Here is a 140,569-nt window from a genome sequence, read left to right as displayed (position 1 = left end):
GCTGCTGTGGTGATGACGATGACGAATTATGGTTGACCGCATTCTAATGTGTGGGAAGCTTTAAACCACACACTCGTTGCGCAATTAGCATTCTGTGACGCCTGGTTGTTATTTTGCTCTTCTGCCACGCTATATCACACATGGGAACGCGATTCCTTGCCCGATATGACGCCTGCATAGGGTCTTTTTGCAAAGAAGTTTAAAGCTCCAGGATGGCTCTGTGGTAGAAAAATTGAAGGACACTGTAAATTTCAAAGGGTGTTCGGCGATAGCCTGTGGCCATTCGACTGACTATGCCATCTTGTCGGGGGAATCCACATTCTTGAGGCGCATCTCCGATACGCTTGCCGCGGAATCATCACCAGGCCGCTTGGGAGCCATTTGACTAACTCGACTGCTACAACGAGACGTCTGACGAAGGAGCGTTGCCGCGCGCGCCGCTGTGCCATCACGTGATTGCTGAGAGAGTATGAAGGGGAGAGGCCGACACCGTTCCAGGGCACGGACGGACGGACGCGAGTATGAGGCATTAAAGGCTTTCGCCTTAATACTTGACTGCCACGCAGTGGGTCCAGGTTCAAATCCCATCTGATCCTGGATACCTTGCATTTCTTTCTTTTTGTCTTTTTTTAGCGGTTACGGACACCAGCAGCGGCGGCGGCGGACAACTACCCCACTGCCGTTATGACCTGATAACAGCTTTCACTGTAGAAATCATCTTTGATCCAGTCAGCGTCGTCTCGCCGCGCACACTTTTAAAATGTCGCTCGTTCATCAACATCTGAGTCTTAACTTGAAAGTAAATGCTCGTCTAACGGGCTGCCATGGAACGAATGAGATTCTGATTCCGCAGTCGAGCGGTGATTCGGAGGAATCGCCGTTACACTCACTTGCAGCAGAGCAACTGGTGCGCACTTTCATAGCGCGAGCGAACTGCGCGGGTGAGTGCACTGAAGAAAAATTGTATGGTTGTGCGCGAGTCCCGAAAGCAAAAACAAGTGAGAAACCTATACTAATCCTTCATTATATTCCCAACGAGATGGGAGCGGTTTTTGTGAGTCTCAAAAACAGGAAACGCAACCACGGCGGCATCGTTTGTGTAAGTCAGCACCTGCACGGAAACTGGTGTAATCGCGCCCCGGGGAGCGACAAACGAGAGGGTAACAAAGCGGTCACCATTCGAAACATTCTAAATCAGACAGCCATCATTTTGCGGGCGCAAGAAGCGGGAACCACCCAAAGGATGAATGCGCGAGAGATAGCCGGCGCATCGCGGTAGTAAAGCATAAAAAACAGAGATATCAGCGGAACAAAAAATTTCATGTATTCCCGTAATGTGGCAGCACATGCCAAGCCAAGCAAGGGAAAGTATAAAAAACTACCGCTTATAAACATACAAGCAATGACCTACATGTAAAGTACTCCCGGATTGAAATAGGACACTCGGAGCGCGTGGTCACCGGTACATGCAGCGCCGCTAGTGGGTACTCCTGGAACCAAAGTGTTGCATTCTCGTTTAGAATGAGGGCTAGAACATCTACGCAGCAGAATTGTTCCTTCCGGTCACCAATGAGCAGGCCTGTAGTTCGCCACTCTGCCAGCGTGGCGCTGCAAGGCTTGCGGGCTTTAACATACCGACTGAAATGGCTTGCCGGTGCGCTCCTCCTATATTGCGGCGCGAAGAGATGACGCTCTCGATACACGCTCTTCGGCGATGCGGCGCACATGGCATGCAAGTAAGACACGGAAGTCAGCTAAATGATTGCGTTCGTTGACGCTACATCAGCCGCTGGTAGCAACACAATGCAGATTGGGTGCGTCGAGCGTGGTCGAAGGCGGCGGTAAGAACACACATTATTTTACTTTCCCTTGAATTGTCACTGCGATTGATAACCGCGACGGTAGCAGGCCCTGTACTTGAATGTTGGCAAAATGCACTGCTTATACATGCACGCATGTAAAGCGCAATCTTTTAGCTGAATCCTCTGTCTTACTTGCACGGCCTGCGTGCCGCATCGCCGAAGCGCGTGTATTGAGAGCGTCATCTGCTCGCGCCACAATATAGGACGAGCGCACCGGCCGGCCATTTCGGTCGGTATGTTGAAGCGCACAAGCCTTGCAGCGCCAGGCTGGCTATGTGTTGAACTGCAGGCCGGCTCTTTGGCGACCAGAAGGAGCAATTCTGCTGCGTATATATTCTCCTCCTCGCTCTGTACCACAGTGCAGCACCTTGGTTCCACGAGCACCCACGAGCGGCGCTGAATGTGCCGGCGGCCACGCGATCCGAGTGTGCTATTTCAATCCGTGAGTACTGTACGTTATTTACCATCTTCAGGGTGTTCGCTGATGGCGTACATGTACATCACTGGCCCCGAAAATGCTAAGCTCGTTCTCTTCCAGCGCCCGGCCATCGCCGATCTTGGGCAACCGAGAGTGGATGAGTAGGATTAGCAGTGGCATCGGCGGCTTCTGCAATGGGCATCGCCTCGGCTCGAGCCTCTCGTAACCTGGTGGCGTTCTGGACACACAGCTCGGGAATGCATTCTCGTGGCTTGCATTTGGATTCCCTGTCCCGGCTTCGCACTTCAGGGCTAGCCGCTCGGTATAGGACGTTCGCTTGTGCTTCGGCAGCCCGAGCCCCAGGATCGGCCCGCCGTTGTCTTTTCGCTTCGACATCCGCCTGTCAAACTTCTGAGCGGCTAGGCATTGGCTTTGTGCTTCTGCGATAGCAGCCCCCACCTGCGGGTTGGCTAAGCATTATTGTTCTGCTTCAGCATACTGAGAACCTCACCTGAAGATCAGCCCATCGTTGGCAGTTCGCTTCGATTTCCGCGTGCGGAAGCTGCGCATTCGCCCGCCGGGCGCGCGCACGTTACCGAGTCCGCTCTCACTACCGCTCCTTCAAGCCTCAAAGTGTGACTGGGTTTGGCGTTGGCCGCCCACGTTCTGCCTTCTTCATTTTTAGTGGACCAGTGGTGATTAGTGGGGCTTGCGCAATGCGCTAGGAGTTTTTCGCGAACACCCACAACACCGACGCCAACACGAGTCAGGCGATGCAAGCTTCGCTTGAAAAATTTCGAAAGCGATCGAGGTCAATGCAATAACCACCTTCCTCCGCAGACTTGACGGCACATCATGGGGGCGGACTAGTATCGTCCGTGGTCACTGGTCTCAGTGCTTTAGTACGACAAAAAATTGCATTCTTTGCGACCATGTTACACGGTTTTTCCCACACGTCGGAGAACGACGTCAAAGACTTTTAGGTAGAGGACTACGCATACGTCTAGGAGTTCCACGAGCGACTTATAGCTGGCATTTAATAGCCAATACTCGCCAGTCACCCTTTTCAACCATGATAAACCACATGTTAGCAACTTTTTTCGCCTTCCGACACGGCTAAAACCCACCTTATGGCTCTAGAATGGACGGAAGAAGGGGAATTTCAAGGGCTTGTTTTTCGTTGTTAGACACAAGTTGATGAAAACTAACAGACAACCAAGCCAGGGAAAATATAGGGGATGTTGTTTGTAGTAATTGTGATATAAGTGAGGAAAAAATAAAGTGGACGAAGAGATAACTCGGTGGAGCTGGCGACAAGATTGCCTTCGTAACTGATGTTCGAGTTCCAATGTACTAGTTCCGATCTGCAAGGAGGTTACGTTTGACGTAGGAGTCGCGCTGACCATGTCGGTGGTGTATTGCATCGCTTACTGTCTGGGCCTGCTCTGAATTATTGAGCACCATCAGCGATTAGGCACGGTCAGTAATATTATCGTGTGCTATCGCGAGCGTACGGGAGATACCGAGGTACCCGCTGGTACAGTCTTCATGTAGCGCGTGCAGAACACTTGGCCACGGTGCTCAAGGCACAGTGAGAAGGTATTTATCGAGCTGTAGCGAGGTCATCCTTCGGTGGCATAATCTTAGAGTCAAACCTTCATTTGAATGGCGGCATATTGTTGACACACCATCCAGATGGACTGCGAACAATCGTTGGTGGTGGCGGGGGATCATCTGCATTTCGACAAACAGTAGTACAATGTCTATGGATTGATGGATTCGGATTTCCGGACACTAGCTGCCAGACCTGCCATGTATTCGGTATGTGATGTAGCTACATGATAGAGGTGGACATGGCCGTGCGGTCGTCGCGGCTTTGACGGGAATAAGCGGAAGGCCGAAAAGGAACGCCGGCTGCGGTGTACAGCTCGCTCAACCACCAGAGCGTACTCCGCGTATCCTGGCTCGCACCCCGAGCCACCCGGCATTCTCCTTTCTTCGAGGCCGCCTACGTAGGCGCCACTCAGCACACTGCGCGATTGAAATAGTATAATATATATACTCCAGTGACTAATACGGGGGCCAGCAGAAGACGTGAAAGAAGGCGATCGTTATTACTGCTGCTCGCGCTAACTCCGGTGGACCGCTCACCGCCTTTCCTGTATCTTTTGGTTCCCTTGCATGAATGCCTGACAGCTTAGCGATAAAGTTGAATTATAAAGAATAGTGAAGAGTAGATTATATGAAGCAACTCACCGGAGTAGCTGTCGTCTGTGATTGCTGCTTTCTTTCATTCGGTGATAAATAAAGAATTGAATAGCATTGAATCATATGAGGGGCAAATCGAAAACTGCTCGTTGGAAAGTGTGAGTTGTCAAGGTGAAGGACGTGGGGCAGCAATACTTCTTTGCAGACTAGTTGGTTGTCTGCGCTGACTACTTGACTGCCTGCGTTCTTTCCTGTCTTCTTCTTTCCTGCTGGTGGCGCGGCAAGTCGAGTTGACGTAGGGCCACTGTTATTCTTCTGCTGTGTGGCACTGGGGCCATCGGGCAAGCCAAAGGCGCGAAGATTGGATGCTGTGGGCAGGAACGATGTAACCCGTCCAGGCCAAAGTGTGAAGGGGTATCTATCGCGCCAGCGGTTGATACGCAGAAACTGGCTGAGAGAGGAAGGTTAGGTGGTCGCCCGTATCGGCAGCCGACGAAAGCAACGCGTTTACGGCCCAGGTGAGAGAGTCGGCGATGATTTGACGCTGACTCCCCGCGCTGTATAGCATCCATGGTGTTGGAATGAGCACGCATGCCGATAGACGCTAGAGCGCGTAGTGCTAGAAGGGCGGCGCGAAGCGCGCTGCGACTTGTGATGGGCATTACATGAGAAGGGTCTGCGTTGCGTGGAAAGCGCTAATCACAGGCGCCTAATTAATCGGTGCTGTATTCTGAGGGGCTGTACAGCAAGTTGGTAGCCGGTGATGATAAGTCCTGAGGGAAGGGTAGGATATTGCTGCACCGAGTGCTTCTCCCTCACTGGCGCGTAGGTGCCATAGGGCTGCTTGTGGTTGAACGTCCTCAGCGTCGAGCTGGCCAGATGGGCTCAGAACGTTGGGACTGCACCATGTCTGCATGTGGCGGAAGGTCGACCAAGCACTGGAGCGCGATGTTATGGTGTGCGGCATACTGTCGACGACATGTTCTCCGGCCGAATCGCAGTAGGGACGTGTGAGAAGCGTGGAGGTGGGCGTTGGCGACGCCGACAACGGGCGGAGCTGCCAATATGTAACAAACAGTAGGGATCGGCGGAGTAGGCGAATGCTGCGGTGCTGTAAGCCTCATAGCCGTGGGGTCGTGGTGGGATGCAGGCATATAGGGTTCTTGCGATAGTCGCGGATCTCTCTAACGTGGTGCTGAGTGATTGCGGTGGACTATTGAAAGGCTGTCTTGTTTCTGCCAATGCAGGCCTCTCACGTGAAGGTATCGGCGAGCACTCCGGAGTAGCGCACCACCCGGACAAAGGGAAGAATGCATACCTCCCAGTCATGGAGGCATTGCGCAGGAGGGGGCGCAGAAGGGGCCACTGATGAGGTAGGCTGCTTCAAAGCGGACAGCGCGAGTGGTTGGGTACGCCGTCCTTTGGTCCTCCTCAAGATTAGGCGCTGGCTCTAGGGCAAGCACACTGGAGGTTTCGATTGAGGGTGACAAATTCGATGCCTGTAAGCAAAAATAGCGAGGGGGAGAGAAATGGAGCCTTTAAGTTGCCCTTCAAAAAAATCAAGAAAGGGGAGTGTGACTGGGACGACCCATCGCAACATATCTCAGCACTCATCTCCTCACACCAGATATCCTCGCGCCATTTTTCGTCCCAGCCGTTGCTACGCGGTCATCGTCCAAGCTCGCACGTACACGTGTTGTCATACCGACATCACTTGTGAACCATAATATGGAGCATGTGGTGCCCTGTACAAGACAAAACTGTCGGCCAAATCGTCCCCGTGCAATACCTGAAGCCATAACACGACCCACCTGTTCTGTCTTCGCTGTGACTTACCAGCACTGCTGCTTTCCCCATAACGATGGATTGTGTTGATATATATACCACTCCCTCTGGGAGCTGACCTTGCCTTAAGGAAGCGTAGACTTATTTTGGAGGCTGCTTCCGTGCCGAAAAATTCCAGTTTTCTAAACGGGTTTTTCAGTGTGGTGACATAGGCTAGGTTTCTTCGCTGGCTGAACGCGAAATTCATTAAAGATTTATTTATTTCAGCGTTGTCGACATCTGAAATATACGTGGCTTGTGTGGCCGACCTCTGAACAAAATGAATTGCACAGCACTAAATCAATGGGAAGCATCCCCTGCCAATTGTTTTGAGGTGAGAAGTCGCTGGAAAGAACATGCGACCACCCTATGTCACCACCCTGGCAAGACTGCCTCGAAAGCTACATTATGTGGTCATCAACTGCTTCTCTCAAGATTAATCGACCGCGCTTGAGCATCTCACATCACGTCTTTCTTTGGAGGAACACACGTACATTCCCGAATACCGTGTGCCTTATTCGAAAATTACACCCCGGGATGATATGAAGCACGATAGCAACATATTTGGCGTCGTTATTATGCTATCATAGCCTTCGGTCTTTCCTAAGAATTTTAAAGGTTCATTGGCAGAAAATACTCAACGACATAGGATGTTTTAACAGACAGATGCGTCAAAGTTCACCTTCTCGTCTTTAAATGGCACAAACATACGAATGGCACAAAGTTCGTGAATGTCTATGTTGGCCCATGGAATAATTCCATGGCTACAAAGCTAACATATGTAGTAACATAGCAGAAGACACGACCGATAATTCTATTCTTTCTAAGCAACAATATTTTTTTTTAAATTCAGGCGCGAAATCGCTTTCTTCAAAGGCTGCGCCCTATGCAGTTTTATTTTAACGCGAACTCAGAATAGTGCACTTCAGTTCTGCCGATGCCAACGAAGTATCTACGAGTGTCCCTGTAGAATGCATCTACAAAATATTCATACACATTTCTTAGAAAGATAGCTTCCTAGATGACGAAAAAACTTTCGTGATGAGGGATCCAGACCCAACACCAAGGCCTTTCTGGGGCGGTTGTTCATCCATTTTCGATGTCTAATAAGTTAGGAGTTGACTACGTGAGCGGAAATTAATCGAAACTTGAAGCACAGGGGCACTCAATACGTCAAATCAGTTCCGCTTAGGAAGCTCGTAATGCGGAGGATGGTTCATGAAAGGACAACATATTAGTGGACGCTTAAGATAAGCATGTAAGAGTAGAATGCAATAGCGTTTCGGGCCTTGTTTGAACCGCCTTCTCATTCACTTGCTAGGCTTCGCTTTTCGGTGTACACAGTATCATCTGCGCGTGACACTGGTCGTCGTAAACTGCTCACTTTGTGGATGCTGTGCTGATGATGATGACGAATTATAGCTAAGCCCTTTGTAATGAATGGGCAGCTTTCAACCACTCGGTCATTTCGCAAGTCACACGGTGTGACTTCTAGTGCGACTCTACGCTTCTGCTACGCAATATACATCTGTAAACGTTACTCCTCACCCGACATGAGGCCCGTATAGGGTCTTTTTTTCTAAAGCAATATCGCGCACTGGCGTGGCTGTGTGGTACAACGCTTGACTGTCACGCAGAATACGTGGGTTCGATTCCGACTCGAACCTAGAATTTGATTCTTGGCATCGAGACCTTTCACTCACAACCTACGCCGCTGACGGCAGCGGATTGTCCGCGACACGGCCTCTTTATCGCTATAGCGTTAAAACCTAATTGTCATCAGATGGGAGGAGTAAAAAGAACTTTCTCTCCGCTTCCTCGTTTCCTTCAGAGCAGAGCTCTCTCAGCTGTCGTAGCTGCTGTCAATGCAGAAGGGGGTGGAAGGTTTTCGAACTGCCTGGCTGTGGTTGTTGCCATTTCCCAAGGATGGAGACCACCCTTTCGTAGCAAACATTGGACTTTATATACAATATATACACAAGGTTACCAAGGCAGCTATTTTTTTCACATTGGAACTGTCGCGATATAACTCGGCAGAGCCGAAAGTGCAAAGCACCGCTGCTGCGATAGGAACGGCCGTGGGAAGCCGAGAGTCAGGTTTTAACAGCTTGGTTGCTCCTCCCCGTTCTGCCCACCGCAAATCGTGACCACTCGCTCACCTGATTGGGTCGACTGTAATTTCATCTGCCGACGGTCTCCCCTCTATCTTTCTTTGTGCAGTCTTTCAGCCATCTGCGTGAGCGACACGAGGGGGAACGACCGACAAACGGCAGTTCCAAATTCACACGATCACACACAATGGTGGCGCCATCCAGCCCCCACAGTCATGTTCACTTGTGTGCCCGGTCAGCGAGCGGGCCCATCGCATGCTTTGACATATTGCCTGATGCTTCGACAGCTACAAAGGCTCCTGTTGCAGAGGAGCAATTGGTCGCCACAACATTTTTTCTTAGAGTGCTCTTGCCAAAGGTAGCCAGAGGCTGCATTCTCTGCTCAATGCCATCACCAAGACTCAGTGACAACAAGACTGAAAGTCTGCGAAGCCCTCAAAATCTGAGTCGTGGTGTCTCTGACAACCTTACGATTGCCCATCAGTTCTTGGAATTGATAATAAGGCAGACATGTCACCATGTGTGTCTTTACAGCTCAACTGTTCATATGTTAGAACAATGACATTATTGAAAAAAATTGGAACTTCAATGTGCCATCTGTTATCTGTTTCACCAGATTGCTAATCTGTAGACTAGTCCTTTTTTCATGATTTTGTAGCCATTCACTGATATTATGATTATCAGGAAACATCAAAAGATTATCATTAGGAAGCGTCAAAGCGCGATATGCGAAATTGTTATATCGGTTGTGAGCCTAACTTATTGTTCTAACTATATACAAGTCGCTTTTATTTTCTGTGTAGCTTATAATTTACAATGGCAGAGCAACCGCAATTATGTCATGAGGTGACTGCATCCAGTGGGCTTCTCTTCTTCCAAAAATGATTTAGGGGCCCACCTCGGTGTTACCAACTTTGATCACAGCGTTTCGTAAAGCGCAGCCACGGAGGACAGCTGCAGCGTGATTTTTTTAACAGCAGAGCTGTTTAAGCTTCACGTCTCGACGTGCCGAATGTTAACAGAAAACTGTCATCATCATGAACCTTCGCAGTGCCGAACGTTAACAGAACACTCTGCCCGGAGAAATGGAAAGGACGAAGGAGGAGGAGGAGAGGAGAAAGAGAGAAAGAGAAAGAAATTAATAAAACAAACTAAACCTCCCTGGCGGGGCGTGATTCTAACCCGAGTACCCGCAGTCCAAAGCCTAGTGTCATAAACACTAGGCTATGCACCCACGTGTGTATAAAATGCATTTATGGGGAACTTATGACTGCGTGGTTGTATGGGCTCTATGTGGAATTTGTTATGGGCGAGAGCAAGAGAAAATGAGCGCGAGAGATACAGAGAGAAATGGAAAGAAAGATAGAAAGAAGTAGAGAGAGAGACAAATATAGAAAAAAGAAATAGACAGAAAGAAAGAGGAAGCGAGAGAGAGATAGGAGTAGAGAGAGCAAAAAGATAATAATAATAATATCTGGGATTATCGTCCCAAAACCACGATATGATTATAGACGCCGTAGTGGAGGGCTACGGAAATTTCGACCACCTGGGGTTCTTTAACGTGCACCTAAATCTAAGTACACGGGCCTCAAACATTTTCGCCTCCATCGAAATGAGCAAAAACGAGGTGTAAAGAAAGGAAGACAAAGAATGATCGAAAGAAGTGATCGCGGGGACGAAAGAGCAGCAGGAGCGACTGCAGCATCTGAGCTGCCCAAGAGCCTTGTCGTATTTCTCTGGCTCGCGCTTCGAACTACGCGGTTATTCTTTTCCCAAGGCCTGCCAGACTCGCTTGCAGTTCGGCCCGGCTGCTCAAGGTCATTGCGACGCGATAAATGACCTTGAGAGAAATGGTAGAGCATTCGCTCTAATAGCCTTAGACCTTGGCTGCCAGCTTTTAGTATACGCATTGCCAACAAAATTTTCTGTTTAAATTCAGTTTAACGACACTCGTCGCACCGCCATGATGGTCTAGTGGTTATGGCGCTCGACTGCTGACCCGAAGGTCGCGGGATCGAATCCCGGCTGCTGCGACTGCATTTTCGATGGAGGCCAAAATGTTTGAGGTGCGTGTACTTAGATTTAGGTGCATCTTAAAGAACCCCAGGTGGTCGAAATTTCCGGAGCCCTCCACTACGGCGTCTAGCATAATCATATCGTGGTTTTGGGACGTTAAACCCCATATATTATTATTAACAACACTCGTGACCTTCACTTTTCCTTCAGAAGTGTCTTCCACAAACCGAAAAGCGAGCAGCACTCTGTTTTACATTTGGACAGTTTGCGCGCCATGCAGGCGTGTCATACTTTTCCCATACGATCACCACCTACCGACCTTACGCGCCGCGCTTCTTCATTTCAAGTGCCCAAACCTAGTCGATGGTCTTTTAAAGCAACTAGAGGCGAGTGTCTGCGGCTATGTGCGTGACAAAATGCAGGTCAGCGCTCGCCGAAATAAAATCCTACAATATGTACACCAGTCACATCACTGCACATGATGGCCATCAATTTTAAGAAAAAAATCTGGTATATTAGCTAACTAAAATAATCCCAGTAATTAACTGCATATGGTAATATAAAACTGCAGGTAAATTTCTTTTTTGTTAGTAAATAGAAAGTAATTGTTATTACATTCTCTTTGTGTGTCTATATCTTAGTTTGTCGTGTGGATTGAAATATCGCAAGCCAAATCGTTCAGTACATTTTGCCTCATAGATCATGGGACATTGCCACGTACGACGTAGTAGGGTTGTTTGAAGTAAAGCTTCAGCATACTGTCAAATGAAATGTTCCATCCCACCACTGCTGTTCTTTACCTATAGCCGAAGGTCTGTTTAACGGGGCCCTGTAACATTTCGAGTATTCCTCTAAGCAACTATGTTCCGCAAAGTTCCCCTACGTAGGCGCTTTACGCCAATTTTATTGGCGGCAATACGTGACGCCAGTGTACGAGAGATCGTGTTACGAAGTTCCGTTACAGGGTAGGTATTTCTTTCCTGTATGCAAAATTACTTTAGCCTAAATAACTTCTGCCTGCATGGGCATATCGCTGTCATTCTTGCTGTATTCATCCTCCTATCGCTCCTGCTGAGCGATCCGCGAACTGAAAAAAAGACAAAAACAAAACAGGAGGGCTCAAACGTGCTGAAGGGTCCTTTTATCTATGCATTCAATTGCGAATTTCTCTAGTTCTGCCAGTAGAAATCAGCTCGAGGGAAGACAAGAGTGCGACGAAAGCGTCTTTTTCCGACATTATTTTGGGCTACGGAAAGCCTGCCGGAGTAAGGATTGCAAGCTTTATAAACGTGCTAGAGGGCATTAAAAAACCAATGTGTTTCAAAGAAGTCGAAACGCATTGTATATGCATGGGGTTATGAACCGACAACACTATCAATAAGCTGAGAGCAGGAATGCCTCTCATTCTTCTTTGCATCTTTCTGAAGACTACATGTGTGAGCCCGGGGCATATCTTGCGTAAACAAAATGTGTTCTTTTTCTTGAAGATTTTCCTATAAAAATATTCTCTATTTGTTATTTCAGTTATTTCTACATAGGCACCTGAACTTTGTTAAGCGTTCTTTCCAGCTGTATTTTGCGACTTCCTCGGCATAATTTTGACTTCCGTAAATATTTCATACGCTTTTGCTCTTTTCTCAGGAAATACCCTTCCAAGCCCTACAATAGTGACTGGTGCGTGATTTAGTAAACTTTAAAAAGAAAACAGGAATATGTTATTGCCCATTTTGTTTAAAACTTCTCTTTTAGTTATTTCGCGTGTCTTTGCTAGATATATGAACTAACTTTCAGTGTTGGCGACTACATTCAAATGCGAGTTCACAACGCTAGGCATAAGTACAGCTCTTTGTACGATAAAGTACCAGCACTTTTACGCACATGACATCGGAACAGGTTTTTGGTGCAAAATAAGACGCAGCCATATTAATACGCTACATTAAGCCGCTAGCGAGAAATCCGCAGGCCACATGCGCCACGCGGGCCACGTGTTTGAAATCGCTGCTCTACACTATAATATTATAATTATTCATAAGAAAGCTTTTTTTAAAGTTAAATGTGGGTTTTGCTTGGACAGTCGCACTCTCCGCACCTACACATGAAAGCCAACCGCTGTGACGAAATTTCGTAGCTAGAAGCTGGCTGCTTGTTTATCTCATATAAAAAGGGCAATCACTAAGTACTCTAAAAGTGATAGGTGAAGTCTTAGTTTAATACTAGGTCGAACTATCGGCTGCGCTTAGGCTGTTGAAAGATATGCCACAGTATTTCGAAAGGTCTGACATCTTACATCTTCCCCCGGCTTCTCGGCAATCTCTGATTTGCAGTGACTGAGGTTCCGAAGCTTCACTAAAACACAAAGGATGCTGGTCATCACATTGCGCTACATCGCCACATGTTCACAGCGCCACTTTATAACCTCCTGATCGCGTGACACTAGAGAAGAGCTGGGTCTAGACTTTGAGAAAGCACGAATGGCTGATTTCGACAGCTGTTACCTTTCCTTCCTAAAGGGACACAAAAGAGAAATGATGAATCGGCTTAGATTGATAAACTGTACTTTCAGAACTATAATTTCGTTAATTTCACCATCATAGGTGTATTAATACAGGAGAAAATGAAGTTCAAAGGGTCGTTTTAAAATTTCGCGCCATAATCTCCACGCGTGACGTCATGGATTTCAAAGTGTACTTATCGTATTTTGGCGCCATCGGCTCAACAACATTTCGTCAAACTTACCATGTTAACTCTATCTCCCCCTCAGAGGAAAGTTCACTTCATTTTTACCGTTTACGAACTGCGTAGGCCCTAGTAGGCGCCGTCAAAATATGTGACGTCACGGGGAATGGTGCGGAAACTTCAAGGTGGCGTCGCCACCAACATTTTCTTTTTGCGCGATTTCTCGCTTACTAAGCGTCTTCTTGCAGCAAGCGTGGTGTTTTTGGTATCGTGAAAGAGTAGTTTACTAATACGAGAAAAATCGTTTTGCTGTTTAGTGTCCCTTTAATTTCATCGGAGGGAGCTGTTATCTTCGACAACTACTATAAAAAGAGAGCGCGGTAAATGCGGACTTAAGGGCACAACCTGAAGGAGGAGTTCTTGTCACGCATTATGCCAATGTTGTCAGATAAATTCCCACAAACAAAGGTTCAGCGCATGTGAAACTGAAGTTATTCACTAAAACAAACCTTATTTTAGCTAAGAAATATAATTATCCCGAGAAAACAAAAAGAATATCAGCGAGAAACGCTCGCTTCATCGGTGTAATTGCGTATAGATTCTTTGATTCTTGTATGGTTGCTCCCAATAGCTACGGAGTTGACAACTATATCAGTAATACTCGTACACCAATATTTCTCATGAAATCTCCAACCAGGGAAACATTCCTATATTCAGCAACCACATCAGCTAAACGGGGTTCTACAAAGAATACTATTTCCTTTACGTCTGACGAAAGTAATAACAGGGGTAAGTAAAATTGTTATTTTTTGTTATTTATGGAACGATACTGGAGCAGAAAAAAAACATGAAAGAAAACAAAAACTAGCATAACAATTGTTTAACTCTGCGTAATATGACTTTCTAGGCTTGTGCAAATACCAACATTTTTTGGATGCGATTACCAAGCATAGAATTGAATTGGAATTGCATAGTAAGAATCGTTGAAGTTTAAGTTTACTGAAGCCTTTCATAACACACACTGCATTTTTTCCGATTTCCGGGACCCAGCATAAGGTTTACCTTACATTTAGAACATGACGCGATGGTGAGAAGATGACAAATTTTAACCTCGCAGTCATTCGGTCACTTTCAATTGGCAAACAGCTTACTTAATCAAATTTGTTGAAGATATTTTTATAGCGTCCCAAGAAACGAAATTTCCTGAACGTATTTCTTCCTCATTGTGCAAGTTCACTCGGAATACAGTGCCGTGATGATTCCGGCGCTCAAGGTAATTTACTATTGACCCACCATGTGTTGCTTCTTGAGTCGCGAGAATGCAAATGTAACTTGTGACCTGGCTTGAATGCGTAGAATAGGTAGTTCCGCCGGTTCAGGGGTGGAATTCAAGCTGATATGTCTGTTAACCGGACAGGCAAACTTCTTAGGCACGCTAGGTGTTAGCATCAGCTGGTCAACCGGCCAAAGGTGCTGCCTTTATGGGCCTCACATGGGCGCCTGATCACTGGCCAAATAAAGGCGGAGCCACTCAACAAGCGGAAGCTGAACTTACAATTTTTTTCTATCGTAAGTGCTAATTGCAATTGGTTAGCCGCCTTCTGTAATAATACGCCCAGCACCAGGAATGACTGAAACATGCTCTTAATTTTAGCTGAGTACTTTTTTTAATGAGGGCCCGATCGTTTGTCTCCCGTAACCAAGCAACCCAGCTTGCTGCCACACTGCCACAGTGCTTCAATGCCAAATCACAATGCACCACCGGCCACAGTACTTCGCTTAAAAGGCCTAATCGGTGCTGCTTCGCTGGACGTGAATGAGCGCAGTTTTGGTTTGGCACCAATTCAGCTGCCACCTTCGCAGGGGCAGCGCATCTCCTGGAAAGCTGGAGGAACACTGCACAGAAGAAAGCTAGAGTGAGAGCAACAGTCTTAGTGGGCCCATTTTCCGGCATTGCTTACCTGTATTTTGCCCGAAAAACAGTGCAAGTCAGCATACGGCATCCGAAACTTTGGTCGGCATTATATATATATATATATATATATATATATATATATATATATATATATATATATATATATATATATTGTAATGAACGAGACACAGAGACAGCACCCGTTCCTGGGCCGGCTGTTCTATATTCTACACTTCTTCCTCCTTTTCCTTGGTGCTTTCCCAGCTCCTCGCGCAAGCAGCCGAGCCGCACTGCCGTTCTTGCCTTTCACACTCGGCCACGCTGCGGACCTGGCAAACAAAAAGAAACAACAGTTCAGTCCAAGGGACGCACTCGTTTCTTGAAGCGTGACACATGCACTGCGAAGTTGTTCCTTTTCCGCCGATCGAGTTCAAAGCTTGGATTTGAGATGGTAACGCGCCAGGTATTCTGTCCTAACCGTTCGGTGATCGTGAAGGGCCCCTCGAACTTCGGTAGTAACTTCTTGCCCGGGCAGCTGCCGCCCCTTTGCACCCACACTTCGTCTCCAATTTTATATTCCGGTGCAGGGCGCCGGCGGCGGTCATAATAGCGCTTTTGTTTTTCTTGTGCTCGTGCGGCTCTTTTCCTGGCCGCAGCTCTGATCTTCTGACAGGCGTCTGTACGGCTGTCATGGCGTGTGACGCTAACAGGAGCGTCTAGGCTGAGGACCGCTTTCAGCTGGGGCAGCTTTCCGTATACGATTTCGTACGGTGTCGCACCGGTAGACGTCTGCAGCGCCGTGTTAACTGCATAGCCAGCAGCCCGAAGGTGCACGTCCCAATCGGCCTCTCCTTTCTTGTCGACTTTGGTGTACGGAGCGAGTCTTGCCTGAATACTTTGATTAGTACGCTCAGTAAGGCCGTTCGTCTGCGGATGGAACGCTGATGCGTAATGGTGCTGTACACCCGCCTTGGAAAGATACGTTCGCAGTTCCCGGCTACGAAATGTTGTGGCACGGTCAGATATAAGTTTTTTTGGCAAGCCATGCTTCCATTCAAATCTGCGCTGCAAGAAATTGACTAAATGAACGGAGGCAAGAGATGGTACGGCTGCCACTTCTACGTATTTGGACAGATAGTCCACAGCTGCAATGATGTAGCGGTTTCCAGCAGTGGTAGTGGGTAGCGGCCCCATGTAATCGATGCCCACCGTATGAAATATCTGATCGGGTATCTGCACTGGTGTTAACAGTCCAGGCTGACACCCCGGCAGTCGTTTAAAACCGTTGACACTCTTCGCAACTGGCTACGTAAGAGCGCACATTACTCTGCATTTTCGGCCACCAGAAGCGTTCTTGCAGCTTGCGAAGCGTGGCTCGTTGTCCAATGTGCCCTCCTTCGGGATCATCATGAATGGCCCGTAGTATTTCGGTACGCAGACATTTCGCAACAGCCAAGAGGTAGCGTTCTTCCGAGAGGTCGTGGTGCCACTGACGACGGCACAGTACATCATTGCGTATTGCAAACAACGGATTTGTTTCCGTGCCCGTTACAGATGCAATGATTGGCGCCAAGTCCTCGTCCTCTTCTTGGGTTTTGCGCACGTTTACTTGGGCAAAATAGATGTGATTTTGCTTGCTTCCTTCAACGCGCATGAGTGGATTGCGTGACAAGGCATCGGCGATGTTGTTCAAGACCCCAGCGCGATGACGCACGTCAAAGTCATACTCTTGGAGCGTGATAATCCACCGAGCAAACTTATGCTTGAGCTGTTGCTTCGAAAACATCCAAGTCAACGCGGCATTATCGGTTACCACGGTGAACCTGCGTCCGAACAGATAATGGCGGAATTTATCGTCCACGCTCCACACCACTGCCAGACATTCCAGCTCATTGGAGTGATAGTGGCGCTCGGTCTCGGAGAGTTTCCGGCTGGCATAAGCGACGATGTGCTCGACGTCTTCTGGATCACGCTGGACTAGCACTGCCCCTAGACCGACTTGGCTAGCGTCGGTGTGCACTTCAGTGGCCCAGTCATCATTGAAGTGACTCAATACAGGACAGGCAGTGAGCTTTCGCTTTATCGTCCGGAAAGCAGTTTCTTGCGCGGCGCCCCATTCAAACTGGACGTCCTTTTTGAGGAGATCGCTCAGGGGAGCCGCAATCGAAGCGAAGTGGGGAATAAACCTCCGCAGGTAAGATGCCATGCCCATAAACGACTGCACTTGCTTCAAGCTGGCTGGTGTGGGAAATTCCGACACTGCTGCGATGCGCTCCGGGAGTGGCTGTATGCCGTCGGGAGAAATCTGATGTCCAAGGTACGCTATCTTAGACAGACCAAACTGGCACTTCTCTCGGTTTCAAGCGGAACCCCGCCTCGTAGAGCTTGTGTAGCACTTCGTTTAAATTGCGAAGGTGTTCATCCTCTGTGGTGCCGACGACGAGGATGTCATCTAAATAGACCACGCAGGCTCGGTTCTTCAGTGAGCCTAGTACGGAATTCATCGCGCGCTGAAATGTGCTAGGGGCCGTTCTGAGCCCAAACGGCATGCGATTGAATTCATATAGGCCTGACGGAGTGCGAAAGGCGGTCTTGCACTTATCCTCTTCTGCGACGCTAATCTGCCAGTAGCCTGCGCGTAAGTCGAGTGAGGAGAAGAATCTGCAGTGGCGAACTGTATCGATGGCGTCGTCGATGCGAGGCAATGGGTACGAGTCGGGCGTCGTACACTTGTTGAGCTGCCTGTAGTCTACGCAGAACCGCATGGACCCGTTTTTCTTTCGTACGAGCACGACAGGTGCTGCCCACGGACTTGATGAAGGCCTAATTATGCCTGCGGAGAGCATTTCGCGTACTTGATCTGCGATAACGGCGCGCTCCTTCTCAGCGTATCTTCTCAACGGCACGCATATCGGAGAGTGGTCCCCCGTTGGTATTCGATGCAAAAGCATCTTAGTACCCGGGAGATCTGCCGTAGTGTCGGCGAATATTGCGTTATGCCGAGTCAGTATAGTACTTAAGGTAAGCGGACTCGGCGGCTCACCTCTCGGCGTTGGCAGGGCCGGCGCCGCAGCCTCGGTTGACGAAGGCCGGAGCTCTACATGGCCACGATCGATGGTGATCTGGATGTCGTCCGACAGCAGGAAGTCTGTGCCCAGAATCATGTCGGCAGGTAGATCCTCGAAGACAGGAATGGCTGGCAGAAACTTTGTCCCCGCTGTCGTCCGGACAGAGACGTCGAGCATGCCCACTGGCATCACGCTGCCTCCCAGTCCGCGGAGTGGAGGCTGCGTCCATGGGGAAATGGCGTCGGGAGCGTGACGTCGGTGCAGTGCCGTTCGTTCAGCGCCGGTATCAACAAGCGCTGACAAGTCGCCGATCCCTTCAACATGCACTGGTAACACTGGGGTTTGAAATGCTTGGTACTGAATCCGGGGTTGGGACGATTGGCGGCACTCCTTGGCGTTGTGCCCAATACGTCCGCACAAAAAGCAACCCCGTCGCGCGGAGGTGGGTGGGGACTGTCCGGCCTGCTGTGGCGTGCCGAACGTAAGACGGCGTCGGGTACTCTGCTGCACTTCCGCGGCCTTGTGAGCGAAGACGGTGGGTGAGATCTCAGGCAACTGAGAGGACAGGATGGCCGCATGAGTGGCGTCCCACATTCCGTCGACCACGTACTGGCGCGCAGCTGGAGACTGCCACGTGATGCCACAGTCGTTGAGGAGCTGAAGCTTATCATAAATGTAGGTCGTGACATCTTCAGTGGGACCTTGCCGGCGCGATCGCATTCGCATGAACTGCTCGTCATACGTGGACGAAAGCGGGCGGAAGGCACTCACTAGGGCTGCACTCCATGAGGTCCAAGTGGTGTGGTTATGTCCGTCGTACCGATGCCAAGCTTTGGCCGAGTCGCGTAGTCGGTTCTCGGCGAAAGACATTTTGACGTCGTCAGGCCAAGAATGTTGGCGGGCCAAGGCATCGATGGTCTGCAGCCAGATCGTTGGGTTGTCTTGAAATCCTCGAAATTCGGGAAGTTCGGTCAGAGATGGCGGAGGCAGTGTTGTACGTGCCAAGGCTCTTGTAATGCATGCGTTGGTGTCTGCCACGGACTTCATGATGGTAGAGACTGCCTGCGTGAGCACGGTGAAGTCGCTGCAGACCGCATTTGAAGTAGGAGTGTTGACCTCTGGCGTCGATGCGGAGGTCGCATGGGCGGCGGTGTGCGAAATAAAGTCCGAGGGAGCATGGACAGCGTCCCTTGGGACTGAGGTAGCGTCCACCTGCAAGGCAGTGAAGTCGAAGACCGGAGCTGTGGTGACGCCTGTAGACGAGTCAGTTGGTCCAGGGGCGGGGTTGGGCTCGGAGCCCGAAGCCGCTGTAGCGGAAGCCGCTGAACGCGAAACTGTGCGTCCGCTCCGGTAGCACTGTGTGCGACTGCAGGTCGTCAAGCAGAGGTCCGTCGGACGGCTGCGCCATTGTAATGAACGAGACACAGAGACAGCACCCGTTCCTGGGCCGGCTGTTCTATATTCTACACTTCTTCCTCCTTTTCCTTGGTGCTTTCCCAGCTCCTCGCGCAAGCAGCCGAGCCGCACTGCCGTTCTTGCCTTTCACAATATATATATATATATATATATATATATATATATATATATATATATATATATATATATATATATATATATATTATGGTGGCGGTGTACCACAGATGCTTATAATACCCTACAGGCAAAAGACCTATACGATGCTATGACCCCAAGAGATTGCTACGGTTTGCTACTCAGGTGGCACGCAGCCTTACTGTAGGCAATTCACAGGCTCACAGGCTGTGACTTATCGCAGATACGAAGCTCTTGAACCTCAGTCAATAAAAGTTTTCAATTAAAACAGTTGATTTCGTTCTCACCAAACACAACGAACGTTCGGACGAAAAATCTCGAAGCGAAGGATATACTGAGTAGAGGAGCATTGAGGTAGACGCGTGCATGCGTAGTAGCTTTTAATAGATGCGTGTTTCTTGGAGTTTCTTCGAAGCTTGCTCTTCAAGGTGAACCTACTTTTCGTTTTTTTTTCCTTCTCAGAGCGGCTTGCAAGTGCGATGTCATACAAACTACTGTTTACTGACTACGAAAACTGTTTCGTTCTTTCCTCCGCTTTATCTGCTTCAAACACACAGCGTGAGTACAAAATAGCAGCAATTGCCCATTTAGTGTTGACATAGCGACTCTCGTAAAATGCTCAAGCCATATTCACTGCCCAAACCAGTCATTGTCTATAAGACGCTACTTAGACCGCACGATTCACCTTGGAAGAAACAAAACGTTGAGGGCAAACAGTAGAACAAAGATATTTCCATCTATACACAAGAAAAAGGAATCGCCAAATGACACGGTCCATGTTAACGACGCAGATTGTATGTAAGCAATCAATCTTTTAATTTATCGCTTTTCATAGCTCGGTGCGTAAGTATTCATCCGTTCTTTCGGTTCAATCATTTGTTGAGCTTTGCGCCTGTGTGCATCGATTCTGCACTCTAGCGATTACTGCTGAGCGTAACTGTGTCCAATCTCCTTTACCGCTGCAGGGATCCTGTCTAGAGGACAAATTACCAAATTTAATATTTCACCCATTGATCCCAGCACTTGTTTTTTAATGCATTACTCTGTACTGAACTTCATCGATTTCCTGAATGCACTCCAGAACTCTGGTGCACTCCGTGCCTCACAGCTGCACTTACACTACGAAAGTGCGCGCTGGTATCAAGAAGAGACATTTTTGAAGCGTCGAGTATGTTCCAAGGAGCACATATATGTGTTCTCTTGCGCTGATTATCATAATCAGAAAAAAAAAGATAAGGCACATCTGTCAAGACACCTGAGGCATTCATGGGTACTCAAGCCGGCTTTGCTTTGCTTTGCTATTTTTCTGTTTGTGTCCCGTTGCTGATGTACATAACGGATGCATTCTATCTGCGAAAGTCAAGCGTTTGTGCCCTAAAACGTCTGTCACCAGTGTCTGTTCATGAGATGACAAACGTGAATTCATGCCAGCAGCCCAACTTTGAGCGGTGTTATATAAGAGCAGTACTTTTCCAGCTCGATGGAATTGTGAGTTGCGCATTCGATGGTTTGATGACATCACGTGCAGTAACAGGTAACGTTAGAGGCAATGCGTCTTATTCGAACTGCGTGTGACCTTTGCTCTATGGCTGGAAGCTGGGCTTTCTTGGGGAGCAAGGCAGGTGGGCTCTTGAAACTTTCGGCTTTATAGCGCGCCGTGCATAGCTTTGCTACATTACGACCGCATTTTGAGTATTTTGAACTGTTGCTTCAACCTGGTGAGATGAACAACAATATGTTTCATGGAAGGGAAGCCCAGAAAAATCTTGCTGTGTATAGTAATGTTACGCATTGCTGATTATGAAGTGCGGCAGTTTGTCAAGTTTGACTAGTAAATAGTCCTTTGCACCAAACTTCTAGCTTAAATATAGCACTCTCCGCACCTCCACCATAGCCCGCAATACCTAATAAAGAAACAAAAATGATAAATAATAAATGACAGAAGAATGTATATGGCAAGAATATAATAACTTAAACTTGTCCCGTTTCGCCGGAGTGAGGAGAAGTAATATATGCCGCCAAATAGAGATGCCACTCAGATAGCTTAGATAGGCGAAGAAAACGTCATGCTGGTTTCCCAAAAAGAAATTCAAGTTTTGTTTCCAGAAAAGTATCTCTACTCATGTAGAAATAGTTCGATTCAAATGCATGAAATGTCTTGGAAGGATTTGTTTAAATGTCAAATTATGTGTCTGAAATTGCCGTGTTTATAGGAACATAATGAGGAACCTGCGAAAAACAAGTGCGCAAGTGAATTCGTCAACGACAGTTCGAGAGATGAAGAGAGCCTCAGGCAAATTCAATGGCATTACTATGGTGGCCAGTCACCACAATTATTTCGCTGAAGCTGCCTGAGACGTAATGTCTTAGACAATATGGCATGACGAACAACTATTCCGGGTTTATTTGTAGCATCCGTTTTGGACAGCTGTATTCAAACTGCCTCAGCACTTTATTTATTTGACAGAGTGGTGTCTCCTGTGGTCGGGTGCGGGTAGAGTTACTTACATGCAGGCACATTTATAACAAGAATTGTTATAATCTCGAGCAAAACAAATCAGAGTGATGAGGGAAAGCCGCACGTCATGTTCACAGGAGGCAAGCTCATCGCTACATGAGCGACTATGCTCAACCTGCGCATAGTCGCTCACACATATATATGTATATATATATATATATATATATATATATATATATATATATATATATATATATATATATATATATATATAGTGTGTGTGTGTGTGTGTGTGTGTGTGTGTGTGTGTGTGTGTGTGTGTGTGTGTGTGTGGTTACATCACATTGAATATCAGAAATCTGCTCTGAGCTCTGCACATTAAAAGGATAGGGCAAGTTATGCGTAGCCTTGTATAGCTGACATAGAAGTAAGCCACCACGACAAGAACATAATACTTCGTTATCAAGCTGCAAAATTTTACTGTTTTGTTCTCCGACCGTCAATGACTGTTTTAGAAATGTAGGTGCCCGTAGCATCACGTATAAAATCTCCCTAAAAAGATGGAATGGCAATATGTCTCGCTTGGGTCGGTAAGGTGGCGTTAGTTCCTAGCATCTTAAATATAAACATTCTAGCGCACAAAAATGCCACGGGGCCGGGGCAGCCTGCACGCGGAGGCCTGACACAATAAGCGGCTGTCTCCTAATATTTGTTGCTTCTTATTGGCAGAGAGTTTCGAAGAAGGTTTTTGCATTCTTTGCTCGTGCAGCGCTAGCAAACAGGAGCCTATGCACGCGTCAAAACAATGGACGGGTGAAAGGGGGAGATGTAGGTAACTTGCTTAGTTATGAGCAAAGTGGGCAGTTTCAAACACAACCAGCCAATCGTAGTGCAGAAGCTAAAAAAGGCGTATTACCGTTTCTCTAAACCTGTTATTGTCTATGGAAAAATGCAGCGCACCTCTTGCACGAAATAAAAAAAAACATGCAGATTTGTTATGCTTACCATAAATAAAATAGTAACATTAATAGTTCGATAAACCTCGCTAAATATTTATTAGTGCTTGTTTATTTTGAAGATCCTAGAGTTTAAACCGGTTCTTTGCTTGAGAGAGTGATACACCAGCGTATTTTCAATTATGTTAAACAAAAAAGCAGCGCCGAAAAAGCTACTTTACCCATTTTTTCTCTTTTAGATTGCTCACATTGGAAAAAGATAACCGAAGCAGATACGTGTCCTATTTCTACCGTAAGCACCGCGCTTTCCAAAAAGGAGTATAACAATTGTAAGTGCACAAGAGGCGGAAAGAAGCGCAAAGGAGACTAGAGGACTCGCTCGAAGAAGGAAAAACAAAACCGAAAACCGGGCAAGGATGCGTGCGCACGCGCGAAGGCTAGGGAGTTTGGTCCCTTTTTGACATAATAAACGGCCATTCAAGTTTAACGTGTCAGGCATGAGTCATTTCGATGCGGTAAGAGCCTACGTAGCCGCAGCGACAAACCTCAGTTAGGTAGGTCTCTTATTGCGGAAACAAAGTCAAGTTGAACTGTTGCCTTTGGTTCCGACAGCTGCACGAAATCATGAGCCAGTGCATTCGTGCAACACAACTCATCCGTTTTATAAAACAATCCCGTTAACAATGCGGCTCAACCCGGTCTAATTATTTTTCCCTCCACGCAATATGCAGGAAGTGTTTGTATAGGTGAAACGCAAGTCACTTAATCTAGGCTAACTGCTCTGCGTGCAATAGGCCCAATTACATAGTCCGCTCATTCAAAAGCAAAGACCCCGCTGTTTCGCTCTTGTGGCTAACATAGCTCAAAATGACATTTGTGTCACCTTTTCCGTTTGATCCCTTACGATGTTTGCACATGGGGGGCATCCATTGTCACATGTGATTATGCTACCTTAACGCACCTCCTCTTTTTAGGCTGAAATATCGCGCTGTCCTTCAAAAAAGGAGAGTCATTTCAATCACCATTATTCAAAATATCAGTTCTCATCATAAATTCAGAAAGAGGAGACACACGGAGATTAACCATAGGATGCCTCCAGTCGGCCACCTTGAATTGAAGAAGCGGAGGCGGCGAACATGTGATGGAAGGAAAAGAACTGAACCAACATAAACTTACACAGTCGGGACAGACAAAACACTTCATTGATTTTGTTTTCATTATTCGGAAAGAATTGGCTGAGAGACAGAGATAGAGAAACAACTTTGTTAAAACAAGGCTGCTTGACATTCTTTCGTGTCATAATCAAGGTAATTCTGCAATTGCTTAGGTATGCTTGACTGCTGCGCAAAATACATTTCGTGACAAAAAGGGGGAGTATGAGTGGAGGAGAAGAAAGCAGTGTTGCCAGCCGCAGGGCGATTACGCAATTGTAGGGCGTTTTAAGAATTTTTCATGCAGCGTGGCGATGTGGGGCGGTAATGCGATTTTCTTATCAGACTAGGGTAATTTCCACTTTTCGCTCGTCATCCATCAGTGAAACATGCAGACGATCGACGCGACATCTCCGAGCGTGAAATTCCTAAATAGATACCAAAACTAAATCTTTCTTGAATAAAATTGGAACTGCTTCATTCAGGTCTTAAGGGAGCGTGAAATGGCTCCTAAAGCACCAAGTCGTTAATATTGACGTGGTGTACGCCCGATGGCATGTACGCTTGTACGACGCAATATTACCTCCAATCTTCGTCTTGACACCTGTATACAGGACGCGTATTGGAACATCAAAGTTACTTTCAGCGCAGCTCCAAGCAGAGGCGCGGCTGTGTGGTAGAACACCTGCTTGCCATCAGACGGCCTGGGTGATTCTCACTCGGACCCACATTTTTATTATTTATTTTATTTGCAGCTTTTCGATTTTTCGGTCACGGCAATATGATGATTTTTCGCTCACAACCAACGGTGCCGACGCCGACGGCGGAATTTCTGCGAACGAGCTCTTTACGCTATCGCGTATACTTCACACATCCCTGCAGCACTAGCATTGTTGTTTTTTCCGCATGGATGGTTTTTGCTCTCTCCGTCGTCTCCCATTCGTTCGTTACGTGGAGATGATTGTAAATTTTGCGACCGCCGTCGGTTCCAATTAAGGCGCACTCTTTAGATGCCTCATCAAACACCAAAAGTGACTGTCTACGTCAACGCGGACGAGGCTAAAAAGATCATCATCATAATGTATTTCGTCACCTCATGACGTCATCGTAAAGGCACAGATTGCCGCAATTTGTGACGTCATCGTGAAGTCATAGTGACGTCACCGTGACATCCCATAATGTGACGTTAAATGATGACATCGTCACATAACATCGTCTCTTGGTCATAGGTGGGCCGATCCCGGAGGCGCGTGAGGGGCAGAAAGCTTCCAATGCCTCCGATCACGGAGGCAGTGCTAAACCACGCTAGGTTCCGAAATATTTCAAGGCAGGGGGGATCAATACAGTCATCTGGGAAGAAAAAGAAAAAGAAGATAGCTTTCTCCTTCCAGTCAGCATAGGCGAATGCATGCATGCGAGGTTTTTTGATGACAGTGGAAGGGTGGATGCTAAGGGCGTTCCGGCCTAATCTAGTCTAGCTGAATTAGGGTTCTCTGCCTCTAAAACTTATAAATTCACAGCCCAACATTCTGCGCCTTACCCCAGATTAACCTTAGTTTTCCTGCTGCTTTTTTTTTTGCTTTCGGCCTGCTTTTCTGCCACAAATCCTCCAGTCGTCTCATACTTCTATCGCCGACCTGTTTACATTTCGAATGGTGTAAAGGCTTCATGCACAGTAATGCCCAAATATACACCCGGGTGGATATCTCCTCATTCAAATAAAACATGCTTCGTCATTTCCATAGCTTCCACACAGCATGTACGTTTTTCTTCTTTTTTACAGAATCTCACTTCGTTACTATGCGTTCTAAGACAAACCGACCTCGCTTCAAACAGCAAGTCGCTTCCCTTTTAATTGTCATAACATTTATCCTCGGTTGTTTCGTCTTCACCGTTTCGGTAGTTACTCAGAGCCGGTTTTCCTTCCACCACTGCTATCAAACAAATCTTTTTTTGAATGGTAATTTCTGCATTCGTTCTTGTTAATCAGCATATAATTACGCCATACATTTAAGATTCCTCGTTTTACTACACTGCCATAAAGGGCATAAAAATAAAACCGGTATAATGTTAGTGTCGGTTTACCGCAAATCGGCGAGTGAGCTCGTTCGCCCTTCTTATTTCAAAGCCCAGTGTTGTCACCCAGTTTTCTCGCTAAAAAGAAATGCTAAACTTTGAAAACTAAGGTGCACACACGACGCAAAAGAATCATGTTTGGCATCATGCATCGACTGTGCATGTTCAAGTAGAGCAGTTAGGAACGCGATATGTTTTGTCTGGATATAGACACGGCACCAGTAACTTTGCCTTGTCGTTGGCAGCTTAAGCAATGCGTTTGGTTGTTTAGCGTGGTACCTGTTATCGATGGAACCCACAAACCCAATTCGCTCTAATCTTCATGTGTTTTACGCCTTCCACCGGTTTTCGATGAGTACTTAACAGAAATGAAGCTGTAGTTGACATCTTTATGCAGAACGCACTAAAAGCGCAAACGTAATACGGGGCCGTAATAAAAAGGAAAGCACAGAACAACGCCAAGACAGGGCAAGCGTCGACTTCTAAATCACATGTTTACTAACAGCAATAACGCATACGTACGCGTGCGCAGAAAAATTCCTCTGACAACATTTTTCGACTCGTGCTCGTCATGCACTGTTTACTTTCAGTTAAGATTACGGAAGAGCGAAGTCAACAGCATTACTCTTCATACAGTCGTACGCTGATTACAGAACTAGCCTGACACAGAATTCTGACCACAGCTACACACAGGTAAACACCGTGCGGCATCCGAACCGCCATGCCCCGTGTTTTGTAGTCCCGATGTAAAGGCTCTTCGCCTTCTTTTTTAAGTGCAGTTGTGAATCCACGACAACGCGACACGTGTGAGCGCATACTTTTAGCATTCCTCGGTCCGTGGCTGACAACTCGCCAGTGACAGTTGTATTAGCGGCATGTGGGCGTCTGGTTCTAACAGATCCATTATTTTTCTGACCTACGTATGGCATGTGATGGACAGAAACGGGTAACGGCGCACTTAAAGTCCTACACGATATCATTCCAACGCCGGCAAGTTGTCTAATAGCGGTCCATGACAGAGCAGGATGGCAGCCACAGTGATTACATGACAAACAAATTGATGGTCTTGCAGCATCTTTATAGGGGCCGTCTAGTACATGCCAACATGTCCCTTTGTGATAGAGCAGTGCATGAAACAGCCATGGACGTGTAGACAGTGCCAATTCTATGCACAACTTTGCGTCAATGGAGGCTTCATTGAAAAGACACGTAGGGGCAATCAGCGCGGCGAAAAGGTAAGCGACCCAGAGACAACCATAAACTTTTGCACTTTAAGCAAAATGGAAAAGAAACATGCACACATTAAATGTCTGTGTTGCTTGAATAGAACAAAACGTTTAAATTTTATGCTCTTCACTTGCGTTCTAGTTACAACGAGAACTTCTATAAAATCGTCTGCACTCACTACAAGTATGATATACGTGTCTGTTTTGGAAATTGAATTGCTTGTCGTGGTGAAGCAAGAGCTACACATTAGGTTAAAAAGCATGTAAAGCAATTATAGAGTCTCACATAATGCTTCGTCGCTATCTACCGGAGTGTGAAATATTCTAGAATTTTTCGACAACGAGTTGATATAAAGCAGAGGTCCCAAACTCGCTTCAGGTAGCAGGCTGCAGTCACTAAATTTAGTCTCACAAGGGCCTAGACAGTGAAAATTGTCGGAGCGGCGGGGGGGGGGGGGGGGGGGGCGGAGGGAGTTTGACCAATATGTCACCCTTACGTTGCAATTTCAAAGAACGCCTATACCATATCCCGTTTATGGGTCATTTCTGAAGGGACTTTGACGTCAAGTTTCGAAAAACATATCGATACTGATTTCCACAATGACTAAAATATGGACAACGATTCTGAAATATAGAGTTTTCGTTTCCCGCTAATGTTCCAACGCATAGTGACCGCATGGGGTGCCTCACAAAAAAAAGTGCTTGAGACCAGTGTTTAGCTTATCCGAACAAAGCGTTATTAATTGCTATAGGCGAGAAAATCATGCGATTGCTCTTTAGCAGATTTACAAAAGTTTATTTCGTGTGAAGCCGTGGGCCGCTAGCGACAAGTCCGCGGGCCGCGCGTATGCGACCCCTGATAAAAGGGTGCTACGCAAGGGGAAAACATCGAATGACGAAGGTTGAAGTTTTATTCAGTTAAGTCGTCTAATGTTAAAATAAGATCTCTTGTGAGATTATTAGTACCTACACTAGGTTGCATAGTTGTTTTAAGCAACTGCGGCAATATGCAGAATTCTTGACCCGTTGTATGGGGATAGTAGCAAGAGGGACGTCGTGGAAAGGTCGAAGGCGCTGAAGTGCCCGTGTTGCGCGAGGCGCTGGTGCTGGTGGCCGCTGCGCTGCTGCCTGGAGCTCCCGGGCGTGGCTTGGCGCCCTGACTTGGCGGGTCGAGACTAAAGAGACGCGGTCGTCTCCCTCACCGTATAACGAAAACCGCTAACTTTTGTAAGTCCTTGTGCCACTGCATCTGTAAATGTTTCCCATGTTCCCCGCGGAATATAGCAAAGAAACAACCAAGCGATAAGACATATATATCTAACAACAAATAACTAATTTCTACAAATAACATCTCCTATACTTTCCTTGAACATTATTGTCTGTTAGTTCTAATTAATATTGTGCCTTACAAAGAAAAACGAGCCCTTAGAAGTAATCTTCTTTCCTTCAACAATACGTACACAGCTTTAAGTGGCTATACATGGTGAAACTCGTGGCGCACAAAAAAAGACACGGACAAAGAAAGTGACGACTGGACCGATGCGCTTACTTCCAGCAGAATGTTTATTAAACAGAGGCGGAACATTCACCTTGAACAGTGCGCGCAGACACTGAGAATCCTGGCTGGGCTGACGAAGCAAAATCAAATGCAATGCAAAACGCAGTGGCGTGGCTCCGCACCTGTCAATGTATATATTTCAAGTGCTTAAATAAGTCTGCTCCTGCCCCCAAGCTATCATTGCATTTGATTTTGCTTTGTCGGCCCAGCCAGGACACTCAGCGCCTGCGCGCACTGTTCAAGGTGAATGTTCCGCCTCTGTTTAATAAACATTCTGTTGGAAGTAAGCGCATCGGTCCAGTCTTCACTTTCTTTGTCCGTGTCTTTTTTGTGGCCACGAGTTTCACCATGTATCACCACCAACAAGCCCATTCTTACGTTCTTTTAAGTGGTTCATAAGTACAATTAGGTTTGAGTTGCCTTTGCCGCGAACTTACTTAAACGGGAAGGCATGTCCAAAAGTCTTGTCTTAACTCACCCCGGAGCTCGGTACAACTTCGAAGTTGCCGTGCCTGTACTCGCCACAAGCAACGTAAGGCAACTTGATAAGGTATGCGGTGTCTATGAATGTCAGAGCGCTGGTTCCGAATCAGATGAAGGACAGATAAAGGTCTACACTTGAACGAAGGTCTGATCTAGCTTTGTTGAAACGTTTCGCCACATTACGTACCTTATTTCAGATCGCCGTTGTGTCACGTTGTGTCAGAGCCCGTTGTGTCAACAGGCATCCCATGTCAAGGGGGAGATGTTCGAAGTTTAGTTTGTCCCTTCACACAAAGCTTACTTAATGATTGCTGTGGTTTTAGGGTCACAAAACTAATTTAAATCAAATCAAATTTTATTTGCCTGAAAAGAGCAGAAAGGTAGCTAGGACTAAAAGCCGTCCAAGCCGACAAAGGCCCTGGTGACCTGCACATGACCGGAGTACGGAAATAATAAAGTTAGGCCGATAACATTCCGTGAAAATAGCAGACATTAACAACAGGAAATAGCGATTCATATATCACATAAGTACAACAATTTTCCAATGGTAGTATTTGATGGGATATACACACGCCTTAAGATTACACAGCAATGTTTCTACGCATTACGGTAGACGTTGTGCATAGACTATAAATATTATATCTACAATACAACATAATAAGATGTAACATATACATGGGCTAGAAAATTGCACTGTAAAAAAAATAAACGGTATCTAGACGGCGTAATATAGACAGAGAAAACAATTTCTCGAGTAGAATTGCATGGCGCAACGGAACAAAAATAGAGTGACAAAACCATGATTATGTGGCCCGCCGTAGTGCGGGACTCAATGTTATATTTCGACCACTTGGGGCTCTGGAATGTTCACCTAAGACTCAGCTCACGGGTGTTGTTTACATTTCGACCCCTTCAAAATGCGACCGCCGTGGCCGGGATTCCAACCTGTGCCCTCGAGCTTAGCAACGTGACATATTAAGTGCTTAGCTTCCACGGCCGATGATAAAGCTTACGTAACGCAGAAAATGCATGAAGCTTGGGCATGTGGCCATTGTACGCGCAAACGCAACCACGTGCCTGCGGTGCTGTGTCCTTACACGCCACTGGCAGCTGTAACTTCGCCAATCTGAAGTGCCTTAATTGGTTGTTCAGCTTGATTCCCCGTCAATTGCGTTTAATGTGATTAACTTTGACATTTTGCTTCATCATGGCTGTTCACTTCGAGTACTAGTCTTCGTTAATTACGTTTTTTTCATCAATTTAATAGGAGAAAGAACGGCGTTGTGGGCGATTTGGTTTGCGTACATTTTGCATACTCTGCAGCGCAAGCACGTAAGTGCTGAAATAAAGGTAACGCAGTGAAGGAAGGCCGGGGCATTTCGTAAAATTCAAGAGGCACGGTACGATCGAGTCTCGAACTCCTGTTTTCTTGCCAGTATATTCATTACACAATCCTTTATTCTTTGGCCTGTTAGGTGAGACGCATGTGAAGCTCCTTCAAGCGTAAATCAATCCTAAAGATCTAACTCTCAGAAGACAGGCTGAGATATTTGGGGGAAGGGTACGGCACAACTCGGAAGAATGGCACAAACAGTTCTCCGACCTCCCATACAATTTCTTTTGTTGCAGCAACCTGGCTGTTCGTGTTTCATATCTGACACTTCTACTAGTCGCCGTGCCTGCGGTATTCGGCGATAAACCACCGCCGGATATTGTCCTCATCATCGCGGACGACCTCGTAAGTGAACAATATTTATTCGCTGAATTTTTGAAGTCAGCAGCACACAGTGTTCGCTATTTTCGTGACTTGCCTATGTCCACTCGAATCAACAGTAATGAACTTCTTGGTGCTACAGCAATATTTAGGAAAAGCTGGCGCTCCTTCAGCCTTTCGTTTAATTATTTCCGTAACTACAGGTTTCGGCATTATGTGATCTTTGTACGCCTTCGGAATAATTCTAACATAAAGTATATGAATTATATGTCCTAATGTGTGCATAAGTCCTAATTACATATCCTAATGTGCAACGCTATTCAATACTTGGAGCTTGCGCTGTGTTAATGCGTTGTGTATTTATGCTCCTCTCCTGCCTAAGGCCCTCATAGAAGGCCGGTAGTATGTAATTAAGTAAATAATATATAGACACACACACACACACACACACACACACACACACACACACACACACACACACACACACACACACACACACACACACACACACACACACACACACACACACACACACACACACACACACACACACACACACACACATTTTCTCAAGCATCTTGGAAATGCTAGACTAGGGTACGGAAAGTTTCAATATGTTCGCATTAAGACCATATAGGTAAATAAATAGTGTCGGAAGTTTCTTTGTACTTGGTTTTCCAAGAGCGCATAGCCCCTGCTATTCGGTGATCTTCATCATAATGAAAGAGAGAGAATAAGAATAAAACAACGACAGCTTGGTTAACGAGAGCGGACCCCGGTAGACTACCCTGCACTAGTTCGTTAATACTGCCTTGAACGGTGGAATAAACCAAACCAGTAGTAAATACCACCTTTTGACATAGCTGATTGCTTACAAAAAGGCGAAGTTAAGATATTTTTTCATCCCGGTTTGACTAGCCGAAGGCAGGACCACCGCAGTTTTCAGGCTTCGTGCGCCTTCTTGGCTGGTGTCCTATATCCACCTCATGTACGTCACATGAAAAAGTGCTTGTCAGTATGTCCTCCGCCTGATAGAAAACTGGCATACTCAGTGCCGTTCGACGATATCTCTAAAAACAAGTAAAATAGAATAATGAAGCATAATGAAGCGCTCCTCGAAGTAGATTGTCTTACAATAAACCTTAAGGTTAGAGTTATGACTTAACAACGCAACGCGAACTGTACTCACAAAATTAAGGATAAGCAAGCATTCGTTGTTCAGGGATTTTCTTCGTATCGTTTCTCCCCTGCTTTTGGAAATGGTTTTAGGAGTTTTCGTCTTTTGTAGCGTTAGCTACGCTGGCGTAGCCGAGCCAGTTTCGCGTGGCTCCTCAAGAGCCGTGCTGCGCATGCGCGAGGATCAGTGATGTCACACAGCTGGCGCATCGGAGCCGGCACCTCCCGCGCACTCCGCCGCTGCCGCGCGCGACTCGCTGCCTCCGGTCTGCGCTTTCCAGAGGAGTGACGTTGTAGTCGAGGTAGACGTACTGGCACCGGCGCGCGCGCAGCTATTCGCCTTCGCTGTGCAGTCGCCGTCCGACACTGCACTGGAGCCGCTTGATAGCGCCTCTGACTGGCGTTTGCCAGTGTGGTTTAGCCATGGAGAAGTGGAGCGCAAATGCTGCGTAGCGGCGCAGAAGAGCGGAGAAGCTTAACTCATCGGATCCCGAAGTAGTTGCCTGCCAAAATAAATATACATGTGGCACATAATATGTATACCATGTGTGTGTCAATGGAGAAGCAGTAAGCATGATAATCAAGCTAATCCTAGACAATCAGGAAAACTAAGAACAATCAGCTGAACCGTTGCTAACGCTACGTTATCCTGGCATAGCCGAGCTAAGCCACTGCAACTTTTTTATTACCTACAAGTTAACCACTCAAAAGTTGCTGGAATCCATTTAGTTGAAACAATACAAAACAGAATAACGGTTTCGACAAGGCCCGCCGAATGATATGACCGAATAGCGATACAGAAAAATAGTCTAATAAAAATGCCCATTTTAACCACATCATTGCCGTCATTAACATTTAGAACATTTGCTCAGGGTTGGGATGACGTCAGCTTTCACGGGTCTTCGCAAATCCCCACGTCCAACTTGGACGCCCTGGCGGCAGACGGCGTCATACTCAACGCCCTGTACGCCATGCCTGCCTGCACGCCTTCGAGATCGGCGCTCATGTCCGGTCGCTACCCGATACGCACAGGTGACAGACATCAAAATGATTCTGCAGTGATGAAACATTGGCCTAGAACAATTGCGGCACTTTAGAGCATTAAAAGATATAACAAGTGTTGGGATTTTATTGTCCCAAAACCACGATATAATTATGAGGGACGCCGTCGTGGAAGGTTCCGGAAATTTTGACTGTCTGGAGTTCTTTAACCTGCACCTAAACCTAAGAGCACGGTTCTCAAGCATTTTCGCCTCCATCGAAAATGCGGCCGCCGTGGCCGGGATTCGGTCCCGCGACCTTCGGGTCAGCATTCGAGCACCAGAACCACTACGCCACCGTGGCGGGTAGCGAACTGGAAGAAAACACGCGGGAGATTGCAGCGGAAAAAGTGTGCAAATTTAATTTGTTTTCTTTTATGCTTATTTATTTGTTCCCCTCCTGCTATATCTCTAAACAGGGGTGCCACATAATAAATAAATAAATAAATAAATAAATAAATAAATAAATAAATAAATAAATAAATAAATAAATAAATACTTGTACGTATGAGCTAAGGGACGACTACACAAATGGAAAATAGTGAAGAATGTAACAATGCAAAAAATCATGAGTCATCAGAGCATGCAATAACATCAATGTTGCAAATCCCTTTTTTATAGAAGGACCTTATATAATGGTGAATTTTACGGCAGCGTATTTGGAGGTGTTTTGTTGAGGATGCTTTTGCCTAGAGATATATAATTTTCTTTTTTTTGTGTGTCACATTGAAAGAACCGAAACGAGACACAGGCACGGACGACAGTGACGCCTTTAGAATGCTAGAGTAGAATCGCTCCTTGGGTGAATAAGAATGTCCGCAGCACACAAAAAGTTCGCGAGAAGACCAGTTGTTACGGTTGAATGGCTCCCTGTGCGTTGTTAGAGGACGTATAATCAGTTGACTTCAGTTCAGCTGTATCAGCCTAAGATCGCATCCTCATTGTATTGTACGTGTTATTAATTTAATAATATTTTTGTTCACTTTCTTTTATTATTTTATGTGGTTCACACCCCTCTGTAAAGCTTTGTGTGGTTTGTGTTAAAATAAATAAATAAATAAATAAATATATGAATAAATAAATAAATAAATAAATAAATAAATAAATAAATAAATAAATAATGTGCCAAGGGTCAGCGAATATTGCGAAAAATAGCAATGGCGCTATAACTATTCAATTATTGAAAGCATTGGCTGACATAAACTGAAGAAATGCAAAAGAATGAATTCTTTTTACATGCAATAACCCCTACCTTATTAGTACGAGGTACGCCCCTGACACATGTCGCTAGTCTTCTTGATGTACAGCTCTACAAAAGTACTGGAGCGACTGTGCATTTTGCCTTGATCGAACGGCCGCGGTGGCCGCATTTTCGATGGAGGCGAAAATGTTTGACGCCATTGTACTTAGATTTAGGTGCACGTTAGAGAACCCCAATGTGGTCGAAATTTCTGGAACCCTCCATACGACACCCCTCATACGTTAAAACCCTAGCAGTTATTATTATTATTATTATTATTATTATTATTATTATTATTATTATTATTATTATTATTATTATTATTATATTATTATTATTATATTATTATTACCACGATTGAATTCCGGCTTAAAGTTGGTACTGAACCCGCAACCTCAAGCTGAGCCGTACAATGCCATAGCCTCAAAGAGTCCAAGTTATCGGGGCAGGTTAAATTTTTCTCCGAGAAACATAAGGCAGGATCAGTCCTTCATTTAAAGTGTTCGGCATATATTGGGGAAAAATGACGTGTAATAGACGGCACTTTAACATTTAGTCGAGCGTTTCAACCAGATGCCGCATTTGAGAACACTAAACGTTATTCTGGAGCTTTCTTTTCTCTTAGGCACGCAAGGCGTACCCCTCGAGGTAGGGCAGCCTTGGGGCCTGCCCCAGGATGTGCCGATTTTGCCCGAGTACCTCCGAAAACTCGGATACGAAACTCACCTGGTTGGCAAGGTATGTGCTCTTTTTAGCAACTGAAGTTGTACGCACGGCAGTGTCAGCGTCGCCATTGCATATAACGGGTGTCCCATCTAACTTGAACCAATATTTAAAAAGAAAGCATGCGATCTAGGAATGTTTTACCAGCTGTATATTAGTGGTAATCTTGTGCACTTACAACCTGCATTTTTCCGTTACTGAGTATTGATTCAGTAATGAACTTTAGCGAACTTTCTAATCACTGCTTGAATCTCTAAAATATTAACATTAAGCAGGAGGCCGCCTCAAGTATGGCACATGGTCCCATATGAATTTGCATAAGACGACTCGAAGGCGAAAGCCACCTTCTTGTTCTTTTCCTTCTCACTGAATTGTACTGATCCCCCCTCCCCGCCCGAAAGCTAACTGCAACCAACGTGGTTTTAACAAGACATGTTGTCGGGCTAGTTCGTTGATAGTCAAGGTGAAGCCGCAACGCAACGCGAACAAGAGAAGAGGACCGGAAAGAGCGTCTTTCGTGTCCCCTTGTTTTCCTCGCTTTGCGTTGCGTCTTTATCGCTTGAACGACGTGGTTTCGCACTGACTCCGGGACCAGAGGCATTCGAAGCTTTCTGCACCTTACGTGGCTTTTGAAGTGCCTCTGGGATCGGCGCACCTTTGACCAAGCGGCGATGCAATGTGATGACATCATGATGACATCACAAATGTTGGTTACCTGCGACGTCATAGGCTGACGTCATCACATGGTAATTTTTTGCATCACTTGTGTTGACGCCACGGTGACTGTTCGCGTTCGATGAGGCATCTAAGGCTTTCGCCTGAATAGCCTCATAGTCAATCATTTATATTTTGTCCTGAAATCTGCGTCACTGATTTTTCCTTAAAAAAAAGCCGGCGAAACTCTCAAAATATGAAACAGACGCGCGCTCGAGCGTCGCTACTAAAACAGCGGCCACGGTACAGGGTTTAAGTTCTTTGATGGACCCGTCAGCGGCGAGTTTTCATGACGCGTCCTTCACAGAGCGTAGCCGACAATTGTAGCCGAATATGTGCTGTACCCAGTGGTCGCCAGAAAATGTGTACCTCACTCAGACTCCCTCAAGAAATATATTTTCCGCTTATGGCTGACTCGGACTCAGACTTACCAAACTTTTCCTCAACCGGACTTACTCGGAGTCAGACTCACTAAAATGTTTCTCAACTGGACTCGCTCGCGCTCGAGCTCACCAGAATATTACTCGGTTGGACTCAGAATCACGGCTCGATCTGTATCTGAGTGAGTCTGAGTGATTCGACTCATGAGTGTGTTAGCGTACCTTTTTGGACCATGGTGTCAGTGCTCTGTAACACCGCTACCTCACAGAACCGGTGCTGTATACGTGGCGCGTTTTGATCTCGTACCTTGAAATACGTCTGTTCCTACCTTCAGCGACACCATAAGCACGTCTCGCTCTGTGAATATGCCTAACCTGGCGTTTTCTTTTTGGCATAACTTCTGAGCACAATGTAGCACATAAGCAATAAAACTGCGCGAAACTATAAAGCTAGAACTGTTGTGGTGCTAAACGAAGCACAGCATTAAAGTGTTGCACTTGCATTTGATGAAAGAATACACTAGCGCTCTGTCTTGTTTCTTGCTTTTCTCCTTCACCTCCGCTGCGACATACCAACAATAAGTATGTTATATCGCAAAAATGGTTTCGACAGACCACCATCGGGATGACATACCAACACGTATGCCGTACTGAATGAACTACTGCGATGTGACATAGCAGTGGTACGACATACCGACAACTTTGTCCTTCCGGAAGAATCATTGCGATGTGACGTACCGGCGATACAACATACCACATGTATGCCGTACCGCTGCACGAATTGCGATATGGCACCAGTCATATGACAAACTGACAAGTATGCCCTACCACAACGAGATTCGCGGTATGGGTAATCAGCGATAAGACGTGCCGACAACTGTGTCACACCACAGCAAGCATTGCGATGTGACATGCCAGCGATACTAGACATCACGTGTATGGAATTATGCCGTACCACAGCAATAATTGCGATAAGAGACCAGTAATATGACACACCGACAACTATGTCATACCGCGACAATTGTTGCGATAGAGCACACCAGCGATACGACATACCGACTATACCCGCAACAAGCATTGCGATATGAAGTACCGATGACACGACGTGCGAACAAGTATGCCGTACCGCGACAAGTATTCCGACGAGACACGGTGATACGAAATATCTACAAGTATGCCACATCGCACAAGTATTGCGATATGACATGTTAGCGCTGTAACGAACGAAGGGAATAGATACAAAGCCTTGATTTTTTGCTGGACACAGCCTAATGACGCCAGCAGATAATAAACTCCAGGAATGCATAGGGGATATTATTTGCACCTTTGAAATATCAGGAAATGAAAACTAAGAAGCAAGAAAATATGCAAAATGAAACTAAACGTAAAATAAATTAAAACCCCACCTGGAAGCAAACACTTCAGAAAGTTTAAAGAACACACCTTTGTTTTCATTCAACTCCATCCTGTAATTGAGTTGTCTACGATGTTCTTTTTTAATGTCCGTACTCCAAGCTTGTGACCATGAAGCGCGAACACCGTACATGTAACATTTATGTATCAAGCAAACCAAGCACAAAAATGAGCTTTTCGATCTGTCGAGTTTTTTTTCTTCTTTTATATGTATCTTATAATTCCACCTTCCATATGGTTTTGGTAGACTCTTGCCACCAAACGAATAGTGCGAAAACGTCAAACAGCTTGCATCCTGTTGGATAAAGGTGTAGCGGAACCGACACAGGACACAGGGAAAACGTGAAACAAACACAGTTGGCTCGAACCTTCAATAACTGATGACCATTCTATCAGTTGTTGAGGGTTAGCACCCTCAAGAGGGTTGGCGCGGGTCTGTTTCACGTTTTACGTGTGCCTTATTTCCGGCGCGCTGCACCTTTAGCCCACAATGTGCTATACCAAAAAGCCCAACGTCCAACACTGCTCTGCTTGCATCCATTTTGAGCGACATCCGTCCGCGTCCGTCTTCTCTTTCTTCTAAGTTTTCCGGTATATCACCCTGAGCAACGAAATTATGGACGCACCCATCCGTCATTTTTAAGCTTTTTTCTTCAATCCACGTCGCAGTGGCATCTCGGCGCCCACAAGACAAGCCTCACTCCCACTTATCGTGGTTTCGACAGTTTCTACGGGTTCCACTATGGCGAGGAAGACTACTATACCCACTGCCAGACCTACGTAAGTGTGCTCGACTCCACCATACATTCCATTGCCGAATTATGTAAAGCTGGTTACCTCTTGAATAGATAACCTTTTTTTTGGAGAGACATAGAGAGAAAGAGAGACGGAGAGAGAAAGCTGATGGAAGGCCAAGGAGGTTAACCAGAGGAGATCTCCATTAGCCTACCCAGTACTCATGAAGGGAAAATGATGGATGAATAAACTTTATTTTGGTCCCTCGGAACGCGCCCTAGCACGTTGCGGGCCGTTCCTACGTCGGAACAGAAAGACCAAGTCTCTCTCCTGCGTCGCTGGCCCGTTGGACTGCCCATAGCTGTTCTTGGTCCGGAGCTGGTAATAGCAGCTTCCCATTTTGACGGCGTCATAACCTCGCCGCCGCGTAAAGCGGGGCACCGCCAGAGCATATGTTCTAGATTCGCGATATCCGCGCATAATGAACATGCATTATTGGCTGTATTTCTGCATAACTCTTATGCAATACCGCAGGGTTAGGGTACGCCCCGACTTGAAGTAGCCTGAGTGTCAGAGCCTGTGGTCTGCCTAATTTTCTGTTTGGTTCAGATAAAAATGTTTCGTGAGTTCAACATACGAGGTGGGACGGTCACGATTCTCCAAAACCTCAGCGCCGCACCCTCCGGTAGCTACGCGGTCTACTAGTCCTCGCGCAGCTATGTGGGCCGACTCACTTGAGATTAGGCGGGGCTCCATCGATCTGTCCCATGTGAACTGGGAACTAGACGAGTGTGTGTGGCTCGATGTTCATGTCTTAGATGATCCGCGAGACCAGTTCCGAGATGTTGCCCTTGGCAAATGCTCTTATCGCCGATCTCGAGTCGCTGTAATTTGCGGACCTCCTGTTGTCCAGCAAGGCCAACACAATCGCCGCTTGCTCCGCTATTTTGGCTGCTGTCGTCCGGACCATCGTCGAGTTTGTGATTATCCCCTCATGGTTGAGGCACCAAAAAATAAAAGAGAATCTAAGAGAGTTCCTTCGACGTATTCGTCAGGTTAACAACGAACGCGGTGACATGCTATCATCAACTCACTTCCAAATACGAATCTGATTTTCTATTTCACGTAGTTACTTTTTCACTTCTGTTAAAGTATAGTGAAGGGAAAAGTGTCTCTAAATGTTTCACTACGCAATTTTCAGCGCAATGCAAGAGTGTTCCAGTTCAACGTACCTTTCAAGTTCTCAGAGGCGCTAAAGTTAATTCAAGTTATGAACCCTGTATTAAAATGTTCCCTTCCTCTTTGGGCAAAACTAGCGTACGTAAGGAAGTCCTGTACAAAGGGTTGGGGGACAGAGACCGCGCTTTTTTTTTTTGACATTCCACTGATTCCCGGATGTTCGCTTGTTGCTCTGGCAACAGTGTCCGGATGATGTCCTTTGAGAGTCCAGATAACGGCACTGGCTTTTGGCTCAAGGTCGCCGACAACGGGGGAGCTAAAAGCATGTTTGCCTAAATGAGTGAGATATGTAAAGAGAAGAGGAATGCGCACCGCGGCACATCAAATTGCACTCAAAATATGAGCATTACCGTCGAAAGCCCAGCACAGTTGTAGATATAAATTTCTGCGCAGCCTTGCGAACCTCACACGCACTTCCATCACGGCAATTCGAAAATAAGCAACAGCAGAATGCCGGTAGAGAAAAATAAGCACTCAGAGATAGCTGCGGCTAAAAAATACATTCTAACGGCGCGCTAAAAAATACGTGCTACAAGGGCAGTTACGAAGGCGCAGTTAGAATTTTTGATGACCACAGTGTTGCACAAGACTATATAGATAAATGCTGATTGTGACTGACGGGTATTGAGGGAAACCGCGCTAAAGTGACTGACTGAAGTTGTGCACATGCTCGCTGTCCTTCTAGCTCCTTACTCCAATAACTATCGAATTCCCGCATCCCCATCTCTAGTTTAGGGCAGCCTGTCGGTAATCCTAAACTGCTTAACCGGTAATTCAGTATTGGCGTATCCTTACCAACTAACTCATATTTCTGTCGTTCTGAATGGTTAACCACGTCTACTTTCGCCTCTCTCCTGTGTCCTTTCTTCCTTTGCAAGGCTTGCATAGAGATAGAGAGAGAGAGAGAAAGAGAGAAAGGTTTATTGTGGCTGAAAAGCTGTGAGGTCAGACTGAATCAATCTTCTGGCTTGCTACTCAGCGTTAGGAACGGGGAGGGGTTGGGAAAGAGAGAAGGTGTCGGTAAGATGCTCAACGACCTATTAAAACTTTGTCATCAGCACATCTTTGACGTATTTGTGTGCAGCTAAACTACACCGGCCTTGACTTTTGGTTCGGGACGGAGCCACGTTGGTCTGATCAAGGAAAGTACGCGACAACGCTATACACAGAGAGGGCAAAGTACCTCATTCGCAACAAGAAAAAGGTAAGGCAACATGAAGACGTGCTTCTGCTGGCTCTATTGTGGGTATGGCGTTGTTTGTTTTCATTTTTTTAATTCAACGAGCGCGAACAATGCGGCAAGGCAAAGTCCAACAACAGAAATGAGAAGGTCGACTGTGGAGACTGCTAGTAGCGCAGTGTTTTTTTAGTGCCTCGCATGCACACCACTGTACCGGGAAGCTTATGCTTCTAAGCACTAGCCCGAGTTTCCTGTAAATGTCGCCAAAGACGAGACAAGGACATCCGCGCTGTATTTTTTATTTCTCATTTGAGAAACAAGATTCAGACGTTGCTGACACCATTTTGCATTCTAGAGAATTGCCAATCACTTGTTTTCCTATCGCGCATTCAGAGAACCTTGTTACCTTAGGAGGCGAATAACCTGTTATTATGATAAAGCGCAGCGCACACTAAATTCCAAAGAAACTTCCTGGACAGGCATTTCGGAGTTAGTTGCAGAGTATGTGATGGGCTGTGGCTCGAAATTCCGTGTCGCCTGTGTGTCGTGTGCAAAACGGCTTCGATAGTCATCGACCTTCTCACCACAATTCCACTTCACCGAGTGGAATGGCTCCTCAATTATTTTTTTCATGAACGAACCTACAGTGGAATTGCGAGAATTAGAGAGGACTAAAATGACTGCTGAACTGCCTCCGAGGGCCAAGGGTTAGTGACGCTTGATGGCGATGCTGCAGAGACATAGTCGAACTTTGAGCTATCAAGTGCTTAGTGAAGTTTCATTTTAAAGACGAATGACCGGCGGGTAATCTTCTACGTCGATAACGTAATCTGCGATAAATTTGGCTGCGTAGTCAGCATATTTGTGCCATAACTTTTCATTGGAGATGTGAGGCAAGAGATACCTGCGACACTGACACGCGTTACAACATTGCACGTACTAGCAACATGACACTTACTAGTGTTATATTCACACGTTTTCAGTGTTATAGCATACACGTATTACGGACAGCATCCTAGAATAACCGATTTTCTTTCTGCTCACTAAATAAAAAGATGCAGAAACTATAGGGGTGCGTCTTGAAAAACGCCAAGAAAAAGACCTGTGGCGATACGTAGTTTACATATGCTACACCAGACATTCAAGACTTCAAATATCTAGTAAGGGTGCACTTTTGTGTAAGAAAGTGAACCTTTACTAAATTTTGTGACGTCTTGAATGTCTGGTGTAGCATATTTAAACCAGTAAGGGCGCTGAAATGGGCTAGTTGGTTAAACATGATCAACGTTTCTTGCACAGACTCTGCAAAAAAGAAACTGAAGACAATGACGAGAGACGTACAAAACACATGAGCGCCAATTAACAACTGATTTATTACGCAGATGAACTTGATATACATGCAGTGACCACACGCGTGCATAGAACCGCCCTAGCTACCGACGCCCCCGGTCCTGGCTTATTAGTTCAATTTTCATTTGGCTGAGCGATTACACGTCTCTGTACGTGTTTTGTACGTAACGTCTCTCGTCACTGTCTTGAGTTTCTTTTTTGTAAAGATTGCGCAAGAAACGTTGATCACAGTAAGGGTGCACTTTTGTGTAAGAAAACTGAACCCTTACGATGGCCTAAAACTGGCGAAGAATGAAGTAATGAATGAAATCCATACTTACGTAAGTGATCTGGTCAATATTGTTGAAGAAAAGTGTTGAAGTTACACCCTTATTATAAGTCGACTGCCGTCTCTCCTTTTCTTTGCTCCCGGGAAGGACCTACCAATTAAAAGAAGCATGCCGGAATGTCGGGAAGTGTAATGGAAACTTTACTTTCGGGCATTTTGTCGTCATTGTGAATTATTACATGCTCGATCATTCAAACATCATGTATGTCGACATGATGTACAACCTAATTGGCGACGTGACAGGGCTTTTCTGTCGAAATGATTGGTTTTGTCGTTTTCAAGTGAGAGTGCTTTCAAGCTTTTTGACGTCTCGCTTGTTAATGTGAAATTCAACTCTTGCATCTATGATCGATCACCGTCGTTCCCTTTTTCACTCTAGTGACATTAAAATTTGTCCTTGTCAGTTTCAAAACATTTTGTCAACACGAAAGCTCAGTGGCTTTTTGCTGTATAGACTGCAATTACGAATTTCTATCAGGTACAGAATGCGGTCAACTTAGCGGTGTCACTGGCCCACTGCAGTGGGCCGAAAATTGGTCTGTATGGTTGTGTACCTATTACGCATGACATCTGAATAACGTTAAAAAAAGGAGGAGGAGAAGAAAAACGGAAAGACAGGGACGTTATGCCTACGTGAACATACTGCTGAAATTCTAAAATTTAGAACACTGCACTGAGCATATTGTCACGTGGTTGTAACGTTTAAGAAGGCAGCAGTCGGCGTCTTTAAGACGAAACTCTTTATTTGCGCGAACTTGTGACCGAGAAACGAAAAGTCAATCCACAAGCAATGCACACTTTACACTGAGAGCGGCGAACAGAGAGAGAGAGAGAGAGATACGAAGAGGAAAGGCAGGGAGGTTAACCAAGCTTTGGCTCGGTTGGCTACCCTGCACTTGGGGTGGGGGAAGGGGAAATAATAGAAAAGAAAGGGTAAAGAAGAAAGAAGAAGAGTAAGAAAGGGATGGATGAACTACACAACACAAACTCGCGCTGTTAGTTCACAGGCGCTCGTGAAGTCCGGTGGTCCTCAACAAGCACAAGAGGGCTTTCGTGGCCTTGCGCGTATGCGAGACCGTAGGCCAAGGTCCCAAGATCTTCTTTTCTGTCAGCGGTCTTGAGTCCAGGTGACGGAGCTTGACTTCCATACTACGTCGTTGAGCTTGGTATGATGGGCAGTGGCATAGAATGTGTTCAAGCGTCTCCTCGCAGGCGCAAATGTTGCATGCCGCACTGCTGGCCATTCCAATGAGACACGAATACGCATTCGTAAATGCCACGCCCAACCACATGCGGCAGAGTAAAGTTGCATCGCGTCTTGAGAGCCCTGATGGCAAACGAAGTTGCAAATTTGGGTCAATCGAATACAGGCGCGCGATGGAAAAACCCGGCGTATTCCATTGCAGAAGAGTGATACGCCGTGCAAGTGATTGTAGTCGCCACGCGGCGTCTGTTCTCAAGAGTGGTATGGGTGTCCGCAGATCTTGGTCATGAGCCGATCGTGCAGCTTCATCCGCGCGATCATTGCCGACAATTCCTCAATGACTCGGCAACCATTGAAATATAATATCATGTTCTTCCTCGAGTGCTTGGTGGTAGTCGTGCCTTATCTCGTACACGGATTGTTCGTGTAATCCGTGCCGTAAAGCAAACCGTAGTGTTTGTAAGGCTCGCAAAAGATGGCCCATCGATTAGGTGGCTGCTGCAGGATGTACTTGACCGCACCTTGAAGCGCTGCGAGCTCTGCGGCTGTCGACGTCGTGATGTGAGAAAACTTGAACTGTAACAGTACGCCATCAGATGGAACAACCACCGCTCCGGTAGAGCTGTTGGAATTAGTGGAGCCATCGGTGTAAACATGCTTGCGATCAATGTAGGTTTCTTCCAACAGACGCAAATACAACTGCTTCAGGGCTAGCGGTGACATGCGTGCCTTCTTAACTATTCCAGGAACCGATAAGCACACGTCAGGTTGATGCAGAGTCCACAACGCAGATGCCGGACGCACCGCAGGTTTGAAGCCAGGTGGTAATATGTCGTAGTGTTTTGTCACAATACCGCAGAATGAAGCATGGGGCCTCCGCGCTGGCAAACACGCTAAATGATGTGACGGTAGCCGTGACAAATGCCGTATGTACGCTCTCAGCGTCTCAACGATGATATGAGTTGCGACCGGCTGTTCTTGTGCGATAGCGATAGTTGCAACTGTCGATGAGCATCTTGGAAGCCCAAGACATGTCCGAAGTGCTTGGGCTTGCACGCTCTGTAGTGCACGGATGTTAGTCTTGCACGTGTTGGACAGGGCAGGAAGGCTGTACCGTAGAAATCCTAGAAAGAGGGCTGTATAAAGCTGCAGCATTGAATGCACGGATGGTCCCCATGATTTTCCGGCAACGAACCTAAATATGTTCTCAATGCATATCAGTTTTCTCTTCAGATGTGCGACATGGGGACTCCAGGTTAGGTCGCGATCCACAATGACACCTAGGAATCTATGGCTGCTCTTATAAGCAATTGATTGGCCTTCAATGCACACTGGGTAGAAAGACATCGGTTTGCGTGTAAATGCCACTGCTGCACATTTTTCTGTAGCGATAGTCAAACCTTGCTGGCGAAGGTATGCAGATGTCAATGTTGCCGCCTTCTGTATTCTTGCGCGCACTTGAGGCCGTGTCACGCCGGACGCCCAGATGCAGATATCGTCAGCGTAGAGAGATATATTAGCCGTCTGTGGCAGCGTTTCGGTGAGACCCACCAGAACTAGGTTGAAAAGAGTCGGGCTCAGCACGCCACCTTGTGGCACCCCACGACTTGTGAAATGCTTATTCGTAGGCCTATCTTCTGTTACGACGAACATGGATCTCTTTGTGAGGTAGCTTCTTACCCATCGAAAGACGCGACCTCCAAGTTCTGCTGCTTCGAGAGCTTCTAGAACGGCCTCGTGGGTCACGTTGTCATAGGCACCTTTCACGTTTACGAACAGTGCTACCGACAGCCGCTTCTTAGCTTTCTGCTGCTGAACGGAGGTCACCAAGTCAATGACGCTGTCGATTGAAGATCGACCCCGTCGAAAGCCAGCCATAGCATCAGGATAGATGTTATAATGTTCGAGGTACCATTCCATGCGTGTCAGCAGCATCCTCTCCATGACCTTGCCGACGCAGCTTGCTAGTGCGATGGGCCGGTATGATGCCAAATCCAGCGGAGACTTTCCGGGCTTCAACAAAGGCACCAGTCGGCTGCACTTCCACTCGTCGGGGACTTCGCCATCATGCCAAGATTGATTGAATATGTCCAGGAGACAGCGTTGTGCCTTCGGACCCAGGTGATGTAAGGCAGCATAGGTCACTCCATCTGGACCTGGGGACGACGAGCGCCTGCACGTGTTCAGTGCTGCATGAAGTTCTTCCATAGAGAATGGAACCTCCATTTGCTGATCTCGTGCAACCGGAACGTCATGTGGTAACCGGTCGGACGGTATAGCGATGTCCCCAGCGATCTTGGCACAAAATTCACCAGAGACCTCAAGCGGTGAGCGACGTTGATGTAGTGCCAGCGCTGCGAAGGGATGACGCTGTTGCGGATGTGAGTGAATGCCTTGAAGAGACCTCCATACGGGGGACAAAGGCTTGCGGGGATCCAGCGAGTCACAGAAGCTCTTCCATCGCTGTTCCTGTAGTTTGTGCATACGACGCTGGATTTTCTTCTGAATGCGTCTGGATTCTCTGAGGTAATAGATGGATTTCGTGCGTCTATATCGTCTTTCGGCACGCCGGCGGATAGCTCGAAGTTGCTCCAACTCTTGGTCGAGTGCTGTACGTCTCGATGTTTTCAAGCACATCTTCGTGGAAGTCTCCATCGCATGACGAATCACTTCTTCAATTGATTCCGGCGGTTCGTGCATGCACTTGTCCTCCACTGATATCTGATACGCTTCCCAGTCAATACGTCTTGAGTGCCCAGGAGAAGGAGAACCGCCCAGGCCTCTTACTGTCACGTACGTGGGAATATGGTCACTGCCGTGAGTTTCAATATCTGTGAACCATTGAACTTTCGTGACAATACTATGCGACACTAATGTCAAGTCCAGGCAGCTACTGTAAGCTACTCCTCGGAGATAAGTCGGGCTGCCGTCGTTCAGCACCTGAAGTCCATGCTGTGATGCAAGATCAACAAGGCTCGTGCCTCTTCGATTTGTCCTGACGCTTCCCCACAGTGGATGATGGGCGTTAAAGTCGCCTATTAATATCCAAGGTGCTGGAGTCGTTGCAAATATATCATTTAGGATCTGTTGATCAAGGCGACGCGACGGAGGTATATATGCGCCTATCAGTGGGAACGACAACTTCTTTTTGACATGTAGACACACGTAGTGATTGCCTTCGATAGGCTCTACTCTTTGGCGAACGTACGTGAGCTCTTTACGGATGTACACAGCAACTTGACTTCGCTCAGTGCATGAAGAAGAAACAAATGATTCATAGCCCGAGAGTCGAGCTATTTTTGAAAGATGTGGTTCACAAATGACGATGATGGGGAACTTGTTCTCAAAAACGAACTGTCTAAATTCAGGCATTCTTGACTGCAGACCTCTGGCGTTCCACTGAATTATGGAAGCGCCCTTGACTTGTTCTCGGAAAGGCGGATGTGTTGTATGGTGTGCCATCTTGTTACTGCAAGCCGGCAAGTACTAGTTCGAGTGTCCAAGACTTGCAGTGCGCATTTAGCGGCAGGTATCTGCAGACTAGCCAGGAGAGTGCGGATAACACTCATCAGCGACCTCAGGACAGAAAAAACCTGGACCTCTTGGGCGGATAGACTGCCTGTTGTTGACGTAGCCGTTGTCGACTGTGGATGCTTTGGTTCCGTAGGCACGTGTGCCCGCGGTAAAGCAGGCCAATCAGTGTCGGATGCTCTCTTTTGCGCCTCTGTGTCTTTCTGCACCTCTGGACGAATCACACCTGGCGGCGGGGGCGGGGGCGGTCGCTGTGGTCGTGGCGGCGGCGGTGGTGGCGGTGGCGGCGTAGGTGAAGGCACATTTGGCAGATGACTGCTTTTTCTTTTCTTCGAGCACCGTCGTCGACGGGAACGCCGTCTTTGTACAACCGTTACTGCTTCCTTTCGTGAGTATCCGTCCTTCACCATTTGCCTCAGAATGCTCCTCTCCTTCTTGAGTACTGGGCAGTCTTTCGATGAGGCGTCATGGTTTCCGCTGCAGTTGCTGCATTTTAGGAGAGTTGCTTTGCAGGCCTCTGCTTTGTGGGGTTCGGCGCAACGTGGACATGTTGGCTTGTTGTTACACACGCCACTAACATGGCCCAGTTTGAGACATTTGTGGCACTGCAGAGGCCTTGGAATGTAGGGTCGGACAACGTGACGAAAGTGACCAACCTTCACGTGTGATGGGATGCAATCGCCTCTGAAGTTCACCTTGATGCAACGGGAGTTGCCAAGCCGGCATACTTGCAAAATGTCCGTGGCCTCAGTAGCTGGCTTTATCAGCACAGGAAGATCTGCATTAGGTATCGAAACGTCGACGTCATAAATGACACCCGTCGTCGTGTCGCTATCCTGCGGGATGTAAGCACTGAGTCTGATGTCTCCAAGCTCCGTAACATTTCGCAAGGTATGTAGCGCAGCCGGGTGCTCAACGTCTATGGCCAAGATGTTCTTCCGTGGGTTGAGTCTAATATCTTGTATCTCATTTGGTACGATAGCTTCGAGTCGTGCCGATATCACTTGCCTGTTTGTGTTCTTCAGGTTGACCGAAGAGTCAACAGGAACAAAGAGTATGGTATGGCGTTTACGACTGCAGGCAGCCTTCACGGTAGCGAGGCTAGCTGGCGAAGACGCACCGACCATTCGCCGTTTAGCTTTGCGCTTCACTGCAGGGATGAAATTGTCGTCGCTGTCTTCACTACTCGCCGTGTACAGTTCAGTGCTGTCAGTGGTGGTGTCGTCATCTCGGCTGTTGCGCCTCCATAGGGTTGACGTCGCAGGCGACGCCAAGTCCGGACTGCGTACGGTGGGGTCAGGATCCATCGCTACACGCAGGAGAGCGATGATCCCCGGAAATTGCGAAAGTTCACAAATATAATGCCAAACGAAATGAGCAGCGTTCGGCAAGATACACACTTCGTCGTCGTCGATCGAGAAACGAAGAGGAAAGGCAGGTAGGTTAACGAAGCTTTGGCTCGGTTGGCTACCCTACACCTGGGGTGGGAGAAGGGGGAGTAATAGAAAGGAAACGGTAGAATAGAAAGCAAAAGAGTAAGAAAGGGATGGATGAACAGTTAGCTTGAAACTACACAACACCAACTTGCGCTGTTAGTTCACAGTCGCTCGTGCAGTCAGGTGGTTCTTCTGCAGCGCAAGAGTGCTTTCCTGGCCTTGCGCATATGCGACACCATAGGCCAAGGTCCCCTTGGTCCCGTGCAGCGGGTTGGGAATCCTCCAAGCGTCTAAAGCTCCGCACCACAGCGGTACTGTAACACCACTACGAAGCCGGAATGTAACCGTTTGAAACCGCTGGGTACCTCCCGTATTGGACGCTGACGCCCAAGCGTTTCTCCACCAATTCGGTATAGGCCAACGTCCGAGGATCTTTTCTGTCAGTGGTCTTGAATCCAGGAGACGGAGCTTGGCTTCCATACTACGTCGTACAGAGCACTGGGCGTCGGTAATCTCATTATCGGCGGAGCGCGCCGTCTTTTATAAAGCAGTCGTCGAACCTTCCAGCGTTATCTCTGGTGCTCGAGTAAGCTGTAGAATAAACTTCACTATTCGTGTCTTGCGCGTAATCTAAAACAGAATAATCGCAAATAATCGCGAAGCTTCTCAACCATTGCGGCGCGGTCAGCGCCGAGCGTTGCGAACAGTTTTGTGGCCGAAACCCGAATGCATCAAAATAAAGTTTATAAACGCACTTGGTAATATCATTGCTGAGCTTATCGTGCAAGATCTTTGTACTTTTTCTACAACGGAGAAGTGAACACGAATGTACGAATGTGTATTCCTGCATATGCTGGCTCCACGCGGAGATTCTTCTTAGCGTATATTTTGAATGGCAAGAAATGTACTTAAATCGGGAAGCGCCAAATATTACGCAACTTTATGTACTTTGCACATTTTTATGGGTGTAGTTGTATTGTCCTCTCTGTTATGACCCTCTATGAGGGTTGACAGTGTTAAAAAATTATTAACAAAATAAATCTACTGAAAGATACTGCAGACGCATAGTCATTGCCTGAGGGGTGCAGGAAGAGGGCAAGGGTGCTCTAGCCCCCTTTCACCAGCAGGTGTGCAGGAAGGAATGTGGGGAGGAGGTGTGCGAATATCTAACGAATATCTAGATATGCGGCCCTGGGCCGCACATCTAAAGCACCTTCAATTAGGCGCTGCATTTTATTGTAGGAATGCGGAGCATACCTGTGAAATGAATAACGCTTAACCGACTCTCAGATTTTGATCATGGCATAGCTAGGACGGATTCATTTGTATGTCCTTCCGCAATGCACCGTGGTGGCGGTTTCCACAATAATCCCCCTTGCCCTAGCTGAGACCTCCTTGATGGCACCCCGCATCCCCGGCTACATCGCCGCCGGGAAAATCACAAAAACTCACGTGGTCCCTTGATCATTCGCCTGAGACGGCTCGAAGGCGAAAGCCAGCTTCTCCTTCTTTTTCTTCGCAGTCGATTGCATTGATCCTCTCCCCCGACAGCTTTTTTGCACCTAGTGCAATTCTGCACTTCCTCCGGGATCGGAGGCTTGCAAGCTCCCTGCACCTCACGTGGCTTTGTAGTGCCTCCGGGATCGGCCCACATTTGACCAAGTGGCGATGTCCCGTGATTACGCCATCAAGTGACGTCAGAAATTTCGGCAATCTGGGATGTTGTGTTGAAGTCACATGGTGACGTCGTCGCACGATTATGATGATTCATCGCGTCACTTCGTCCTGACGCCTACGACGCTGCCGGTCACTCTTCGCGTTTGATGAGGCATCTAAGCCTTTCGCCCTAGTAATCTACACCTCTACACATACACACTACACGACATGCCTGTGGCAAAATATTAGATTTTGAATATTAATGTATTAAATGCGGAGCATTTCTTAGCGAACTTCTGCGACTTTGAGCGTATCTATCTATCTATCTATCTATCTATCTATCTATCTATCTATCTATCTATCTATCTATCTATCTATCTATCTATCTATCTATCTATCTATCTATCTATCTAGCCGCCTACGACTTTGTGCTCTCCTGGCCATTTCGTTAATAGGATTTACACCAAAATTGGTATGGCGAAACATGACATTATGACGAACATAAATGACAGGTCATAACATGAAAATCATGAAATTCATGTCACGAACGACATCATTTACATGCAACTGTTTTGGTGCTCTTGCGGCCGTTTCGTTAGTTTGTTATATACCAAAATTGGTATGGCGTGACAAGAGTGTATGACGAACATAAGTGACAGGTGCTAACGTGCAAACCATGACACGCATGTCATGCACAGCATGACTTACGTGCCACGCTCATGGTGCGCTGGCGGCCGTTTTGCTAGCTTGATATACACGAAAATTTGTGTCGTGCGATGTGACTTTGTGACGAATACAAATAACAGGTGGTAACATGAAAATCATGACACGCATGTCATGCACAGCATGACTTACGTGCCACGCTCATGGTGCACTGGCGGCCGTTTCGCTACCTTGATGTATACTAAAATTAGTATTGCGCGACGTGACTGTTTCGAACACAAACAACAGGAGTTAACATGAAAATCATAACAGGTATGTCATGTACAGCATGATTTACGTGCCACGCTCATGGTGCGCTGGCGGCCGTTTCGCTAGCTTGATATAGACTAAAATTGGTATCTCGCGACGTGACTGTGTCACGAACCGAAATAACAGGAGTTAACATGAAAACCATGACTCATGTCATGTACAGCATGATTTACATGCCACGCTCATGGCGCGCTCGCGGCCGTTTCGCTATCTTGATATATACAAAAATTGGTATCGCGTGACGTGACTGTGTGACGAACACAAATAACAGGTGGTAACATGAAAATCATGATACGCCTGCCATGCACAGTATGACTTACGTGCCATGCTCATGGTGCAGTGGCGGCCGTTTCGCTAGCTAGATATATACTAAAATTAGTACTGCGCGACGTGACTGTTTCGAACACAAATAACAGGAGTTAACATGAAAATCATAACAGGTATTTCATGTACAGCATGATTTACGTGCCACGCTCATGGTGCGCTGGCGGCCATTTCGCTAGCTTGATATAGACCAAAATTGGTATTGCGCAAAGTCTGTGTGGCGAACATAAATAACAGGTGGTAACACGAAAATCATGACATGCATATCACGTAGGTATGATTTAGACGCCACGCTCATGATGCACTCGAGGCCATTTTCTTAACTGGATATATACCTAAATTGGTATGACATGACAGGAGTGCCGAACATAAATAGCAGGTCACGCATCCTATATATCTAGCAGAATATAGGTGTCATTAGCACGGCATATACCGGATTGTACACGCATGCATGTATGACAATCTCGCGATATAAGGCGAACTAGATGTCACGACATGAATGACTTCATTAGCCTCAATGACAAACAAGACGATGTATGCAGCTCTTTGCTGGCTGCTTCGCATTACATCCATTCCCACACTGCGTGGGATCTGCCGACTTTTTGTGCTTGCAGCCTCTCTTTCTGGTCCTAGCCCACCAGGCTCCTCATGGTTCTGGAGGCCCCTATCCCCTCCAGGCACCACAAGCAAACGTGGACAAGTTCCCCTACATTGGAGAGGAGAAGAGGACTCTCTATGCCGGTAATTAAGAGACACAAATGATTCATTTGGGTGTCTTGCCATTCGCGTACTGCACAGAAGTGTGCATTTTTAAAAAGCGCACCGTTATGCTATAGACAGCGTCCGTCGCTCCATCTCTTACAAGTGCCGCGAAGCAGAAGTCCTGGGTTGCCAGACGAGGAGTTGCGACGCAGAGCGAAAATGAAACCTAAAGGGGCACTGACACATAATTTCGCGGTCGAGATAGCCTGCGGGATCAATTCCCGTGAACATGCGTATATCATCTGCAAAATATCAACAGCGAATATAGCTTGGAAGGTATTTTAAATGAATTTTGCAGTTTGCGTGAGCGATCGACATCCACGCTCTATTGACACTCTCAAAGGGGACCCTGGGGACCCCCTGCTTCCGTCATGTGACCACGCTGCTGCAAGTTATGATGACGTCATAGCCGCCATGTTTTTTTGCCGCGTTTGCTCCAGCAGCCTACTTCCCGGCGGCTGCTCGTGAACCCTGCGGAAGTGCGTCACAGTTCTGTGTGCTCACGTGATCGAGCGCTGCACCCGCTAGGTGATGATAGTTGCTCCCGGAGGCTTGTCGTTTTTGAAACCGAAACTGACACTGGTCGGTAATGAGGAGCCTGTAATTAATTATCTGTCGCGCGCTGCAGCAAACGATGTGCCATGCTGTGACTAACAGACCCCCAGCAACACATTGCAGCCAAAAAAACGCGAGGCTAAAATTTTTGTGTCAATACCCCTTTAAGAAGGGATCAGTCATTTCCGCTTTTCTTTTCTGGCTTCCTATTTTAGCTGTCACGATTGAATTAAACACAAAGACCTCATGCAAGGTCACAATGACCACATGCACTGCTCTGCATAATGTTAAAGTGAATACATGAGGTTCTTGCACGCTATCACAATTGTTTTAGAGACATTGCCATAATATTCCCATACTTTTCAGCATGCGCACTTTGAAGAGACACAACGATGCATTGTCTGTTTTGATATATTATTACAACTTGCACGACAACGCCATGACAATTAAACGTTTCCCCATAAATCATGCAATTACTTGCAGTCGTGTGTTCGCCTAGTGGTCTGTTTCGCTGAACGTACTGTTTTTTCCCGGAAGCGTCGATGTTGTGGGATGTGTCTAGCTAAGAGAACCACGCAGATGCCGAGTGCCGCCTGTATCTCACTTACATATTAGTTGAGATTTGATAGTGGCTGTAACCAAATAATGTTTAATAATCCAACGTCTCGGGCCCAGTTCGGTCCATTCTTCAGGAGGCTGGGTCCATTCTTCGGGGGAGGCGGTGCGTCGATTTTAAATCGTCCATCGCAAGACAGAGACAGAGGGCTGACGGGGCCCATTTTTGGGTGGCGGGGAATTCAAAAGGAGTGAGGGTGTGCTTGTGTAGCTTGGCAGGTAAGTAGAGGTGTGCGGTGTTTGACCTTTCGGTTGTTAGAGGGCGGAATGGCATTCGTGAAGTGCAGGCTCTTGCGTGTTGGTGAGTAGGGAAGGGGGCATCACCGCGCTGCAGAAATTCTTTTTTTTCGACGTGTCACCAAGGCCTTGTATGTTCTCGCTGGAAGGTTTCCGTTCATGCGATTAATATTGTTTGCCGTATATTTTATATGCCATGATTCAAGTAGCAGTCTTTCCCGCTGGTTCGTCTCAGTTTGAATGATTTGGGTTTCTTGGAAGGCAATTTCAACGTGACAGAGCTAATGAGCTCGTTTCGCAGAAATTCTGGTGTCGGGGAAAAATCAGCGTTGTCCGTGACCGAAAAATCGAGAAAGATGCAAATATAATAAATAATAAAACTTTTATGTTCGAGTGAGAATCGAGCCCAGGCCTTCTGCGCCTCAATGAATGAATGAATGAAAACAACTTTTATTAGGTCCAGCAGGACGCGACGAAGTCGCGCACCCGGCTTAGTCGCACGTTGGGGCAGACAGGTTCAGCCCATCCGCCACCCCGCGGGCCCGCCTGACGGCCGTGGGCTGTGCGTTGAGGCTGGAACTTGTGAGGGGTTTTCGCCACTCCCCCGTTTTGATGTTAGGAGTAGAATCTTCGCAGTCGACCATGATGTGCAGTAGCGTGGCGGTTGCGTCGCACGCGGGACATCTCTTGTTAGGGTAGAAGGTGTTCTACCACAGAGCCACGCCATTACTCGAACCTGCTGCGGAAAAAAATGCTATATGAATGTCATGTTGTGGGAGGAGTCTCCTTACCCCATGTGATATCGCGTGGCAGAAGCGTATAATCGCGCCAGGCGTCAAAACATGTGAAAAATGGACGGAAGACGCATTGTGAACTGATGAACTATTTACTTTTCGATGTCAAAATCGAGGACGAAAGCAATACATTCATCACTTTTTGAGCACGAACAACCCACTGGTAGTTCAGCGGCCCCACAGTGCGCAGGTGCAGCTGCCATTCGAAGCCCAATCCGACGGTGTCAGCTGAAGAACGTTCATTACAGAGACGTCTAGTGCAGCAGGTGTTTAAAGGGAGGAATCACACACAAGTGCCACTTCCTTTTACGAACATAGAGTCGTGAGCACTGGTGGATCACGCACAACAATATTTGCGCTGTCATGAGGTGATGCACTGGCCTACGAATGAATGCTGGAGCATTTTATCCATTAGTCGACCTTACTTTGTGCACATTCAAACAAAGGAATATGAAAAATAGGCTCATCCGGAATGGAATATTTGGCTCCAGCATCCGCGATGGCACGCCGCCTATGGCGTCCGGGCAATAGAGAAAAACTTTGTACGTGCATGCCCTCTAAAGAACTGTGTGACAGGAAACGATGTTTTAATTCCTGCAAGATGCGAGATTACACACTTTTAGAATATGGCTCGTTTTTTAGCGTTCGTTGAGCACGATATGCAATTGTCGTAACTTAACCTGGGTACCCAAGAGGATGGCGTATGACGCATGCGCAGTGGCGAGCAACGCTATAACGCAAAGCTTTGCGTTCAGTCCCGGGCGCGGCGGCCGCATTTCGATGGAGGCGGAATGCTAGAGGCCTGTGTAGTTAGATTTAGGTGCACGTGAAAGAACCCCAGATGGCAGAAACTTCCGGAGCCCTCCACTATACGGCGTCCCTCAAATTATATCGAGGTTTTGAAATCAAGGCTTCGACGTACACCCGTCTGGTCGGGAATAATCATTGAATAGAAGACGAGCATGCCGACCACAAGAGGATAAACAATGTATTGACGTTTCGGAACCCAGGAAGGGAGCCTTGCTCACAAAGATTATTGTGCACAAGGCCCCGTTCTGGGTGCCGAAACGTCAATGCATTGTCTATCCTTTTGTTGTTGGCGTCCTAATCTTTTATTCAATAACGTGATTTTGGGACGTCAAACACCAACAATTATTATTAGCTCTAGCCAGGCGTTTCGCGACTGAGAACAGCACGCTATTGAGCATTACCACTAGATTGCAGCATACGTTCGTCGCGTTTTCGGCACGCTTGTCCAGTGGTTTTCACGATGTTACCGCGAACCAATAACGCGCGTTCTGAAAGAAGTTTTTGTTGCTGGGGGCCATCAAAAGCGTCACAAACATTTTCCCGTGAACCCGCCTGAACTTCAGCTACAACGCAGGCGCAGCGATCGACGAGCCGTAAGCTTGACTACGCAGCAAACGGAGGGAAGCGAAATTCAGGGTTTTCAACTTGTTGTCAACTGCAGCATGTGGAACTGCTGTACCGCGTTGAAAACCGCCACTGTGACACAAGAATACCATCAAAAGGGCACTTTCTGCATAAGAACAAAAAAAACATGGCTGATCCCTCCGTCATAGGAATCGGTATAACACGAAAGTGAAACGCGTCTTCACAGAAGTAGTGCTTACTGTGTAGTGATATATGAGAGCTTGTACAATGCGTATTCGTGTTTGGTAGCTATAGCACCGTTTGACGTGGATGCACCCATGTTGACGGCATGTCTCTATCGCGACTACTAACGCCCATGATCATGATTAAACCGTTGTGGTAGCTGACGGTGTGAACATATATTTGGACACAGCGAATCGTGAATCCCGCGTACGGATGATATCAACAAGCTCATAATCAACACTGGTACCCGGTATGCACTTATTCAAAGCGTCGTCATATAAGGAGAGAAACGGCACGGTGTGCGCTTTCTAGTAATGGGTAGCCGACGCCTGTGCTGATGCATATATAACACACACTGTGCTTCAGCAACACGGGAGGTAGAGGTTCGTAGCCTTAGCCGCAAACGCGTGCGTCCCGCTGGCCTCTGTCTCGCAGGCGCTGCTCTCGCTCCACCAAGGCACGACATTCGCCCGTCGAAATCGCGTCCTTTCTGCAACGCATATTGCAGCAGTTTTGTTAGTCGGTGCTCTCGCAATTGAAGCAGTCGGCGGCGGAGAAATCCCGTTGGTGCACGTGTAAGCTGCCCTACTCCGATGAGCCGACGCATGCTAACACGAAGCCAAATGCAAAGAACGTAACTGCGTCAAGGGTGCCTCGGCGACGCCAGCGCGGCCAGTCTACCTCTCTGGTATCGAGACGCTTTAACCATGACTTCCGATATCGCCCGCAATCTCGGAGTAAGCGCTAGTAAGTGTCGATCGTAAAGCATTACTTCTTTTCACATCTCACAGACGGCGGCACCGCCCCGCTCCGCCCGCCGCGAAAGAGAATGTGTGAAAGATATAAGGCGCGTTCGCGCCGTGTCTATCGTTTCCCGAGTTAGCTTAGTCGGTAGAGCTTCGGGCGCTTGCCGTCGCGGCCGCACCGTCGTGGGTTCGATTCCCAGCCGGGTATCTTTTTCTTGGTTTTTTCTTTCTCACCCGTTGTCGTCCATTTTATCAACGTCATATCCGTGACGGTTGTACTTGGTGGACCCCGGCATAAAACACTTTCGTGTTAAAAATTTGGAGCCATTCGACTGCGTGAAGGTGGATGAGCGGAGCTGTAGCGGCGAAATGCTTGCAGATTTCTACGACTCAAACGTTTCCGTACATATATAAAGTCCAAAGCTGCGTAGATACCCAGCTTTGGACGATCCGCCGTAATCAGGTGACGTCACAATGGAGTCATAATCATAGGCGTGCGCAGGATTCCCCATCAGGGGGGGGGGCGAAGGTTCGTCGCAGCGCCCCCCCCTCCTACTAAGTCAATGTACGAGGCAGATTTTGCGCCCCCCCCCCTTAGGTGACTAGGGGGTCAATGTATGGGGCAGATTTTGCGCCGCCCCCCCTGTTAGGTGACTAGGGGGGGGCGGCTGTCCCCCCTGTGCGCACGCCTATGGTCATAATGGTATCGCGCATTTTGGTGATCTGTGACGTCACGATGACGACACGCGATGAAGTCATGTGACGCCATGGCTCGCTCGGAGGAGGTCACGTGGGATTTCTTTTTTTTTTTTGTAGCGCTAGCTACACTTGCCTAGCCGGAGTCGATTTCGCGTGGAGCCTCATTAGCCGTGCTTCGCATGCGCGAGGATCAGTGATGTCACACAGCTGGCTCTCCGCCACCGCGCTCTCTCCGCCGCCGCCGCGCGCGACTCGCCGCTGCTGGTCTGCGCGTTTGGGAGGAGTGGCGTCGTAGCCGCGGCAGACACATTGGCGCCGGCGCGCGCGCAGACTCCGCGACCGCCGCGCGCGACTCGCCGCTGCTGGTCTGCGTATTCGAGAGGAGTGACGTCGTAGCCATGGCAGACACACTGGCGCCAGCACGCGCGCAGCTATTCGCCTTCGCTGTGCAGTCGCCGTCTGACACTGTGCTGGAGCCGCTTGATAGCGCCTCTGACTGGCGTTTGCAGGTGAGTAACACCATGGAAAAGGAGTGCGCAAATGCTGCTCAGCGGCGCAAAAGAGCCGAGAAGCTTATCTCATCGGATCCCGAAGTAGTTGTCTGGCAATTGGGGTTCAGCGTACGAAGAATGAACAGAAGAAGGCTAATAATTCTAGACAACCTGGAAAGCTAAGCATAATCAGCTGAACCTTTGCTAACGCTACGTATATTCTGGGATAGCCGAGCTAAGCCACTGCAATTTCTTTTTTGCTGTTCGTAAACGGACGTAGATGGACGCCGGAAAATCAAGCAGGTGTGCCATTCGCGGCTCCGGGGCAAAACGAGTGGCACGAGCGGACGTTTCATAGCGTGTCACACATTCCCCACAGGGCGCGATGTGCATCTTATTTACGCATTTTTACACGTTGGTTAGTCCACCGGTCCATGGGGAGCGCTTTCGTTTTTTTTTTTGTCGGCGAACACGAAGAAATCCGACCAACGAGTGATATACAGCTTAGCTGTTAAATACCAGAAGCCGCCGACACGCACATGCGATAGGCTTTCCATAGATAGTTGAACGAGTCTTCACTTGGTGGTGGCACTGGCAAGTTAAGTCGCGCAATATTTATTCGCAAACGTTCAGCTTCTCTCACGAGGAAATGTCCTAGATTTTAATAGAAGGAAATAGACAGTAGCAAACAGCTTTTAAATTTACCTTAAACGTCTCTATTCTTGTTTTAAAAAGTTAACTTGCGCCATCCACATTTTCAAATGAAGAGTTTGCGAGGTCATGGAGGAGACATTTTAACGCGGTAACGTTGAAGAGCTCGTTCCGCACAAATTCCGGCGTCAGCGTCGGCGTCGGTGTGATTGGTTGTGCGGGAAAAATCAGCGTTGTTCGTGAGCGATAAATCGAGAAAGATGCAAATAAAATAAATAATAAAGACCTTCCGTTCGAGCGAGAATCGAGCCTGGGTCGTCGGCGTAGCAAGTAGGTGTTCTACCACAGAGCCACTTACCGCTTTTTTGTTCTTTGTCACGGGGAAGGGAACAGCTGTACACAAAGCGATATTATAAAAATTATTAATCAGGCATATTTAAACACAAATCAAACACGGTAAACCAGTCGAGAGCGTCACCAGAACGTTCATATATCCCGCGTATTTCAATCACTTGTTCCGGAATTATATTTTTTTGTTGATCGCGGAGGCCCAGCATTTGTCAGTCAGTCGTGCTCTCCAGAGACTCTGCAGACCACTTGAGAAAGATTAGGTCATAGGGTACTGTCCTGTCCTTTGTCACATCAAAGTACTTAATGTTTACAGGGTTGATTTCAAAGTATTTCTTCAGTGTTCGCTGCAGAACAAAGAGTTTCTTTTTTAAAATGCACACAGGTGCTCTTCCTCTGAAGATATGGCAAAGGCCTGAATGACTTTTTGTTCCCTGGGACGTAAATTGCAGATTGTGCAAAAAGCCGGAGACTATTGACAATTGTTTTATTCATTGTTGTGATGCAGTCTTCTTTCAGAGCCACATGCTGGTTGAAACTGCTTCGAAAAAAAGAAACACTATATGAACTTAATGTAGTGGGAGGATAGTCTTGTTAACGCAGGTAATATTGCGTGGCAGAAGCGTACAATCACGCCAGGTGTCAAAACGTGTGAATTGCGCAAAGAGTGGATATTTTAAAGGCCCAGCCATTACAAAGCATTCAGACACATTCAATAATCAGCAGCAGCAAAAGAATGAACAAAGTGGGCAGCTGCGTAGGTGCGCCTGTTGCCTTACGGGCGTGTAAGGAACCTTTCTTCCTTTCGCTGACTCGCGAAAGGAAGAATTATGGCGTAGTGGGCACTTAGCAACTGTACTTGGTTGCATTAGGCATTCTAGGATAGTTTGAGAGGGCCAATATTACGCGCACAGACGTTCGTTTCCTCACGGCACGGTTGAGACATCCACCGAAAATCGAAGCCAGGCAAGCAATTCAGAAGGTGATGCGCACTGGGCCCTATTACTCTATCGCGTTCTACTCTTGAAGGCGAAACTCAAGCGTCCTTCAAGTTATTTCGCGGCGCTCACCGTTCACTCTATACTTCTACTTATTTACATTTCCACAATTACTTCAAATGCGCCTGTAGCATCAGCTAGAAAGATGAATGGAACCGCCACGTGGATTTATTAGCGTTGCTCGGAAACACAAGGCTATTGGCAGGCTGACCTGTCACTTCCATTGGTACCAATATCAGTGCCGCTTGGAGACGATGATATTGCCACGCCCACTTCTTGTCTTGTTTTGATGTATTCGGGTTTGACCGGCAGGGACGGTTGTCAACGCTCGACGCTGTCCGCGAAGTAGTGTTCTAGAAGCGCCGCGATTGTAGTAGATCGGTTTGTTAAGATTGCGCCCCGCACGCGAATGTTCCAGCTTTGTCTAGAGATTACGCCGCCACCAGCGATATTGCTGGAAAGTTCGATAGCGCCTGTACAAAAGCCGACGAGCGTGACCGCTTGTCAGTTGATCGACGGTCGACGCTCTGTTCGCCGCTATCAATTTATTACTGTAGCTGGAGTTTCATTTTCCCGGCCACAAGTTCGGCCTAATAAAGAGTTTCATCTCGGACGTGCTGACTGCTGCCTTCGTCGACGTCACGACCACGTGACAATATGGAAGGTTTTTTTTAACACTACACGCAGCGAACATTAATGAAACATCAACATTATGCGAACTTCTGTTGAAACCATAATCCTTTTATCAAAACACCACCCTATGCACCACCTGAGGATCAAACGCGCAAGGCGTCTAACTGTAAAGTGGTGTAAGAGGACGTAAATTGGGCGAGAAACTGAGGTAAACACAGTCACTGTGTTGACAGCGCTTAAAGACAACGTGGTGCTGTCACAGGCGATAGCCAACATGAGCATCCTTTAGCCAACATTACCTGATGCTGGCAGCGTGCCAGTAGTATGTACGGTAGTTGAAGTCACGTGACTTATTAGGACGCTTTGTCAGACTGCGCTGGCTTCGGGATCGGGCCACTTCTATGGTCGGAACTGACAAAACTCGACGTACCTTGACGCAGAATGTCGGTAGAAAAGGCAATGTCTTCAAAAGAGTCGCAAAAAACATTTCAAGGCAGTTTGTTTTATGTGCGGATGGATGGTTGGAAAACTTACGCCAGCACGCGACAACTTTATTTCGTTGTAAAGCAGCTGCAGACAATTCCGTGCTAGATGGCTATCAACCCAATGTTGACGGAGCACTTAGGGACCTGGTTTGTCGTATGCTGTAGCATGGCCTCCGAGATTAGCCGGCGGCGCACGCGCCGCCAGCTAATCTCGGAGGCCATGGCTGTAGTATGCTGTGATCGTATGCTGTCGTAGCTTCGCGTAACGCAGGCAAAACCACGAATAGCATGACCATCAGTAGTATATTGAGCGTGCGCTCGCGCCAAGGAGAAGTCTTCTTCCTTTTGGTCTTCGAGTTCCTTGATGATGATAAGTGCGGAGCACTTTAGGGGCCCGGGCTGCCGTATGCTGTCGTATGCTGTCGGCACTTGGCGTAACGCACGCAAAACCAATAAAAGAAGAAAGAAAGGAACCAAGCGAGAAACAGAAATAGAGAAAAGGGATAAATAGGAAGAGAATAGAAAGAGCAAGATAAAGAAATAGTTAAAGAGAGAGGAAGAAATAAGCAGAAAAAAGTCACAATTTCGCCGCAACGGCAAAGCAATGAATGCGATAGAAATAAATTAGAATGTAACGCGAAGAACGGAAAGCAGCTCGAAATTGGCAGCGCGTCGCTCGAGCCCAAAGAACGTACGAAAAGAACGCGCACAGGACGAGCACGAACTAATGCGCCACAGCTCGACACTTGAAGCGCACTGCTCAAACATAAAGCAGGACGCACGAAACGAACGAACAGGTACACACAAGATGAGCGCGAACTAATTGTCACAGTTATTACTTATTTCTGTTTGAACAGCGCGCTCCTTTCGCAAACGCGACCGCTGCAGCGAGCGAAGCGAAGCACCCCACCGGCCGCCCCTTCTTTCCTCGAGATAAGCGCACGAAAGCGACCACGCCCTGTAGGGCGAAGAGCAACGGCGTTCGCAGGAGCGGGGCGACGATCTTTAAAGCGCGCCACACGCGCGCACATCGCGCCATCTATGTGGCCACTAAGAAAGCATGCTGAAGTACATGGTGTATATAAATAGCTCGCCGTTAGCAGGCTGAAAGACGGTGCTGTCGTGGCCTAACGTCTAACGCGGCGGGCTGCAAAGCGAGAGGTCGCCCGTTCGTTCCACGCGTCGCAAAGTATTTCTGAATTATTTTTGTGGCTTTTCTATATATATATATATATATATATATATATATATATATATATATATATATATATATACTCATACATATACGGTGAATGACGGCGGCGGCGACGGGGACGGACAATTTCCAGCCGAGACTGTCCATACAATTGCTATCGCAATATAAAGAGAGGAAAAAACGAAAAAAAAACAGATAAAGATAAAAGGAAAGAAAGAGAAAACCGAAGAGAAACAAAGAAGGCTGCCCAGCTCAGCTTGCTTCAGGCTTGGCACTCCTAGTGCGACGCTGCTTAAATCTTTTTTTTTTCCGCATGCAACAGTTAGTGCTCAGCAGCTTGTGCTTTCGTTCAGCAGATAGCGGATCAATTTTAGAATCGCCTTCCGTGCCCGTCTATATTCAATAGGCTGGGAAGGCATACCGTGTAAATCATGGAAGGCATACCGTGTAAGACATGATTTACATGACATGATCTCGGGGTGCTCGCGGTCGTTTAATGAAGTGCATGTATACCAAAATTGATATGACGAGATATTTTTGTATGACTAACTTAGTGTCAAGTGGTAACATGAAAATCATGACTTGCATGTCATGTACGGCATAACTTACTTGCCACACTCATGGTGCGTACGCGGCCGGTTCGTTAGCTTAATATGCACCAAAATTGGTGTAGCGCGAGGTGACTGTATGACAAGCATTAGTGACAGGTGGTAACGTGAAAATCATGACATGAATGACACATACGGCGTGGTTTACCTTACACTGTCTTTGCGCGCTTCCGGCTGTTTTGTTAACTGCATGTATACCAAATTTGGTATGGCATGACATGGGTGCGTGATGGACATAAATTACAGGTCATGCGTTGTATACACAGATTCTACATCCATGCATGCATGACAAACATGCGATCATGTAACATGTTTTTCACGAAACATGTATAAAGAGGTTTATTAGCGGGCACTCAGCAACGATACTCGACAGTGACAGTCAAGGCGGGGCCGACTCTCAGCGCGAGCTGCGTTCTCTCCGAAGACAGCCGAAGAGAGCAACCCATTAGAAGGTGCTCGAGAGGACGACCCATTACTGAGTTGGAACGCTTCGTTACAATTACTCCTGGCACGAAAAGGGAGCCTACTGGCGACCTAGCAACTTGTCAGTATGAGAGGGTCGTGGTAGGGCTTCAGGCACTCCCCGTTGACAATGTCGCGCCCTCGACGGCGCATGTCCGAAGATGGTTCAACAGGTTCAATCAGGTAGCTGACCGGGGATGTGCGTTCGACGACACGGTAGGGGCCTTCGTATTTGGGTAGTAGAATGGAAGAGCGGCCAGTTGCAGTGGTAGGAACCGAGAGTCATACGAGTGCTCCAGGGAGGAACGTTGGCGCGGAAGTGGTGGTGTCACCACGAATGCTCTTCTGCCGCTCTTGGTTATGCGTAGTGAATGTCTTGGAGAGCTCACGACACTCTTCAGCAAGTCTGGGTGTGGCAGAAATAGGCGCACATTCAGAGCGATCCGGCTTGTAGGGAAGGATTGTGTCGATTGTGTGCGACGGGTGCCTGCCGTACAATAAGAAAAAGGGTGAGAAACCAGCAGTGCTCTGAGGGGCGGTATTGTAGGCGTAGTGACGAAGGGCAGAATGACGTCACAATTTGTGTGGTTGGCGGCGACGTACATCGAGAGCATGTCGCCGAGCGTGCGGTTAAAGCATTCGGTGAGACCATTCGTCTGCGGGTGGTAAGCAGTAGTTTTGGGGTGAACAACGTTGCACTCTTTGAGAATGGCTTCGACGACTTCTGACAAGACGACACCGCCTCGATCACTGAGCAGCTCCTGGGGTGCACCGTGACGCAGCATGAACCGGTGGAGCAAGAAGGAGGCCACATCGCGCGCTGTAACCGCAGGGAGGGCGGCAATTTCAGCGTATCGCGTAAGGTCGTCTACAGCGACGATAGCCCAGCGGTTACCAGCGGACGTCAGAGGAAGTGGCCCGTACAAATCGAAGCCAACACGCCCAAACGGTCGGTCAGGGCAAGGTAGAGGTTGCAGACCTGCCGGCGACGGGTGCGTTGAAGTTTTGCGGCACTGACAATCGATGCAGGAGCGAACGAACTTATGCACGTAGCCGCACATTCCTCGCCAAAAGTACCGTTGGTGAATGCGGTGGTAGGGTTTCGATACTCCAGAGTGTGCACACTGCGGATCAGAGTGGAACGACTCGCATATGTGAGAACGCAGTCTGCGGGGTATTACTAGTAGCCACTGGCGGCCATCGCCGTCGAAATTGCGTCGGTGGAGGAGGTCGTCGCGAACGGCGAAATGGTGGGCTTGACGATGCAACGCACGTGTGGATGGTGTGGCCGATGAATCAGTCAGCAAGTCTATCAGTGAGGCAATCCATAGATCCTTGCGCTGTTAGGTAGCGATGGTGTGAATGTCGAGGGAAGAAATGGCAAAGCGAGACACAGAGCAGTGGGCATTGTCGTCAGGCAAGGGAGAGCGGGACAGGGCGTCGGCGTCAGCATGCTGGCGTCCGTTGCGGTACACCACGCGGATGCTGTAGTGTTGCAGGCGAAGTGCCCACCGGGCGAGACGGCCTGAGGGATCCTTCAAGGACGACAACCAGCACAGTGCATGATGGTCGGTGACGACATAAAATGGACGACCATACAAATAAGGCCGGAACTTTGTAAGGGCCCAGATGATTGCCAGGCATTCTTTCTCCGTAACGGTATAGTTGGTCTCAGCTTTAGTAAGCGTACGGCTTGCATATGCCACGACGTATTCGGGAACCCAGGTTTGCGCTGCGCAAGGACAGCGCCGAGGCCGACACCGCTGGCGTCCCTGTGTACCTCCGTAGGGGCCGTAGGGTCGTAGTGGCGTAGTATGGGAGGGGACGTCAACAAACTCGTCGCACTCTGACGTCGTCGCACTCTGACGACCACGAATTGAGGGTCCCGTTGCTGCCAAGAAGCTTCGTCGGCGGCGATATGACAGTCGCGAAATTTCGGATGAAGCGCCGAAAGTAGGAGCATAGTCCTACGAAACGGCGCATCTCTTTGACCGACGTAAGTTTGGGGAATTCTGTCACGGCTCGAAGCTTGGCTGGATCGGGGAGAATTCCGTCCTTGGAGACGACGTAGCCCAGTATTGCCAGCCGTGCTGCAAATCGGCACTTCTTTAGATTCAGTTATAGCCCTACGTCGCTCAAACGCGTCTACACATGCCGCAGGCGTTGAAGGTGCGTGAAGAAGTCCGGGGCGAAAACGACGACGTCGTCGAGGTAGCACAGGCACGTGTGCCATTTCAAGTTGCGCAGAACGGTATCCATCATGCGCTCAAAGGTCGCGGGCGCATTACACAGCCCAAACGGCATGAGGTTGACAAGCCATCGGGCGTGACAAAGGCTGTCTTCGGTCAAACGTCATCAGCCATGGGGACTCGCCAGTACCCTGAGCGCAAATCGAGCGATGAAAAGAATTCTGCTCCTTGCAGGCTGTCAATGGCGTCGTCTATTCGAGGTAGGGGATAAACTTCCTTACGAGTGATCTTGTTGAGTCGTCTGTAGTCCACACAGAACCGCGCAGAGCCATCCTTCTTGGCAACGAGAACGACAGGAAACGCCCACGGACTGTTTGAGGGTCGAGTAACGTCGCGCCGAAGCATGTCGTCGACTTGCTCGTTGTTGTATATGAAAGAAGATGAGGATGGTCGCGTGGGGACATGAAATAAAGAAGATGATGTTCAGGCATCGGATGCATCGTTTCTCTCTGTTCTAAATACAACATATTGGCGACGAGATTTCAACCCATGCAAGAGCAAGAGTCCTGGTGATTTCTGCTGCATCACCACAATGAGCATTCCGGGATTGCAACCGCCACCGCCTTTCCTGCCTTCGCCTGGTCATCCGGCTGTCCCATGGGACCAGTGGAAGCAGGCCTTTCAGACGTACATGGTGGCTTCTGGAGCTTCAGAGCTTCCAGCCGAACGCCGAAAAGCTATCCTGCTCACATGTCTTGGTATGGAGGGGCAGCGGATCTTCTCTACACTGAAGCCAGCGGACTTGCTGTCTGGCTCTGCTTCCGCCGCTAGTCCTTCGAGCACAGGTGACGCCGGATCGACGAATGACGCGTATGACTCTGCAATCGCCCTGCTTTCGGACCATTTCAAGCGTTCAGTCAACGTCATCGTGGCTCGACAACGGTTCAGTCGCCGTGCTCAGCATGCAGGTGAGACAGCGGAAGAATACGTCGCTGCTTTACAAATCCTCATTGCCGACTAATTTTGGAAGCCTCGCTGATGAGATGCTACGTGATCAGCTTGTCTCGAAAACGACGAATAATCATTTACGTGAGCGGTTACTTTTTGAGGGCTCCTCATTGACGCTCTCACGAGCTCTAACAATTGCTAATCAATACTAGGAAGCCGTGAGTTATGCTAAGGAATTTTGCGACGATGCTTCAGTTCGTCACGTTAAAAGAGCGCAAAGCTCTTCTCGGTCTTCTGTACAACCAAATAAACGCGCAACTTGTAATAAGTGCAAAGCCAAATCATCTGAGCATCCCGTACAAGGTACCACCAACCTTCGAGCTTGCTATCGTTGTGGAGCGACTGATCATCTTGCAAACAGTCCTGCATGTAAGGCCCGCAAGCGCAGATGTCGTCGCTGCGAGAGGATTGGCCACTCGATTTTATGTGTAGGTCATCTGGATATTCAGCTAAAGTTCAACAAGTTGATGACGACGACGACGCTAGCTCCCAGAGTAGCGGAAAAACAGTTTGTGTTGTCAATGGACACAAGCATGGCATTTACGCATCCGTCGCTGTGGAAGGTCGCCCTATCTCGTTTCTAGTTGATACGGGATCTTCTGTCACTATCCTGGCTGAAGAACTCTATGATCAGTTTTTTGCAAGCACTTACACTTTGAAACCTACCTCAGTGCAGCTTTTCGACTACTCCAAGTCAAAGATAAGAGTTCGAGGATGCTTTGTCGCTTCAGCTGCGTTCCAAGACAGAACTGCTTGTATTCTTCTATATGTTGTATCTGAAGGCACCACTGTGCTGGGCTTAGACGCCATTGCGGAACTACAGATGAATATTGAAGGTAAATCGCTTCAGTGTCTTGCATTGGCCTCCAGCACTCCTACATTGCCAGCTGAGCTACGTTCAGAGTACGAACACCTCTTTGACAGACAGCTCGGACTTGCCAAAGGATTCAAACACAAGGTTAAGGTTCGTGATTCCGTTCCACCCGTTGCCAGCAAGCTACGACGGCTGCCGTTTACCCTTCGTGAATAAGTGTCGGCTGAACTGCAGAAACTTGAAGCCCAAGACATAATCGAGCGCGTTGATGCCTCCCAGTGGGTTTCTCCTATAGTGGTTGTTCGCAAGAAGGATGGTTCTATACGAATGTCTGTTGATCTGCGAGAGCCCAATAAAGCTATAATTGTTGATAGCTTTCCACTACCACAGACAGACGAGCTGCTGCACAGCTTAGCTGGCGCCAAGCGATTCTCGAAGCTGGACTTGGCGTCTCCCTACCATCAACTAGAGCTCGATCCTGAGAGTCGTGATCTGACTACCTTCATCACGCACGACGGGCTTTTTCGCTTTAAGAGAGTATGTTTCGGCTTGGCTTCAGCACCGTCAGCATTTCAAAAGACGATGCATCTCATACTGAAAGGGTGAAAAGGTGTACTTTTCTACATCGACGTTATCGTATACGGTCGTTCTTGAGAAGATCATCTTTCAAATCTCTGCATCGTTTTGCAACGACTTTCTAAAGCGGGCCCGAAACTCAACCAGAAGTGCGTTTTCGACGTCACGGAACTAACGTTTCTGGGACATGTTGTGAACGGCAAAGGACTCTTTCCACTAGCGTCATCTATCCAAGCGATGAAAGAAGCTCCGGCGCCTTCAAACACCAATGAACTTCGTTCCCTGCTTGGTCTGGCGCGATTTTACTCCAAGTTCGTTCCCCATTTTTCGGATGTTGTGGAACCTTTACGGGCATTGCTTCGAGGCAACGAGCCATTTGCTTGGACGTCAGCTGCCGAAGAGAGTTTCGTCCGTTTGAAATCACTGCTGACAACTTGCAAGGTTCTACATTTCTTTGACCCGAACCTATCCGTCATCGTCACGACCGATGCCTCCAGGTACCGACTGGGCGCTGTGCTGCAACAAGATAACAAGGGGATTCTACAGACGGTTGCCTTTGCCTCCCGTACCTTGAGCCCACAAGAAAGGAAACACTCTGCAGGCGAACGTGAAGCCTTAGCATGTGTTTGGGCCTGTGAACATTGGCACGTGTACCTTTGGGGTCGCCCCTTTGTCTTGCGAACCGACCACAGTGCTCTTGTCACCTTGCTATCAACCAAAGGTGTTGGACATCGGCCATTGCGAGTTTCACGTTGGTCAGCGCGACTTCTTTGTTACAACTACACCGTAGAGTACCGTAAGGGAAGCGATAATGTGGTGGCTGATGCGCTCTCTCGACTGCCTTTGCAAGGAGAAACCAATCAGGTCGCCGAAGATGAGTTTGTTTGCCTTCTTTTTCCGATGCTAACCATTGCAGAATTACAAGCGGAGAGTGCATCTGGCAGTACAATCGCAAAAGTCATGGACTTCATTTTGTCATCTTGGCCTGATAAGGCATCTCTGGAAGCGGAGCTAATGCCATATTTTCATGTACGTGCAGAACTATCCATTGTACACGACTTGCTTTACCGTGGTGACAGGATCGTAATTCCAAGTACCCTTACTCGTCGTTTGATGGAAGTCGCACATCAATCACATCCTGGGATCAGTCGTACGAAAAGCCGTTTGCGAGAGTTGTATTGGTGGCCTCGAATGGATAACCATGTAGACCAACTGGTTAAAACATGTGTTGTTTGTCAGTCATGTGACAAATCAGCACGGCCAACCGCAGCACCTATGCAGCCAGTAGCTTTTTCTGACAACCCTTGGGAGAAGATTGCCATTGATATTATTGGCCCATTTGAGCAAGCTCCCATCACTTGCCGTTATGCAGTGACGCTTATTGATTATCACGGCAAATGGCCAGAAGTGTTTTTTGCAAGACAAGTTTCTACGGCGACGGTCAAGAACTTTCTTCTACAAGTGTTTTCTCGTGAAGGCTACCCGAGTGAAATGGTTTCCGACCACGGACCGCAGTTCAGCTCGGCTGAATTTGAAGAGTTTCTTCAGGAACGTGGCATACGCCATTGCTTTTCTTCTGTTTACCACCCGCAAGCCAACGGGCTTGTAGAAAGGTTTAACAGAGTCCTCAAATCTGTTGTCCAGATGGCAGTATACGAGCGGCGTGATATCCGTGTCGCCGTGACAGACTATTTGGGGGTCTACCGCTGCACACCTCATGCCACAACGGGAGTTGCACCCGCCGTTTTGCTGCACGGACGACTGCCACGAACACGCTTAAGCGTTGTTGGATTACCGGATTCTTTATTTCACGAAAATCCAGCACAGACGATGAAATGGCTGCGTCAGCGTGTCAGACAAGACCAAGCTTCTTCCAAACTTTACACAGACTGCCGTCGCGGAGCCCGGACAAGACACTTTGCCGTCGGCGACTACGTCCGCGTGAGAAAGTCGTCAGTTCACGGGAAAATATCTTCGCGCTTTTCGGAACCGAAGAAGATTATTGAGCAACGAGGGCCAGCTTCATTTCTTTTGGATGACGGGCGAGTGCGAACGCCGCCAAATTTAAAGCGATACACCCAGAAGCTGCGGAGGAGTGCACAGGCAATCGACATGGTATTCTAGAGTGGACTCTACCACTACCTGACGAGTCTCTTCAAGGTGGTGCATTTCCTGCGAGTGAACAACATGCTGACTGTCCATCTACGTCACGTCAAGAAATAGCAGCACAAGCCAGCAGTGAATCAAGTACTCATCCGTGTTCACTGCAGGACAAAATGACCGGCCAACCCCCACGGAAGAGCGCACGAGTTAAAAAAAACGCCGTTGAAGCTCAGGGACTATGCGTTACGCAAGCGATAGTTTTTTCTTTTTTTGTGAACCGGGGAACTGTTGTATATGAAAGAAGATGAGGATGGGGACACGAAATAAAGAAGATGATGTTCAGGCATCGGATGCATCGTTTCTCTCTGTTCTAAATACAACACTCGTTAATGCCACGACGCTCTGCTGGAGATACGCGATATGAACGTTGCCGCAGTGGTGGTTGGGCGCCAGTGTCGATGCAATGCGTGACAGCAGAAGTGCGGCTGAGAGAAAGTTGCGCGACATCAAACGAAGAACGAAATTCTTCCAACAGGCATAGAAGCTGGGAACGCTCGACCGACGTAAGGTTGTCAGCAATCGAGGAACGAAATACATCAGCGGATGACGAATCAGATGTGGAAACAGCACTGAGCGTACAGGAGCTGGCGCAGTGCGTGTCACCCGGTGCGTCCATAACTTGTGCGTCTTCGAGGGCCGAAGTTGTTTTGAAGGCCCAGCACTCTCCGCCAAATTATAAAGAGGTTTATTATCGGGCACTCGGCGACGATACTCGACAGCGACAGTAAAGGCGGGGCCGACTCTCAGCGCGAGCTGCGTTCTCTTCGAAAAGAGCCGAAGAGGGCGACCCGCTGGAAGGTGCTCGAGAGGACGACCCATTACTGAGTTAGCACGCTTTGTTACACATGCGATATATTGTGAAAGAGATGTGATGGCATGAATGACCAGCCTCAAAGACGAACAAGGCGATATATGCACCTCTTTGCTGGCTGCTTCGCATTAGATTCCCACAATGCGTGGGATCTGTCGGATTGACACAAAAGGCACAACTATACAGTCACGTCACGCAATGAGGATTTTGGTGGATATCGAGCCAGCGAACCGGCCGCGAGTGCGCTTGGCATGTAAATCATGCCTTACATAACATGCGTGACATTATTTTCATGTTACCACCTGCTTTTATATTCGTCATACAGTCACATAACGCAATACCGATTTTGGTGCATATCAAGCCAGCGAACCGGCCGCGAGTGAACCATGAGCTTGGCATGTATATGATGCCTTACATGACATGCGTGCAATTATTTTCATGGTACACACTGTTATTTATGTTCGTCATACAGTCACGTCACGCAACACCAATCTGTAGCAGTCAGTTTTAATGGCGCACTGATCGTTATATGTGAGCACAAAGGCGTCACTTTTACGCCAGGCATAAATAAGAGCTGTCCGACAATGCTACAGTGCATGAACCTTCTGCGGCAACCACGCGAAACAATCTGCACTAGTGCAGGGAAGACGTAAACATTCCCCGAAACAGCATTCGCGAATGCTCAATGAAACGCTTGTCTCACAAAGGCGGGTATCAGTCGTAGGAACAAATTTTTCGCGCCGTATTCTGTGCAACCACACATCCCGGCGCTTGGCATCCTTTTTCCCGCTGGGAATAGCAAAGAGGGCTTTGCCCGTTTTCCGCCGGGCCTGCACCCAAAAGCGCAGCGCCTAGGCCTTCTTCGATGCCTCGGCAGGCTTGCGATGAAGTGTCAAAACGATACGGGATGTCGTAATGTTCCCGCACGCTTTTCTGAGGCTATAAAAACAATCGCCCTCCAAAGCGCTGTGCGTCGGCGGCCGGGAGACACTAGCGAGGCGATCGAGCTGGACCATTTATGTGACGAAGTCGCCGAAAGGGCGCGGCGGTGAAGAGAAAACGAACGCGGTACTTTTCCCGTTCCAGTGACTTTAGGGGACATCTGTGCGTGGCGCCATCTCTCGGCGGCAGCAACGGCGTCCTGCCATAAACGAATGGGAAATAGGCGAAAAAATAATATCTCTTGTAAGGAGCTAGTTATCAAAAACGACTCGGGGATCTATACAGCAGATACCTACTGGAACATTTCGGTAAAATTGCAGTGCAATTACACTACAAAGCGTGCGGCTTCCCAGCACAATTGGCCACCGCCCATTAGAAACGCATTAGGCCCCATTGTAAAATTTTAATAACTTTGGGAAGCCACGCGGTTTGTAATGCGACACTGTAATTTTAACAGAATGTTCATATGAGTCTCTGCTGTATAGAACCGGGAGTCGTTTTTCATAACTAGCTTCTTTTCGTCAGATGTGATTTTTTCGCCTGTTTTCCATTCAGTTACGGCAGGCCACCGCTGCCACCTACGAGAGGTGGCGCTACGTGTACATGTCCCCAAATCCTGGTCATGCGTAACAGTGGATGGGTCAATGATCACAGGAATGGGGAATGACAATTATAAAGCTTGCATGGTATTTCTGCTATCATGTAAATATGTGATCGCTTTCCAAGAAAGCTTGTAATTCAGCGCTGTGGCGGTGTGCTTCTTTCTTGTCTATGTCGCGAATGTGCGCTGGTTTTGTGGGACTGTCTCTTGCTAACGAGCCATGGTTATCAATTTAGTGAAGTTCTTTCTCTTTCTTAGGGAGATTTTCTTCGCACAGAATCGCCTTGATGCTATACCTCGCTCAGAAAGATGTATGCGCCTAAGAAGCTTCAGTATACTGACCACATATCACAATCACTTCTTTGTTTGCCAGGGTTTTGAACATACTTCTCCAAATTACTAATTTCAGCACCTTGCATTTGTGGTAATATGTGTGCAAAACACACACATTACCACACTGGTCGTGGGAGGCGCGACTATCGAATCAGACCTTGGGAAGCCAACTGGCGCCCCTGGACCAGACACGGCGAGCTGCTATAGCCAGTGGAGCACTGGACGAAGGGCCCCACCCAATTTAGTGGCTAATAGGAATAGCTGATAAACGTTTATTCTCTCTCGCTCTTGCATTTTGCAGGTTAAGTAAAATTTTGGCATGTACATGAAAGAATTATTAGTACTTTAATTCTGCGGTTGAATGCAAACAATATGTTAGTGGTGGAGGCATCATTGATGCTTTCCCAGTGTCTAATGCAGACAACACACCCGGTGTTATCTGTCTGTTGCAGGAATGATAGACACGCTCGACGAGTCAGTGGGCGAAGTGTTTGAGACGCTCGGCGAGACCGGCAGGCTCGAGAACACCGTCGTTTTCTTCAGCAGCGACAACGGTGGCACTCCATTCGGCAGTCACTCCAGCCGCAGCTTCAACTGGCCGCTGCGAGGGACGAAACTGTCCGTTTGGGAAGGGTCCATGAGAGTACCCGCATTCGTCTGGAGCCCCCTGCTCAAGCGCAAGCGCTGGGTGTCCAACGCGCCGATGCACTTCATAGACTTGTTCACGACGGTGTACAGTGTCGCAGGTAAGTGTGAAAGCGTTTTCGTTTGACTCGTTGTAAGCCTCAGCCACGAATTAAACTGTGGAATCATATGCTAAAAGTATGTTCTATTGCAGCGGTTCTGAAAGGGGGTCTGTGGAGCCGTCTTAGGGGTTCCGCGACGCCATCGCCCGCGAATAAGAAAGGTTTTGGTGACGAGTTTTCATCTGTAGCGCCCTCGTTCGGACGGCGCGCAAACCGGAGAGCGCACGATGGCGAGAGAAGAAAATAAAGAAGGTGCTAGGCTGTGGCACGTGAAGCCACGGCTCACCTTCCTTGCTGGCATCGATTATCGTTCAGGAGTGTCTTTCCTTCGCTCCTGTGGCATAAGCCTACATGTGGTGACCTTGGACGAAGACAATGACTGACTCGAATGCACCCACAACTGAGCAAGCCTCACGTCTGCCGGACGTCTCGGCCGTGCAACTGCGTCTCCTATCTTCCTGGCTACAGGACCCGCAAGTTTGGTTTCACCAGGTCGACGCGCAATTCTCCCTGTACCGCATTGCCTCGGAAACGACATGATACTACCAGGTAGCCTCAGTCCTTCCTCCTGATGTTCCCAGCGAGCTCTCCGACGTCCTCTCCAACCCCTCGGACACTATGCGACATCAGCACCTTAAAACCAAGGTGCTGGAGCGATTCATGCCTTCGGAACGCGTCCGCCTACAGCAGCTCCTTGCAGAGGGGGACCTTGGCGACAGGCGCCCCTCTCAACTACTGCGCCGAATGCGACAGCTTCTTGGGGAACACGACGTCTCTGCCCACTCAGCGTTGCTTCGTGAGCTCTTCCTCCAACGCCTTTCTTGGCCAATCCGCCTCGTTCTCGCGGCGGCCGGCGACGTTAACCTCGACCGCCTGGCGGAGCTCGCCGATCAGGTTCTCTTCCCAGTTCTAGGTCCTGCTGCAGGAACTGCAGCAACGTTTTGAACAAGATCGCCTCGGCTGCTTCAAGGCCTCAATTAAAAGCTAAGCCTGCTACATCAGCCCCTTCCCCCCCCCCCCCCCCCGCTTCGTCATATACCGGGGTCCGCTATTCCACAAGGCCACAAGGGTTACAGGCACATCGACGGCTGAGAACCACTGTTCTAGTGATGCTGCCGCTACCTGGCGTCCTTTATCGGAACACTTCCTGTCGCAACGCACCCAAAAAGTCACATGGTCTTTTATCTTTTGCTTAAGATGAGTCGAAGGCAACACTCATCTTCCTGTACTTCTCAGTCGATTGTATCGCAACGCCTCAGGGATCGAAGGCATTGGGAGTTTTCTGCGCCTCACATGGTATTGCAGTGCCTCCACGATCTGCATACCTTTGACCAAGCGGCCTTGTCATGCGACGACATCATCATGTGACGTCACAGTGACGTCGTGTTGAGTTGACGGATGTTGGCTACCTGTGAGGTCATCACATGATGATTCCTTTGCATCCCTCGTTATTGACGTCCTCACATGATATCCCCGCTTGGTGAAAGATTGGCCGGTCCCGGAGGCACTGCAAAAATCGCCAGGCCTGCGCTGACACCGCAGCACTGTCACAGCGAAAGCTGAAAGAGCGGCGTTTCTAGAGCCCGTTGTAAGCTCTCTTGGGGCTACAATACAAGTACACTAGAAAGGTACCCACTACGCCATAAATCACAATTTTTGTGAAGTTGGGAAGCACCTACTAAGCCATTATTCGTCATTCTGCGGAGAAGCGAGGCACCAGCTACACGTCTGTAAGGCATTATGTGCACTTTGTCGACGCGACGACTGACGACGATCAAGAATTATGGCTCAGGCCTTTGTAATGGGTTGCAATCTTTAAACGGCCCACCAGTTATGTAATTTGCATTGGGTGACGCCTGGTCGCTATTTCCCTCTCCCGTCATGCTGTATAACATACGTTGACATGGTAAGAGACGGGGGGAAGGCTATGAACTTTACTGTGACCCCGAGCAAATGGATCATGCGCTTATGGGCTTCCTTGGCAACCAATACAAGTGCACTTGCGAGGAACCCACTACGCTATAAATCATTGTAATTTTACTGAGACCCCGAGGAAATGGATCATGCGCTTATGGGCTTCCTTGGCAACCAATACAAGTGCACTTGCGAGGAACCCGCTACGCTATAAATCATTGTAATTTTTTAGAAGTAGGGCAGCAGGCACTGGGCCATTTTTCGTCATTCTACGGAGAGCGTTGGTACCTGCAAAACGCATGTAAGGCATTATGCGCACTTTGTTGATGCTGTGCCTGATGACGATGAAGAATTATGGCAGAGCCCTTTGTAATGCGTTGGAAGCATTCAACAACCTACTCGTTGCGCTCTTCGCATTGTCTGACGCCTGGTTACAGAACTCGCGCTCTGCGACGCTTGGTGCTTATTTCGCTCTTCTACCACGCTATATTGCATATGCTAATGTGGTTCCTTCCCGACATGAATCCTGTATAGGACCTTTTTGCAAAGTAGTTTCAAGCACCGGCATGGCTCAGAGGTTGAATACTGGGCTCCCACGCAGGGGGCCCAGGTTCGAACCTCGTTCCATCCTGGAATTTTTTTTATTTCGTTTTTTTTGCTTATTTCGAGCGATACTGGTTACGGACACCGGCGGCGGCGGCGGCGGACAACTACAGCGCCACAAACGGCCGGTGAAATGATCTCATAACAGCTTTCGCTGTGAAACAACGCGAGGTGCAGAAAAATGCAGAAAACGCAGAAAGCTTTCAAGGGTTGGAGGGGAGGGGGCGACTGAGAAGGAAAAGAACAAGATAGTTTTCGCCTTCAAGTCGTCTATGTGACCTTGCGCGAGGGGGACGGCTTCCTCAGTCCAGAAAGCCGTTGGCTAACTCTACGGCCCGTGCCTGATCCAACAGACTTCGCTGATTTTCCATGCTCTCTGCCGCCGACATCTGCCTGCCACATTTCTTCGGTGGTTTGTAGAGCTCGCGAAGCTTCCTCACGGTTGTTTTTCTCGCGGCCTGAGCATTCTAGCACTGTGTGTTGGCAAGTGCCAGGTATATGCCACAGAATTATCACGCACATTATGAACGACACTGAATTCCCGTACATATGCCCCTACTGATTAGTTCTGTTTTGCCGACGCAGTTTAATTAGGCCATTGATTAAAGTATGCAACAGTAAAAATAGTTGCCAGTCTTACCCCTTTCTTACACTTCCTAATTTTCTCAACAGAAACAAACTCTCACCTCATTTTGCTCGGCACACACCAAACATTAGTTGTCGTGGTCATGTCACTACGTCATCGTCGCATGGTGCGCGTTCGCATTAAGTGTCTCTTGAATTCCTGGTGGCACGGGAAAGTCGCACTTCGAAATAATACACATTGCATGATAATGAATTTGCAGTCAGTGCTGTGCTATTACAGTCAGCGAAGTTTATGTGCGCCACCAACAAACCGCAACATTAGCAAAGTCCTAAAAGAGGTTGCACATGGATCTTATTGTCGTCTGATGTGGATATATATGCACCAACTAACATACGAATGACAAAGAGAGAATGGTGGTAAAGCTGACTTGCAGCTGCCACCTAGAGAATTGCAACGCCTGCCTACTCCTTAGAAAGGCAAGCACTAATGAACCTGTCATGTTATATGTAAGTGCATGAAAAACTAACTGTACAGACTCTACCGCAGTGATCGCGGTAGAGTCTTCACGGGTAGCCATTTCATGCTTGCATGTACCCTTGATTACGGAACAGCCAGCCATGTGTTTTTTTGTTTTTTGCGTTTTTTATATTAATATAATGATTATGGGATAGCCGGCACTTGCCTAGCTTACCTGCTCATGTTTTCCATATGATATGGTATGATGAACTTTATTCGGGTCCTGAAGATCAACCCTTAGGTTGACGCAGGCGGCTCGTATACGTTGGGACAGTAAGAAATGCTTTTGGTGTAGCGCGAAAGGAAACACGGACACGAGAAGGCACATAGGAACACCACACAGCGCTACTAGCAACAACATGTTTATTTTCAAGAACCAGACCGCTTATATAGGAACAGTAAGGGACAGTAACGTTATAGGGACAGTAAGGTTTAACATTACCTCCGTATCGTGGGCCTTCTGGACGCCTGCACGTGATCTGAAAGAGCTCCACTGTGAAGGACTCTCTGTCACCAGTTTCTTTCCTTGTCACAGTCTGTGAAAGTCACAGGACACTGACAAAGCATATGGTCTAGAGTAATGATGCCATTACACTTCTCGCAGCTGATTTGTAACTCTGTCTGGTTATATCTTGCTAATAAAGTTTCGATGCGGGTAAGTGCCTGTCTGTAACAAACTCAGAGCCACCGCTTGAGCTCGTAAATAAAATATTTCAGGTGGTGACACCTCCAGACTAGAAGATGTCGACGGACTCGATATGTGGGAGCACATGTCGCGCGGATCGGAATCGCCGCGCACCGAACTCCTGTACAACATCGATCCCCTCGACCCGCCAGAGCTCTCGGTGGCGGCGATTCGAGACACCCGCTACAAGTTGGTCCTCGACGGCACGGGCTTCAACAGCGAACGATACGAAACTGCGGGTGGCCGTCGGCCTTACGAAGACCTCGACAAACTTCTCGTCCAATCGAAAACTTACCGCGTTCTGAGGAAGCTGTACGGGACGAGGCGCTTGGGGTTTCCCAGAGGGTGGAGGACGCGAGCAACGCTTACCTGCGGGAAAGGAACTAGAGAAAATTTCTCAGCCAACGACACCGTCTTCCTGTTCGACATTGTCAAAGATCCGTGCGAGCTGAACAACTTGGCCAGCGAACGCCCGGATGTAAGTTCCTCTGGCTAAGATTTTATTATTGCGATAGCAATTATTATATAGACACTCGTGGCACATCGTAGCCGTCGCCTACATGTTCCCTATGAAGTACAAATCATAAAAAAAAATTTAGGCAAGTTCGCCCTCGTGGTACCAAGCCTGAAGGAACAGCGCAACTGGGCGGCCTGCCTTTTATGTTTTTATTTTTGTATTCTCCCTTCTTTGCAGTAGAGCTGTTATGGTCGAGGTTTGCCGTGCGTCGTAGATAGAAAACTATCATCATCATGAACCGGCGCGCGCTCGATCACGTACCCAAGATCCGAAGGCGAGCTTCGTAACCACTAGGATATCGAGGTACGCTAGCAGAGCATAGCATAGCCTTGTGTTGTATACTACAGGAAGGGGGGTGGGAGAGGAAAGTGAGGGCGAGGGAGAAAGATGTGAGGATGAGGAGGAAGAAAAAAAGGAGGTGAAAACGTCTGCAGATGAGAGAGAGAGAGAGACCGAAAGAGAAAGAAAGAAAGAGGAAGAGAGAAATAGAAAGAAAGATAAGAAAGAGAGCAAAAGATAGAGACAGAAAAATAAATAGGCAGAGAGAGATAGAGGTAGAAAGAAACAGACACAACAAGAGATAGAAAAAAAGAAAGGGAGCATAGCCACGTATAGTATAGTATAGCAAGGGGTGGGAAAGAGAGAGGTGAGAGGGTAAAAGCCTAGTCAAGCCAAGCCAAGACCATCTACGCGCCCGCCAGCTCTGCTGTGACCCAGCCTTTCGCGACTTAGTGCAGGCTGCGCTAATGTTTCCATTTCCTTTTTGTTTCTGTTTCTTTCCATCTCTTTCTCGCTCGTTCTGTAGGTTTTCTTCCTTCCCGTTTTCTCTCTCTTTCTCTGTATTTCTCTATTCCTCTTTATTTCTTTCTCTCTCTCTCTCTGTTTCTTCTCTATGCCTTGCTCTCTCTTTCCATTTCTCTCTGTTTTCTTTCTCTTGTTCTTTCTCTGATTCTTTTTCTCTCTTGTTCTTTCTGTCTCTATTTCTCTCTTTCTTTATGTCCAAAAGATGAAAAAGAGGACGAAGAGAGCGCGTCGGCCGAGTTTTTGCCAACGCCATGCCTAGCTTGTGAGGAGCAGCACTAATGTTGATGATAGTTTTTCGTTGCACTGATACCGGACCAAGCTCAACCCCGCGAAGGATGCACATGGGCGCGGCTCAAACAGAGATGAAACGCGCCGGCCGGCTTCACAGGGTGAAGAAGCATGAAGGGTTGCTGGTGGGGGGGAGGGGGGTTGCGTCACTCGGGCAACAGTTTCCGACCCTCCACCTTCCCTGCTTCCCCACTGTCTACAGTCGCGACAGCGCGCTCGACTGAGATCAGTAGAAGGCTCACACCTGTGTACGCTCTGTGCCCTGACCGCTAACTTCGCGATGAAGCGACAAGCAGCTCGAGAACCGCTTCGCTCCCTGGAGCGGCCGTATATATTCCGTTATTCAAACGTTTTGTAGGGTTACGCCAGATCGGTTCCTAATGGAGTTAGCTGCCAGCCTTACTTCGTATGCTATCGCATTTATTGCGTCGCCCTTGCGGTGAAACTGTGATTTCTTGTTGATTATAAATGCAACACCGATGCCTTATTATGGACTTCTGTGACATTCGTTCCTAAAAAAATTGTTGGCACACTTTATTTTTCGCCAAATAGACAATGTAGCCGTCGCAATCGGAACTTGCATTCCCGACTCCATGCTGCACAACTTGCCATCGTGTTTTTGCGAGTATGTAGCAAACGGGCCCATATACTTCATCTCTGGCGCGATGAAGTATATGGACCCGTATTGAAGGAAAAGTTCCTATGTCAGATGTGTTCTTATGAAGAACAGCTCGCTATCAACGTGATGTCGGCCGTAATATCGAGGAAGATGGCTGTAATCACAAGAAGCATTGGTTGTGATAGCACCACCAGTGAATTCAAGCTCTAGTTGGTGTGCCCATAAAAACGGCTCAGGGTACTGTGAGACAAACGTAGCGAGCGTTTTGTAGACGATCCTGTGTCTAATACCCAAATGTACGACACGCTTAATAGAAATCGACTTTAGAATCGCACATTTCCGAAATAAAGTCACACTACAATAATTTGTTTTGTATAACTTATCGTGTTGTCGTAAAGCGGGCAAAAGTTTATATAACCACTCTCCACAGTGGCACCGTGCAGGTGGCGATGAACTGCTGAGTTCTGGTTATATTCCCGGAAGCAACGAAATGCAAAAGAACGTTCGTGCACCGTGTTATCAGTTCACGTCAAAGAACTACACGAGATCAAACTGTATCGGGAGCACTCATAATCGGTAATCATAGAAACAGGAGCTCTGATCAGCAGTGTCCCTCATAATCCGCTCTGCATATTGGAACGTAAAATACCGAAGCCTAATACCGAAGTGGAATACCGAAGCACCTGCGTCTGACTCCAAGTTGATGATCATTTTAAACATCAGGTGCCGACTTGTCCCACCAACTTGCGTTTCCATTCGTTGGTGACAAAGACGACAGGAATGGAATTGCCTACTTTCTATCTCTCGCATTCAAATAGGATTAACCTGCGTTCGAGAATTACATAAGGAAAACGTAACATAACTGCAGCACTCTTCTCTTAAATGCCAAAAGGGCATTTCTGTTATTTGTTATCAATGAATAGGTTCAAGCGCACGATCTTGAAGTAAGAGTTGAGGTAACAGTTTACACTAACCAGAATGTGACTTCATATGAAGCACCACCAGGTATGGTCAGGGCACCAAAAGTGAACCGCGAGAGCCAAAGCTATCGTTCCAACAGTGAACTAGTAATAACAACAACCTCAGAGCACTGGGCAACAAAACTGGCGTAAATAATGAATCCCATAAATTTTGTACAATACATTCTTCGCGGTTATGTTATGCATCATTAACTAGGGAAAGAATCAAGTAGTCAATTGCCTGCATGCGTCCTGAAACTACATGTTGTCGTACTTAGGTTCGTGCTCACTTTACAGATCGTGTCCGCCCTCATGAAGCGTTTGGATGCCTACCGAGCAGTCACCGTGCCTATCGAGAACCTGCCGTTCGACCCAGCCAGTGCTCCTGAATACCACAACGGGACGTGGGCACCATGGTTGGACTGATAATTGAATGGAATTGAGTTTGCAACTGGGTTGCGAAGATTACCAGGCAGTGAAAGTTGCAGTTAGCAACTTGAGGTGAACCTGGCCACCTCATGCATAGAGCATCTTGATAGCGACCAAATAAAACAGAATGACGTATTCGAATATTGTACGCACAAACAGTAGGTTCAAACAATGCAATATTACAATGACAGACATTTCGTACAAGCGCTACAAAGAACGTTCATGAAACGAGCATCAACCTCTTACAGGAGTCTTTAAAATCATGCAAGTTTAATGTGTTTCAAGAAATGCGTCCCAAGGTCCTCAAAAACAAGAAGAATGCGATAATTGCTCGTTTCCTTAGTAATTGCTCTTTCTGTGGCGACAGACATCCTAAGGTGACTAGAGACATAAATTGCGACGCTAATTAAATCATTTAGGTTCATTAACTTTTAATTAGTTCAGACAGGTGGTCGGGTCAGATGGGAGAATTGGAGCCTTTCCCGCGAAGAGCCCATTGCCGCTTAGAGATTCCCAGAAAGCGGCCGCTGTTAATTTTAGTAGAGTGATGAAATCTGACCAACTGAGGCGGCGAAACCAAAGCCGAAACGCTAAAGAGAGCAACAACATATTCTTCCGAGACGTCCAGAATGAACGACCGTCGTTATATCAACCACCGCTCGACTGTGCTTCGTCGGTATGTGGGCTGCGCTTGCGATTATGGCTTGCGTGGCGCACGAACGTTGTCGAACGCAGGAGAATTCGAACGCAGAAGAGCTTGTGTCGTTCCCTCTCTTTGTCCGTGTATCAGCCTGCGTTAGAACAGTTATTACGATGGATGTGTACCAACTAGCACGCCTGTCAGTATTACTGCAGAAGAGTTAATGCCACTACATTCGTTAATGGGAATAGTGACGTCATTGTGGTCGTTTGCTAGTTGCCCTCATCGGCGCTTCGAGTTCGGTTTCGCTAGTAAATTTTGCCAAATTTTATTACTCCGCAATAATTACCATAGGCCGCTCTTTCGAATTCTGAAAGCTGCACTGGGCTCTTCGCCGGAAGGACTTCAAGTCTCCCATTTGACCCGACCGCCTATCTCCTCTAATTAAAAAGTAAATTATTTCGGTTATTAAATTACTCTCATAATTGATGTCTCGTAATCTTACGATGCCTGCCGCCGTAGAAACACTAACTATGAAGACAGTGAGCAAACATTCAGTTTCCCTTTTTTTGAGGATTTTCTGGCACTTAATTGAAACAACCTGTATACGGCGTAAATCGTTTAAAGGCGTAAGAGATATGTTTATGTTATAAATTTAATTATAAAAGAAAGCTGCCGCATTCGGTCGCCACAGGCACTTTTACTAGTGTTAACATTCAAGTGTTCTGGTTGACTTACGTTATAAAATGACATGTGATATGCCAGATTGGTTAGCATGTCATCATTCTATATTTCAATTCTGCATAAGCGACAAAGAATATATTAATACAGAGATTCTGTCAGTAGAAGAGGGTTACCGGGCCTTTTATCATGATTGATTATATAGCATAGCGCTAGCCACGGGCATGAGAAGACATGTTGTGCGTTGAATATGCGCTGTGTTAAAGCACTGCTGTTTTCAGTGTGACCGCATCACTCATACGAAGTCACATTGTGCCCCTAACATAGCCAGGAAATCAAAGTTTTTATTTGACTAATACGTAGAAGGCGATGGATGGGTGAATAAACTTTATTTCGGTCCCTCGGAACGCGCCCTAGCACGCTGCGGGTCGCTCCCACGTCGGAACAGAAAGACCAAGTCTCTCTGCTGCGTCGCGGGCCCGTTGGACTGCCCATAGTTGTGCTTCGAGTCCGGAGCTTGTAATAGCATCTTCCCATTTCGACGGCGTGATGACTTCGCCACCGTGTAAGGCGGGGCACCGCCAGAGCATATGTTCGAGATTAGCGATATCTGCGCAGAACGAACATGCATTAATTGGCTGTATTTCAGGATAGATCTTGTGCAATAGCGCGGGGTTAGGGTACACCCCGACCTGAAGTAGCCTGAGTGTCAGAGCCTGTGGTCTGCTTAATTTTCTGTGTGGTGCAAGGTACTGTCTCCGCCCCAGGTAAAAATGCTTGGTGATTTCGTTATACGAGGTGGGAGGGTCCCGATTCTCCAAAACCTCAGCGCGCCCTCCGGTAGCAACGCGGTCTACTAGTCCTCGCGCAGCTATGTGGGCCGACTCATTGAGACTGGGCGGGGCTCCCTCGATCTGTTCTATGTGAGCTGGGAACCAGACGAGTGCGTGTGGCTCGATGTTCTTGTCCCGGAGGATCCGCAAGCCGGTTCCGAGATGATGCCCTTGGCAAATGCTCTAATCGCTGATCTCGAGACGCTGTAAATCGTGGACCTCTTGTTGTCCAGCAAGGCCAACGCAATCGCAGCTTGCTCCGCTATTTCGGCTGCCGTCATCCGGACCGTCGTCGAGTTTGTGATTATCCCCTCGTGGTTGATGCTCACTGCCACATGCGCCTCCCCCTCGGGATACCGGGCCGCGTCGACGAAGCAACAGTCCCCGGCCTGATCGTGAACCCTTTCTAAAAGAGCATTTGCCCTGGCCCGTCTCCTACCCTCGTTATGCTCGGGATGGACGTTTTGCGGGATGGGGACAGCGGTCATTCGTCCTCGCTGTTCACGATGAATGCTGCAGAAGCGAGACTCGATTTCCGTAACTGGAGTCCCCGACTCCCGCAGAATGTTCCTACCAGAACGCGTGGTGGACAGCCTGGCGAATTGCGCCCTCTCCTGAGCCTCCGCAATTTCTTCGAGCGTGTTGTGCATTCCGAGACGAAACAGTCTTTCCGAGCTTGTGTACATGGGGAGCCTGAAAGCTCTCTTGATGGCCTTCCCGATTAACATGTTGAGCTTGTCACGCTCCGCTTCTGCCAGCTGTGCATGGCTGCAACGTACGTAAATTCACACATCACAAAGGCGTGCACCAGCCTTACGAGATTGCCTTCCACAAGTCCCTGTTGCCGGTTGGCAACCCTCCTTATAAGTATGATAGCATTGTGCGTTTTTCTGGCGAGTCTCGTTACCGTCAGGTTATTGGAGCCGTTCGATTCGATAGTCATGCCCAGAACCCCGAGGGAGTCCACCCTGGGGATGAAGCAGCCCTTACCTGTCCTAAGAGTGATGCTGACGTCCTCTACTGGCTTCCAACCTTTCAGTTTGGTGCCCCTGCGCTTGGGCCTGTACAGCAGTTCTGATTTCCACGACGAGCATTTATACACCAGAGCACGCCTGTCTCGCACCCAGGCTGCTGGCGAGCCGAGCGGATACTCTCGCACCCAGATGCCGGGCTGACCAGGGCTGCCAAGGCGCGCGCGGGCTGCACCAAGTAAACAGAGCAAGGTGCAGTTCTGAGGCTTTAAAGTGCGAAAGAGTACCCGTTCACGCCGCTTCAGCGTATAAGAGCTCGTCTGGGCACTACTGCGTCGTCTTTGGATGCCAAAACAAGCAGCGCAACAAGAGGTTATTAGCGTTGTCTGCGACGATTACGACGCGCCACGGAAATGGTGCCGGTGCGGTGTTTTCAGCTTCGCCGCGAGTGGATAACCGTGATTCAAGGAAAAACTAGGAGCCGAGTGAAAATGTGCGAGTAAGTACACTAACTGCGTGTATTCTGCAGTGTGATGCCCACCTATTTCATTTTGCGAACCTAATTTGCGTGACACGCAGCTGGGTTGAAGGCAGGCGCGAGCTTTGTGTGAGCGTGCACTTCATACCTTTGAGCGTTTCCTTTGATGAAAATCTAGTGCAAGGTAGTGCTTTCAAGCACAATAAATCAGCATGCTTTGCCACTTTCAACGTAGTATTAAGCTTTAGTGCTTTTGATGGCATTCACGCCTTCGAGATTTCGTCTTCAAAAGGTAATAAATGGCACGGTGCTCCTCAACAGCTGGCCAGAATTTCGTGCTTTCATTTCAGTGTTTTATGTCCCCAAATTTATTTGTATACGAGGCATTCAGCTGCACATAATACATATATTGGCACGTAAGTAAACAGTACTCGCGCCAGTGTCCTTTACGTCGCAGGCGTAGCTAACCGGCTTAACTAAGAGTAGCACAGTTTCGCTTGTAAAGCACCATCGTTACAAGAATAAAATAGCGCAGGTAGCTTCCAAAAGGGATCGCTGAACGATACTTCCGGTTATACTCTCTGATAGCACGCTTTTGTGAGCAAGACGCATTATTATAAGAGCGCCCGTGAAACAAAAATTACGTTCCGCGAAACTACCCGTAAAGCGTCCTCTAATTATTACGCGATGCATGCTGAAATGATGAGCTTTCACAAAACTTTGTGCACAACTTGTAATATGGGGCAACAAAACACCGTTTCACTCTTTCGCGAGCTGCACTGCAATTACGATTCACGCGTACTACGGCGAGAACGTATTTTTACAAATGTAACAGCGTACGTATTGGACGAGGTTGCTTCCGCAGCCCACTCAGCACGTACTGTATACATTGTGGACTTGCATGAGGAAGATGTTCTTGGTGTTCCAATAAAATCAGCGAAAATGTCCAGGCTAGAAAATACGCGAAACACGCTCGCCAACGGGCTGTGTTTCGGAAGTTTCACGTTTGCTCTGTGTAGCGTCTGCTGGCGTGGCAGCCCGCGCATGTTGTTTCGTCGCGTGTGCGATAGATGGCGCGACGCGCGATGCAAATATGGCGATGCGCATGGAATTCGCTGTGTTCTGGTCTATATTGGTGATGTAGGAAGCAGCACTCTGTCGGCTATCCCATTTCGCTTATGTGCTAATGATACATTAGGGAAGTTATACAAATGAAGGAATACTTTAGCGCGCCCAAGTATCAACATACACCAGATATAGAAAAAAAGACAGCAACAAACGCACGACCCTCTCCATAGGTCATCCTGAAGCTCGTCGGCACGCAACAATAAAAGAAATTTCACCGCAAAAAAATTACACCGTCTCGAGCTAAAGGGGACCATGAGGCGATGCGATGCCGGAGCACTTGCACGTTCGCGTTCCGTTGGCGTTCGCTGGGCATGCTACCGACCTCGCGTCGTGGAACACGAAGAGGAACGCTACGCGCCTCGTGTCTTCCCTCTAGCCTGGCCGTTAATTCTCACAGGGCGTGCGGGGAACGTCGACAGGCGCGCGAGAGATAGGCAGCATAGGAGAGGGAGAGAGGGGAGCGGACGCGCATGCGCTGGCCCTCATTGCGGCGCTGCGCAGGAGAAAATTTCGGCATGTCGAGCCCGCATTTCAGAGGAACCAACCGAGGCAACCGCTGGACAACGCGCGCAGCGCTCTAATATTTGAAGGAGAGGAGACTAGAGGAAGAGAGTAGCGTATGCGCCGTGAGAGCAGAAGCGACAACGCAGGCGAAGCGCAAGCAGGTGCTGGTAGAGAAGTGGAGAGAGTAACGCGCAGCTGTTGGAGAGAGGGAAGGAGGAGAGTCGCGCATGCGTAGTGTGAGTGCGGACATCAACGCTGCGTGCGGATTACCACGTCGCCTTACATACCCCCGAGCAAGAGATACTTCGCATCTAAAAAAGAAGCTGTGCTTTCAAAACCGCTCAGTGGCTGACAGGTCGGTGTCAAAATTTTGAAATTTTGCACGTAAATATATATACATAGAAACGCACGCACGAACATGCAGAAAAGATAGTATAACCCCCCCCCCCCCCCCTGCTCCTCAAAAAAGATCCAGGCAGCCAGCTCCCCTTCGCGAACCCTCTCAGGTCAGGGAAGCTGATGGCCCTCCTACATCGTACTTCTATGTTAAATGCGAAGCATTTCTTAGCGAACCTCTGGCACTTTGAGCGTTTCTATCTACGTATCTATCTATCTATCTATCTATCTAGCCGCCTACGTCTGAGTGCTCTCATGATCGCCTCCTTAACTTGGTGTAGACCAAAATTTGCATAGGAGGGTAAGAGAATTTGACGAATATGATTGCCGGATGATGACATGAATAACGTTAAAATCCTGTCGCGCACGTCGTCAAACCCTTTCCACTAGACACGTGTGGCACATACCCGTTTACCACGGACCTCGGTGTACGGGTATGCGCCACAGGTGATTGACAGTTTATATCTACCCAGGAACGGCGAGAACAGGCACTGGTAACTTAAATGCGAGAGCGTTAAGGCAAACCGACATCGGCACCCTTGACTCAACGAGTGGAAAGAATGAAAATTATGATCCCAGCAGGAATCGAACCCAAGCATTCTGCGTGGTAATCAGGCATTCTACCACTGAGCCACACCAGGTCTATAAACTGATTTGGAAAAACAACCTACGCAGGCGTAATATCGGTGCACAATCAGTTGTAGTTGTGGTGCTGGCTATGTAATTTTACAAGAAAGCAATAAACACTACATGATGCTCCTACGATGTGTACTCCTACGATACAGGCGTCAGATCAGATTAACGTCTGCAGTTCCAGTGTTGGCTCCGCTTTTATAGCAGTCGAATAAACATTACGTTTGTATTCCTATGATTCAGCAAGCTATATTGAAGCATTGCTCGACCCCGGAGGAATACAATAACGAAAGTTACATATGATATCTACATCACCGCACCGTAAAGTGCACTTCGTCCACCAGAACGACGCAGTGTCCTCTTCATTTCTTACGAGGCTGGGCGATGGCCTCATGCTGACCGAGGATGATGCCAGATTGACAGCCGCTTTGTAGACTAGGCTATGTAGGCCAAATACGCCCAGGTAGTCTACGAATACGACAAACACGATCCACTGATCTTGGTCTACGTAGCACTATCCAGGCCTACCAGCCTCGACGGCCTATACCTCACCAACGCGAAGGGTGGCTTCCGGTTCCTACAGGTCGCCGGCTCTGTAGACAGACAATTTGTCGACGAAATGACCTAGGCATCCACGAATTCCAACAGCTCTACTATACCACATACTTCACTACACATGGACCCCTCGTCCCCACGATCACGACGGGATCCTATAACAAGTCATGACCAGCTGCTGGTGCTCACTGATCACGGTGATGATGCCCTTGTTGAAGAACTGTCAAGAACGTCTTGCACACATGCACAAGGGTTCGTGAAACGTGCGTGCGTTCTCGCGACACGTATCAGCACTACATATCAGCTTACCGCTTCTGGTGTTGGTAATACTCACGTTGCCATTGGCAGCGTTACCCAACCGTAAACAACTGGTTATATAACACATATGCGGCTCTTCAACATACATATGTGTGCGTATAAAATCTATACAAATATTTAGCGTCAGTTTGTAACGAGTCGCTCAGTAAAAAAAGTTACGTCACAGTCACCTACCCGCCGCATGCTGCGCATAACATCGACTCCCACGGTGCGTGGGATCTGCCGAATTTTTTTTCAAGTCTTCCCTTCGTTGGTGCTTAGCTTAGGCCTTTCTTGCGCGAACATTGCGATTGGTTCAACGACGACACGCCCGTTCTCGCGTCAGCTCTCGCTGACGCTCACGACGGCCGGCTTCTTTATTGGGAGAGCGAGAAATGTTCGCCGTTATGAAGACACAAATTCCTGAACATCGACACTTACACGCTGTTTCATACTCCACTGAGCCTCACCCTCACGCCATCTTGGCGCGTTTCTCGAAGGTTCACCCCTCCTCCGAGCCTCAACATCCTCCGCCCTCGCCTTCGCCTCTCGCAGCGCGGCGTAGCACTTCCCTTCCTAACGAGCCTCACACTCGCCACACTGCGAGGCCACGTGATCACCGCTACGCCAACGGACGGGTTAGGCTCGACTAAGAACAGCTTCGCTGTTAAAAAGTTCTGGCTACGATCCTGCTCGCGGCAAAGGGGACGCAGCACTTTCTGCTACTGGCTCTCACCAGGATGGTACAAACCGCGGATTCATCCGTGTACACCAGCAGCCGTCTCTCAGTTGTTCGACTACTTTGCCAGCTGCTGTCAGTTTTACAGCAGCTACTGCACGGCGCCGCGTTTTACCGTAGAGACAGATAGACGCCCTGTGGTTAGTGGCGTAGTGATAATGGGGCACTGGTGGTCGGGGAGGAGGCGCTCGTAGAGTAAACAGGGGCTTGCCATCCTCGATGACGGCTGGTAAAGGCAATTAGGATAGGGGCCAGTTGGTTGTACATAGTGATAACTTTTAGCGCGCTACTAGGAAACGGAAGACGATGTACATAGAACCACAGGGGACAACACATGCAATATATGCACCCAAGACAGGGGGTAAAAAACAATCACACATGCGCAAGAAACACATCAAGAGACGTACTATCCACAATTTGACGCCCACGCGTCTCGAGGTCTTGAAGATTCCGCGCTCTAAATGAACGACAGCTCCTCATCTGTTAGTGATACTGAAGGAGCTCTAACACAGGTATCAACACCAGCGCGGCACATCGTGAAAGCTTCGATAATACCGCTTTCTTTTGAGTTTGTACATCGCGATATACTCGTAGTGCAGGCGAATTTTGTATGACACTGACACCTGCTCCAATGAGTAGCCATGTTTCCTGGGTGAGCAATCTGCTTGCAGTCATAGTTATGCTCGCGCAGTCGTGTGTTAATGCACCTACCGGTTTGTTCAATGTACTTCCTTCCGCAGGAAAGGGGAACACAATAAACAACTTCTTTTTCGCATGCAATAAACTTTTCTTAATGATTGACACTGCACAAATTTCTTGGTCCTCTGCTGGTTACTGGTTGCGCGCTTGTGTTGTCCCCTGTGATTCTTTCTAGGTCGTCTTCTGTGTCCTAGAAGCGCTGAAAATTTTCACTAAGGGGAGGCGTGCAGTCTTGAGCCCGGTGGAGCCGGTGGAGCTTCAGCGTTCCACGGCAAGCTGAAGCTGAAGAACAGGGATGCTGTAAGGGATTCTTTTTACAGCATCTCTGTTCACGCCATTCAGCTCTCTTCTCTTGGTTGGAGTGAGGATGACCAAGGACAGGACATACAGTAGAACCTAAGCTGCCGCCGCCTGGTTCAGCCGACGGCGACACCGCAAGACAAAGAGAAGCAAACTTTCTCTCGCACAGGGTAACTAAAGCACCAAATGGCACCATCTTACCACATCTGCACAATTACACCGACCTCGGTGCAGCCAGCATTATAGGGGAAAGCCAAATTCCAGGATAGGTGAGAAAGTGGAGCGTTTTCACCAAATGCAGTTTACACAAGATTGCCAACAGCGTGAAGAAGAACGCGAACTTTATTGTCAAATCAATAAAGTTCGAGTCCAGCGTCTTTCTAGTGGGCGTGGGTACCCAGCGCGGACGTGGTACCGAGACCTTGTCTCGAAGTGGCTTCCTCGGCACGCTGGACGGTCCAGAGTTCGGCTGTCAGGTTCGAGCTGAGTAGTGCGGTCTTCCAGGGTGAGCGGAGCCTGGCGGTGGAAGAGGCTGGATAACCAACACTGTTCGAATTGTCTACTAAGCCCTGACACTTTTACAGCATGTGACTAGGCGTGGCAACCTCGCCACACGAGCTGTATCTGTTCGTAATGTAAATATCTGGTTACATGGCGTGCATGAGTCTGGGATTTCTGTATGAATGTGTTTGTAGTTGTCTGTAGTGTACTGCTTGCGTTCTGTTTAGTCTTTCTTGAGGGGATGGGTATACGCGTCTCTGTAACTGGTAGTGTGTCGTGATATCGTGAAACCTGGTCATACGATCTTCCCACGCCCAGACGGTTGCCGTACCTCGCGGGGGCTTCTCTTCCTGCGGCGATGCTCGGTGAGTGAGGCCTTGAGCAACGCGGTAAGCCGCTTCGTTTGGGGTACTCAGTCTGGTGTGTGCCGGGATCCACAGCAAGTGTCTTCGATTACCGAAGTCGACCTATCCTGGATCTACGGGATGTCGCTGCAGTATGTGGCACGCCTCTTGCACCGGTGAAAAGAGAAGGTGAAAAAGAGTGGTAAGCTATGATGATGGGGACAGGAAGAGCTGATGCGAACTCCCTCCAAGTGTTCCTGCGATGGCGAAGCGGCATCAAGTTCGCAGAACTATCTACATAAGAGCGGGCCCAAGCAACAGTTATAACCTTTCTGAACTTTACGATCATCTAGAAGCCCGTCAAAACCGTACATCACGAGGCTTGCACCTCTTTGAACCGACTATAACCGTAATATTACTTGTCGCGCCTGCGTATGATGCGATAGGCAGTCGTATATGACGTGATGTGCAGTAATTTTTGTTTTAAAGCACCCTAGTGCGTCTGGAGCTCCAAGGAGCTGCGTATTACAGGCTATGCAATGTTGACATTCGAGTGGCTAAGCCTGCTAGTATTATAAAAACTCTTTCGGGCCTGGAATAGTAGAAAATGTGATGTTGTAGAAGTACAGAAGGAAGGTAAGTCTCCAAGTGACATGATTTTTAGTGAGTTAGAACTACAGTCGGTCCAATCTAAAAAAATATATCATCTCGGCTTCTACTCATTGTTCTCCCCAAAAAGAAATTGCATAGACGTTCCATCCAATCACGCTGGCTTATTTCCCTGACGTCAAGCACTCTTGCGTGTTTAAATAGTTCAGGACTGAAAATCAAACAGCGCGGCTAGAACATGGACAAAAAATGAAAAAAATGTTACACGACAAGCGCTGACTGCCAACTGAAAGTATTTGATCAAAACCGGTCTTTTCTACAATCCCCGAATAGATAGGCGTACACCATTCACAAGTGTTTAGAAAAAAAAAAGAACGATTTGGAACACCATGCACTCTACTATCACAGGGCTCTACGGAGCTGTCCCTAAAGCACTCTCCCTTACAAAGTTTAGATGAAAACGTCAAATATTAAGATTATTATGTACCTAACTAATTCGTCTGGAAAACAAAAACAAAAACGCGTGGTCTGCGCGGGACAAGCAGCTCTGTCACAGCAAGCTGGAGAGCCTTCTGTGAAATCTGACAGATCGCCTACTGCAAGTACGTTTGCGAGGCCCGCACTACGCCCTTTATTATCATCACTTTTCAAAGTATAGGCGAAGTACCCACTAACCGTCTGTGAGGCAATACGCGCTCTACGCAGATGCACACTTTGTTGTTCCTGTAGTAAATAGTGATGACAATGAAGAATAATTATGATTGAGCCTTCTGTAATGGTTAGGAATGCTTAAACCACCCACTCGTCATGTAATTAACAAGCTGTGTCGCCTGCTACGATTCTACACTACCGTCACGGAATATTACTTGTTAAGACAATTCCTCGCCATACATGACGCCAGTATAGACCGTTGCATCGGGCGAGGAGGACCGGACTGGCAACGTGCGCTTTTCTCCTTTCTGGCTTGTGCGCGACGGCGCGGAGTGTGCGGGCTGGTGCTTGGATGAGAGGCGTTTCCGAACAATTTTTACGTGTTTTAGGTCGACCTGCGGATTTTGTTCTCTTTTATTGCGATGTCAGCCAGCGAAAGGTCAACGGGAAACCACTGTGCCGTTTTTGGTCGTTCTAACAACTATAAAAAGGAAACTGCTGTCAGAATAAGTATGGGACGTGCATCACCAAACGCGGTGTGTTTGCGGTTGTACGCACTCTTCAAGGTACATCGTTAGTGCTGCGTTACAGCTTCTAAATCGGTAAGTGCTGCAATATGTCCGGATCCTCAAATGTCAATCGAAAATGGCCAGATTTGCGAACAAACATAAGCAGTCAAGTACGGTCTGGCAAAGTTCAAAACATCTAAGCACCACTCGAGTAGCCACCTGAGTTGTTTTCGCTTCGCTTTATTATTATATTTTAATATGACGTGTTTGGTCTAACAATTAGCTTGGTAGCTCGGCACAACACGGTGATCGTTGCAGTTGATGTATACCGGTATTAGCACGGACGAGAAATCCCTTACTTCGCAGCGGGGTAACCGGCATCATACATTTAATTTGCGCTCCGTACCAGCCTTGTAAAACCCGAACGTTGACTGAACGCTACATGAAAGGATATGCCGAGATCTTTGATGTGAGGTTACAACTTCCGTAAGACAGCGGGGTGTATCGTTCACGATGAGCCATATGAAAGCCGAATAGTAAAAAAAAAAAGAGTTTGTCACTTCGTGTGTAGAACAACTACATCAGGAAGACAAATTTTACGTAGTCGAGAACCGTGACCGACAAGTCGCGCAATGATATACAACATAGTTAATTCTATTCTAAGCGCGATACAAAAACCACATCGTTACGCTTGTGTAGCGTTTCTTGAACTGCCAAATTTTTGCAGAATTTTACAAGAATTTTGCAAAAGCAGTACATCTGGCCGATGAAGTTACAAAAAAAAAAAAACGCGAATCACCTCCTGCCGGTCAGAAAGGTCGAGCCCGAGCGCGTTTCGTGCCTCACCGGCAGAAGAAACTCTCCATCTTCATCTTATCGCTGCTGAAATCCATTCAAATATCACGAACAGAAGCGCGCTGGCATGTCAGCAGCGCGCCGGCACGTTAACATCAGCGTCGTTTTTATATGTACCAGCACATCCCTGTAAACAGCTGTAACTTCGTCCACACTGGTGAGCAATAAACGAGCGAGTAGGCTAATAAGCGGTCTCTTAAAAGTTGAGAAACAAGATAGGCAACTGTTCGCGAGCCACAAACAGATGCCGTCCGCGCCACGAAATTGAGACTGCGTGCTCACGCACAACCGCATGTACAGGGTTAGTCGGTGCGACAGCATAAACACGCCGTATGTAAAAAAAGAACTAAAAGATTACAGTCCAAGCAAAAAAATCATTCCATCTGCTAAGAGTGACGGCACTTGCTTGCCCTGCTAGAACAGGTCGAAATATTTACGTGGCTTTCTAACAGACAGTCCCGATAATATATGATATCGACCTCTTGCGACACGTTCGCGTCGCCATATATTAGCATCATTGACCCTGAATGGATCAAACCGTTTCAGGATGTCTCACAGATTAATTTACTACGTAGACCACAACACTTGATACGATATTCAGTGCGCCAGAACGAAAAAAACCGGCTGCGACTGCAGCCGCACGTTTACCTTCCATACAAACGCGGAGCTTCACACATGCCAGTGGCAGTAGGACGGACAACATTTGATGTTATTTATTCTATGTGTTTGTGATGTGTTTATGTCTGGAAGCAGGCAATAAAGCAAAAAAAAAAGGGGTTGCCAGACCAGAGACGGCGCCGCCCGCTAGGCAATATGGCGGCACCCACGAAAAAAAGGTCTATAGGGTTCTTTCTCTAAGCAATCCCAATCACTGACACAGTTCATTTATACTAAATGAAAATGGAGGCGGCCTTTGAAGTATGTAGGTTTCGTCGGTACAGGTTGCTTACGGACTTGCCTCTCCAATTCGTTGTTATTTCAGTGGCTCTGATGGTTAGCGTCGCACTCACGTATATTCCAACATTTTGCAGAGGCTGCAGTAGTCACTTTTTCGGGGTAACCAGAGAACATCTTAAGTATAAATAATAACTAGAGCTGCATTGCCTGCCTACGTTGAGTTGATGGAGAGAAACATTCCCATACATCCACACGTGATTGAGACGTGTAAGTTGTCAAGTGAAATGGAGTTTGCAATGGCGTCTACATGATCGTGTACGTCATCACGACAGTACGATCAACGCTGACCAAGAAAAACGGATCTTATTCAGGGAAAATTTGCTCGCCAATGAGATTTTAATTACCCCGAAAAGAAAGCTCGGCATTCCTGTTGCCTGATTTTAACTGGAATGGAAATCAATGACAGCAATTAAATAAAAAAACCACATCGAGAGTGCAACATTCACCTGCAACTTTAGGTGGCAACGTCCCGCGTCACGTTAGCGAAAACAATTAAACGAAAAAAGGTGAATGGATCCAAGACTCGTTTTTTTTTTGTGTGAAACACGACCTAATGAAACCAACAGACAGTGACGCCAATGGAGACATTGGGGACATTAATTGTAATTTTTTAACTGTAGTGCAGTAATTACAACATAACTGGAAGGAAAATAAAGTGGACAAAACAGCTTTTGGTGTAGCGCGAAAGGAAACACGGACACGAGAAGGCACACAGGAACACCACACAGCGCTGTGTGGTGTTCCTGTGTGCCTTCTCGTGTCCGTGTTTCCTTTCGCGCTACACCAAAAGCTATTCAAATGAGTAACCAACAAGCCCACGTTGCAACCCTCATGGACAAAACAACTTGCTGCCGTTAGAGACCGAACCTACAAGCTTCGGACAAAGCGTCGAATGCTCAACAAATTGGGCTACCGCGGCAGTCATTTCCCAGTCCACTTTATAGGGTATCTGTGTGCGTGTAATTTAGGGAGTGTTAGCCATTGCCGCTCGTAGCCATGCCGCCGAGTGTAAGGTGCCATCGAGGCACTCTAGCCGAGTGTGGAACAGTCTGTTTTTGCTAGCCCGCGTCGCGTAGCAGGTAATCTTCTTACTAACTGGCAGCTAACCAGTAAAGTTCGCATGGTAATCTAATGGTATCAAGTCTGCCGGGACGAGATCCTCGTTATTAAACAACGAAACAAGGAGAATAAATCAAGGGTTCGTTTTTATTTTTAGGCACAACCTAATAAAATATCAGACAATGAGGCCGAGGAAGGCATCGGGAACAATATTTGTAGTTTATAACTGTAGTGTAGTAGTTATGACCTTGATGGGAAGGAATTAAAGTGGACAAACGAAGGACTAGCCGCCGGTAGGGACGGGACCCTCAACCTTCGGATAACGCGTCCGACGCTCTACCAAATGAGCGATAGTACCGGTCGTTCCCCCGTCTACCTGAATGATTGAATTTGAATGAATAACACTTCGTCATTACAGTCATTCTACGATGGAATGCAATGGAACATCCTGAGGCAATATAGTGACCAAAGGGAAAGACAGCTCTTGCTGTCTACAATCATGAACGGAATTCACCCTTCATTTATATAGCCGGACTCCACACGCAGCCTACAAAACACGAACATGAAAAGTGTCATCAGTCATTCCAGGCTGAAAATTCTACAAATTTCATTCAGGAAGAGCTCAAACGAAATCGCATTCTATGAGAAATAGAACGCTGCGGCGTCTGTGATTCGAAAGGCACATCTGTTGCCCCCAGTGACTGGAAAAAATTGAACATACTTTTTTTAACACGAAAGTGTTTTACGCCGGGGTCCTCCAAGACTTTAGTGACGTATTTCCGTCACGGAAATGACGGCCAAAACGTTTACACGATCAGATAAGAAAAAGAGTTCCATCAACGGGCATCGAACCCACGACCGTTAGGTCCGCAAAAACACATGCCGGGCACGCTATCCACTGCGCCACGGTCACTTTTTTTTTCTTTCATGGTATTTATTATAATGCGTATTTGAAATTATCACAAACGCTATGACGTAGTGATGCATTCACTTAGCGACAATAATCGCACAAGCACTGCACAAGCATTCAAAAGCTTACATGCATATATACTGTGCAAGTCCAGAGAAGCAGGAAAAGTCACTCTTCAAAGCTTGTTACACGTGGAGGCTGGTAAGGATGAACACCTCATCAAGATGGGGTGCCAGTCTGGTGTGATGTCAAGTTCTTCGTAAATGTCCTTTAGATGGAGAGCCATACGCATGAAATGCATACTTGAAGCAGTGGTTAGTTCTGCATTACGGTCTTGCATGCGCGTTTTCCACAGACTGTGCAGTCCCATAAGGAAAAACATGTCAAAGGGCACTTCATCAAGAGACGTTGGGAGAAGGTAACGTATAGTATGCGAGTTAATGTTAAAATATTTTTGAACAGTTCGTTGAAGGATGTCCCAAAATAGAATGGCATCTTTGCAGCTAATAAAACAGTGTTCTACTGTCTCTGGTACATCGCAGAGACGACAGTTAACTGAAGAAACAAAAATACCTTTCCTCTGCAACCATGATTTCACCGGCAGTGTATCAGTATGGAGTTTGTAAAAGAAGGTTTTTGTATCAGGAGAAAGATGCATTTTCCGAACTCGTTTTAGTACATCATGTCCTGGAAGGTGAGAATATAATGAGCGGTAAAGTGGAGGTGGAAAAAGCATGGATAACAAATCCTTGTAGAGTCGCTTGCGTGATACTGTGTATAGATATTCTATGGAAAACCGGACCTTGAGAAACCGTACAGCGATGAAAACTTCCTGCATAAATCCCCACAAACACGGGCGTACAGAGAAATCTGAGGAAACAATCAAGTCAGGTAAAGCATTAACAAACGTAATCTGCAAGAATGATCGAATAATGGGATGCGAACTGTCGCGAAAAAAGTAGAACCGTGAAACAATTTGCCATAGATATAAATGAACTAAACCCAGCCCTCCCTCCTTAACTGGCCTGAATAGGTTATCCCGTCTCATTGGTTCAAACGTCGAAGACCACACGAAAGTTGCGAAAATCCGATGAAAGCGCTGTATGTAAGATCGAGCGCAATGAATAAGTTGCAATACATAGTATAGCTTTGTGGCTAAAAATGTATTGCAAGCTTTAGCTCTCCCAAAGATGGAAAGGCGATGTGGAACGTAAGTCTGGGCCTGTCGTTCAAGCTTAGGAACACGTTCTTTCCAGTATCGTGCGCTGAATCTGTACGCATCTAGCGGCACACCGAGGTACTTTGGTGGAATACGAGTCCAATTAATTCCTGCGAACTTCTCCGGCGTACTACCCCATGATCCAAACCATAATCCTAAACTTTTAGATGTGTTTAAACGAGCACCTGATACAATGCCGAATTTACTTATTGTAGATACCACATTCTCAATACTTCGTTTGTCTGAGCAAAAGAAAGCTACGTCATCTGCATAAGCCAATACCTTAACTTCATTGCCTAATATATTGAAGCCGCGAATACTATTCGATCGTATTATGCTCAGGCATAGCGGTTCAAGATAAAGTGCGAACAGCAGTGGGGACATTGGGCAGCCTTGCTTTACAGAAGAGCAAATAGATACCGGTTTTGACAGATGGCCATTAATAATTAGTCGCGTTGAACAGTCATTGTAACAAAGTTTAACGCCTTCCAGCAGAACAGAGCCAACATTTGCATGTTGCAGAAGGGAAAACAGAAAGGAATGACTAACACGGTCAAAAGCTTTGGCAAGGTCTACCTGTAGCATAGCAAGCTGTCCTTGACAACTGTAGCAATACTGAAGAAGTGTTCGAGCGATGTGAATATTTGTTTGTATGGAGCGACCCCTAATTCCACATGTCTGATGAGAACCAATAAGTATTGACATCACAAACTGTAACCGATTTGATAATATCTTAGCAAAAATTTTGTAGTCAACATTTGTCAACGCTATTGGCCTGTAGCCTTCAACAGAACGAAGTTTCTCCTTTTCAGAACTTTTTGGAATGAGAACAGTATGGCTTTTGCAAAAAGACTGCGGGAGAGTCTTCATGACGTAACTTTGTCTAAATATATCCAGCAGAATAGTACTGAGAGTTGTTTTGAATGATTTGTAAAATTCAGCAGGAATCCCATCAGGGCCAGGTGTTTTTGACAAAGGTAGTTGCTCAATGGCCTGCTTAATTTCCTCTAACGTGATGGGACTACTAATGATTGCGCAATCATCTTCGCTCAATGGGCTTAACAGAGAAACAAAATTTGTTTTGTTTTCGCCACCATGGTCATCAGGAAGAGCACTAAACAACACCTTGTAGTACCTTTCGAATTGCAAGATAATGTCTGCTGTATCTGTTAGAACAGCACCGTTAGAAATCAGATCTGGAATAAACTTGGACATTGCGTGGCGCCGCTCATCAAGTAAAGCTTGACGTGTCGGTAGCTCAGAATTCAAAGTCCTGCTGTTCCGAGATCGAATACGTGCACCTCTGTAGCGAGCAGCATCATAATTTTGTAGCTGGCATTTAATGCTTTCTATTTCATTAATGTATGCGCCTGGTTTTTCGCATTCAATCTCGTAAAGGTTACATAGACTTTCAAATAATCTCTTTTCCTCGTTCTTTCGATAGTACGATTTGACAGATCCACATTCTATAGCTAGTGCACGAACCTCCTGCTTAAAAAGCTCCCAAGCAGCGAATACATGTAATCCTTTAGAAAAAGAATTTCTCACTGCCTCTTTAACTCTATTAACGAATTCCTGATCGTTTAGGAGGTCCGAGTTCATCTTCCAAAGTGCCCACTGTGGTCGGAAGTGATTTCGGCGGCTTGCACCAATTTTTGCGATAACAATACAGTGATCCGAAAATGAAACTGGCTCAGTGCTGCACGAAAGTTCCCGGGGTAGGAGTGATGAAGATACGTAAATTCGATCAAGGCGAGCAGAAGAGCTTCCCTGAAGTCGAGTATACGCAGTTATTTGACCGAAAGTACCGATGTCAATGAGCCCTGCATTATCTATAATACCACTTAAAACTTCACCACTCCTGTCTCGGTGACTATTAGGATTGTTGCGATCACTAGGATTGCATACACAGTTAAAGTCGCCCTTTAGTACAGTGAAATAATCACAGTTAATTAGTTTGGACATATCTTCAAATAACTGAACCCGTTTTGAAATCTCATTGAATGCATACAAGTTGATAATACGCCACGGCACTCCATGCAACACAAAATCGCAGCATATGTACCTGCCTTCACTGTCAACGTGAGTAGTAACTGCTGTACAGGGTAGACTCTTTCTCAGAAACAACCAGCAGCCCGCAGACAGACCCTTTGCGTGTGAAACGCAAACGTTATAGTCGGACAGGAAGGGCCGTAGGGCCTTCTCAGTGTCTTCGTCACTCTCGATCTTTGTCTCCTGGATGGCGACAAAATCGAGTCGTTTCCTTGTAAAAAGCCTGCGGAGCTGAGCCTGTTTCTGGAAAGACCTAAGGCCACGAACATTCAATGTTGGAAAAGTGAGTCGCTCGGACTGCGCCATGATGTCTACCAACAGTATGCTTACTGTCCCTTGGGATCACTTCTATAGGTCACCGCCGACGGTGAGGCTTCTCTTGAACCCCCACCAGGCCTCCTCGATCGCGACCGCCGACAATTTCCGTTGTGTTTCGATGTTCGGCGACGGCGCACCTTCCGATTCACACTCGTTGTGTCGCTCTCCTTGCTTGAATCGGAGCTGTACGTCGCGCGGCGCTTGGGGATTGCCGCATCCACAGAAACATGCATGTCGTCTTCCGAGACCGAGGCAGGATGAAACGGCTGCTGCGGAACTGAGGCGCTCTTATCTGGTGCCTCTTCACTGGAAGTCTCCGAAGGTACGGCCTGTTCCTTAACAGGCTGGTCAGGACAAATTTGGTCCAACTGCTTGCATGGTCCACTCGGTTCTTCGTTTACCACAGCTTCCTCGGACGCATCGACTGTTTTCTTTGCGTCTTCAGTAGGCGTTCTGCTTAATCCTGTAGCATCTGTGCTTGACGAAGTGTCTCCCGTCGCGTCGAGAACTTCTGTGGCATCCATGATATGCTCTTGCAAGTTCTCATCTGGTTGCTGCGTACGTTGTCGTAGTTTGTTGGCGTAAGTCATGACACATTCCTCAGCTGAATGACCAAAGCGTCGACAGTCGTCGCAGCGAGGAGTCCTGCAGTTACGACGAATGTGCCCTACCTTATTACAGCGAAGACAAAGTGGTGGCCGCCCAGGAATGAGGACAAGACTTTGAACTCCGCAGACTGTCAGGAGATGTGGAATGTCACCCACTCGGATTCCATCGGCAAGGGACAATACAACATCACGATTTAGAGTCCGCATTTGCTCCATGTCCGCTACTTTCCAGCTTTCTATTGATATTGACTTGATCTTCCCGAAAACATGCAGGGCATCTCGAATGTAGGTGTCTTCTAAGTGCTCAGGAAGCCACAGGAGCTTCATCTTTACTTCTGTGGGTTCCGGGTCAACCACAAGGCATCGACGGCTCTTGACAAGAAATTCACCACGTGTGACTAACTTTGTTTTCGAAATTGTTGACTTGCACGTCACCATCCATACGTGCGACATTTGGAACTGACCTATGGAGCTGATTTCCTTTAGGTCGATAATGTTCCGAAGAGCATCTCTGAAGTCTTGAGCACGGTAAGGGCGACCAGCCAAGTCCGCGTGCAGAAAAACGGAGTCCACAACCAGCTTACCGGTAGGAAGGCGGGGCAGCACAACACGGTAGTCATTACTGCTGGCTGAAGCCTGAGCAGCACCTCGGCTCAAGGCCGATAGATCCTTTGAGGCGGAGAACATGAAAAACGCGACCGTTCGGTCCGTCGTCTTCGTCGTAGACTCTATAGGTTTTACAAACGCGCCTTTTACATCTACCACTCCCAGGTCGGCGGGGTGGTGTTGCCCTTTGGGAGCAGTAAAGTAAAGTAATTCGTCATTACTGTGGCCTCTGCGAATAGCACCTGCAACGCGTTACTCGTCCGTCCCATTCGGCGCGTTTTCATTAGAAGCTATATTTTGTCAATGCTTTAACACACCGTGAGGTGGCGGCCTTAGCGCAAGCGTCGTAATAGCGTCGGCCTCGCTCACAGCATCACGCTAATCCAAACCAAAAATAACACTGCGACGCACGCCTGCCTCACATGGTTTTAACACTGCTTTCCCCGCTCAGGCGTTCGCCCCGAGAAAAATCGCGGCCTGGCTACCGGGGCGGCACGACGCGCTTTGCGTTTCCCTGTAGTCCGGCCGTGGCGTTTAATCACATTTTAAGATGCCGCGGGATGGCCACCAAGTTCTGCGTCCAATATGCGACGCTCTTCTGGCTATCACACCTCGTTCTCTGATTACGCCTTCACCGTTAACTACGACAGCTACCACAAGGGTTTGTTTAATCATTTAACATGGACATTAGTCGTCGGGATGGAGATGTACCACCAATCATCAAAGTGGGTGCATCCACGTTAGACGGTGTTATAGCTGCCAGACATCAATATACATTGTGCAAGCTCTCTTACATCAATGCACAGTAAACATTCAGTTACTTCTGTAAGGGTGCGCTTTACGTGTTATTCCGATTCCTATGGCGGAGGGATCAACCATTTTTTTTTCATCTTCCGGTCAGTTTGAACTCTGCACTAAAGGGTTCACGCAGCCTTTAATACCTTCGTGAGGCATTGCGAAATACTGCCACGAACGTTTCTGAAAAGTGTCAGTGCTCTAGCGTAAAAGTCCTCGCGTGTTGCTTACAAGCAGCTGTGAGTTTACAGCACTGCAGCTGTGATACTTCATTCGGCATTCTCCGCTCAGGCACGGATCAATGAATCTAAGCTGGGTCATTGACAATTGTAAACAAATTGTACAAGCTTACGAGTTCCAAAGTAATAAATCACGTTGTGAAATGTTTTTCGCTTCGTTAAAAGAAATCAGGAGCCATTGCCATATCGGTAAAATGAGGGCAAGCGAAGGCTGGCGCGTGCATGCCTGACATGCTTCTTTCTTTCTTTCTTTCTTTCTTTCTTTCTTTCTTTCTTTCTTTCTTTCTTTCTTTCTTTCTCATTGCGCAATGCTCCCTCCTAACTGTTCCACTATGTCGGGAATTGGATGCGTTCGTATCGCTTCAACATATGAACGATATGGCGTTCATATCGTCATGCGTTCATATCGAGGCAACAGTGAAATGTGCCAATGTCAAATGACAAGTCACCTCGATAGCCTCAATGAAAGATCAGATTGGCGTATCAGAAACCACTGATTGCCGAAAAGCCAGAGAACATAAATTACTGGAACACGGCGCATAGAAATACTCATATGACCAGCGCACTTTCTAGGGCCTCATTTGTGTACACCCGCGTTTCTGCGCACTCGCAGGCGCCTGGTTTTAACGTGATAACGTTAATGAGCTCGTTTCGCAGAAATACCGGTGTCGGGGTGGGCGGCGGCATCCTTGCTTGTGAGCGAAAACTCGGTGCCGTCCGTGAGCGAAAATTCGAGGCATGTGCAAATAAAGAAATAATAAAAATCTTCAGTTCTAATGGGGCAGGGAATTCGAACCTGCGGCCGCTCCCTCCGTGGCGCGACGCGTTTAGCCGCTCGGCCACCACACATCCTGCCAGCATGCTAACCACTCGCTCTTGGCGCTCTCGGCGCTCTCGGCGCGACGCTCGCGCCGAGAGCGCCAAGAAAGCCGTTGAGTTACGGCCCTGGCGAGTGGAGGCGCTGTAATGGCGGCGATGACGCAGCGGTTACGATTGCGATGTTTACGTCGTCGGGGCAACAGTAACAACAGCCGCTCGCTTCTTCTCGCGCCCCTTCTCCCTCTACCTCCCTCGTCCTCCTCGCGCCGTTTTTTTTTTCTTTTTTTGAGCGCGCTTGCTTTTTCTCCGCTCTCATGTCGGGCGCCGTTTTTTTCTTGCCTTTTTTCTTGGCGGCTCCTTTTCCTTCTTTCATGCCGCGCGCCGTTTTTTTCTTTCCGTGCGCGTGGCGCGTTTTTTTTTTTTTTTTTGCGTGCCCGCGTGCTGTGCTTGGTCGCGCATTCATGTTTTTCTGTCCGCTCGTGGTGCGCAGTGCGTTTGAATGCACGCAGCCTGCATGATCCAGAGCATAAGGGATGACTTCCACCCACAACATATCTGTGACTTCGTTTTATTGCTCCGTTTCCAAAACTCAAGGTTCGCACATAATGGGGCACGATACAAGTTCCGGAGAAGGAGAGAAGGATAGAATGCACAGTGTGTCCATGATTAAACAGCACCAAAGATCATTGTAAAGTTCAGAAACTGGAAATTAAAAATCGAACACACTGAAAATGTAGGCCCTTTGACGTATACACATATAAGAAACACGATGTTTGTTTAGTACAATACTGATCAAAGTGCACAAAAGCTTCTGATGTGACAGTCATGAAATTTAAAGAAATGTAGGCGAAATGTCAGTGCATGGAAAAAACAATAAAGATGCACAAAATACCTAAATGTGGAATAATAATGCAATGAACTACTTATTAACCACTGTACTAATACGAAACACAAAAGAACTATATATATATATATATATATATATATATTATATATATATATATATATATATATATATATATATATATATATATATATATATAGTTCTGATGAAGGCCGGACCCGCGGCCGAAACGTCAATAAATCGCTTCGTACGCGCGTCTGTTTCACTGCGTATATATATATATATATATATGTATATATATATATATATATATATATATATATATATATATATATATATATATATATATATATATATATATATATATATATATATATATATATATATATATATATATGCTCAGATGGTGCACTAATATACATAGATTGCTCGATACCTTCACTACTGATAAACAAGATGAAAAAGCAGATTTCGCAGAGTAAGCAGTACATCGCGCTAAAAAGGGAAATACACATTATTTGGCACTTGCCCACTACTTGACAGTTAGAAGGCGGAAACGGCATGACGGCGATGGTCCGTTTATGCAGCAGCACATATAACATTCGAAGAAACGCGTATTACCCAATGGCCAGGTGAAATAAGTCTACTACACAGCTTTTTCTTTCACCGCGAATACAATGCATAGCTGTAAGATAACGTCACTGAAGTGTAAATGACATGCCGTGTACACTGAGCACTTCATTGAGATAAACGCAAACAATAAAATTCTGCATATAGGACACTTGCAATACTCAAGGTTCACCAGAAAAAAAAACAACTCTCATGTCTACACATGAAGGTTCTTCGAACGGTTTTTCTATAGGTAATTACAGAGGTAATACATAAACACAAAGAGTACTTTTTCAGCTGTAAGTACATATAATGAGCATTCACGTACCGAAAGAAAGCACTGGGGGCAGAGTAGAAAGCTGGTGCACTTGATGTTGCGGATCGAGACTTCGCAGAGGGCAGATTCTATAGTTATTAACCTTTCCTTGGGCAAACGCGTCACTTGTGGCCTTCTCCATAATTCAGAAAACGTTTACGTCCTGCAGAAAAGCAGTTGCAAACTGAATTCCAACGAGAAAAATTACGCAGTCGCATCACGTTGTGATGCGACTGCGTAATGCAAGTTGCATAGTGCAAGTTGAGATACACAGAGACTCAGAAACGCGTATTTAAACGAAGGCGAGTGATAAACAGGCCAAAAAAATGCAAAAAGCACTTCCAAGGACGCAGTCATGTCAGCGACGCAAAAGTTAAACTATGAGTCTAAAGTGCTTTATTTTCGTTGCTTCTTGGTAGAACGATGCAAAATCGTGCTCTTCACAATTCAGCCACGTTTAAAAACAACTGTTGTCCAACTACAATGAAGCTCTATATGTGTGGCTGCGAACGCAAACCGCATACTCACCTATAGTTTTTTGGATCATGGAAGAATCTTGCGGAACTCGGTCTTTAAGTATCCGTGCACCGCTGCATGATGTACGAATGGTGTGTGCCGTTAACCATCACGGCGGCAAGAGAGCACAGCACGCAAACATCGCAAAAACTGCACACGCCGGCCAACGGTCGCTTCATGTAACGGAACATCACGAAACTTCACATCAAGGCCGGCGATAGGAGGGGCTCCGATGTGGCGGCGGCGGAGCACGGCTGACCATATCGACCACTCCAATAAGTCTCAAAAGCGAACAATGATCCGCCAGCCCTCAACGGGAGACTTGCAGGTGTCCCCACGCATAGCCTGCCTGCAGCGGGACAGCCTGGTGGGCCCGCGCTCAACGCTCGCCTTCATGCTACAAATCCTACAACGGAAATTTCGAGGAATCACAACTAGCTGTTTGCGGGCGCGCGCGTCGGCAGCCGGCGGGGCGCACGGATTTGCCAGTGAGTGGGTGGGGAACCACAGACATACCCATAGGGCCAATGGGGACGTTTTTCCGCTTCCGGCGACGGTGGCGGTTCCTGGGAGCGGCGGGGATTGACTGGATTTTGGATTTCTGCTGGAGGCGAGCCAATCCGAAAGGAAAAAATCCAATATGGCCGCGCCCGTTTGCGGTCGCTTCCTCGCTCGTGGTGCCGCCGGCCCCGCGGCCGCGACGTCGGTTCGAGCGTTTGCGCACTAATTGCTACTGCACTGTCTTCTCTCTTTATTGCCGATGTACGTACGTAATGTGTGTAGTTGTTTTTCTGCTTCGTTGTAGCCTCTGTGGTAGCATGGCGAATGGTGGCGAGCGGCGCCGTCGCAGCTGCATAGCAGCCGCTTTCGGCGCTCGCTCGAGAAGCAAAAAGCGCATATAACTTTCTTCACATGACATTTTATTGAAGGAAACGTAAATTGCTGCACGTTTAGGCAATATTTGGGCTATAATATCGGTAACAATAACAAAAGAAAACGAAAAAGATTCGAAATACTGCTGTGGTAAAACCTGAATACAGGAATGCGTACATCGAGCACGCGTACAATATAAATAGGATACGAAAACGCATAATACAGCATAATACAATCACATAAGCAGGGTAAGCATATAGAAGTGCTACATCAGCGTAAATAAGTGTACACATACGAGTTGTACAGATTATGACTAGCAGCATGAAGCGAAACAATCCCGCGCATTGAAATATATCATAACAAAACAAGTTGTTCGAATGGTTGGTTGCATACTGTGCAAAAGATAATGACGCAACGCAAGCCGAAGAAAACAAGGGGTATAGGAAAAACACCCTTTCCTGTACTTTTTTTTTATTGCCCTGCGTTGTGTCATTGCTCCCTTTTGCACATACACACACACACATACTTTTGCATATATGTACACAGAAAGTGCACCTAACAGTCATAGCCTTTGGCTCATGTAGACGAACCCATGGAGCATAAGTAGATCAATGTCATAATATGCTGCAGTGCTACAGCATATTATTTTGTAAAAGCAGTGAGACAAATCTACCATTTGGCTCAGCTATCCCTGATCATGTTTTCCTCCAGGTAAATGTGTTGCAGGCAAGCTCACGTGATGTGAACAAGACACGCGATGCTTTAATTTTCAAGTAATAAAGGAGAAAAACGCAACGAAGAATGGTCTAGACTCAGTTGCAGAGGTGACCTTTGAAATTTGTGGAAACATTGCGGTTGTGACTGGTGAACAACAGGAATGATCACAGGTCATTAGTTAAGTTGGAAGTGGTGCGAAATACTCAAGGTAACATGAAATATACACGAAGATAAGCATCTTATCAAAGAAATAAGTAGAGTAAAGTGCAAAGTTGAACGCAGCTTCCCTATTATTTTTCTACCAGGTATCATGTTGGATCCATCACAATGTCAGAAGATTTTTCTAAGCAGTACTTAAAATTGCAGATGGGGAACGCTGCAGTTTCATCATAATGTGTCACTAACTAGAACTGCATCGCTTGTCATTCGTTGGTTCAGGAAGTGGAATGTCGGAGTTTGCAGAGTTTAGTTAAACAAGAAACACAGTTGCTCTACACAAACAGTGCGTTGTGAATAGTTTCAGTGAGTATGGATGCATGCTTCTATTTCAAACTAACATGCATGTCAACCGAGTCGCAGCTTCTGCACAAACCCCTCTGGAATCCTCACAGAGCTGAGCACTTCATCAATGTATCTTTTATGCCTGTGAATAGCTGACACCATCAGTTCTTTGCAGTGGCACAACAGTCATGACCAGAGGTTTGTAATTGAAAAGTGACAGAGCCCCTGGGTGCTGAAAATCTTTTGGACTTGGTGAGCACCTGAATTCATGCATGCTTCAACCTTCGTGGCCCGTCGCAGTGGTCTAGTGGTTACGGTGCTCAACTGCTGGCCCGAACGTAGTGGGATTGAATCCCGGCTGCATATCAATGGATGCAATATGCTTGAGGCCCATCTGCCTAGATTTAGGTGCACGTTAAAAAAACGCCAGGTGCTCAAAATATCTGAAGTGCTCCACTGCTGCATGCCTCAAATTCGTATCATGGTTTTTGGACATAAAACCTCCACATTTTTTATTAATCAACCTATTTTGCAACGTTCATTGTGAATTAATCACACTGTTACTGTTTGTAAAGATTGCTTCAGTGTAAAACGAGTCGTCAGTATTATATAAATTTTTGGCATTTTTTGGGAGGCTGGATGTTTGATTGGCTTCCAAACCATGTCAAGAAAACAGAAAGAAAGCAGAACGAGCAGAGGTTTTCCAGTGCATTTGGGAAGTGTTGGCATTCCCCAATACTAAAGCAATCCAGAACCTCTGGTTGTATACTCATGCTGATAGGGCCACACAAGGCTTCAAAAAAAAGTTAGTCAGTTAAACTTGTATAATACAAAAGTAACGCAGCAGGAGCAAAAGTAGTCATGCATTACATACAACCACAGCAGAATTATAAATACACATATATAAATATATACCTACATAAGATATACATATATACATAAAATAGTACATATACACATACAAAAAGAAATAGTGCAAGCACATCTAAAAAATGGATAGGAAATGGGTGCAGAGGCTGCACTAGAAATCCAATTTACATAATCATGTTGTCTAGAAAGGCACAGTATAAATTGAGCCTGCTAACTTTACGTTTTGTGCTGGCAGCAGCACTGGGCCTTGACTTTGTTTCGTGTGTGTCTTTGTTTACAAATGATAATGTGCCAATGTAGCCTTGTGCGGCAGAATATTTTAAGAAATTTCTCATGCAGGCCAACTGAACAGAAATAGCTTGCCGGATTGGCAGCCTTTCCACCAGATTTTGCACACATTGGAAAAATGTGCAGAATAGTTGAGTTTCATGTCTGAAGGCCGAATCTAATTCCTTTATGAATTCAGGACATGATTCAGAGGTTACTGCAGTGGAACCGAGGAGTTCTCGGTACACCACTTTCCTTGAGTAGTGCAAAGAATTGGTGTCGTCCATGGAGAGAGCCACCATCCACTTCAAGGAGTGGTTCTCTCACATATGCACTCACTAGTCCTCAGTTCAAGAAAGCTGTTCACAAGAGTACCAGCGACATGGTGCGACAACATTTCATACCCATGTCGGTCGCATCTTGTGAAGATGCCTGCAGATCAGATGAATCAGAGGCCTGCTGCGTGCTGTGGCTTGTGGTTGGTGTGCTGCTAGTTGACAACAATAGCAGATGCACTCTCCAAGTTGTTGAAGGAAAGCAATTGTTGTCACCTCACAGTTTCCTTGAGAAAGCTTGAAGAGCTTGCCAATCCAAATATGTTTTAGGAGCCGCCACGAATTGGTGCACATTTGGTGTCTCATTGCAGCCATGTTTTTGACAGATGATTCCAAAAAATATTTCTAGGGGATCTTGCTGCAATCAACGTGTGAAAAGATGAGTGAAATCAAAGTCCGCTTTTAAATCAGTCCACAGCAACAACAAGGCTTTGATTGTAATCTGCCAACCTTTAACAGTGCGCGGCTGCTTGTCCCGAGGACTACCAAAGTGCCATTGGCAATCCAACTGATGCATGACTCAAGGAAGCACGGTGTTCCGACCCATCAATCATTGCATACCGCAACTTATCGTCCGTATTTTTTAGGGTCGAACTGTTCTGGCTGTCAAAAATCTTATCCATTCTTTCTGTGAACAGAGCTGTAAATTTAGCATCAAGAGGAAGCTCTTGAATGGCAATGAGAGTCAGGAGTGCCACAGAGACAGATTCACTGAATACTTGTGTGGCATACTTCACTCTTATGTCAGCCACGGCCGCTGGATGAAAAATGCGCACTTTTTATCCAGCGGCCGTGTGTCAGCAAAGGGCATCTTGTAGATATGTTGCTCTTTGATCTTCCTTGGCAATCTTTCTTTTTTAGATGTTCAGTTGGTGTGTTAGAGGCGTGATTTGCGAGTATTTTTGTAAAAGGTTTCAATGTACGCCTAGTCAACAACCTCGGAGCCAATCGTGAGCTTGTGTTTTCTCAAATTATTCCGCGTACATTTTATCAGGTGTGGGATGTCAAACATGAAGTATAGTTTGCAGTTGTTGACAGTAAAACATGGTTCATGAAGAGAATGGATCAGCATTCTTGACAGGCTGACATTGTTTGACCCTTGATCATAGATGACCACTTTTACCAAAAGACCTTCTTTTTTTTCAAGCTGCATAATTACATCTAATAGCAGCTTGTGCATTGCAAGAGCTGACGTTGCATTGCGGGACACTGCAAAGGCTACTTACTGGCTGCATCCAAATTCTCGATATGCCAGACACAGCCATTAGAATGGCTGCATTTGCCACACGAGAAGTCCTTGTGTTTCCATCATATGTGTAGCCAATCACTATATCCTTTGATTGATCGTACATCAAATGTCTTCAAGGCTATTTAATGGAATAAAAGACAGCATGCTTTGTCTTGCAGAGGCCAAGCTTTAATGATTGATTCTATTGCATCCATGGCACCTGGAGTGATACCAGGTGTCATTGGGATGTCTGCCAGCCAGCACCTGAGTGTCCGCAGTAGTTCACTCTAGCCGAACCGATCATTAGGCTTAGAGCTGTACTCCGTGCGCCACGAGCGCTGTGAACAACGTGGATATTCAATTACGAAGATCTAATAACCGTTCAAATGTCGTTTCGATCATCCGTGACTCAAATGAGGCCATATTTGCACCTTCGACTGCACAAATAGGAAGCTAAAAACGCCGAGATTGAGCGTTACATTGGCTGACTGTTGCCGGTGACGCGTGGCTTTCAGGTGTACGAGCCCATATGGAAGGACTGACCGCTAGAGTAGGTTGGTGTTGAATATCAGACTGATACTAATGTCATATTGTGTTTCGAATGATAAGTTATTTCGATGCAGTTATAAACTACATCCACGATACTCGATCACACAATTCAGAGAAAGTGCACGCGATCGCACTCTACAGATGATTGCTTTAGCGCACACGGGCGTCCGTCGCTTAACTAATGCTAAAGCTAGAGATGTGTAGGACACAGAATAGAATAATGTTTTGAAAATATTCAATAAGGTTTCTTTCAACTTCTCGTAATCCAATACCAAATCATACGAAATCCACCAAGCGCGTCCAGTCTTTTGCAATGTGCCGCCAGTGTTCCCAATGCGCGGGCAGACACTGTACAGCGTGGTCAGTGCCTTTCAGTGCGCTGTAACAGACTGGGCTACACTGTACAATATTCCCAGCATATTTCAGAGCTCAGAGCGGCACTGGCCACGCTGTACAGCCTGTCCCAGTGCCTCCCTGCGCGCTGTAGTACACTGGGATACATTGTACAGCGTTTCCAGTGGCCACCAGTGCTTTGAAAGGCACTGGGAGGCACTAGAAAGGCTGTTTTTTTTCTGATAGAGATGGTCGCATCTAATGTGCTTATGCCCTAGTTGGTTTGCTATCATGCTTTCGTTCCATAATTAGTTTATTTGGGCGAGTTGTTGCTTAGTCAAGGACATGATGTTGTAGGCCAAAAGTCGAATGAAAAGCTTAAGAGGTCAACTTTCTTAATTCATTCTGCCACTTTGTGTTTCTACAGTGTAGGGCTGGGCAGAGATACTCAGAACAGTACTCCAGGATACAGATCTCGAATTACATGTGAGGAAAGCCTAAAATACAGATACTGAGATACATTTGTCGTTGGTTTAACGGGATATTGCGGAGATACTTATGCAAAAACACAAAAAAGTATCCGTAATACATATACAAGAATACAGATACTCACGTACTTTTATGTCGGGGATGTTGATGCTCCACAGGCATTTGTTGAGAGGAGTATAATATTGTGAATATTGCTGAAAACTCATAAAAACTTGCAAGTCAAGCATATCACTGGAATCACTGATGACAACCGGTGAATTAAGAAAAGGGGTACATTCATGTTACACACAAGTCTGTTTTGCGGAACAGGCTGCGGCGTTAATTGCACTTAAACAACAGCAACTTCTCAACTAGGCTGTATTCTATCAGCGTCGGTTCGGGCTCAGAGATTCGCGAATTAGAAAAGTCTCTCTAATGATACAGGCGAGCACAAGTTCGCGTTAAAATGAATAGATACCGCCTACCTTGTAGGAAACTCCTGCATCTTGGCGATATCTTTTATCGGGTCATCTTCGTACCGAAAAAAATCAGGGGTGCCGCACAGGCCTTGAGAACCGGCGGCTGGCGTTTTACCACATTGGCCATTCTGTGCATCTGGGGAACCCTTCACTGCCCTTCCCGTGTCACCGACCGGCGGCACGCCTTAGCTTGGCTTAGCACAAGAAAGTCTTCCTTTCACCTTTAGAAACATGTCAGCTCGTTTCCGCCAGCAAAAGTAACGAGATACCTGTGTTCTGCAAAATATCCCGATGCAATCGATACATCGTAAAGGTATTTCACTACTGAGATGCAAATGCATTTTTCAAATGTATCTCGATACAGCAATACAGATACGCAAAAGTATCTCTAAGATACTATCGCGATACTGCCCAGCGCTGATACAGTGTCATGTCCTTCCTTTACTCCAATGCAGTATACATGGCACGGCAGCATTGGCACGGCAGCATTCAATACATGGCACGGCAGCATTCAAGCGATGCGGACGCTTAATCCTTTCGTCTTCATCGTGCAGATTGTACAGCGCTTCACGGGCTTGCTGTGCTCTGTCAACGATGCAAATGCCATCTTGGCCACGGACACATGGACTGCGCAGGCATTCAACGCACCGACCCTACACGTGCCAGATATCCTGCCCTTCGTGGCAGTAGAATCTGGGCTGCGTCACTACGAGGGAACCATGGTACTCGACCTGCATGCAGCGCCACCACGGATAACCGCGACTACAAAAGCACACGCACCGAGCAACGCAGGCTGTGGGCACGGCAGCATTCAAGCGATGCGGACGCTTAATCCTTTCGTCTTCATCGTGCAGGTGAGGAAGGAATATGAAATTTGCGTTCGATCGGACAACCGTTTCTTGCTCGTGCTGCCGTGCCCGCAGCAGTTTTATGGGATTGTGTCAACCTGTGTAGACATAGTGAAGAAATTATTGCTCCTTGAGGGTGACATTGAAACAAATCCCGGGCCTGAGCTAACCCAAATCGCGAAACAGATAAAAGAAATCGCTGCCGACATTAAAGAGATAAAAGAGAAGCGTTTGACTGACATTGATAAGAAGCTTGACGCAATATCGGAACTAGAAAAGAAAGTCGAAACTTATCAAGATGAAATACTAGGCATGAAACAGGCAATTGAAACTATGCAAAAAAGAATAGATGACCTTGAAAATCGAAGCCGCCGGTCTAACCTTATTGTGTACGGCTTAGCAGAAGAGGAGGGAGAAACAAGTGAACGCCTGGAACAAGCAGTGAACAAAGGTATTATTGAAGGAAAGCTGGAGCTTGAACCAGTTACAATCGAACGCATACACCGATTGGGAAATGCTCAGCCAAATAAAATCAGGCCAGTTATTTTTAAACTACTTGACTCCAGGCAAAAACATGCAATACTAAAAAACGGGTACAAATTGAAAAACTCTGGTTTGTCGATTGGTGAAGACTTCGCGCGTAAAATACGGGAAGTTAGAAAAAGGCTTTGGGAAAGTGCAAAAGAAAACCGACAAAAACACGTGAAGGTGTCACTAGCTTTTGACAAACTCTATATTAATGGTCAAGCCTTCATTTGGAATGATGAAAAAAATGACAAAGTTATCCTCTATCAAAAAAAAGGACGACACGAAGGGGCGGCCTTACACTCGCCAAAACGCGAAGTCAAAGAAACTGTACTGAATATAAATGCTAGAAGTATTCTAAACAAAATCGAAGCTCTCGAAAATCTGTTGCTTGAATATGATCCTGATGTCGTGGCTATCACTGAAACATGGCTCACCCCCGACGTACACGACTTTGAAATCGCGCCACCAAGTTATTCTGTAATCCGCAAGGACCGTCCGACGCGAGGGGGTGGAGTTGCTCTGCTGATAAAGAATTGCTTTTCTTTCCAAGTTCTGCCACATAATTTGGAAGCTGAAGCTGTCTTTTTTAAACTCGCGTGTAATTCAGGGACTGTTTTCACTGGGTGTGTTTATCGAAGCCCGTCATCAGGTCATGAAAACCTATCCGCTAGTCAAGAATTCATGCAACAGAACGTGCGAAATTCGAGAATATTGCTGATGGGTGATTTCAATCTTGCTGACATAGACTGGGATACTTTGCACCACTCGTCATCAGCTTCTGAATCTCTGTTAGATATTATGCTTACATTTAACCTTCAGCAAATCGTGAATGAGCCTACACGCACACAAGGTGCCGTAAAAAACATTCTGGATCTTATCCTCCCCAGCCAGCACTTCCCGATCAGTGCTATTAAATCGAGTGTTGTTAAAGGCATTTCGGACCACGATATACCGTTATGTACTTTACCAGTTAGCAATACCCTAATAAATAGTAGCGAAGTATCAGTGATAACTGACTTTCAAAAGGCGGATGACAACAGCATGCTAACCCACTTAGACTACGAGTTTGGCAACTTTTCACAACTCGCGTGTGACGCATCATGTGACATAGATACTCTCTGGATTACGCTCAAATCAATTGTATGTTTTTGTGTCGACAAATATGTTCCCCGAAAAATTAGGAAACAACAGAGGTCAAACCCATGGATCACGCGAGAAGTTATTCACTCAAAACGTCGCGTGAATCGGCTTCGTAAGACAGCAAAACCTAACCTAAGCCAGTCGATAACATTAAAACTGCAGTACGCTAAATGTGATCTCCGAGATAAGGCCAAAGCGGCAAAGGATCATTACTTTAACGTAACACTACCGAATTTCCTTGCAAATAACCCTCGTAGCTTCTGGAAAAATTTCAGTGGAAGAGTGGCAGTGGCACAGCTATCTGCAGAAGAAAAACAACAGAAAGCTGATTCCTTTACCGATTTTTTTCAATCAGTATTCACAGTTGAAAACAAAAATGTACCCTCGGTCAGTTCGCGCATTACCAAAAGCATCGATGACCTAATCATTACAGATGCCGGTATCATGAACCTGCTGTTAAAAATTGATCCCAAGAAATCAAGTGGGCCCGATAACATTCCGAACGAATTTCTTAAAAGGTACGCGGAATGGAGTAGCAAATATCTCGGACTAATTTTTAGGAAGTCTTTCCAGCTCGCTAAATTACCGTCAGACTGAAAATTAGCTAAAATCATACCAATACATAAATCAGGAGATAAAGGTATGGTATCCAATTATAGGCCTATATCGCTCACAAGTACATAGTGTAAACTGCTAGAACACATTATTTTTAAACACATCACACTTTTCCTTGAAGGAGTACACTTTCTTTCTCCCAACCAGCATGGATTTCGAAACGGTTTATCAACTATTACACAATTGACCGAAGTTGTACATGACCTTGCATATAGCCTCAACAACCGCAGTCAAACAGATATGGTCCTGTTAGATTTTTCAAAAGCATTTGACAGTGTATGTCATAACAAATTAATCGCAAAATTAGAAGCCGTCTTGGGTAACCGTCCATTTACCTGTTGGATTAAGGACTTCTTGCTTAATCGAAAACAGTTTGTATTCTTTGAACACGCTACATCAAAAACTGTTTCTGTGTAATCAGGCGTACCACAAGAGTAAGTTCTTGGACCATTGCTATTTTTAATCTATATTAACGACATTGCAATGAACATCAATTCTAACATTAAACTTTTTGCCGACGACTGTGTTATATACCAGGAAATTAATAGTTATACAGACCACCTTGCTCTGAGTGATTCCCTTAGCACAATATCCGAGTGGTGTAAGCTATGGCAGATGTCAATTAACGTAAAAAAATCCGCCGTGATTACGACAGCTAAAAGAAAAGATCCTTCCCACTTCGCTTATGCAGTCGACGGCACCGTACTGACTAGAGTATACGACCATAAATACTTAGGTGTGACGCTTACTGCAGACCTTAATTGGACCCAGCACGTCGATAACATTACCGCAGCAGCACTACGCAAGTTATTTTTTCTTAAAACATGCCTAAAACTAGCTCCTACCCCGATTAAGCTTCTCGCCTATAAGACATTTATAAGACCGATTTTAGAGTACGCCAATGTGGTTTGGTTCCCGCATACGAAGACTAACTTAAGAAAACTGGAAGCAGTGCAAAGAAAAGCCATAAGATTTATCCACAACAGGTACAGGCGCACAGACTCGCCAACTAACCTTCTAAACACATCCAGTCTAAAAACGCTGTCAGAAAGAGCGAAAGAAGCCCGGCTAAAGTTTTTGTTTCAGATTCTTAACAACAACTTCAGGATAAGCGCGTCCAAATACATTTCGTTTTCCGAATCTCGACTTACGCGTCAAAGGCATGCAAATGAACTAACAGAATATTCATATAGTAATGAAAGTTTTAAACATTCATTTTTTCCACTTGCCATTAGGGAATGGAATCAACTACACCCATCTATCACAAACACCAAGTCGTTCTCGGAATTCGCCAATAAAATTGAAGGTACTCACAACTAGTATTGTCCCAATCAGATGTCATGCTGCCTACTCCTATTCCGCATTAGTACTTGTCGGTTGCCTCCCCTTAGCGCAGCTAGGAAAACATACAGGCTAATTCCCTCTTCTCTTTGTCTGAAAATACTTTTCATGGGATGTGATATTACCGCTTCATTGTAAAAATGGTGTTCAACCTTAACACAGTGTCACTTGATTGATTTGATAAATGTATGCAAGTTGATCGTATGTATTTATGTAACCACTGTTTGTTGTTGTACATTATTGTAACCTTTTTTTTCTACGTTCGTTTGCATAGTTTATTATCCTGTAAACATTTCGTATATTGTACTGACTATCTGTATTGCCCTCCTGCTACGCTCTCAGCTGAGAGCAGCAGTATTGAAAATAAATAAATAAATAAATAAATATAAAAGAGGACGACTGAAATGAAGACATCGGGCACCGATCTATTGCTTCAATAAGAAGGAATCAGAAACGGCGTGGCATAAAACGAGCCAAGAACAACAACTGAATCATCCTGGAAAGCCTTCAATAGATGCCAAGAAAAAGAAAACGCTGCCGACAGTCCGAATGGTGCGCCCTTTGCCTGGAAGGACCACTGGCTTTACAAGTCTAGTCATCGTCATTACGTCCTTTCAGCGAAGTACGGCAGCAATGGAAGCAAAAAGATTGTGTTAATTCTGTCGCAAAATATTGCTATTATCGTTCATTTGCTGCGATTTAGACTTCGTTGACGTGCTACTTCAAGCCGAAATGAAATGTTCCGTTCTTTAAGAGCCAAATTCAAAATTTACTGCTGAATATTAACGATTGACGGTGGAGAGATTATGTTAGAGAAACTGGCCACCCTGTATACGAAGTGCCTCTCGACGGGGAGGATACCAGAATCTTGGAAGAATCTCGATCCATAAGAAAGGGGACGTCAAGGACCTGAAAAATTACAGGCCCATAAGCTTACTGTCCGTTGTCCACAAGCTATTTACAAAAGTAATTGCTAACAGAATTAATACGACATTAGAGTTCAATCAACCAAGGGACGAGGCAGGATTTCGTACAGGATTCTCAACAATAGACCATATTCATACTATCAATCAGGTGATAGAGAAATGCGCGGAATACAACCAATCCCTATACATAGCCTTCATAGATTACGAGAAGGCATTTGATTCGGTGGAGACATCAGCAGTCATGCAGGCACTGCGGAATCAAGGCATCGACGAAGCCTATATAAACATAATGGAAGAAATCTACAGCGGATCCACAGCCACTATAGTCCTCCATAAAGAAAGCGACAGAATCCCAATAAAGAAGGGCGTACGGCAGGGAGACACGATCTCTCCAATGTTATTCACCGCGTGTTTACAGGAGGTTTTCAGGGCCCTAGATTGGGAAGAGTTAGGGATAAGAGTTAATGGAGAGTATCTCAGTAACCTACGATTCGCTGATGACATTGAATTGATGAGTAACGCGGGAGACGAATTACAGCTCATTATTGCTGAACTGGATACGGAAAGTAGAAGAGTAGGTCTGAAAATTAATATGCATAAAACTAAAGTAATGTGGAACAATCTTGGCAGAGAACAGCGCTTTGCGATAGGTGGCGAGACACTGGAAGTTGTAAAGGAGTACGTCTACTTAGGACAGGTAGTAACCGCGGAGCCGAACCATGAGAGTGAAATAACTAGAGGAATGAGGATGGGTTGGGGCTCATTCGGCAAACATAATCAAATCATGAATGGTAATCTACCACTATCCCTCAAGAGGAAGGTATATAACAGCTGCATCTTACCGGTACCTACCTACGGAGCAGAAACCTGGAGACTTACAAAGAGGGTTCAACTTAAATTGAGCGCGACGCAGCGAGCGATGGAAAGGAAAATGATAGGTGTAACCTTAAGAGACAGGAAGAGAGCAGAGTGGGTCAGGGAACAAACGGGGGTTAAGGACATCATAGTTGAAATCAAGAAGAAGAAATGGATATGGGCCGGGCACGTAGCACGTCGGCAGGATAACCGGTGGTCATTAAGGGTAACTGACTGGATTCCAAGAGATGGCAAACGCGTGAGGGGGAGACAGAAAATTAGGTGGATAGATGAGATTAAGAAGTTTGCAGGTATAACGTGGCAGCAGAAAGCACAGGACCGGGTTGATTGGCGGAACATGGGAGAGGCCTTTGCCCTGCAGTGGGCGTAGACAGGCTGATGATGATGATGATGATGATTAACGATTGTGGGCCGCAATATAGATTTAAGGTATTTCGGTGGCATGAGCACATTGGCGAAAATTTCTGGGAGTAGGCCAGATTACATAGTTAGCAGCAAAACAAAACTGCGTTTTTGTCAGTTTCACTTAAAGTGTACTTGGCTCTTTGATAAAAAAACGCCACATTTGTTTATTTTGATTACTGCGCAGTGTTCACGTGCACGCCGTGTGCAATACACGTTTCTTTGTCGGTTTGGAGACGGAAATAAACATACTGTTGTCAGTAGCGCCAGCGTGCGTCTGTAGTACATCCTTTCTCTTGTCCCTGTGTGCTTTCTTGCTCGACCCATAAAAGTACATGCCGTAAATACCTCACCATGCCGTTCTCTGTTCAAACTGTACAAATAGAGTACTCCACAAATAACGTAATCACTGTCACCGACAGAAAGTCACAAAAGATGACAGATCACAAGGAAAACACAGCAGAGCCGTAGGTTCGCTCTTTCTGCAAATTTCCACAGGGTGTAACTGGGGCAACTCTTTTTTCGTGCCAGAACTCTGCAACCGACCACTAGGAAGGACTCAACAGCCTGTTTTGGTGGTTCTCGACGCGGTGGTGCCCAACAAAATAATTTACGTGTGAGTCAACTCATGAAAAAATGTTCTGGTTATGGACGTTGCGAATTAAACTAAACTGAGCACATTTGCGAAAATGTCGGAAATTGATGGCATAAAAGTGCACTCGTATGGAAGAGGTATCACAACTGGTGTCACCTACGGTGTGGACGCCTCTTTCTGCTACTCCACTGGTATCCCGAAGATCGCGGTTTTCTTGTAGGTGTTCAGACGGTTTTCTTGTGGGTATTTGCCATATTCATGCCACATACTCATTACAGAACAGTTTTCTTTAACTCCAAAGGTCTATTCAAGTGAACCGATAGAAAGGCTAGCGTCATTGAAGGCGCTCAAGTAGAACATTAATGCCACCTAAACACTGTTCTCTTTCCAGTTCATATACTTTTACCCACTGTGTAGAGCATCTAAACGGACACTCGCGTACTTAACCTTTTTGCTTTGGCTCTCCTGGCTTTTTCTCTCCCTCCCGAGAAGCTTCCCACGCAATGTTTGCATAGTAGCGTCGTGAAAAAGCCTCTTGGCATGCAACGAACCACGCAAGGCGGTTGATTTGAACAAAATAATCATGTACGTGTCAGTATTTAGGAACGTTGTATTGAGCGTCATGCGCATATCACAGAACATGTTTATAAACAGCTCCCACAATTTTCCTTCTTCTGTAAAGACTGCAACAACCCCGTCTTTTACTACCTTAGACTCACGAGCAATCTTGGATATGATAATTACTGGTAATGGCAGAGTGCTTCATCACACAGACGATGTGTTTAGTAAGGTAATTCTACTGCGGTGCTATGGTAGTTCAGATGCGCTTCCTATGACGTCTTTCCTCTTTCCGCCGTCATGTTGTTGTTTCCTCTTTCCGCCGTCAGAGCTTGGGATGGCTGTTCCATCAAGACGGCTCCCGCTGTGCACTTTATGAAGGCCGTGTGAAGAAACACGGGGAATACCAACACGGAAGTCATCCGAGCAGCTCCACAAAAGCCTGGACAGTCGGTGCAGTGCAATAATGCCGGCTATTCAGACAGTGACTTCACTCTCGACGTGCCTAACCCTGAACTTCTGGAAGGGCCTTTTGTAGAAGGCATGCAAGTATCGCGCAGGATCCGGATGCAGCCTGCTCCGCCGGCGCGACCACGCCTTGAAAACATTGCGATTCGCTAGCGACAAATGTTAAAGATATTTGCAAGAACGAAAACAAAGCAAAAGCGTCTGCATTTTTTTAATGCGGGAGCGATGGAACCGTTAGCTCGGAGAAATTGTCCGCTGAGCCCATCTGATGTCGTTGTCGTGTGCGCTAGCGCAGATTGCGTCTGCAAGAAAATAGTACCGATGATGTGGGCGTTTTTGTGAGCAAATAAATAAGCATTGACCTGAAATTTCGGCAGATCCCATTCATTGTGGGAATCAATTTCATGCGATGCATTGAGTGAATCGCGGGCTATGCCACATCTTTTTCTTTTTTTCTTTTCAGCCAAGCATTACTAGGTGGACACCGGGACATGAGGTCGGTGCAGGCGGAGGCGTTTGCTGGGCGGCGTATTGAGGCATGGTAGCTGGCAGAGTAGGAGATTGAAGCGGCAGGGGCATCGAATCAGGACCAAGGTTGTTGTGAGGGCACATCACTCTCCGCTAATTTGTTAAGGCTTTTATTTGGCGGCACTGAGCGGCAATACGCAATGGCGGCAGTCAAGGCAAAAGCACTGACTCTCAGCGCGAGCGGCGTTCTTTCAGGCATGGAGGAAAGAAAAGGAAAGGAGGGAGCATTACATCACGCAGCCAGCCTTGGCAAGCCAACTCGTTTTGATGCCAGAAGTGTCGGCCCAACACATGATCTGTTTCGTCAAGATCACGCAAGAAATGACATTTGCCGAGACTTCGGGTATGGTGCCCAGTAGCTTTTAATCGAAGCGCGCTCGTTCGGCGCAGAACGGCGCACTCACGGAGGAGGTTCAAAAAGAGAACACCAGCGGTAGTACTAAAACCACCGCGTGCTCTGACGTTTTGATCACGTGTTGGGCCGACACGGTGGGCTTAAATCGCGTGACGCAATGCTCTCTGCTCTCTTTTTTCTTCCCCCATGCTTTCAGGGAGGAGCCGAAGAGGATGACCCACTAGAACCTCCTGTTGAGCGCAACCCATTACACAGTCGCAAGGCTTCGCTACAACGGAATGATCTTAAACAATCGCAAAGCTTCTGAAACATTGCGGCATGGTCCGCACCGAACATTGCAAACAGTTTTTCCGGGTGAAATCCAAAAATATCAAAATAACGCACGTGGCAACGCCCCCCTCTGAAAAAAGTCGGCAGATCCCACGTGCCGTGGGAATCGATGTTATGCGAAGCATGCGCGGAATGGTGACTGTGGCGTAATTTTTCACATTGAGCGAAACGTTACGGAATGACGCTAGAGAAATGTGCAAGTGGTATATCCACACTCATATGCTGAAGAGTCGCATATGCATTATATAACCAGTTGTTTACAGTTGTGTAACGATGCCAACAGCAACATGGGTGTTACCAACACCAGACGTGGTAAGCTGATATGTAGTGATTATATTCTTCAATACTGGATAGCGCGAATCCGAACACCACAAAGAAGAAACACAAATGCACAGGACAGGAGTTGCTCGCAACAAAGCTTCATTCAGGAAAGTTCCCCTGGATATACACAGAGCCGAGGCACACTGCACGTACGTACATGTACGTTACAGTCACAGTTGCAGTTATTACAGTTGCGTTACAGTTGTACTTATCCTTGTCCTTTATGACGCAGAACGCACGCACGTTTCACGAACTCGTGGGTAGGCGTAGAAGGGGTTCTTGACAGTTCTTGAACAAGGTCATCATCGCCGTGGTCAGTGAGAACCAGCAGCTAGACCGGACTTGTTAATCGGATCCGTTCGTGATGCGGCTACGAGGGGTCTAACTGCGAGGTATAGCACAACCGGTGGAAATCCTGGATGTTCTCTTACGATGAAATGATCTATGACGCCTCCTGTCCTGGACGTGGCAGCGAGGTCTTTTGATGCCCTGTCCACATTCGAGCCGTCTTTCACGCAGTATAAAGATCAGGCATTGTTGGGTCTAGATAAATCCATAGTGAAGTCACAGGTAATGATGAGAGGCCTAGTTCCCCCCTCAGATTTATTGTAGGAAGCATTGACCCCTATTTTTGCGTAATCGACGTCGTCCACGTTGCGTACCACGTGAACGAGTGCATGGTAGTTGAGCGTCTTTCAGGGGCGTTCTGTCTTCAGCTTCTTCACTTTCCCAGCGTCCGCCGCGGTGGTGTAGCGGTTACGGTGCTCGGCTGCTGACCCGAAGGTCGCGGGTTCGATCCCGGCAGCGGCGGTCTCATTTCGATTGAGGCAAAACGCTAGATGACCGTGTACTGTGCGATCTCGGTGCACGTTAAAAAATACCAGATGGTCAAAATCCCGGAGCCCTTCGCTACGGCGTCTCACATATTCATATCGTGGTTTTGGGACATAAAATCCGAACAATTATTATTATCATTTTCCTTGCGTGTCAATGCGTGTGTTCGCGGTTACTGTGCTGGTTGAGACTTTGTATCACCTGTGGCACATACCCGCATAACATGAACTCTGGTATACGGGTATGTGCCACACGTGACTGAGAGAAAGGGTTTCATGACGTACGCGACAGGTATTTTGCGTTATTCATGTCATGACCAGTGAATAGTGTTCGCCATACACTGATCCCCTGCTATGGCGATTTTGGTATATTACAAGTTATGGAGACGACCAGGAGAGCGCCCAGACGTAGGCGGCTAGATAGATAGATAGATAGATAGATAGATAGATAGATAGATAGATAGATACGTAGATAGAAACGCCTAAAGTGCCTGAGGTTCGCTAAGAAATGCTTCGCATTTAAAAAGCATCTCCCGACGCTTAATAGAGAACATACAATTGAATACATCCATGCAATACAAAAGGAACACAATGAAGCAAACAAATACTGGAGTGCATAGGTTCCCTAACGCGCATAGAAAGGCTTAAAGCGTAGGCTAATTCATCAATGGCTTCAGGTCACGCGCTGCGGCACTGAAAGTTCGCAATGCCGTCTAGGATAACCTCGTAGTCTAGAGCGCCGAGACTTCGAAGCACCTTGAAGGAACCGAAGTATCGCCGAAGAAGTTTTTCGCTGAGTCCGCGGCGGCGCATTGGCGTCCACATCCAGACACGGTAACCGGGCTGGTATTCTACGTGGCGTCGTGGAAGGTTGTAACGACGGCTGTCCATCTTTTGCTGGCTCTTCATACGCAGGCGGGCTAGTTGTCTGGCTTCTTCGGCGCGCTGATGGTAGACGGTCACGTCTAGGGTTTCTTCATCGGTGACGTTGGGAAGCATGGCGTCGAGCGTCGTCGTCGGGGTCCTTCCTAGATCTACTTGTACGGCGTCATCTGCGTCGTTTCTTGCATGGCCGTGTGGTACGTGGACATCACGAGTGGAAGGATGGCATCCCACGTCTTGTGTTCGACGTCGGCGTACATGACCACCATGTCGTTGACGGTATTATTTAGACGCTCAGTGAGGCCATTGGCCTGTGGGTGGTGGGCTGTGGTCCGGCGGTGGTTGTATCACTGTATTTAATGATCGCCTGAGTAAGGTCAGCACTAAAGGCCGCACCTCTGTCAGTGATGAAGACTTCTGGGGCACCATGACGCAGGACGATGTTCTCAACGAAGAACTTGGCTACCTCGGCGGTGCTGCCTTTGGGCAGGGCCCTTGTTTCGGCGTAGCGGGTGAGGTAGTCGGTAGCTTCAAGACTTGTTAATGACGGTAATGTCAAATTCTTGAAGTCTTAGGCTTCACCGTGCTAGCCGACCTGAAGGGTCCTTCAAGTTAGCTAGCCAACGCAAGGCGTGGTGGTGCCTGAGAACTTTGAAGAGCCTGCCGTAGAAGTAAAGGCGAAACATGGATGTAGCTCAGATGATAGCAAGGCACTCTTTTCCTGTTGTAGAATAGTTGGCTTCCGCCTTGGATAGCAATCGCCTAGAATAGCGGATAACCCTTTACAGTCCGTCGGTCTTTTGTACAGGGACGGCACTCAGTCCTACGCTACTTGCGTCGGTGTGGATTTCCGCATCGGCGTATTCGTCGAAGTGCGCAAGTATCGAAGGCATATGCAGGCGTGGTTTCCGTTCTTGAAATGCCTCGACTTGCGCCGCTTCCCTCTTCAATTCCACGTCGGTCTTCGTGAGGTGAGCTAGTGGTTCGGCGATCCGTGAAAATTCCTTGACGAAACTTCTATAATACGTGCACAAGCCGAGAAATTGGCGTAATGCCTTCTTGTCCGTGGGCGAGTCGGGGCAAACTCCAGATTTACTAATGACGTGGCTCAAGAACAAAACCTCCTCGTACGCGAAACGGCACTTTTCTGGCTTCAGGGTGAGTCCGGGGGTCTTATTGCTTGAAGTACTGCTTCAAGACGCCCGAGGTGTTCGTTGAAGTTTGAGGCAAACACAACTACGTCGTCCAAGCACATGAGGCACGTCTGCCACTTGAAGCCAGCCAGCATTCTCTTCGCAACGCGTTGGAATGTCGCAGGGGCCGAGCAAAGAACAAAAGGCGTGACCTTAATCTCGAATAGGCCGTCTGGTCTTATAAACGCAGTCTTTCCTCGGTCTCTCTCATCGACGTCGATTTGCCAGTAGCCGCACTTCAGGTCCGTCGACGAAAAGTACTTTGCGTTGTGGAGTCGATCCATGGTGTCGTCTATCAGTGGAAGAGGGTACACGTTCTTCGTGATTTTGTTCAGCCGACGATAATTGACGCAGAAACGCAGGGTCTCATCCTTCTTCGCTAGCACCACGGGAGACGCCCACGGACTTTTGGACGACTGGATGATGTCGTCGCGTAGCATTTCATCGACTTCTTTCTTAATGGCCTCCCGTTCCCGCGTCGAAACCCGATAGGGGCTCTGGCGGAGTGGTCGAGCATTTTTTTTTGTGTGTTATGATGCGGGGGCTTTGGAAGGGGCGTTTGCAGGGCCCGCGATGACGACGAGAAACAGTCCTTGTATTCCTACAGAAGGCATCGGAACTGTTGTTGTTGGCGAGCGGGAAGACTTGGGTTTACGTCGAAAGGTGGCTCTGGTATTGGGGTCATCATTGTAGCTTCGTTAGAATCTGAAAAAGCAAACGCATCGCTGACGGCCAAAATTTCTTCGATGCATGCGATCGTAGTGGCCCTGTTCAGGTGTCTGTATTCTTGGCAGAATTCCTTAGCATCACGCTTCCTTTTCCTTCATGTAGCGGAGCAATGCCTCTTGCGACGCAAATGTCACTGTCTGGCAGCAAACACTGATCGCTCTCAATGACACCTTCGATGACTTCATGTTTTTGTGCCAACGGGCATTATGACGCTGGAGCGAGGCGAACTGGTGACTTGATCCACGAGCACGTTCAGGGGACGTGGACATGGGTTCGTATCCGGCGGTGTCGTTTTGTGCGGAGATAGAGTTATCAACTTGGTTCTAATATCGATGACGGCACCGTAATGGTTTAAGAAGTCCATGCCAAGTATCGCATCTCTGGAGCAGCGTTGCAAGATTACGAATCTAGCAGGATAAGTGCGAATATTGATGGTTCTTGCTGTGCCGACTCCAGGCGGCGTTAATAGATCGCTACTAGCGGTCCGGATTTCGGGGCCTTCCCAAGCAGTCTTAACTTTCTTCAGCTTCCCAGCGAACGCTCCACTGACGACGGAATAGCCGGGTAGTTGCTAGTCATCGGCTTGCGTTGCGGTTAGGCCATGGCGTCGGATCACGGCAGCATCGGTTTGTCCCGCTGCTTCGACGTTGTGTCGTCAGGTCTTTTGCGGGCCGGGAAGTTTCGATGTCAGGGCTCCGTTCCGCTTGAAGCGTGTTATTTAGATTTCGTCGCGGCGTTGACGTCGCTGGCAGAGGAGTTTCAGTATTTCGTCATACAGCAACCGCGCCTCCATCGGTTGCTGCCATTAGCTTTCCGGATACGGGCCAGGTGACTGGCCCCTGTTAGGGCCAGTGTATGGTCGGCGTAGGGGAGAGACGTAGCGGCCTGGCGACGGCAATAAAGAAGGTCCTCGGGGGGTCCATTACGCTCCTGCGAGGTAGCCGGCGATGTCACGTAGCCGTTCACCTCGTTCTCGACGACCTGCATTGATGGCAAAACCCCGCATTCCCTTTGACGGTACTGGCAGCGGCGATAGGTGTGACTAGGTTCTCCGCAATGGTAGCAGAGTGAGCGGTGGTCGGTGGAGGGGGGGGGGGCGTCAAATGTCGGTCTTCCTCGGGGTGTAGCGCTGGCCGACAGGTGGGAGGTATGGCGTCGGTGGCGGTGGTGTCTGGTGGCCGAACTGCTACGGCGGTTTAGCGTCTTGACGTAGCACGGAGGGGGGGGGGGGCGTTGAGTCCATGGCTGCAGCAGCACAGCTCATGGCTTGCAGCTGTGTCTGTGGCGGTTCAAGGGCACCCAACGACTGACTGCTGGATTTCTTCTCGAACAAGATCGGCGATCGAGAGAACTTCAGGCTGGGACGACGAGAACATTCAAGGAAGATCTTCGCGCAGCACGGCCCTTATGGTCTCGCGCAGGTCGTCTGAGCAGAGTGATTGAATGTCTGCGTAGCAGGGAGTCGAGCGGCGATTGAATTGCCGGGTGCGCATTTCCGGTGTCATCTCTATTGTTGTCTCCGAGAGAAATTCCTGGACAGTGCTCGGTGGATTCCCCATAAGTCAAGCGAAGAGCTCCTCCTTTACTCCTCGCATGAAGAAACGAACTTTCTCTTCAGGCATGTTGGGGTCAGCGTGGCGGAACAGCCGGGTGATTTCTTCCGCAAAGATGGTCACGTTTTCGCTCGCGGGCCGCGGCCTCTTCCTTTCGGAAGACGCTCGTGAACGTCTCCAAGAAAGCGCTGCGAAAGAGGGCCCAGGTTCAAAGTCTGAACTCCCGCTTCTCGAGCCATGTCCTTGCTGCTTCTTCTAGGTAAAAGTATACGTGGCGCAGCTTGTCCTCCGCGTTTTATTGTTAAATGTTGAGACATTTTCAACCGTGTCCAGCTAGGCTTCGAGGTCTTCACATGGTGAACCACGGAACGTCGGCGGCTCCCTGGGCGGCTGCATCACTATAGCTGCAGGGCACACTGCGGCCGTCATAGTGCCTGCTGTTTCGTCGCCGTGGCTTTGGCTTGGGCCGGTGTGGGTCCATATTGGGGGGGTAGTCCTTTTAATCTGCGGCTGGCTCGACTGTCACTGGCGGTGTCGGTGTCAGTGACGAGTTCACGGCTTAACAGGGGAGTCCGGTACATGAGCGAACAGCGCCTCCACCAGATGTCACGTGGTAGTGACGTGGACGAAGGGAACACTCGGCTTGCCCCACATTAAGCTGTTTATTTGGGTGAAGCTTTGCCCGGTAAACAACAAGCCAAATTACAAGCGATACACGTTTACACTAACAGCGGCGAACAGAGCGTCGGCCGTCGAAAATCTGACAAGGACTAAAGCGCGTCTGCGTGAGCTCTCGGATACCCTAGACTATTCGAGTCATGAGCTCAGTCTTCGGAATGATCCTAAATCATAGCGAAGCTTCTGAAACATTGCGGCACAGTCCGCGCCAAGCGTTGCAAAGTTTTTTCGGGTGAAATTCGAATACATCAATATAATACACGGGGCAATATATAGTAGTAGAATGAAAGGTTGGGCTAGTTGGAATGCATGCATGATTGATGCAGCGCTAAAGACGGAGAGGAAAGGAAAACAGAGATCAGCGCTCTTTCTGTGCACTCTGTGTTACTTTCGTCTCCGTCTTTAGCACTGCATCAATCATTGATGCATGAATATATAGTGGGTGTCCCCGCTTACTCGAACCAAGATTTCAAAAATATTATACGCTCTAGAAAAGTTCTAGCTGCTGTATATTAGTGGAAGCCATCTGTCCACACAGCCTGTATTTTTTTCATACAGAGCTCAGCATCCGGCGGCGCGCCGTGCGTCTAGAACCGCCGCTACTACCGGAGCAGACGACATCTTCAGGGGAAGGCGACTGCAGCGCCACCGCAAGTATTCAGCGTGTTTTTTTGCTTCAACCTCACCGCTTGCCGCCGGCTCCAGTGGACCCACTCTGCCATTCTAGTTCACTCTAAGTTAACTTTGCTTTGGTTCCTACAACTTTACGACGAGAGTATAATGATCTCCAAAGAGCGTTCACATGTCTATTTAAAGAGAGTCATATAGTGGAAGGTCAGGGCTAACAAAAATGAGCCCAATATACGCTGTACCAACTAGCCCACTTGCCTGCGTTGTTGAACTTGTTGAACGCAACACCGAATACCTTGAGAAACAAAAATAAGAAACGAAACGACACTGTAGTTAGAGGTAAGGTCCATAAAGAATATGCAAAACAATTCGAATATGTTAAATAAGCGAGAAAAAGAGTTGTGTGTTTAGGTTTTACGATCCACATCTGTTCTGCACACTAAAGCACTGTCAAATGGCAAAGATATGGCTGTCACTTTCTCAACTGGCAACGCTGGTATTTTTGTTTAGGCAACAGCCGATGCTCAAGATCCCTACAACTAAATGTCATTGCCTTTAATTAATACCGTCCGAACAATAGTGAAACGCGTGTTATTTCGATGTATTCGGGCATCACCCGCAGACTGGGGGGGCCGCTCCGCGCAGACCATTCAGGGATGTTTTAGAAGCTTCAAGATTGTTTTCAATATTCATTCGAAATTACGCGCAGGACGCGAATAGTCTAGTTGCTTCGAGAGATTACACAGCCACAGCGAAAACGCTGGCATCTTCGATCGCACACGTATCAAAGCCTACACGCTTTACCGCTGGTCAGATTATCGACGGCCGCCGCTCGAAGCCGACGAGAGAAGTCGAAGTCGACGAGAGACCGAGAAAAGACTGCCTTCATAACGCCAGACGGTCTGCTCGTGTTCAAGGACATACCCTTTGGTCTTTGTTCGGTACCTGCGACTTTCCAACGTTCCATTGATACAGTACTGGCAGACTTGAAGTGGCAGACTTGCCTCGTGTACCTGGACGACGTCGCTGTGTTTGCCTCAAACTTCGACGAACACCTACGGCGCCTTGAGGTTGTACTTCAAGGAATCAAGAGCTCCGGACTCACCATGAAACCAGAACAGTGTCGCTTTGCGAACGAGGAGCTCCTGCTCTTGGCCACGTGATAAGCAAGTCAGGAGTGCACCCTGACCCTCAGAAGACAGCCACCATCGCTAAATTCCTGCCACCCACCGACAAGAAGGCCGTGCGTCGATTTCGCGGCCTGTGCGCCTATTACAGGCGGTTCTTCAAAATCTTTGCCCGCATCACCGAGCCACTTACTAACCTTACCAGGGCCTACGTCGATTTCAAGTGTGAAACGCCGCAGGACAAGCATTTCAAGAACTAAAATGACGCCTGCAGACGCCTCCGTTACTCGCCAACAGAAGTACACACCGACAGAAGCAGTGTAGGACTCGGCGCGGTTCTTGTTGCGGAGGACTGACGGACTGGAAAGGGTCATCCATTTACGCTAGCCGGTCGCTATCAAATGCGGAAGCCAACTATTCTACAACAAAAAAGAGTGCCTCGCGATTATCTCGGCTACATCAAAGTTTCGCCCCTACCTTTAAGGCAGGCCCTTCGAAGTTGTGAGCGACCACTACGCCTTGTGTTGGCTAGCTAACTTGGAAGACCCTTCGGGTCGCCTCGCACGGTGGAGCGTGACACTTCAAGAATTCGACATTGCCGTCGTTTACAAGTCCGGAAGAAAACACTCTGACGCCGACTGCCTGTCTCGTGCCCCCGTTGAACAGATGTTCCGTCGTATATATTCTTTTTGTTTGTCATTTCACAATCTACGATAAATGTGGTAAAAGTGAAGACGACCATATATTCAGTTTGCAAGAGCTTATTTTTTAATGATTTCTGGTGCGCTAGAACCAAACCGTCAAGGCCCAAACATTCACCAGCCACTGCACTAAAGTGATCTTAAGAGAAGGGAGGTTAGACGGCGTGGAGGAGTGCGGGCCTAAAGCTTGGTTCCTAAAATTTTTTAGGGCGGCTCCTTAAAGCGGCACCCGTTCGTCCCTCGTAGTCGTAGTGACCAGTCGACTAGACCATCTTATAGGTGGTCGGTGGGAGATTTTTCCTGTGCGTTGTGCAATAAAAAAGAGCGTGCGCTAACTAAAAGCCGAATTCTTCTGTCTTTTCCCCGTTAAGCCATTGGCATGTTCCAGTAGGAACGTTAGTAGAAGTAGGAGTGAATTTCTAAAAGCCGACTTCTTCTGTCTCTCATTCCCATTAGCAGCATTGTTTACCTCCAAGGTAGTGCCTGGTGAATTTCTCTTGTGCGTGATTAAACAATAAAAATTTTGTTCAAAACGCGTTGATTGATGAAATCGAAAGTCGCCAGATGTTTTCTAAAAGCAAAACGAAAGAACGCCAGATATTTTAAAGCAAAACGAAAAGACGCCAGCTCTTAAAGGGGTCATGAAGCACCCCTTGGGCTGATGAAAAAACCAGCGCCTCCCATTTTTCTGTGCCTGGGCGAAGGAGCAGCGCAATGTGCACCGTCGGCGTTAGTGCCGTTTAGCCGCCGGGCGCCGCCACCGTAGTGACAAGCTGTCGCGCTCGCTCGCGGAAACAAATGCCGTGGCTGATTCGAAGCTGCTGATGGTTAGTTTTCGGCTGATTCGCGTTGTTTAAAGTATAATGAAAACTTGTACACGAATCATGGACTTCTCGTTCTGGGCAACCAGCCAATTTCGAAGGCGGTCTTTCGCGGCTATTTATCGAGGACGCGCGTCGCTTGGTACCAGAGAGCGCATCCAGTGATGCGCGGAAAATTGTTTTGTTGCCGTTACGTTCGCTTCACTGAAGTCGGTTTCTGATGTTGAAAATAGATTTTCGAAAGGCATTTGTCAAGAGCTAATACTGAAAGGTTGGACCTTAATTCCCCGAGCGGCACCCTGGTGTAGCACATTTCGCAATCCATGTGCTAAATAGCATGAAATGTCACTACTGTCGATATACGTGTGTTCCCTTCGTAACTTTTGAGAATTACATTTGGTGCCACCGGGAGGAAGCAACAAATGTGCCAGAAAAAGAAGAGCTATGCCAAGTGATTTTACCATTTCAGAGTAGCCAGTTGATCGTGGTGGTACGATAAACAAACAAAAACACTACTACAGCAAGACCAATTATCCCGCCTAATTACTGCAAGCCACCTCTACCGAACACCAGCGACAGCTGGAATTTCATGGAGACGGCTGAACAGTGTTTAAGGCGCAAGCCTTAGATGCCTCATCAAACGCGAAAATTGACCGTCGCCGGCGTCAGCACGAGTGATGCAAAAAATAATTACGTGATGACGTCATCATATGACGTCATAGATCATAATATTTTGACATCATCGTGAGTCACCTCACGTGACGTCGTCATATCACATCTTCGCTTCGTCAAAATGGGCCAATCACGGAGGCAGTGCACGACTCCCCTGATGTGCAGAAAGCTTGCGCTGCCTCCGATCCTTGCGGCTGTAAGAAAACAACGTTAGGCGCAGAAATATCTCGGAGGGAGGCAGGGAATGTTCAATACATTGACTGGAAGAAAAAGAAAGAGATGGCTTTCGCCCTTCAGTCGTCTTAGATGAATGTATAAGGTACTCTGTTATTTTTTTCTTTATCAATAAAGGGAAATAAAAAAGACATCGTGATTTCTTTCAGTTCCATTTGCAGAATGGAACACAGCATTATGACATACTAAGGCATTGGGAAGGTTGCAATAGCCTTAAATAGAAATAAAACGCGAATACTATCAAACTCGAGTGCAAGTATCGAACCAGCAGCACGGACTAACCGACTGCCTGCGGAATACGCACAGCGGGGATGGAAAGACACGCGAGCATGCGGCATCTGCATTCTTTGCTGTTTCGCATTTATTTTCAAGTGGTTATAGCCTGGATGATGATGAAAAGACGACGTCATCCATGACACAAACAAAAAGCCCATCTAACATCTTTTTATTGCCACCCGGTTAGACGTGTTAAACCAGCGCGCCGCTATGTTCGCGTTTCTTTCCATCCATCTGTACCTGTGAAAGCTTGCAAGAAGCACAAATGCAATTAAACTCGGATGCAAACACGAATTCGTGGGCTTCGTGATACGCGCAGCCGTTCAGCGCCAGCTTCCCGTAGTCTACTTGCACAGCGCCACCCCGCGGCAGCGGCGAGCGGACGCGGAGCGCGCGCGCGACGGCCCGAGGAGAGCGTTCGCCCAGGCACTGAAAAATAGAGGAGGCGCTGGAAAAAACACATCCTGCGGAAAGCTGACACGGCTATGAACTGCTCTGCCAAATATTACAGTCGTGCGCGCCGCGTAATGGCCACAAGCGGAGCGCGAAGTTGCCGTTTCCCCAGGCACCCTCTTTTCAAACAGAGGCCGGTTCTCACTCTCGTCGGTGGGCGGGGCGTCTGTCCGCTGTACGTAGCAAGAGACATAGCATGCTTATTGGCCGATAGCCGACGTAAGTCGAGAGCAGCGTTCGGATCAGATGCGCTTCTTGCCGCGGGGTGCCACCACTTGCCGGCGCCGCACTCCTCAGTACACGGTAGCCGCACTCGCGCAAGCGAATCACAGCGGGAGAGCGATCGCGTTTCATGACGCGCGCTGGCGTAACTTCTTTCCCCCATGCCATCCCTCCCTGTCTAGCTTCCAGTGCGCTCGTCGGCACGAGAAAAGAGAGAAAGCGCTGGGAGCGTGCGCCAAACCCCCGTAACTCCGCTGATTCTTGACGGATTCGAGAAATTTTTGCGGCAATCGATTCGGGAGGCAGTACACTCCGATACTGAGGCCATTAGATCCTTACTTGGAAAAGTGGTTCATGACCCCTTTAAAGAAAGACGCCAGATGTTTTCTAAAGCAATGGTTTTCTAAACAATGAAAATTCACAGCGTACATGTAAAATTAAAGTGAGCTGCAAGTCGTCATAACTCTCATCGAACCTTTAGTATAAACGCGCCCGATCTCACGTCGGTGATGATGTACTGGGCAGAATTCACGGAAGATTCACGGTTTACCGATGAACCTCCGCAGCTTTGCCCACTCATCATCATTCACATCCGTGGATATGCTGTGATTTCTTTAAAAAATAGCTAATATTGCTCTTAAGCCGCGTAATGCTCGAAACAGCTAAACTGGACGATTCAATTTCGGGCGATTTCCAGTAGTGGGACTACTCTGGTTGCTTCTAGGTTGTTTCTACGCCTTAGCTAGATGATGCAGGGTGTTCTAGGTAGCATCCGGATCGTTGCTAGGTTTTAGCTAATTTGTCTCTACGTTGATTCTCAGCGTAGAGGGGTTCGAGTTCAACCATAGAGAGTCACAGACACGACACGGATGTCCAAAGCCCAGAGACAGAACCTGCGTTGAAACCAAGCGTTCGCAGCTCTCATAGATCTACCGCACGTCGTCGTTGGTGTAGGCTTTCCATTGCTTCGGGGTCTTCTCGCAGCTGCCGTTTGCCTTTCCCGTTCCCTGGTATTATCTCGTTGTACGTACTCGGAGTCTTTCGGCTTGCCGCCATCGCTTCGTAGCCATTTGTTGGGCCAACTGCTGACTTCATCCTTACTTGACCAGTGGTAGATTCTGTGGCACATACCCGTTTAGGATGATGATAGCCTTCTGATAGGTGACACAATGGCACACACCCGTTTGATGGCGACAGTTTTCTTCTCATTTTGGAAGACCAGTGGCGGGTAGTGGGATTTACCATACCCGTTTACAATGATGATAGTTTTCTGGTAGGCTATGGCACACCCGTTTTCTGATCGGCGCACAGATTACGGCTAGGTTGAGCCGCTTCGCTGTTAAAGTACACACAGATTCCGTTTCTGTGTTTTATTATTTCTGTCTGCTTTTATTCATCCATTCAAGCAACATATTACGCAAATCACACATGTCGTCTCCAATAATTCTCGCAGTGTCACGTGCTACTGTGAGCGATGTCAGAGACTCAGAGCCCAATATCTACATAGATGAACAACGAAAGAGCACAGATAACTGTGCAGAAGCATTCATTGTTGTACGTCAGGCCCCTCCATACTGGAGCGCGCGCCTGCGAGAAGAAGGGCAAGCGGCGTTCAGTTTGAAAATTCACGTCTTTCTGCGGCGCGTGAGTTGCAAATCTTGACAGGCGTGATTGTGAGCAAGTACAAGCCACAAAGTGTGGCTGTTTTTGCGCGAGGAAATAACGAGCGGAAGGCGTCCAGGGAGCGCAAACTTTCGACTGTTCGAAACAGTCGAAAGTTTGCGCTCCCGTGGACCCCTTCCCTCGTTATTTCCTCGCGCAAAAACAGCCACACTTTGTGGCTTGTACTTGGACATGAACCGACTGCCCAGCAACGTGTACTTCTAGCGATCGTGAGCGCCTAGTGCATGCTTTACACTTGTCAGCTCGAAATGCTCAACCTGGTGAGGGGCCCTTTAAGGTGTTCACCAACAGAGGAGAAATTGACCATACGCGATTAGACCCGGCCAATCCGGCGCATCCCTCCGTTCTGGTCTTTTAGTGGTCTGGGTATCTGCTCCTGTGCTGCCCTTCTCAGCCACGCCGAAAAGAAAGAGACCCAGGAGTGTGTTGATTCCATGGTGGACACTTGACTCACCATGCCAGACAATAAAGGGAGAGACCGTGTTCTGCGAACCATGCCGGGAAAAAGGACAATTGCATGCCTGTGTTCAACAGTTGGCGCCTTTGTGCATCAGAAACAATAATATTTCTTGCTTCCCTGTCGCAAATACAGGTAGCGCACATCTTTGTTTAAAATAATTTGAATTTATCTAGAAATTTATTGTGCCCATATTTATGATTTTGGGCGCCTAAAACGGTGTTTTGCCTGCCTATTTTTGGCGCCTAAAACGCGCTTTTTTATTGCCTAAATATCCGGCCTCGAAGTGATTACTAATGCTAGTGGGAGAGACAACAAGCTAGAACTTCTTAGGATTATATTTTAAGAGAGAAGGAAGATCGTGTGGAAAGTATTTGTTTTTTGAAGTTCGAACGGCGCAACTGTAGCTTTTTAAGCATTCGCGATATATTTTCCAAGCCGATGCTTTTCTGTGCAGACGCTTCTTTTTATTACGATGACGATTAAGAAGCTCAATAACCAGGATTAGCTTTATCATTGGAAACTGTCACCACAGGAACGTGTCGGTGCACTAAATTTGTTAGCATGTTCTTGAAAAGCAGCCAGTTCTGCTCAACAGTCTTATAAAAAAAACGAAGGCAAAATTGTCTGCAAAAAAAATTCATTACGTGCAATATTCATATCCTTATCATTTAGCTAGAATGTAATCGCGGATTTGAGTGATAGTACTAGCTTAGAATGGAAGAGAAATGGTAAGTTGTAATTGGATAAGCCTGTGATCACTAAAGCCGTCAAGGTATAAAACATCACTAATTGGTTCAGGAGCATTGCAGAAAACGAGATCTAGAATATCAATACCACGAGTTGGCTAATTACTTGAAAAAATTGGTCTAACGTGAGGTTTATGAGCTAATCAACACATCTTGTTTTCGTAGCGAAGCGTGCATATTTACTAGGTGGGGTGAAACGCTCTTGCTACGGCCATCAAATGATGAACAGTGCGGTGATCGATCAGAATGTTTTCCTTCAGTCTGTTCGTATGCAAGCCTGCGAAATATCAAATTCCTCCTGCACGCCCTGTCACTCGCCTTATCTACATGAAATATTAACGCAGCGATTTGATTAACGTGGCTGCCATCACGCCTATCCTGGCTTTTGTTCTTGGTATTTAAAGCGGCAGGGAAGCCCTACGTCGGGTCACTTTCATTATGTGTTTGGTAATTTCTCCTGAATCGTTTGCGCATTTATTTCTTAACAGCCGAGTTTACTACATGGGAGTTCACGGGAAGCTATATCTTAGCATCCCTCATTAGGGCTGCATTGTGTTTTAGACATATACAGGGTGTTTCAAGAAATGTGTCCTACCTTCACAAAAAAATAGGAAAATGCGATATTTGCTCTGGGCTTTCAGAATTGCTTTTATGTAGCGGCAGGAATCTTAAGGTAGTTAAGGACATTATTTAGGACAGTAATTAAGAAATTACATTATTAACCTTTTTATCAGTGGAATTAGGTGATTGTTCAAATGGCGAATTGGAGTTCTCATGCGAGCAACCGATCCGAGCTCTGAGATTTCGAAAAGCATCCTCTAGTAATTGTTGTGGCGTAATGAAATTCAACGAATTCAACGGCTTTCAACAACAAAAGCCATGGAATTCGGTTGAATTTCATTACTTCGTAATTATTACTAGAGGCCGCTTTTTCGAAATCTGAATGTTGGGATGGCTTTCTGGCACGAAGAACTTCAATTCCCCAATTTGACACAACCACCTAACTCCACTAATTAAAAAGTTAATTAATTTAACTTCCTTAATTACTGTCTCAAGTCATGATCTAACCGTCTTAAGATGCCTAGCGCTGCAGAAAAAGTCATTCACTCAATTTGGACGTCTCAGAAGAATATGGCAGTTGCGTCCTTCCATCTTTTGTTAGGTTTTGCCATGAAATTTGGTTGAATTTCATCACTTCGTAATTATTACTAGATGCCACTTTTTCTAAATCTCAAAGTTGGATTGGGTTTCTTGCATGAAGAACTTCAATTCTCCAATCTGACACAACCACCTAACTCCACAAATTAAAAAGTTCAATAATTTAACTTCTTTAATTACTGTCCCAAATAGTTTCTTTACCATCTTAAAATCCCTGCCACTATAGAAATACCAATTCTGAAGGAAGCAATCAAATATCGCATCTTCCTGATTTTTTGAGAAGGTTGGACACATTTCTTGAAACACCCTGTATAGTTATGGTGGAATGAGCAAAGCATCTTAAAAACCTATCATAATTGACCAAAACATGATTTTGGAAGAAAAACAGAAGGAGAGGAAAGAAGAGGGGCTGCTCTTTCTTACCTCTCCTGTTTTCTTTCACTTTCAAGTTTTCGTCTACTGCAATATCTTTAGCAAATCCTCACTCACCCAAGAAGTTATCCTGAATTCCAAATTTGATCGCATCAATACCAGGTATTTATGTACTACCCTCTGAATGTGCAGTATATCCGGTTTGAATTCACCGCGGACTGCGCAGGCCGCGCTGTGTCGCCTTCCTGGACAACTGGGCGACCTTGCGGCTACAAAGGAGTCCCAACAGCCAGCCCCTTCTACACGTTGATTCACTGTCGGGCTTGGTTATTGTATTCGATAACAGTTTACTACTGCAATACAGTAAGGAGTTTACCCTTTAAGAATTCGAACGTCTGTTTTCGCTGATTCTACTTGCTTCCAACCAGTCGACATCCCCAGGCATATCGGTGCCGGCTCTCTAATACTTCATCGAGCAGTTCATCGAATACATTCAGCCATTTCTTCATCCGGCTGCGACTGCCGCTCCCCATGGCATGCGCCGTAGTCTATTCCCGGCCTTGATTGCCAACTTATTCACATTGCTTGCTCTTGCACCCGTCAGTATTTCACAATCCAGGGCCCATGGTGCACGTAGGAGAACCGTCCGATTTGTTCACGTCGTGACCTTGCTGGACACTTGGAACGTAAATTTTTCCTACCATACACCGCCACCCTCTGTCAATGTGCCTCTTTTTGCGTCCCATATCGGGCACGCTTTTTACAACACCGCCATTTTTCGGGTGGGCCCGAGCCCCCGAGCCTTTGCACCAAGGATCTCAATCTCACCAAAAGATTGAAGAGCCAGGGATGGGGGTTGCACAAAGTTTAAGCAAACGACGCCACTTCGCTGAATGCCTTGCCCGTACATCATACGTGCGTCATTTCTGAAGGCGAGAGATATATCGTTACTGATCTCAAGAATTACTGAAGTCCGGACGCCGACTCTGAAATTCAAAAATATGCAGTTTTGTTCTACGGTTATGTTTTAACATATGTTAACTGGATGGGGGGGGGGGGTACTCACAAAAAAGAATGCTTGAGAGCAGCGACGTCTGTACAGCTCATGGACACAATTATAGGAAAATAGTATAAGTCACAGTTTTGATGGATGGGCGAAGCGACGAATGCGATAGCAACAAATTGTAAAGTTATACGATGTAATGGTAGCTCCTCTCTCTCTTACGTCCGATCTCGAGTAACTCAACAAAACGATAGTGAAAGAAATGACGGCTGCTTCAAGGAGCGCAGTGGTTTTTGTGCTGTCTCTCGTCTCAACGCGAAGCAAGCGGGCCGTTTGCTGATGTCTGCCGAGACAGCACGCCCACCAGCGCTAGCGACCGTGCCCTAACGAAAAATATTCGCACCTGCTGCTCGAACAACGCAACGCCCGCCCTTCCCCGGTTCCCTTCATGCGCCATGGCACGCTCGCGCTCTTTCTCTTGGGGAGCAATCGACGGCAGGCCAAACACGCGGGTGGTATTTTCGCATGCACCGTCCGTGCGATGGCTGGCTCGTTTCACTTCTCCATAAGCCGCGTTCGTCGCCAACGATCGCGCGCTTGTACTCGTGGGAAGAATGTACGGTGGGTATCTATCTCAACTTTTACGGGAAATGGTAGCGACGGCAATGTCAAAAACCCGTCGAGAGGGTCTATATAATTGCTATTGCAATTAAAAATGCATGGGACGAAGAAAGTCATCTGCGGCCGGGCCACTAACGAAAGGCTCGCTGGCTGCATGCTTGAGACCACTGTTTTGTACCAACGATGACTATCAACAGAGCAAACATTCAGAACGAGGGCCTGTATTCGCAGAAATTTCTTAATGCTACAATTTTTCTCAGCATGAAATTCCAACCAATCATCACAAATCGGACGTCTATGGCTCGTTGCCGGTGGCAACTAGCTGTCGCAAAAAAAAACAAGGTTCTTAAAATCAGTTTCGTATGGGACATGTGTCTGCTACCTCAAAATTTCAAGAAAGACTCTGCACGTGGTAACATTCATCCTGCTAAACCCGCAGACCATCGTCTATAACATGCACAGCAATTCAAAGCATTGGAATTGCTAACCAGCCCGAAATCAAGATAAGCCAAATACATGTATAACATTAACTCAAAAATACAGTGTCCAGCACACGGAACCAGACTCATTCCAGGCCAGCTTAAACGTAAAATACCACAATAAAGACTTGAATGATCGCAAGTTCAGAAAGCGATAACTGATAAAGTTGTTAACGTGTGTGCAAGCTTCATTGGAGGTGAAATTTTGCACTGGACAGAAGGAATAGATGAAACCACTATTTTTATTAAGGCTTTTTTTGCGCATAGCTACTCTTGTCGCTTTTCGCACGTTAAATAGAAAAGTGCGAGCAGAGGCCGTACGGCTAAGTAAATCTAAGCAGTAGCCATCGTGAGGCCACGTGACAGTTACGGCAGGAGTAATTGCGCTTCCCTGTGAGGCAGGTAAGCGTGATGTGCCATATGGTTGATTGGCCGTTTCCTCATAATAGGCGTTAATATTGGCGGAAACCTACCGCCAACATTAGCTTGCG

General features: G+C 47.3%; 2 protein-coding genes across 2 annotated transcripts; one reads left to right on the top strand and one right to left on the bottom strand.

Annotated features, from left to right (window-relative positions):
• The first annotated feature begins 19,146 nt into the window (after window positions 1-19,146).
• LOC119398881 (arylsulfatase B) lies at window positions 19,147-82,063 on the top strand. Its single transcript, XM_049417457.1, has 10 exons — window positions 19,147-19,361; window positions 31,187-31,295; window positions 33,320-33,502; window positions 35,376-35,465; window positions 38,627-38,737; window positions 41,016-41,135; window positions 52,527-52,653; window positions 73,698-73,991; window positions 78,328-78,773; window positions 81,780-82,063. The coding sequence occupies exons 1-10, from the start codon at window positions 19,147-19,149 to the stop codon at window positions 81,906-81,908; spliced, it is 1,824 nt and encodes a 607-aa protein (XP_049273414.1). The 3' UTR covers window positions 81,909-82,063.
• An 18,694-nt stretch (window positions 82,064-100,757) lies between these two features.
• Window positions 100,758-102,044, bottom strand: LOC119398879 (uncharacterized). Its single transcript, XM_037665697.2, has one exon. The coding sequence runs from the start codon at window positions 102,042-102,044 to the stop codon at window positions 100,758-100,760; it is 1,287 nt and encodes a 428-aa protein (XP_037521625.2).
• Between the last annotated feature and the right edge of the window lie 38,525 nt (window positions 102,045-140,569).

Source organism: Rhipicephalus sanguineus, chromosome 7 (assembly GCF_013339695.2).
Source record: "Rhipicephalus sanguineus isolate Rsan-2018 chromosome 7, BIME_Rsan_1.4, whole genome shotgun sequence".
Lineage (NCBI taxonomy): Eukaryota > Metazoa > Arthropoda > Arachnida > Ixodida > Ixodidae > Rhipicephalus > Rhipicephalus sanguineus.
Note: the sequence above shows the minus strand (reverse complement) of the source record. Positions and strands in the feature narration are given on the sequence as shown.

Coding starts and splice junctions, on each gene's coding strand:
- LOC119398881 (XM_049417457.1), top strand. CDS start 19,147: ATGGTAGAGACTGCCTGCGTGAGCACGGTGAAGTCGCTGCAGACCGCA. Junction 35,466..38,626: donor AAACTCACCTGGTTGGCAAG/GTATGTGCTCTT, acceptor TCCACGTCGCAG/TGGCATCTCGGCGCCCACAA. Junction 41,136..52,526: donor TCATTCGCAACAAGAAAAAG/GTAAGGCAACAT, acceptor TTGTGCTTGCAG/CCTCTCTTTCTGGTCCTAGC.
- LOC119398879 (XM_037665697.2), bottom strand. CDS start 102,044: ATGTTCTCCGCCTCAAAGGATCTATCGGCCTTGAGCCGAGGTGCTGCT.